The 144,179-nt window shown below is 42.2% G+C and overlaps 2 protein-coding genes and 1 long non-coding RNA gene across 3 annotated transcripts; 1 reads left to right on the plus strand and 2 right to left on the minus strand.

Moving 5' to 3' along the window:
* Positions 1-56,246: 56,246 nt before the first annotated feature.
* On the minus strand, positions 56,247-64,716 carry DLL1 (delta like canonical Notch ligand 1). Its single transcript, XM_039569349.1, has 11 exons — positions 64,344-64,716; positions 63,812-64,123; positions 63,517-63,577; positions 63,019-63,276; positions 60,509-60,569; positions 59,900-60,030; positions 59,585-59,754; positions 59,230-59,446; positions 57,435-58,227; positions 57,209-57,323; positions 56,247-56,856 (listed from the first exon to the last, which is right to left on the minus strand). The coding sequence occupies exons 1-11, from the start codon at positions 64,401-64,403 to the stop codon at positions 56,851-56,853; spliced, it is 2,184 nt and encodes a 727-aa protein (XP_039425283.1). The 5' UTR covers positions 64,404-64,716; the 3' UTR covers positions 56,247-56,850.
* A 1,681-nt stretch (positions 64,717-66,397) lies between these two features.
* On the minus strand, positions 66,398-69,642 carry LOC120411715. Its single transcript, XR_005604223.1, has 2 exons — positions 69,538-69,642; positions 66,398-67,704 (listed from the first exon to the last, which is right to left on the minus strand). It is a non-coding gene; the product is annotated as an uncharacterized LOC120411715 (long non-coding RNA).
* Positions 69,643-71,662: 2,020 nt separating this feature from the next.
* On the plus strand, positions 71,663-119,637 carry FAM120B (family with sequence similarity 120B). Its single transcript, XM_039569350.1, has 10 exons — positions 71,663-71,704; positions 72,535-73,580; positions 77,948-78,128; positions 84,175-84,270; positions 88,809-88,981; positions 92,996-93,088; positions 109,374-109,580; positions 113,421-113,529; positions 114,791-114,904; positions 117,840-119,637. Exons 2-10 carry the CDS (start codon positions 72,561-72,563, stop codon positions 117,890-117,892), a joined length of 2,046 nt encoding a protein of 681 aa, XP_039425284.1. The 5' UTR covers positions 71,663-71,704; positions 72,535-72,560; the 3' UTR covers positions 117,893-119,637.
* Positions 119,638-144,179: the final 24,542 nt, after the last annotated feature.

Here is a 144,179-nt window from a genome sequence, read left to right on the forward strand (position 1 = left end):
GCTATTGTTCATCTATTCATGGCAATCTTTGACACCAACAAACCTTCTGATAAGCAGCATTATCTACTACCACAAGTTCCTCCTTGTCCTTCTCACAATTGTGCATTTCAGGAGGAGGGAGTGCCACAGTGCCAGCCAGCATCTGGAGATGTCTCTTCCTCCAGAGGAGACCCAGCCATCCTCCCGTTTTGACAATCCTCCCATTTGCATGCAATCAGAGAAGGTTTCCACTGTCCTCAGCTGTTCTTCTGCAGTCTAACAAGGCCAAATAACCAGCCTAAGAAATGGGTTAAACACATTTGTCTCCTATCCCTGCTTCACCAGTGCTGGGATTTTTTCACAGCTCTTAACATTAAATCGAACACATAGGTGTCCAGTGTCATTTGGGATGTCTCTGGGCACATCTAGGGAACAGCTGCACCCTTTGGCAGTGGGAGTTGGATGCCAGGTGGGTGTGGAGAATTGCACTGGGTGCCTCTGTGTAGGTACTACATTTCTTCCTCCCTCTGAGCTACCAGCCTCTAAATAACCACATTTTCTTTTCCTACTCTAAAAACGCTTATGATGTCTTCTAAAAAAACTTCTGTACTTCAGAATAATCTTGTTTTATAGCTCTTGACAAGTCCTGATAAGCACCTTCTCAGCTGTATCACTGCAGAAAACATTAAAAATCAATAGAGCAAGTATCAAGACAAAACTGTAGAATCTGGCAATGGAGCACCCAAATTCCCCGTCCATTTGGGACAACAGCCCTTCATTATTAACAATGAACTTTCCTCTGTCAAGTCTTTAAAATTCACAATACTCATAATGATGTCAATTATTTATTAGCAATGCACTGGGAACCAGGGATTGATTGTTGCATTATAACTTACCAACAGCCACTTCTGCTCGGGAAAGGGGAGAATCACTTACAAAGCTGGACACTGTGACATTTGGGCTGGCAGGGGACAGTCTGGCTGCCTCTTGCCTAAGGTTGAGCTGACTGATCAAGTGTCACACCCAAGGTGACCCTGCAAACCCCTGGCTTAGGAGGGATTACAGCACAGCAAGATCCTTAGCAACACTCACTCTTGCCCTCTGAACCCTAGACCCTATGGCTCCTCATCAAAATGTGACCTGCTTAGTTAAAAATATCCAGTATTTTTTCACTCTAGAGCAACTGGTTTAAAAAATTACTAGAGCCTGGTCTTGTTCTGTTTCCAGTGAGCAGCACAGGTTTTCTGTTCTGCCTGCATTACTTTCAACATGCTGCTACTGTTAAAGCTAAACAGCTAACTTGCTAGCCAGGATCACTGGAAATGAGAATGTGTCCAATCAGCACATACTGACATAAACACACATCATCATATGATCAGCACACTTGGTAAAACCAGACCGGTCAGTCCTTTAGGTTGCCTCCAGCAAAATCACCAACTCCCTGAGAGCACAGGAGGAGCAGGCAGCACACCAGGCTCACCAGAGCCAGTGGCTCTCAAAAAGTACTGCCTGTGCATCACAACCCATGTGCATGTGTAGTGAACAAACCAAGTTTTGTGAACAAGCAGCTCAGGGGTTCAGACACACAGCCTCTGTGTGGGGCTTATGGAGCTGCTATATGTCAGTCAAACCTCTGTAATTGTCTGTGTCTGTGTTTTTATTCTGTTTCAGTTTAAGCTTCTTTCAACAATTTTTCAGCTAGATGGCATTACCTCACATCTAGGGCACACCAAAACTGTAAATGGCAAACAGCTACCAAGGTTGCCACAGCTCAGCTGACCCATGGCTTGTGTACAAGGGCACTACATAGAGGAGGCTCATACAATCAGGTGAAAATGAAGAGTGGTGGGTGAAAACTACCTCGGTCCATTAACCTTTTCTTTCTGAAATCCAGAAGGCTCAGGAGGTTGCATTATTAATCTGAGGCCACTGAGATATATTTTCAATGTGAAGTCTTTCACTGGAAGTTTTTCTGCCTGGAACTAGAGAAACCTAAGAGCTGAGTGTTGAGTAGTGAAGTATTCCCTGCCTCAAAGCAAAGCACTCTTGCAGAGTCTTTAATGATGTAGTAGGCGATCCTTAAAATGAAATCATAAAGCTAAAGCCACTGAATGTTGGGGCTGCACAGGATCAGAGTTCTCAAGAAGTACTCATGGCTGATTAGAAAAAAGACCTGATGTCATAACATTCCCGAATTTCTCAATAAGATATTGAATATGCTCTGTTTTGATTAAGGCTGTAATACAGCCTGTGCATCATCAGTGACTTCCGGAAGAGAGGAATATTCATGGCAATTCAAAGCTAAAAAAAAAAGGCCCATCACTCTGCCAAGAGAAGTTGCATAGGAAAATGCTGCTGTCTGTGGACACGGAAGCTGAGAGATCCCATTTAAGCTGGAAGGAGATTGACCACATTTCCACCATGAAATGCCTAGTACACTCAGACTTGGAAGTCTGTTTCAGTTTCATTTCCCATCAGGGCTCACTGCAATCACAGCTCCACACCACAACTTTAAGCATTTGATTTTCTATCTGCATCTTGACATCCTTTCTCTAAAGAAAAGAAGTAACTCTAGAATTCCTCCCTGGAGGTCTTCTGAGATTTGTTTCATACTTGGTCAGCGACATAAGGCCCTCAGAAGGAAGGTGAAAAGAAATGCAAGGGAGGGTTATTATTAACAAGTATTGTCCCTGGGGTGAGAATATCTCTTGCTGCAGAAAAAAAATCTCTGCTCTTTCCAACTTTTGTTACTTGAACTTGTGACGTAGAGTGGAGCTGCTGGCTTTCACAGGAATTAAAGCTCAGCTGTTATTGAGGATGTTTCCCAACACATTTCCACAAAGGAAAAACAAACACAAATACCCAGTGTCTTACCAGCAGCAGAAGAAGCATTTGCAAGCGAAGCTTAACACATGAGGCTGAAAGTCTACTTGATTATACCAACACATAATGATGTGATAAAGGCACTCCCATGATCGTTCAGTAATTGAAACAGAAGGATTTTTTTCCATTCCATTCAGACCTGCCCATTCCAGTGACAATGAAGTCATCTGGGGTGAAAAATGTCATAACTGGGCCTTCATTAGCTTTGGGCTGCTGACAGATCTTCCCCTCTTTCATGTTCTATCACTCTGTCTCTTCCCTAGGAGAGCAGTGGGGAACCAGTGCAGAGAGTGGGTTGTACCCCAAGTCAGGTGTTTACTAGAAAAACTCAGATGTCTTCCCTCACCATCCCGAGCTGAGGACTCTGCTGGATCCAGTTGTCCACAGAGTCAAAAAGCAATCTTTTATCAAAGCCCCTGGTTATTGGATAGGCAAACCACTTTAATTCCTAAAAAAGAGCTCTTGAACACTGTCTCAAGTTATCTCACTACAGGTTTCTGTCTGGAAATGAGGTCACAGTTTTTTTATATCTCATCAAAAAACTGGCCTCGTTCCACCAGCATTGTCAACCATCCCTATCACTTTGACCAGGATGGGCTAAAACGTGCAAAGAGCCTCTGTTCAGCTACTGTCTCTGTCTCTCTCTGTGGTGGTCATCCACCTTTTCAAGCATTTCAGGAACACATTAAGTCACTCTAGACAAGCTTTGCTATGCAGCTAAACAAATGACCTTTTCTGAGCATCAAGCAAAATAAGAGCTGAGGAACAATTGGAGGAAGTGAACCAAGCAGACGCTCCTGCAGTAATTATCATCATTCACTTGGGGAAGAGGGGGAGCAGGGGAGCACCCTAGCTAGGACCACCCTCTCCTCTGAGACTGGGGTCTGCTCCCATTGTTCTCACCAGGAGCCATACCTCCACCTCCAGCGGGAGCAGGACCAGGTCTTTTAATCCCCATTTCCTCTTGGCCGAATGAACTGCAGTGCATGCCAGTGACAGCTAAATGAAGGATTCCTTTTTCCAGAGGACCGGCAACAGCTCTTAACTCATAAACTCAAGGTAATTGACATTACAAACAAGCCTTACCCAGAGGGACCCCAAAGCAGTCAACAATTGTGCTTTAATGAGTAGGAAGGGAGAACGGGGGAAGTCTTTATATGCTGCAGTAGGACATTCTAAGAAAAGCTCTTTCCCTTTTCCAGGCAAGGCAATGATTAAAGTCTGTGCATGAAACCCAGCAAGGAGGGAGGCCTTGCTGAAAACGCCTTTCTTCCTGGCTTTCCTGTGGAAAAACAAGGGGGTTAAAAAATGGTTATTGGGACTTGAGAAAGACAACAGCAGCCAGTTAACAAACCCAAACAATAAAAGAGGAAGCCAAGCTCAGATGAAAAAAGTTGAAGATCTCAGAACTCTGGAGTTTTGCACACTAACAGAATTCATATACTAGTATGAACTGCCACAGAAGGGCAGAGAGTGGGGTGGAAGTAGCTAAGGCTGATGTAACACCACTACCCAGCTAGTTTTGTGTTTTAAATACAGTAAACCTGTGCAAGGCAAATCAGAGACAAATTTAACATACAGACTCTTGTATAAAATTGACCATGGATTGCCTAGACCGGTAATATCATTTTGCTTGAGACCTCAAACTGAACCCAAACCATGTTCCCAACTTTGAAAGGCCAGTGCATTATCTGCTAAGCCATCCATCCTACTGGAAAATCTTCTCCATGTTCATACAAAAGGAAAATAAAACCCAGGCTGCTCTGGGCTCTAAGCCAAGTCTGAACACAACATACACACTCCCCAACAGGCAGGGAAAGTGTTGCACCAGGGTTTGGCAATTATGAACAGGCACTGATAGTTGCAAACTAGGCTTTGCCACAGAAGCCTTTATGCTGACAGCCTTGAGTATGCTCAGTTGTTTTTAAGCTCCAAGTATGTTTCCTTACTAGTGCTATTGCATTCCTTCTGGAAGGGAAGGCAAAGCTGGAGTATGCTAGCCCTCAGTAGAGGAGAGCTATTTACAAAGAGACTCTTGAAATGCAGGGCACCATCTTGCTTGCTTTTTCTTCTCTGCCTTTCTAGACTGCAAGCACCTTTGTTTTACCAGGACAGGTGCAGAGAACAGCTAGGCACTCAGAACAAGATTTTCTATCCTGTTCTTTGCTTTGAAATACCTGGTCATGGCACTCTCCTGTGAAAACTGTGTCCTACATTACAAGATGGAAGTTTTCACCTAGCTGATGCTCAGTTACTCTTCAAGAACATACCCCATGTGAGGTTCCATCACAGTGTAGGTCTGTTGCTACTTACACTTTAACAATTTATTGGTTTGTTCCATATCAAAGCAAGGCACCATTTATTACCCTTTATCTGCATGCCAAACTCCCCTTGAAGTGACTGAAAATGTGCCCATATATTCAGCTGTTATATTGCAAATAAGCTGGTGGAGCACCAATGCTTGGGTCATTGGTTAATAGTGCTAGGCTGGCACTCACAGAAATGGATTCTGAAGAAGGTGCCTGGGTTTACTAGTGGACCCCCAAGTGGGAAGCTGAGGACTGCCTTAACACCAAACAACAGCTGTGTTAACTGCCCAAACTGCAATAACAAGGTAAATAATGCCAATCCACCCAGAGCTAGGGACCAGGGTCATCATGGCTGGCAACATGGGCTTCAGTCTTCACATGAAGGTTAGTGCAGGTATGTGAGGGTGCCACTGTCCATCCCTGTCAGTACAACCAGGGAGTCCCACAGCAACATCAGAGACCAGCTTCCACAGGGACAGCAACAGTTTGCCAGCAGACGTGACACACTGAAAGCCCATTTCCAGGGGATACTACTGGATATTAATAAGGGATTCCCCCAACTTCTGCTTCAGAAAAACCACAGTGCTATGTTCAAGGAAAACAGACACAGTGCTGAGGGGTGGCAACACTCCTGCAGGACAGCACGGTGTGTGGCACTACCTGAGGGCAGAGCTCTGCAAATGAACTTCTCCACTGGCACTAGGGGATACCCTCTTCAAGGTCACACAACTACTTCTGATGGGGTATTTTTGTTATGGAAAGGCTTTTCCAGAAAAGTAAACGAGATGTATACACAGTGCTGGAAGGGAGCCTGACAGCATTACAAAAGATGGGACGGAGGGGCTATTTTTTGGATATATGAATAAAGACCAATAGAGACATGGAGAGAGCAGTTTTTTCAAAGATCCGTGCCTTTGAAAAAACTGCAAGGCTATTTTGAATTAATTATAATTATATTTATATTTATACAGCACAGACATCCTGTGAGGCTTGAAAATTCATGTACAATGTTGCACACTGCATATCAAGAAAGCGAAGGAGCTGAAGTGCATGCAGCCGACAAGCCTGATTCAGAGAAAAGGAAATTTATTCTGAGTCCTTCTGAGTAAACCCCTACTTTTATAAGAAACACCATGAACTGCATGGCTCAGCCACTTCTGCATAACAAACTGCTTGGTTTATCAGTTTCAGAGCGGCTTAAGGCAGTATCAATTTTGCCTAGATTTGTATCTACATTTCCAAAGCACAGAGATAAAATAAACTTGTGTTTAGACCACAAACCCAATGCCCCTACTCCCTTAGTGGGGTGCTTTTTCGGGATCTTTCACTGCTTAGGCATTGCATGAAAGAGATAAATTGACACTAGTTCACAGAATCACAGAATGGGTCAGGTTGGAAGAGACCACAGGAGAGCACCTGGTCCAACTTCCCTGCTCAAGCAGGGTCATCCTAGAGCACATTGCACAGCACTGTGTCCAGGCAGTTCGTGAGTATCTCCAGTGAAGGACACTCCACAGCCACAGTGGTTCAGAAACCATTAAAATGCACATTAGTAAGCATCAGTGAGCATCATCACCGAGGCCGTAATTGTGGGCTCCTTGGTCATACCCAAGGAGCAATGTGGTGCTTTAAAACTTGCCAGGTGATGTGAGGTTCTTCCCAGTCACTTATGCTTGGAAGAGGAGCGAATTTGCATTTGGCAGAGTGAAAATCTTCCTGAGCCTTGGCATTTGGAAACCCTTACCCCCAACCAGATTTTTGGTACTGAGAAATCATCCTTAGCCATGAGGTGCATTGCCACAAACTACTCCCCTGAAGCTCAGTTACCACTGGGAGTGACTTCGAGTACTAATTTATTTTAATTTCTTGCCTCTTTGGAGATGAAGTGTCCTATGAATGAAACTCACCTGGCCTTCCTCTAGCCACCAAATCTCCTTGGGATGGGCATGGGTCCAATATGGATGCCCTGGGGTTGGAAAGAGCCTATAGACCTTTGGCCTTGCCAAATCCCCAGTCAGTGCCTCCCTCAGCCAGGCCAAGCTGCCATCCTGGTCCTGACAGAAACAGCAAGTGCTGCAGTCTGCATGTGCCTCCAGCCAGGCTTGAAAACAGTACCAACCCTACTGTGATGCAGCAACAGACTGCTTTAGAGGGATATGCCTACAAGAGAGCGCTCCCTTCCTTCTCCAGAGTACGGCTTGTTCCATGAGACCACAGGCAGATTCACAAGACCACACGAGACCAAAAAGCAAGTTCCTCATCTTTCTAAGTGATTCTGTGGCTTCATTTTCCCAGACCCACTGAATAGATCCAGTGTCTGCTCCGAATAACAGGAGCTGTAGGCACTCAGCATCTGAAACATATGGATTTAGGAGCCTTTATTCCCCATGATTAATCATTTTAACCCCTCTATGGTGTTCAGAGACTTAGCTGAAGGGGGATGTAGCAACCAGGGATCAGACTTCTGTGGACTGTAGCCACGTAAAGGTCTCATCAGCAACACAGCTCTATAGAACTGATGCAGGCATCTGGAGAGAAAGAGAGCTGTTTGGAAAAAGCATCTTCCGCTCGCCCGGCTGGCCCAGCGCGGCCCCGGTGCGCACCCCAGCAGCCACGAGACGCACACGCCGCCCGCAGCAGCAACTGCTATTCACAGAGAGAGAAGGAGCCATTTTTTTGTCATTAACAAAAGGCAGTGTCTATTAAAAAATAAAAGGCATCACAAAACAAACAAAATGATTCATTGGGATTTTAGAACTCACCTCCAGACACAGCGGGAGGGGAAGAGCTTGCCATTACCCATTCTGGCTGCAGAATGGGATCAGCCCAAGAAAAAGCATGTTCCCACAGTAGACAGTTTGAGCTTGTTTTGTCAGACACTGAGGTTCAAATGACCTTTCTTTTTTGGCACAAGGATTTTGGCAGCCTGGAGAATGCTGGTGCTAAATAACAGTAACACCAGCTTTTTCCTGGTACCACATACAGTAAACAATGCAAACAGTGTTTCAGGGACTTGGTGGGGCTGAGCTGCTGATTGGGATGCAGAGACAGATCAAACTTTGGTTAGAGAATTAATAGCTCTTATTTACTTGTAATCTCCACCTTGGTGGCAGACACAGACATGCATGAGAGCAACTCCTTCTTCAAAAAGATTTTTCACCTTACTTGTCTCTGTGTTCTTCTTCTTCAAATATCTTCCTGGATGTCATCTCGTCAGCTAATGTGTCATGCAGAAAAGGTACCAGTCACAGGAACAGTATTGAGAAGCAAATGTACAGTATTAACAGCTACAGAAAAAGTAAATGTAATCCTGCACTGCAAGTTTTTTATCTCAAGTTACCTTTTAATTCAGCTAGTTCTGATTTTATGTCAATTTTTTGTTTAAAAACGTTTGCATTCATAGGAAAATTTCAATGAATTTTGGCAGAGGGATAGGGATATTTTGTACTTCACCTTCTCACAAGGTTTGTGAAAGGCTTTGTGAGGAAAGAATTCCTCTTAAGTTGTGATACAGAAGGACCCTGCTCTCTGGGGTCTTTCAGACATTACTAGACATCAAAGAATCAAAGCAGAGGCCAGATTCCTTCTCCAGATCTGTCTGGTCTGCATCTTACTGAACAGCACTTCACTCCAAAAGTGAGCATGCAGGTATCTACAGCTCCCTCCAACTTCCTACCAGGAGCAGACTTCTCAGGAGGACAATAGAAGGCAAGAACAGGCATTTCAGGTGGGGGGGGGGGGGGGGGGGAAGCAATCCAAAAAGCTAAGTGTCATTATCTTCTTTGTCTTTTGATTAGGTTAGCTTTAGAATCACTCTAGGCAGCAAGGCAGAAGGCTTGCTGGGAACTCTCAAAGACACAAGAAAGGTATTGCATGGCTCAGAATTACCTGGAAATGTTTGATTTATTTCCTGAAGACACTGACCCTCTCGAATGCTCCAATAGCTTTACTTTCTGTCTGGCTGTTTTTTCACTGTTCCACTCTTGACCTCGTGGCTAAAAGACTTCCTTCAAATTAAGTGTTTTACACATTATTACAACATTCAAATGAATCTAGGTGGTAGTTTTCAAAGGAGCTGAAGGTAGAAAGTCAGCACCTAATTTCTTTCTAGAACCTTTGACAATCCCATCTTCAATCCCAACTCCCTGCAGCAGCATGCACAGCAGTTCACACACGAAGGACAGGCAGGGAGGGTGCAGTCACCCACCAGCTCAAAAGAAGGGCTGAGTCAGTGGTCATTGGTCTCTCAGAAGGAGCTCAGCTATGGTACCCACTTGGCGGGGAGCAGTGTCCTCTGCAGTCACTGGAAAGGATGTGGTGATGCAGTCTGAGCTCCCACAAAAACACAGCTGTCCAGGTCCCAGGCTGCAGGGAGTGCCAGAGTCTGGCACTGGAGCTGGATGACAGCAGAGACAACAGCTGTGTGAAATGCAACCAGGCAGATGATCTGCTCATCATGGTGGCAGAGCTAAGAGAGAAGGTGGAAAGGTTAAGAAGCATAAGGGACCCTGAGGAGGAGATTGGCTGGTGGAGCCACTCTACACCATTCCTGTGGCAAATGCACCAGCCGGCTGCATCACAAGAAGCAGAGGATCCCCTGCCATCTCAGGACATCAGGCAGAAAAGGGGGACCTAAGAGATTGGGGGGGGTGGGGGTGGAATGGGAACAGTTCTCTGCTAGAGGCACAGAGAAATCCGGTGTAAAAGTTCTCTGAAAGAGAAATTACTTTTTGTGTCGACCTGAAATATACTGAAAAACATCAGGAGGTATTTGTCTTCCTCTGGAAACTGATGATACTAGTTTTTTCACAGAAAGATCGTAAACATGATATTGCTTTTGCTCTGTTCAAGTGTAACAAATACTGCCCTAACCTCATGGCAGCAAAAAAGTAAAGACTGAGTGAAGAAAACCTTGCACAGAATCAAACCCTATTACATGCCAATTAACATCTACTCCTAAGGAAGGTACTTATCTTGCAATATGAAACCATTGCTCCTTTACATAAAAAAAACTTATTTTTCTGAAAATAGAGAGTTCCTGGTACTTCTTTCTAATCTGACCACAGATTATTCTTCTGTATATCTTTCTGTCTGTCCATCTACTTCTGTTCTCCCCACAGAGATACCTTAACACCTCAAATGTAAAGAACTTCAAACTCCTCAGAAAGGTGAGAGTAACTCATGCTCTTGGTGAGGAATACCACTTTCTCATCAAGGAGGTGAGGTGGAGCACTGAACAGAAGCATCCAGGGGTCCCACTGTCAGTGGGAATCAGAAGAGACATTAAAAAAAAAAAAATGTATTTTCCTATTTGTCCAAAAGAATGCAGAAAAAGGAAAGGCCAGAGGGTTTCTACAGGACCAGCATGGATCAATACAGCTAACAACAGGCATTTGATCACCTTAAGTAGAAATATGTCATTTATATTTAGAAACATAAGCAAAAGTATCACCTGTTCAGAAAATAGCTCCCTTATCTAACTGTGGTGCAGACAGTGTGTCCACATAGATGTCAGTGGTACAAATCCTACTTGCTTGTGTCTGGTCAGATGAGTCGGAAGTATGAACGGCAGATTTTCAGGACCAAAGGCATCTTGGAAGTGGCTTGATCAGCTGCCTGGGTATTAAGCCACAGCCTATCCAAATGCCAGGAGAGCTGTTAAATATTTCTTCCATTAAGCTCAACTAATGCTACCTCTGCTTTCCCAATGGGCAGATGGGGAAACCCGGCCTGATCCCTGCTGCAGCCCTTATACCCAGCCCTGTCCCCAGATCCCAGGCCTTTCCTTCCCCCCGAATTAGAGTTCTGTCTCTCTGCTTCAGCCTTTGCCTGAGGCACACTGCCTGACTGCTGCCAGCCAAGCTCTGAGACTGGAGTGGGTGGCAACCAGAGCTCCTTTCTGTTTCTGCACTCCTGGGATGAAATGCCCCATTTTCAAATTCAGACAATGAAGTTCAGCACCCTGACCTTGCATCCCATTTCTCAAGTGTCTTTTCGATTAGTAAAACAGGTATTTAGGGACCAGCGCACTCATTTGAATGTTCAGACACAGTAATTTGGCACCTGGTCCTGGTTTGAAAACTGGGTCAACTGTTATTTTCTCCTCTGATCTGCCTCCTTTCACTGGTGACAGTCAGCAAAAACTACTTTTCTAATCCAAGTCAGTCTTGCAGATTAATACGGTAGAACATCAGCACCTATGTTGGAGAATTACTGTCTATGGGGCTGCAAAACTATGTGGTTCACCCTATTGAAAAGGTAGGATCTCAGCAGCCTTTGCAGAATTACCTATGTCCCGAGACATAGGACGATTCTCCCAGCAAACAGATGCGGCCAGTGTGAAAGAGCTTTTATACGTCCTTGAAAAACCTTCATAGGTTGATGTTGTGAACAGGGTCAACAGACATAATTTGCAGTTTCCCCTGAGCAGATGCTCAGGTAAAAAAAGGCTATATGAAGGGCAGCTGGAAAAACTGAAAAGGGGATTGATTGTGAAAAACATGTTCTATAGGCTGAGTGCATATTGAGTTTATATCAGTTTCACTTCCAGTCACCTATGTGCTGACATATTAATGAGGGCTTGCTGCTCACTTCTCAGTTTTATTATTTTGTTGTGTCAATCCTGTACACAGAGCTGCCCACAACCAGAAAGCTTGGGTTGCTACGTATTTAGATTTAGAAATTGCCAGACAGAGCTGTTGACCTCAAGCTTTCTGTTTACTAGAACAAAACCAGAAGTCTGCAAATCCATGTTGGATTTGGAGATCCATGTTGGATCCAAAATCATTTGGATCAACTACACAGAAAAACCACGATCAGGCAGGGCTCAGTGTTTTACTAGGCTGTGCCAATCCTAAACCCCAGCCTGCTCAGTGGAGCCTGTGAAAAGGGACAACTGAGGCAGGAAAGCAAATCACAGAATCAGTATCTCGATGCCTTTCCATTGGAGAGATCATGGTACCCCCAACCCAGCTTGTCTCACCTGTAGGTGCCACAGTCCTGGGTGAACACACAAGCACCCTCACCAAGCCCAGGTGGGGTCCTCAACACAGAGGCTACTTGGGAACTCAAGAGGCAGCCTAGTATCTACTGACATCTTTTCAGCCTGATTCATAAATCACAGCTTCCTATACATAATTGGTGAGGGTGATAAAATTGCATCCAGCCCCTCTGGTTGTTGTCTGTAGCCAATCATTCCCTCTGTGTCATCTTGTGTGAACTCCTGCCAGTCAACCTTCATCCCAGCCCAAACCTTCTGTAAATATTAGATCATCTTTTCCACCACACCAGCAGCACCAGCTGTGGTGAAAACATCCCACTAGATTTCAGCCCCATGCTGCAGACACCACTCTTGGTGTTTGCTGGCTCACCCTCAGGGATTGGACACTTGAAGCTTCTGGGATCTCCCAAAGGAAAGAGATGGAGGTGACCAGTGCTTGATTGGCTTGATTGTAGCTTTGGGTGTTGCCATGATCTGCTTGCAGTGCCCTTGCCCTGGCCTCTCTTATTCTCAGCATGTTGGACACACTTTAATTCAGATTCTCATTTATATTTGGTGTTTCAGTATACACCCCACAAAATTCAAGTTCCTGTTTTGAACAGCATGCTGCATGTTTTTGGTGATAAGTCCCAAGACACTCATCAACAGATGCTTGTTGCTCAGGCTGACAAATGATGTCTGAGATCATATACTGTGTTTTAGCTATGATTTTTTAAAGTCTCAATTCAAGACAATTTTTTTGCCAGTTTCAAAGCACAGCTGAACTACCAGAGGGACTCATGCTTAGCTTGCATGTATTTACTATCAAGTGTATTATTACAGCTCTCCTTTTTCTCAACTGACTGACCTTGTGCAATTTCCTTGCGACGATTTTGGAAAGAGATGCTCGGGGGAACGGGAGTTCCTCAGTGCTCTAGTGAGACTGATCCATCTCCAAGCCCTATTCAAAAAAAGTTACCCTGAAGACTCTTGTGGTATTGGCAGAGGCTGGCTCCAGCAGCGTGTCACCCCAGCCATCCTCTCCCAATGATAGGGCCAAAGCAGGGAACTGTGAGGGCCAGCTGCATGGCCAAAGACTTTCAGCTAGTCACATCAGGATTTCTCTAGCCATACACAGACCTGGAAAAGTAACAAAATGCTGCGTCAGCATAGAGAATGTTTAAGTCTTCCAGAGAGTTTGTTTAATTTTATGATTCTGCTAATAAAACATGGGCAGTTGACCTGTTCCACATTGTTTCTTCTTTTCCTTACTGCTTGTTCTATATTTTTCTTATCGGTTGTCTTTCCCATAAATGCTGTTGCTGAAGAAATGAAGTTTTTCTATTAAAAAAAATTTCACTATCATTTCTACAGCCTGACCAGGCTCCTCTGTTTGTTACACTGTGCCCCACTAGGAACTGGGAGGATGAGCTCCACGGCAGGACCCCCGCTTCGAAAGCACCGGGATGCACGTGTGCATGAGTGTGTGCATGTGTGCAGAAAGGGAATGCGAGAGGGAGAGAATGTGTGTGTCCCCAGTTTAATTAGAAAATTTAATTGGATGGAGTTTGGGTCATTTTTTCCCCCCCTTTAGAGCTGGCTGCAGTAAACAGACTTTTCTCTTTCCCTTTCATCCTTCAGTGGTTTGTAGTTCTGCATCTGCTCTGCTGGCATTGTCTCTGCTAACGGCCATACCGATCAGGATGCCAGAGCCAGGAGGCAAATGAAGGGACTGCATTGATACCGCTGATCACTGAGCCCCACATAACTGGCAACTGTTTCTGTCTTTTACCTCTGGAGATGAGCTGAACAGATTGTGTAAAATTTGGTGGCTTCCAAAAAAGAAAGGGGGGTGGGGGAAGAGGGAGGAACATCTTACTGCCTCGGGCCTCTTGCTACCTGGTACCCAGGGGTCTGTTCAAACAACATCCTCAGCACAGGAAGCAAAAGTGAAAAATTCGTGGAAGTGAGCAAATCCGCTGATTTCAGGGAATGTTTGTACAAAAGAGTGAGAGACTAAACACGCTGCTCCTTTTTCTCTGGGGGCAGATACTACAGGCTTAAGTCCTGCCACAGAACCCTCCACCTCTCAGCTTTGGCTCTGCTGTGGCAGGAGAGCAGGCAAAGCTTTGCACCACATGCTTGGGAAAGTGCTCATCTCGGACACCGAGGAACCAGTGCCAGGAAGAGTGACTAACATTTGAGAGAGTCTGAACATGTGGGACACTTCTCACAGATGCAGCTTTCCATTGCTCAGCAGCATCTCATCACACAGGATATGGGCCACAGTCATAAAGTGAGATGGATATTTGTCATCTCTACCCAGAAAAAATGGCCTGGGCAAACTGACTGATGGCTTTATTGTTCTCCTCAGTTTGACTTTCAAGCAAGATAGTAAAGATCTTCTCCCTCACCATGTTCTGCTGCCTTTCTGAACATGTTAGCATCTCTCCTGATGTTTGCTGTGTGTTTGAGAATGAAGATGATTTACATGGAGGTGGATGTTTGCCCATCCTTGTCTAGCATAGACTAGGATTATGACCAAAAAAGCCTCTAATAGAGGACAAAATTTGATGCAAACAGTTCCTTTCTCTGAATTTTAAGACCAAAGGGACAAGGTAGGCCCCCACCATATCATCCTGCTGGTTCCTCAGGTGGATTAAGTTCAAACACAAGCATTATATGGTCCACACACCCTATAATCTCTCTCTCTTTTTCTTCTTGCTTCCCTGCCCCCGCCCCCAACCACATTACACAGTCAGGCCAGGATCAAATTCAGCTTACTTGAATGTATATCATTTCCAAGTTGAAGTCTAATCTGCAGCCTTGTCCCCAGTGAGATACTCAATTTACTACTCCTGTAACTAAAGCTCATTGTTACGGCTATAATAATCAAATGTATCACTTTCCTAAAGGATACTTCTGGTCAACATTTTGCATTTTTTAGAAAGTTCTCTATAAAACTCTTCTTTTTGTTATGTCACATGCAGGCTTCCTGCTCCATTCAACCTTTCTTTTTCTTTCTGTGTCCTATTCATTACACCAATGTAGAGGCAAAAAAAAAAAAATTATATTTCCCTTGGAAGAATCAAAACTGTTCATGTCTATGAAAGAATAATAGCATGACCAGGGGACTACAGATCAATGTTATCCAGATCAGCACTTAAATGGAAATCACTCTGCATGAAAAATTCACGATGCCCTCTATCCTTTACATGGATAATGGGGACATCTGGTTACAGCAGACAGAATCATTTTACGTACATATATATATGTGATATACAGAATTGTGGGCTTTCAGTGTAATCCAGACAATGACTGACATTGTCAGAATTAGTTATTTTGTAACTATTTTGAGGAGGCTAATAGAACTTCCTCTAATGAACACAAGTTCCTAACAGCATAATCAAGACAGGACAATGGGCTAGATAAGATCACTGATGAGATCCTGTGATACCCGCAGGTTTTACCTACTTCTGTTTTTTAATTGAAATTTTTCATATTGATACAAGGAATGGTGGCCAATCATCTTGTCCATTCATTTCCCCTTCTTTGGCCTCAGCCCCAGCGAGGTTTCTGCAGCCCTCGGACTCTTGGCAACACCTGCATTAAGAAGGAGGAAGTGCAGAGCCTCTCCACACTCCAGGCATTTTGCACACTTTTTGCACACAGGTGTCCAAAGCCGTTTATGTCATGATGGACTCATAGAGCAGCTAGGGAAAAACTGTATTTTAAATCTCTGACCACCCTACTGAGGATTGTACAAACCACACGCTCACCTACCACCCTGACTCCCCTTCTAAAGGCTAATGCCTCCATGCTTTATGTCCCAGGACCAAACAGGACTTTCTTACCCTTTCAACACAGCTGGAGGACAAATGACAGCAGTTCCTCTGGCCTTCTGATGTGGTGTACTTGGGCTAGGAACACCCCTCTAGAAAGTAGAAAACGCAGCTTGGTCCCTTCCCTGGTCCCACAGGACTTGATCCCCTGCTCTCACCAGTCTGGGGAGGGAAAGCCTTGAGGAAGAGGCTGAGCAGACGGGCAATGTGTCCATCTTTCCTCCCACAAGAGGCTGCTGCATGAAGGCTTCAAAGGCTAGAAGGAAAAGCAGTGTCAAACAGAGCCCTGTGCTGCAGTCTTCACATTTAAAGACATACATGAGTCTCAATTTCTCAGCCTTACCCCTCTGTGGCTTTATACTTAACATGATCCTGTCCTTGGACAGAAGTTGCTCATTTTGATTTGTAGTGGGGATATCTCTGTCTTTAGTTAGGCTTTTGAAAAGAACATTAGGCCTATATTGTATTTCTTCTCACAGAACCCTCACAGCTGCTTTAGTTTTGCCTGAAAACACATCAGAAGTTTAAAGAAATCAGTGAGCTTCCCTCTTCTTTCTTGGGAAAGCCAAGGGTCCGTGAGCAGTGTTGCATAGCACCCCAGAGCCCACACGGTGCATCTCCTTTCTGTGCCCACTGGCAGCCAAGAACAGAGGACAGGAGGGCAAGTCTGGGGTCCAGGAAGGGACACAGCAGCACCTCATCAGCGTGCAGTAACATGGAGGAAGGAAAAGTGGGCAGCAGCGGTGCTTTTAACTGTTAGGCATGAAATGTAAAGGCAGAGGCCAGCATGGAGACAAGACCAACCCAAATGGTTTCAGGATACGCATATAGAAAGGTGCATATATGTTAGCATTTGAGATTAATACTTGGAGATAAATACCTTGTCTTATACCTGGAGAAAAGACATGAACAAAAGAAATACAAGGTCAGCAATCCAGAGATAGAAATGATAATAGATGAATCAAGATTATCTCCCACCATAAAGGAAAATCAAACAGCATATTAGTTGTTCAAGTTAATGATATGTCAGTATATGCTTTTATTATCTATATATATTTAGCTGTCTTGGATAATATAATCAGATTAGATCAGCAGAAGAGGATCCCATACTACACACTTATGTCCTAATAAATATGCACAAGAACTACTTCACACACTGCTCAGGCCAGAAGCTGCTCCCTCCACTGCCATTAATATTGATTGGTGTTTAAGTGGAACTCGCTGTCAGTCCATTGCACCAGCTCTAATGTGACAGCCATGGTTAGTGCAATTTCTGTTTCTAACACAGACTTAACCTTCCTGCACTTTCTGATTCCCTCAGTACTCGCTGTCTCCTCAGGTGCTGCCTCAGTCAAATGAAGGCCCAAGACATGGTTTACATAGAGAAGTTTTCATATATGAAGAGCATAAATTTTTTCCCATCACTCACACAATTTTAAACATTCAAATGAGGAAATTAGTGTTGAGTGGTACAGACTAGATCTAATCTCATTAATCCAACAATAATTGAAATACAGGACTTCCCCTGAGGCCATGGATTAATGACCAGCTAGGTGGAGCTGCTGACATGAAGCACAGCCAAGTGCCATTAACCCCAGCCAGGCATTATTTAATCCCAGAGGAAATGTCCTGTGCAAAATTTGTTAGCTCTTGGGTGAGAGGAAGAGGGAGGAGAAAGGTGCATGTGGGCTGGGTGCATGGAGGGCGCCCTTCCGGCTGTCGCGCACGGGGCATCCCTGCAGACTCCCATGTGTCTCCCACATCTCTCCCACGTCTGCCCCAACCCACACTGACCAGCGGACACATAATTAAAATGAATGAATGATCTGAAGCAGAAACTGTGTTTAATGAAGCCCCTCTCAGACTTGTGTGCTAGTGCCAGCCCTGTTTGCAGACAAATATTTACTAACCCTCTGTGCATAAAGTGACAGGCCACCTGTTCTCCCCTCTCATTATGTCTCTCTAAGTCTAAAGGTAACACTGCCTGGTTAGACCTACAACATTCAAGCCCCTTCAGAGGCTCATAAATGCCTTCAACAAAGCTGAGTCAGATCTGCCAAGCTCTATTTGTTTCTTTTTTAACTCCAGCTATTGTACACGCCCTAGACGCAAACTCAACTAAATACTGTTGCCTCTTTTAGCATAAGACGTAATTTCCTGACTAGATTCCCACCAAAAAATTTCTGTCTTCTCAACCAGAAATCCTTTAAGGTGCATAGGTTGTTCCCAGACTTGACAAAGAGCTCCAAAGAGAAAAGAAATAGGCAACGTCATATTATTAGTTGCAATAATGACACTAGCAATGCTAATAATTGTAGAAGACATCATAGTCATAGCAGTTGCATTTAGCATCATTGTAATATAATTAATAACAGCAATGGTTTAAGAGTCTACTCTTGTTTTCATCGAACTAGATGGGAGTTTTGGGATTTACTTTAATGGGAACAGGGTCAGATCCTAAACAAACGAGTTATCTTACCAAAAAAAAAAAAAAAAAAAAAAAAGGAAGCAGTATAGGATTAAGTCTTCCTCCCCTTTCCACTCCAAGTAAAAGAAAACCAGGAAAGATTAGAAAGCTGTAAGGGAGACAGACAAGCAAGAGACAAGCAGAGGTTAAAAAGCAAACAAGGCCACATGCATAGCACTGGGTGGTGCCCCTATTCACACCAGCAGGGGAATGTCCACCTGAGCAGTCCCTTGCCAACAGGAGTGAGGGACTCCATGCACAGCTCCTCTGGAGAAATTAAAATGTGCCTCACATTTCACCTCTCTGCTCAGTGGTTTCTGCTTTGATGCTACACTGAGGTGTTCGGTGTTCCTACACGCTCGGGCTGCCCACCCATCCCAACGTGTGAGTGTGGGGAGTTCTAGGATCCACGGGAGGAGACAATGTTCCCACACAGACAGGTAACTCTCCTCCTTTGGCACACAGGATGGAGGTTGCTGCACACAGACAAGGCAAACACACTGGGGAGAAACTGCAGCCTGGACATTCAAGTGACACCAAACACGTGTTTCTTTACAGCAGGCCAAGTCTGGTCTCACAAGAGCCAAAGCTGAACCAAAACATACCCTGTCAAAGGCCAGGAAAAAGAGCCCTACAGGCAGCCCTGCTCAGCCTGCACCATGTTCAGCACAGTTTTTGGTAAGCTAGACCGACCCAGAGGGGCAGGTCTGGCCCCAGAGGTAGGCTGAATCATGCACTCCTCGTAGGACAACGAAGAGTGGTTCTGAGCGCAGATGTACTCGACAGCTTTTTTTTCACCTCTGCCTCCTCTGATCTGCCATCAGCCACAAAACTTTCTGTTTCACATCTGTATTTTTCTGGGAATGGCATGACACAAAGCAAAGCCCCATGGTATTACAAGGTCTTGAAAAAAGGCAACAAAAAAAAAAAAAGAAAAAGGTACTGCCTGCTTGTTCCTCCATCTCACAGCAGCCAAACATTAACAACTGACTGTTCCTTTGTAGATAGTTGACTGCTTCCAGCCCTGACATGTGCAATCGTTTTCTGGTGTCCCACCCGACAAAGCACAGTGTGAAAGGATGTACACATGAAAGCTAGGGTAAATTCAAAAACATCAGTCCCAGGCTGCAAGGGAGCTGAATTCAATATCAGCAAAACATACAGGAAAGGACAATGTATAATGGGAGTGGAGGGGGACAGAAGGGAGGGTGTGCAGGGGGAGGGGATAACATAAACATTCACGCATGAAAATATTAGATGATTCTTGTTGCGCAGTGACTTGAATTCAAAGCATTTATGTGGTCATTTCCATTTCTTTTCCCAAGAGGGTGCTGGGACTGGCATGGCTGTCAGAGGAGTGTGAGAAGATGCCAGCACAGGCAAGCAGTTTCCAAGGCAGAACTACAGCAATGCCTGATATTGTATTAATGTGAGTGCTGGCCATCTGGCCATTAGGGACGAGCTGCTGCCAGGGTGTCTCTCTTTTTCCATCTCATTTCAGAAGCTCTGGAGCCTGGGACTGAGACCCCTAGGGAGATTCTGGCTAAAGATCATTCCAGCATCCACTCAGATGTTGTAGAGAAAGGGCCAGAGAGCTGATAAGGCAGGAGAATGTGCTCACACCCACACAGGAAAAAAAAAATCAACAGAGAATAACACTGAATGGGGGGGTTAAAGGCAGAAAGAAAATGAGAGCAAATGAACAAGGGAATGGTTTAAACAAATAAGAGGGAGGAAGCAGGAAAAGGAAAAGAAAAATAAGAGGCACAGCACTTACTCAAAGGAGCCTTTAAAGGAGGAAAGAGGAACAGAGAAGAAAAGGAGTAGAAAGGGTTCAATGAGGAGAAATGGCTATCATTAAAGGCGCAGGGGCTATGAAAGGACTACCAGCACAATGCACCTTTTTGGATTTTAACTACTCAGAACTAAAGTAAGGGCTTTCAGTCTGCCCTCTTGAATAGTACCTTGTCCCAGGAGCCTGCTGAAGCCAGTGCTTGGGTTAACGAATTAGGGAGTGCGAGTAGAGGTGCCAAAACTCTGTCCTGTCAAAATAAATGCTCTTCCTTATGTTTATCTACTTTTTAATCATCATTGGAGCTGCTTAGATTGGGAATTTTTTCAGTGTATAGAAAGACAAGTGCAAAGTTGATAGCCAGTATTTCATATCTGTATGGAAGATTGCATTCCTGGAAATGTCAGCGTCTTTACTTGATTGCTGCTAAAAAAGGAAGGAAGGAAGGAAGGAAGGAAGGAAGGAAGGAAGGAAGGAAGGAAGGAAGGAAGGAAAGGAAGAAAGGAAGAAAGGAAGAAAGGAAGAAAGGAAGAAAGGAAGAAAGGAAGAAAGGAAGAAAGGAAGAAAGGAAGAAAGGAAGAAAGGAAGAAAGAAAGAAAGAAAGAAAGAAAGAAAGAAAGAAAGAAAGAAAGAAAGAAAGAAGAGAAAGAAAAAGAAAGAAAGGGAAAGAAAGAAGAGAAAGAAGAGAAAGAAAGAGAAAGAAAGAAGAGAAAGAACGAAAGAGAAAGAAAGAGAAAGAAAGATGGGCAGCCAATTCTTCTGTAAAATAAAGCAAAACATCACCCTACAAAATAAATCTTGGCTAATGGGCAAGAAAGTGTCATGGAAGATCACGAGCACTAAAATGACAGCCTGTGAAACCTCACTTCCTGCAAAAACTGCTCAAGAACCAGAGTTACAGTGATTTCCTGAGTAAAGTACTGAAAAGCATGCATCATGTGCAACTGTTACTTCTGTTGCTATTATTACCACACTACTATTATTTTGGTCCAAGAGAATCCACAGGCAGGCCTGAAGTCTGAAAACAGGATCCCTTCTGAGATTTCCCATACTTCCTCATTTTACCTAATGTCTGTCTGGTGGCATTTAAAGGATCTTCTTTAAAAAGATGCTTCTGGCATGAAAGCTGGGGTAGTAACTCCACACAGAGGAGCCTAACTCCATCTCTGTATCATGCCAAACTAGGAGGAGCAATCTGAACTGCACTGTGACACAAAGGACATTCAGGTCTCAGTGGTGAGTCTGGTGTGGGTCGCACAGTTTGGAGTTATCAGTAATTCCAGAAGATGGATTACAAGAGAGGGGAGCTGGGAGGAGAATGCTCTTCATTGACATGGGGTCTCCCACATCAGCAGACCCACTGCAGGAGTGGTCAAAGAGGATACCAGTGCCCTCTGGGGCCTCTGGGTTAATCTGGTTGGACAAAGCAAACCCAGAGCCCAAGCATCTGCTGCCCAGTGGGGTTAAAGATAAGAAATCAAGGTGTTTCCTTCTCTCTGTAGATCACGTGGAGACGTACAATTTTCCCCCACCTCTGAGAAGCCTCCAACCATTACTGATTCCCCAGGGAGGTGACTTGGGGCACAGCCTGTCCTGGAGTAGGAGAATAGGGGATCCCCATATTGTTCAGAGAGGTAACGCTCAGCAGAAGGCTTCCTTGGGGCACCGCCTGCACAGGTGCACTCATGGTACTTCTGCTCATTCTGAGGCCAGGAGGCAGCCACCACTGCTCTGTGGCAGCAGTCACACAGCTGGGGCATGGATACAGCTACTGGTTTTGCCAGGAGCACATGCTCTTGCAGCTGTGGCGATATCTCGCCTCATCAGCTTGAGACAGTGGAAAGAAGCAGCACAGGAATGAGTAGAAGTGAGATGGAGACAAAACTGTGAGAAATCAGAGCAGAATACCGCCAGCGCCTGCCAAAACAGGAGTTTGCAATGGGCATTTCCCAGAGCAACCTTAGAAATTATCATAAAACTGTTATCAGTGTGGTTCTGTGATCTTGGCTGGACAGAGAAGCGATGACACAGAAATTGACGACAAAGTTTCCCACAGTGTCAGTTACATGAGGTTCACAGCACAGGAGAAAGCTGAAGATCATTCTGCAGGAAAGCACAAACCTCTACATCACAAGTAGTGCTGAGCCCAGCCTTACATTATTTACACCCTGTGATTATGATACTCCCTGGTTAGGAGAACAACTAGCTAGCAATAATGGATTACACATGTTCTTTGCGATTTGATTTTGCCCTGTCCTGTGAAGGCAGAAAAACTATGAAGGACTTATTATTCAGAAATAAAATCATTCACAGTCCAGAAAAATCAAATCCTAATTCAAACATTTAAAAATAAATACGACCTATTCCACAATATTCACTTTAACATTGGAACCTAACCTTGACATGTCCTGATAGAAAAAGTTCTTCCAAAACTAAAGGTTCTCATTACCTTTCAGGACCAGCCCTTAACCTCAGTGTCTCCTTAATGTTCATATGGAACTTTCTTCCCTTTTTAGGCTTATTTTTGTTTTTAACCAAGAGCCAATTAGACAGGTTTTGAATAAGGTTGGAGGACTTTTTGTTCAAATGAGAAATTTTTAGTCCCTTGAAGTGTAATGGGTTTTCAATAGAAATCCTCTCCTGCTGTGCATTGATCAGCTATTGATTGGTGAGGGTTTAAACTAAATTATCACTGCCAAATAAAAGACTTTCAGGATGAAGGAACTGAGCTGAGCAGAGTGTTATATGAAAAGTAAGCCAATCCTTTGTGATGGAATCGAAAGGCCCTGGTCACACTTGAAGAAAAAAAATGTTAATTGAAAAATTCCTTAAATAGGTAACAGCTCTGAAAGTCTGCTTTACATAAAAGATATGAAATCACAATCAGCCGACAGAGAGAAAAGGACCCTGCAGCTCAAGTGGTTTTTCTCTCTAAATGGTGCTGATTACTTTCCCATTCATGGATGACATGGAGTGATGGAAATTAGTCATTTCAGAAGAAAGGACTAATGACAGCTGAACTTGTGGGTACTGGGGGAAGTTTGACGATTGGTTCCTCGAGACAGAAAGTTAAAACAAAAGAACTTCCTATTGGGTGGAAAGATTTATCCCAAACCTAGCAGGAAAACAAATACACAGGCCTGGTCAGGCTTCAGAAGATCTGGGTTTTAATTTTTGCTTTCACCAGCAATCACAGGAGTTTCAAACTTTTCACAAAGAGCAAGGGAAAAGAATTGTGCTGACCACACACAATTGGCTATTAAAAAAAAAAGTTCTCAAGCCATTTTCTTTCAATTTGGAAATTAAAAGAATGGATCTTGCTGATAATCTGAGACAGGTGTGGGAGGTCAGAGCTTCATCCAGCTGTTAGAACTTCAATCAAAGGCATGATCTACAGAGGCACTAAAATGCTTTTGGCAACCTCTGTATAAGTTAAAAGGGAGCTCAGTATTCTTAAGGACAGGCCAGATCCTTGAGGAGGTAACTCCAGATACCTGTATCTCAACATGGACTGCGCTCTGCCAGAGTCACAGAGCATTGCAGTCACTCCAAAGTCTCCAAAGCTGCATCCCCATAGTCCCACTGGAGCACAAACATGTCTTATCTTGCCCGCATCCTTGACTACATTCACCTCTGTCTCTATGCTGCAAAGCCCACGAGCACCACCCTGGACATGGCTCTGCCTTTCTGCCTTCTCTGCTGGAAAACGTCTTTGCTGTCAGTCCCCAATATGTCTTTTTATGGGCCAGATGTTAATACTGAACATCTTTCTTATCATATCAAAGGGTAATATGGAATAGGATCATTCAGTCAACACATTTAAGTATGTCATTTTATTACAAGCAAAGTTATTTCAGGAGAACAAATCTATGACCCTGTTTGCAAGATTTCAGTACCTCAAAGTCCAGGATTCAGGACAATTTTTTTCCCATTTCTGAACAGCTGGCTCAACAACCCAATGTGGATTCCAAAACACCACCATTCAAATTTGTATTTATAGGGCTCTGTAGTTCTGGTTTAGGGATTAGTTCAGTATGTTATCCATACCTCTGGAAAAGAAAGGTCTGGTTTAGACTCCACGAAAATTCACTTTCAGTCTGGCACTTTGTACAACAAAATCATGTGCATTTCAAAACTTCTGAGGTGTCAGACCCAACATGGTTGCTTGGTTTCTTTCAGTCAGAGGAACCATATCTATCTAGTAAAAGCAGGCTCTTTGATTATGCTACTCTGTAGACACTTAGCTGCTGGTAGTCGTAAACTGAGTGAGTGCTTGTCCAGATTTTGATACAAATATTTCCTCCAATAAGATCCAGTAGAAGCCTGCCATATAGCAGGATATCACAGCAATAACAGAATAAATACTCCTCTCTCCTAACTTCTATTTATTTATATCATAAGTATAGTGACCAAAGCCAGAGCCTTCAAAAGAATAACAAAATGTATCATAAACCCCTCAATATTGTAGCTGTAGATACCTTGAATGTTAATGTCCCAGAAGAGCCTCATCATTCATCAACAAAGACTGGATAGCATTCATGTAGGTAATCTTTTTATCCATACACGTCTCTACTGCTTTTTAATTTATTTTACGTATTAATATCCCAAAGATGTGAACATCATTAGATAATCACTTGTGTATCAGGAGAGCACAAGCTGTGCTTTAGGCAAGTATGCATTGAACCAGGCTTGAGAGAAAGGTAATAGGAAAAAATGTAACCTTTTTGATAAACAGGAGGTCAAACTAAATTTTCTAGTTGTCCCATCTGGCCCACAGCTCCGTGAAACAATTTAGCATAAAAAATCATTCCCTTCTGCTCATTTTACACCCTCTGCCTTTTAACAGAGACAATTCATTTTTCATGTACTCTGTGTGCTAAAGTACGTAGGAAATAACATCTATCTCCAGTGCAATTTCCTGTTGAAAACACAGATTTCCCCCATTTTTTGTTAAATAATTACAACAGAAGAGTATGTTGGATAATGAAATGTAGGTTTTTTTACCATTTCAGTAGTGATGAGTCACCTGGCCTTAGTAGGAGTAGACCCTGAGGCAAATTAATTTGATGATGCCAAAGACGGCAGTCTGGGATAAGGAAAACATATGAGAAGGAGAGTGCAAATATTTTCTTCCCCTGCTGGGCACAAAATATCTTCTTCATTCTTGTTCATCCCAGCATATTTATGCAACAGACAGATTAATAAATTAAATAGTGCCTCCCTAATCTCCAGTCTATCCCCAGCATGGATAGGATGAATTTTAGAATTGGAATTAAAAGAAAAACTTCTAATGAGGTTGCAGAAGTTTATCATCCACGTAGCAAATATTGACCAAATCATGTCAAGTTAAATCTGATGGTTTTATTGGAGGACCTGATTTGACCCACAACTCATTGCCAGATACCCTGTTATGTCTCTAGGGAATCAATGCTTTGGGTGGCCAGGACGGTCCACTGGCCTGGAAAGTCAGGGTGCTGGAGCAGTACTGGGTGTCTTCCCAGAACACTCTGCACAAGCCTGGGGCCAGAGTTTGAAAAAAGAAATTCAATAAAGGGAAGCCAAGTCTCACCTCTCTTGCACCTTGAATTTCAGAACCTACATTTTATGTGTCAGTTTCACATTACAAGCACCTTACTGTCAGACTTTGGCATCTGACACAACATGCCTACTGGGCATGTTTTTCAGACTCCAGAAACTCACTGGGCAAATGAAGAACAATTTGTTTAACCATCCAAACTGCTCCTTTGATGCGGGTATAATGAAAATGTCAATTTCATGACAGAGAAAACTGAGGAATGGAAAAAATATCACCTACCTAAGGTGAGGAAACCAGCATCACAGACAAACATCACAGAATTCAGATCCTCTAATTATTGGACTGTGTTCTTCTAATTGCCAAATAAACCCACAGCTCTAGAACTGGAATGATTATGCCATCATCACCATGCTGTTTACTCAACAATCCAGTAATAGAGCAATGACTGGGAGAAAATACACTTTGGTTTTGAAAAATTATCTCAGAGGTTTGACAAGTCCTCACGTAGAGACCTGTAACGAGTTCAGACCGCTCTTAAAACTAAAATCTAAAACACGCTTCTGAAAAGGAATCTGTGTCACTTTCTGAATTGAACTGTTCATTTATATTCCTTTAATGATCTGACGGTATTGAACCCAATGCACTGAGCAACCCATGCAAGAAAGCTCATTCACACTTCCAACTTTGTTTTTCCAAGGGAGCTGTATTATTTACCTCCTCATTTCCTTTGGAGCATTTACGACGGGAGCTATAAGCTAAATGTTTCAAGCAATACACGGAAGATGAAAGGTGACCAAATATATTCAAGCGGATAATAAACAGAGAGCATTTGTAGGTGAAAACAACCAGCTTGGCAAGAGACAGAGGGAGAGAGGGAGAGGGAGAGGGAGAGGGAGAGAGGGAGAGGGAGAGGGAGGGAGAGGGAGAGAGGGAGAGAGGGAGAGAGGGAGAGAGGGAGAGAGAGAGAGAGAGAGAGAGAGAGATAATGCAGTGGGTTTAATAGGAGGCTTTTAACGTTTCCTGTTCGGGATTGGCTGGCTTATTAATGATTTAAGCACAAATTGAATTAACCAAATATTGAACATATGTTCTTTTAAACTCTCTTAAATCTACCAGAGCCTTGCACGAGAGAGCTATGTGGCCATGCTGTTCAAGAGGGGGGAGGATGACAAGGGGGTATTGAGGGTGACTGGGTAAGTAAAACATAACCTGAAGGTGGTCAATTTAATGCTGTGTTAGTGGCCTGAACTTTCAGTTCCCAAAGGGAAAGGATGATTAATGCCACTACCAAATGTATACCCATACCTGACCCTGATCTCATCAAATCCTGCTGCCACCATCTGCTGTTTTTAATTCCTCTGCAATATTTGTATTTGCTACCTCCCTCCTACAAAGAGAGGGAGAAAAAAAAAATGTTCCCTGCTTATGAATGGTGTGATCTGGTTGTACTGGCTGAACGCTGGCCAGGAGGCATCTGTTGCTTATAGTCCTGACAGCATCTGCTACTATTTCTCACTTTTCCCAGCATGCTGTGAGATATGGTTTCTCCCAAAGGTGGCCTTTGTATGCACCATTGTCAATTCCATCATTGTCTGCCACAGCCTGTTCCCACGATGCAGTGGTAGTTATTACCACGCTGCAAAACCTTTTCTTGCACGCTATCTGTAATCTAAGATATTGTGTGATTGAGTTATGCAGTTAACCCTTTTCCTATGCATCAAACCATCAAAATAAAAAGAAACAGGCTGGACCATTTTTGGTACGAAAAGCTTCAGAGCTTGCAATGGATGGGAAAATGAAGCAGATTTTTTGTTTTGATTTGTTAGGTTGTTTTGGTTTGGTTTTTTGGGTTTTTTTTGCTTTTAAAATAATGACAGTTTGGCATTAAGTCAAGGTTTGAAAACAAGCAAAGATACAAAAAGCAAAAAATGGCCCAACTAGCAGTTTTAATTCCTTTAAAAATACTATAAAGGATGCATTGTTTTTTCTCCTGATTCCTGATACGGCTATTAAGCATTGTAACCAAATGTGTGTGAATGCTATTATTTATGTGTCTGATCTTTAAATACCCTCTGCTAGTGGGATACAGACTGAGACTTCTGATGGACATAGGCGTCCCAAGCTGTCATCTTGCCTTGTCCTTCTGTCAAACAGTTAGTGTGTCAAGCGCTTCTCCTGGGAACTTTTAGAGTACGAGACTGGAAGCGCAGAACGGTCCCGTCTCCAGAGAGCCACTTTTAACTCACGACAATATCCTTGGTGTCAGCTCAGAATAGCCCACTATGGGGCAAGGAGAAAGAAAATGTAACAGATGTTACCAGTAAAACCATGTTTACAATTCTGTAAAGTTATTGCCCTTATGCACCTTCTGACCAAAACCCACTTAAAAGACCAAGTTCCTAGCAGCTGGATTTTTTTAAGTCAATTCTGTTCACAAAAATCTTCATGTAGAGAACCGGTGCTATTAAAGTAGACATCACACCTCTCATGTATGCGTCACTCCCATTCCCACCGAATAATCTGTCACACTGTGGACTTTCAAATAATACAGTTACCACTTACATCTGTATTTATGGCAATTTCTAGATCCACATAAGCATTGTAAATATCTCTCCCTATAATACATAAATCACAAGTGGTTTTATCTCCCCAAATGCCTACATGCATCTTTTATCCTCTTTTTTTCTTCTTCTTTTTAACTCTTCATTAATTTGGAGCTACTTACTACACATAAAATCACACCTAAATCCCCTCAGAGGTACTTTTAAAATTTCATAGTTGTTAAAGTAAGCAAGGTGGCTGACTCTGGAAGTAGTAATGATAATTAGCTGAATTTTTTAATGCATTTTAGTGATGACCAAAATACTGGAGAGAGGGAAGGGGAAAAAACAACTATGGAACTTGTGAAGAAGGCTTTTAAAACTAAGCCCCCCCTCCCCAAATCATCATCTCTCCTTCTGCCTAGTCTCAAGGAACTGTCAGGCAGTGCAATACAGCACATGGTGACAAAGCAAGTATCAGAAAAACATTTACAAGACTACATTTGGCTACTGTTTCTATTAGTCTCATTCATATTACATTTTTTGGGGGGGAAAATACTGAGGAAAGGAAAAATTGTGCCATTTATTATCTCTGTGATTCCTATTTTAAATGGGGACTCATGCTAGTCTTTTTACACTGCCACCTCCAATAAGGCCAGGTGCAGTACCAGCATGGAACTTAAACAAGTACTGTACAGACAAACTACTCTCTTTAGCACCAGTTCACCTTGCCTTCACACATTTGCGAGTTATTTAAGGTCCATTTTCAGTTTTATCATAAATTTAAATGAGGACTTCTGATTTATAACTGGTTTGTGTTCTCTCTGTGCATGTACAAGGTTAGGGAGAATATGGACACTTTACAGGCTAAGCCAGGTGTGATGTTAGACAACAGATCTGCTGAGTTGCTGCTGGTCAAGACCATTTAAAATACATTGCTGAATCCATGATCAAGGTCCTCTCTGCAGTCTGAAATCCTTTCTCCACAAGCAGAAACAGAAGGAAAACCATGTGTTGGTAACTCAGTTGCAGCTTTTCTACCACTAAAATGAGATGAGCCTGGGGAAGTGCAGACTGTCTAGAGCTGGACGTCTGGACTTAGTATCTAGTCTCCACAATGGCTACAAAATCTGAACAAGTTCATTTGCATGGAGAAATCCATTATTTCCTTTTTTTATATGGAGGATGAGAAAGCGTGCATGTGAAGGAATCCACAGGTACAAACTGTGTATGATCCACTTTTATAAAATTTTATATCCATAGGCAGAAAGCAATAAAATTATCTTAGCAGCCAGAAAACATGACTTGTGACATTGAGCAGGATTATAACATACAAATGCTCTGAACAACAGATTTGAAGCTACAGATTCTTCCCAGGCTGGCTGTGAGAGCTCAGTTGCTGCAAACCTACCACCCACCGTTCCTGAGACTGTACTTCCCTGAGGCACCACTGTATCCTTTGCTATTGCCACTAAGACACGGGATTCTTCTTCACTGACAGCTTTTTTTGCAGGACGACCTGTGTGTTTATTACTTCCTGTAACAAGGTAAACCAAGGCAAGACCATCATGAAGGGCACTATGACCTTCCCAAGATCTTCAGTAAAACACAGTAAACCCCAGATGTGATGTCAGGAGGCACATAAGCACTGATTTCAACAGAAAGAGATTTGCACCCTAATGGCATAACATGGCTTCAACAAGCTTCACTGGATATTTTTTCCAGTTTCAGGCTAACCATACAGACCCTGATGTTCTTCATTTTCACCACTCTCCGCTCGTGGCCTGGCTGAAGCCAGCGCATGGCTCCCATGAGAGGTGACAGCCAGGCACACAAGCCCCACCTGAACTAGCATCAGCCAGCCTGCCAGCAGCTCCCCTGAGTGAAGAGCAGCACTGGCACATTTACAGACAAGCCCGTGTATGTTTTCTTGTGTCAGGAAATATTGCAGGGAGGCAGCAGTGATTTTTTTTTTTTCCCCTGTTGTTCCAGCAGCAGGAACAACTATGGACACAACTCCTTTTAGGATGGGTGTGCAGGGTATTTAGGGGAGGAGCTGTTGTCTCTCCTCCTCCCTGCAGCATTACTGCCAGCAGATCCGTTTGCAAACTAGGAAAGGGCCCCTGCTGTGTGCGGGCAGGTTTGGAGGGCAAGCGAGAGCTGCTGGCTGCCCCTGCTCACCCACTCTGTTCGGGGTGGGTTTAGCCAAGCAGCTCCAGCTCCCGCCCTGCGAAACACAGCTTGAAACACAGCACAGTAGCGGCGGGAGGGAAGGGGTCACAGGAGGAGAAGATCACGGGTGATCGCCCACCCCACCTCAGCAGCGGTCGCCCAGGTGCTCGCCCCAGGTGTCAGGGCCATGAGCGACCTCCTGCCCATCGCCCACGAGGCGTCAGCCAGCGGCCTCCACCCGGCCACTGCACCACCAGCGCCCAGCAGCGGGGCCGGCTGGGCTCCTATCCTCCAGCCTCCTCTGGCCTTTCCGGCCTTCCCTGCCCTCTCCCCGGCCTTCCTTCCCCGGCAACAGCGGGGCGGCAGCCAATGGGGCCATGGCGGGTCAGGGCGGCACGGTGGCGGCCGCGGCGGTGGCGGCGGCGCGGGCCTTTGTGCGGGGTGGCAGGTGACCACGGCGGGGGAACAAAGCGGGGTCAGGGCGGGAGCCGGGTCCCTTTTCTCAGGCCCATGTTCTCCACTCCTCACAATCTGTCTGAATTTAACTTGCCATTGAGGGCCCTGCCTGTAGAAAACAGCTTTATGTCGACTAATCCAGGCAGAAGTAAGGGTAGACACAGAGACAGGTTTGAAGGCGGGGACGTGGCTATTCTCTTGCCTCTTTTTTTTTTTTAAGTCCCCCTCCCTTCCCCACTGCCTCCAGTGAAAAGTTTTCTGAACAAAAAAAAAAAAAAAAAAAAGGCAGAAAAAAAAAAAAAAAACCAAAAAAAATGGTGACAAGATTAATCAGCCCGTGGAGCTGAAACACATGCTTGACTTAAACAACCTCTTTGCTGTTATTAACAACTGCTCCAGCATTTCTCTTGTTATGCTAATGGTACAGATTAGAGTAAAATCTATTCCTTCTTTGCTGAACAGGCCAATTGATAGAGGCTGATCTATTTTCCTCCCCCGTTTTAATTCTTTTTTTCTCCAGGCACAAGTGTTTGCAGCAGCAAGAACAACAGAACATGAAAAAAAAATCCTAAAAAGCAAAACTGCACATAAGAATGACTAGCCCCCACATTCATTAAAATCATTAATAAATACAAATCTATATCATTCTCCACTACAGCCTGGAAATAATGTCTGAGTGTTGTAAGGTACTGACCACAAAGGACAGGAAATTCAACATCGAATCTGATGTCCTGTCTTTAACTCATTCATTTATTTTTTAACTTGCAGAGTGCCTGCTAAAGGAGATGGCTTTGATTAGTTTTAATACATTCCTTGGATGAAAAATGAAGGAGAAGGGAGTGTTGCTGGCAAGTCCTGGAGAGGGCAGCTTGACTTGACACCACACCATGTGCTGGAGTGTCATTCGGATGGAAGGAGACAGTCCTGTTGCCAGCCTAAGTTGTAAGGCTCTTTGCTCTATGGCATCAAGGGGAGCAGGGAGGGGCCTGCGTGTCAGTCTGGGCTTGGTGGTTTGTGCCTCCTGTTAGCTTGGGCCTGACCCTACGCACTCTTTAGTTTTACGATATTTCCCCCCCCCAGCTTTCTCGTAATCAAAGACTGGAATCTGTGTCACAGGTAACAGCAAAGATGACACTGCAATCTATGAGTCTACGATATTTAAAAGCCTAATATGTCTGACCTGTCAGAGAGGAGCATTCAGCAGATAATAGCTGCTGAACTAGAATAAATGCACCATCGCCTTCCATTAGCAACGTGTGTCTAGTATTTATATTAAACCCTTTATCACCTCTTCTGGACTTGAATTGTTCCTATTTAAGTAAGTGGAAATATCATAACCCTGGTTTGGCATAATCCTAAGTCAACTTAAATCAGTGAGAATCCTCCCAGCAATCTTGCTAATTTCTAGATTTGGCCTACCAGTATACAGTGTATCTGTATACAGTCACTGCCAAAAGGTAAACATCTGCTGCTGCCTACCTCCTACTTCAACCTCCCCAGACCCAGTCACAGCTGGTAGATACTGTAAACTTGTTCAGTTTCAACATTCCATTACTTCAATGAGTTCCTCCACTTGTGATGCCTGCAGTAACACCAGGCTGATCTGCCTGGGTCCAAAGACATTAAAGACAGTCCTGGTCCAACCCTGGATTTGGAAGTCTGCACTTTGCTAGCACTAAATTTGATCAGACAGATTTCACAATTGCACAGAGTCAAAGACCACAGGGATTTTTAGATCATCTGCTCTGACTTTCTGCATACCATATGCCATAATATTTTTCCCAGTTTTTCCCATATTGAGCCTAATTACCTGTACTTGATTAAAACAGATCACCCATCCTGCTTTAATGAGTAGAAATTAAAAAAAAAATAAAAGGAAACTACTACCTCCTGTGGTAGTTTGTGCCAGTATTTTAATGACTTTAAGTTTCAAAAACATGTACCTAATTTCTCTTTTGAGTGGGCCTTGCTTCCATGTCCATTTTTGCCTGGTTTGGCCTTCCTGAACCTGACATTTTCACCTTGTAAAAGTATGTAGATTTCTTCGCAAACCTGTGTCTAGATGTAATTTTTTTGACAATATAAACTGGTTGAACTCCATAAGGTGTTCACTGAAAGCCACTTCCTTGATCTTTCTTGGCTATTAAGTGAGGATTTACTACTATCACTTGCAAATCCTGTGCAGGCACCCAAGGACTGCTTTGACGCCTTTGCCATAGCTCAAGCAGCTTGTCCACTCTAAGTGCCACCCCTTTCCAAAATTGTCATATTCCAGGAGGCAAACCCACTTTTTTTTGGGGGGGGCCACCTACTTTGCTCCTAAGTATGCATGATTTTGCAGTTTTAATGTTTTATCTGTCTGACACACGATCACATTGCTTCATATGAAATGCTGTGTCCTCAAGCATTCTACTAATCTTTTTATGTAAATTTATATTTAGAAGGGCAATTTTTTACTCCAAGATGAGCAGGATGAGGCTTGCATCTGGCTGTTTTCAAGCACACTAGGAACAATCTCGTTGAAAGATAATTACCCAGGGACACCTTCTTTCCATACAGGCCAATATCTAGCTATTAATCTGTTTATAACATGATCTGTTGTGATATTTTAAAGGATTTCAGTCTTATTTAGTGTCCCATAGCATCAATGCCATATGAAGTATATTATATTTCTGTATATTTCTGTCTTTAAAATTTGAACTTCAAATCTCTTTAAAGGGGTTGGTAGTTATCTGGCAAGTTCCGCTTTCTTTGGTGTCATTAATCCAAAAAATATTTCCATCATCTAATTCTTTATTGATTAAAATCTTTACCAGTCTAAACATTATTTCCCCTCAGATAAATGGTAGGCTAATTGGGTCACTGTTTCTTGAATCCTCCTACTTGCTCTCTTTGAATATTTTGCACTCCTTACAGCTGAAGTATCCAGCTCTGAGGTGAATTTAAACTGAATGTCAGCAAACTGAAGATTTTGTCAGTCAGTGGTTTCTGAATTTCCATGTGTAAGTTACTGATCCCTGATGTTTCATAAATTATTATTACTAAAAGATGTTGCCTTGTTTCTCTTCTAGTAAGTCAGTGTCTGAAAGGAACTTTATGAACATCAAGAAAAAAAAAAAAAAAGCTGTGAAATACCTATTTATCCACATCCAAGTAATCCGTTTCTGTAATCTTCATCTCCTAATATTTATATCACATCAGTAGAATTTCTTTTGTTCCTACTGTAGTTGAAAAATTCCTCTTCATTGTCTTTAGCAATTCCAGATACCAATTTACTGAACTTTAGCTTTCCCTTATCAATTTTCTAAATTTCGTCCCTGATTATATCCTTTAGAGGAAGCTATTAGGTTTCAAGCAGTCACCACATTGGTTCGGTACTAATGCCTCTTGTAGCAAAAACCTGCAACCCAGCATAGTATTATTAAAAGGGATGAAGACAACTATTCTTGAAAATCAATGAGGAAAGAGCAAAAGTGGCTATAGTTGTATATATTAGTTATATCATAATATTTGCTATTATTAGTGTTGTTATTATTATGCATCTTTTTTATTCCTAATGCTTCAGCCAGAGACAGTGAACTTCCTGTCACAGCAGATAGTTGGGAAAGCTGAACAAAACTACAATTTCCATTTACTAGCATTCACACAATTTGCTTTGGTCAACATACCATGCAATCCCTGGTTTACCCAAAAATAGCTTGTAGACAGAATCTGTGCCTAAAAATAAGCCAGCAAGGGAACTAAACACAACAATAAAGAGACTTTGGTGATATGTGTACATTTTTCAAAGAATTGCACAACATCTAGCAATAAACACTTTTACAAGCTTGAACTACTCCATAGCTAGTTGTGTTGTGCACTGCCTTCTGTGTGGTTTATGTTTCTGTAGCATTACAGAGTCCTATTTGTGGAGCCATTATATTTAGGCATCAGCACTCTGTTGAACAATACCAGATTTTGTGGTCTTGCAAACCAGCTACTGGTTGGAGAAGTAATGCAGAGTTGGGAGATTTTCTCAGTGTGGAAGTTACCAGGATTTCTGGATCAGAGACTTGTGACAGGCATTCACATTTCTGTCTGTCATATGGCAACCTTAAACATTCACCTCTTAGCTCAATGCACTCCAATGGGAATATTGTTCCATAAACTAGCTCTTTGGACAGCTGATGGTCTACTGCACTCAGGCTGGAAAACAACTGGTTAGGCAGTATTTCATAAAAGCTCCAGGGGACAGAGTTTTTGAAATGAATCAGAACATATTAAAGAAATGCCTAGACTCTGCATCACTGTCTTAGGGTTTGGCTGCAAAAACCTTTGTAGGCTGACACAAGCTCGCTCTGCCCACACTCCAGGCAAGCACAAACTCTTTCCACCCTAGTCAAAACCAAGAAAACTTTGTTCTAGCGGCGATGCAGCTGTATTAGTGCTGCATGGATCCAAGGTGGTTTCTCCTGCATCTCTCAACAGGACTTCATAGCAAAGGCTCAGCATCCCTGTAGCCACAGATTTCACTTTAGAGCTGCCATAGGTCCAGTTACCTCACTGAACAAGCAGATTATCACACAGCACCATACATTCTGTATACTCTTGTGTGCACAAGAGGTGGGCAAAAAACACTCAAAAGTCCATTGCATAAGACCGCTCAGCAAAAAATATTGCTGTACAATTCATAAGAAAAAACCTTGTTTCTAGAATTTGTTCTTGTTAGACAAAAAAAGGTCAAAATCTTTTAATCTGGAAGTGACTTCTCCAGGAAAGAGGCAAAAGTATCTAGTCTAGCAGTTTTTCAAGGGCAGAATAGTGTTCTTCCCAAGAAAAACAACTGGTAAAGCCACAGGTACCGGCCCCATGCCGGGACTGTGCCAGACTGCAGTTGTTGTGTGCTCTGAATGAATGATGCCACTGCTGTAATAATTTGGCTTGTATAAGAAGATACTCTATTTTCATAAATATGTGTAATTTTATAATCTATCTTCTATGTTATTCATATATATAGACTTTACAGCAGGTATTGTCAGTGTGTGACAGTCCTGTACTTAGCTCACCATTGGTGCTCTGTGCAAATTTGAGTATAGCTGTTGAAGCAAGATGCACAGAAATTGGAGGAAACCCAAAGAAGATGAGAGAAGGCTGAACAATTTCAGCTTGTCACATTCAGAAAAGTCTGATTGGCACTAGGATAAGAGTATTCAAATACACAAAAGATCTCCAGTAAAGATGAGAATAACCTGCTCTCCTTAACCACAAGTCAGGAGCTTATTCAGATGTTAGGAAAACTTTCTGACAGTTGTGACGGTGAAGCACCCAACTGGATCACTAAGAGTGGTTGCAGGATCTGTGTCACTAAAAGTCTGAAAGAAGCAGATAGAAAATATCTCTTGGGACGGGAATGATTCTGCCTTGGTGCAGTGTTATGGACTTGTAGACCTCCCAGGGTGCCTTCCAGGACTATTTTTCTGTGTTTTCAGTATTACTGCCTGAGTGTAAAGGGCTCACTGTGCATAAAAGAGAAAGAATTCTCCCTCTAAAGACCCAAAGACCAGTATGTTAGCAAGCTCCAGCTTGTAAGTGCTAAAAGCTTCAGAATAAGGGCTAGCGCCAGCAGATTTCTGTGGGTTAAATGAAAGTGTCTGGAGGAATTAACTGCTGCCCATTCCTGGTTCTCAACCATCACCCATGTGCTGGAAATGCAACTGCAGACATGACAAAGAAGCAATTATCCCAACAAAATCAGTTATTACCCGTGATTCATATGGTAATGATAGTGGTGAGGATGATGATGGTACTGCTGAACTGTAGCGAGGATGATAATAACCAGTGTTTTAGGGGACGGATTACAGGTTTAATCAAAATGAATAGTTTATCACAGATAATGAATTTTACAGGGGAATATGGCCCTAGAAAAATGCCTTGTTCTGAATGCCTGAAAATTACATTGACTTAAGTAGTGGGCTACCATATTTGCACTATTCATTTAGGAGAAGAGAGAATGTAGCATTTTTATGTAGATGTTCTTTGCCATCCTTAAAAATGAGTATTAATGTAATGATCATGGCAAGGAGAACCATTGCAGAGCTCCACATCTTTATTGGCATCACTTTTATCAGCTCTAAAATTTTACTTGAGTCCCATTATTTGTTTTGTCCCTGACATAGAAAGAAAAAAAACTATCCATGTGCTAACATAAAACTAAGATTTGTGAGCATCTTGTGAATTTCTCAAGCAACAACTCAGGAGAATGTTGAGGCTCCTATTATTACAGTGGGACTTAAGCATAGATGAGAGGAAAGCTCTCTCTAACAAAGAATAAATGGAAAAGGTCTGGAATAGTATATTATCACAAAAAAATTTGTTAAGCATATTCATTTCCTAGCATATGTTCTTTTTTCTAACAAAAAAAGGTTAGAAGCTTCATTTACATGTTGTAGGGGGAGGCTAAGGAACAAAAAATGAGAGAGAATGGTGTGATAAGATAAAATTAAAGAGTTGTCCATATTTTCAAAATGGATAGAGACATTTCAGATCCAAGAGAACCCCAAAAGAAGCAGGTCTGGGCTACTAGCATATGTCCTGTCCCATTCATTTAACTTTTCCTTGTATAGTTTGCATGTTGAAGTCTCTAAGACTGATTCTCGTTCGTGCTATTTTGCTGCCGTTGTTGATTTCGAACTGTTGACTTCTGCTTTACTTCACCAAGTACCCTCCAAATTCAAACAAGCTGCAGAAATGCTGAAATCAATACATGCCTCTTGAAGGATAGATCTTTTGTAACACAAAGGGGAGAATGACTAATAGATTACTGAAGCCTTAACAAAACCTCAACAGATCCCCATATGGTGCATTGCAATTAAAAGAGTAGAGGATGGATTTCTAATTTTTTGGGTGGAGAAAAGAAAAAGAAAAGAAAGCATTTTGGACAAGAAAATGAGGGAGATGGAGACAGAAGTGATGTGTGACCATACACCAGATAGAAACCCTTCTTTCTGAGCCTTTCATCTCCGGGTCACTGGTTCCAATCGAGCCCAGGTCGATAGCGAACAAAAATCATTTTAATCTGATGGCTGTTTGCTGACCTATGTGAAATGAACTGGTTGTGTCAGTCCACTTCCCAGCTGACAGCTCTCCCCATCATCAAGGCCATTGCTACAGGTGGCAGTAATTGGTGTTTTTTGAGGCCAGATCATCTAAAAGGCTGAAGAACGGAAAAATCAGTAGGGCTGAACCACCTCCTCCTCTTGTTCAGCTGCTCCCTCCAGGTGAGTGCTGGGGGAAGCTGGCACTGCTGTTGCCTGCACCACATCTGCTCTTTGAGCCAACAAAAGGCTTCAGGGCAAAGGGGTGTTCTCTGAAGTGGTAAAGACCTCTTGTCAACACAGATCTTGGGGAGGCTGAGGGGTAGTCAGGCCCCCACCCTGCAGGTGGATACCATTGTTTGGTGGTGGCCCCAGGAGAGTGTTGGTGTAAGCATGGGGCACTGAAAGGACCAGTCAGGCTATCAAGCCCAGTCCTCGGGGCCTAATGGTCTATAGTTAAAATTCTGCCTGCAAAACAGCACTGAGGTTTAAGTCCAGCTTTGACTGATGTCAGTGGAGGGACATCGGGGCTCACATGCGGATATGTCCAAAGAATTTTAATAAGCTTATGTGAGGGGGGACCTGACGAAATGAGCTGAATCTAAGATGTTAAAATAATACAGGAAGAAATAAAAGATGAACTTTGCAAGCTTAGTAAAAATAATGCCCTGGAGAGGACAGCTTTAATCTCTAATTTGATCAGTGCTTCTCTAAGCAACTGATACCTCCCCTGTTGTGAGGAGATAAAGTATTAAGAAGAGGATATTATGAGGAGGACTTTCAGTTACACTGTGAGCCACAGCCACCTCAGACGTGTCCCTCAGACACCTCCTGGAAACGGTGATTTTGCCATGGGACATCAGAGCTGCCAGGATGGTCTGGCTAACTAGGGTACCAACAGGTGCTCCAAAGCCTGCCATCATGGTGCTGGCCAGTGATGTTTTCCACAAGGTAAATCTGTGCCTGCCCCACTGCAGACAAGATGGGAAGCAGTGAAGGGTGTCAGAACTGCCAGCAAAGCTGTGAAACAAAACCTAAAAAAGTGGTGAAATCCACCTTGTAAGTATCTGTTTTCCCTTTCAGGGATACGTACAGAAGTATTAAAAGGGTGAGTTCCCATCAGGCAATTTCCAAGTGGAAGGATACATGCTGCATGTGAATTACCTGACATCTGAATGAGCTACGCCCAACATTGCACTTCACAAGAAGATTGTGTGCTAGTGCAGCTATGAGACATAGATGCATGGGATATGGACAAGGAATGAAAGAAGCCTTAATAAATTAGGAGGAATCTGTATGTTGCACATCATTCCTTGTGCAAGTAAGTCTTTGCCACACATGCTCCTCTCATATACACAGATGTCCTTATCAGCACCCACATGAAGCATCACTGTTAATTGGCAGACTAGGTACTAAGGAAAGCAGCACCTCAATTCTCAAAGTAGATTCAAAAAATACCATGGTTGTCCCTCATGTGAGCTCCCACAATTCCCTTTCTATCATCAGATGGGCTGTGGCTAGAGGCAATCTGTGTGGAAGGCTTGAAGTGGTCCTCACTGGCATATATAATCTCTACTGCATTTCTCCAGTGTTGGAGAGAAATAAGTGATACATCTGCATGGAAGATATTCCTTTTCAGTTTTCATTGGTGATCCCCCATATTTCTGTCAAGAAAAGAAAATTCCTGGAAACTTTCAGCAACTTCAGTCTGGACACTAATGAACATGGACCGCAAGCAAAGCTATCTGTGCACACTGAATTCCCTTGTAGCTCACAGTCTGAAGAGCGGGAATTCTCAGGGTATTTCCAAAATCTTAAAGAAAGCTGTTGCTTGCCTGCTAGCTGAAATTATTGGGAAGGCTGTGGGAAGAGGTAATGGTTTAGTAGGCACTGGTCCCACCTGAGCCTGAGTCCGTCCTTAGGCAGGAGGATGAAAAGCAAGCACTTAGAGGACTGCGAGTCAGAAGTACGTGTGATGACAACTGAGCTATCTGGGCTTTGGCTGAAGTCTTTTACTTTCTAGGATCCTTTCTCTGTTTAGGTGAAGTTAAGCTTACTTTGCTCAGAGGTTTACCAGTAGGGTAGGTGCAAGGTTAATTTTGCTGCCATGGATAAAGAGTTGGAATGAATGTCCTGCCATCGGCAAGGAAGTGAAATGGCAGAGCCAGGATGTAGAGTTTGTAGGATGAGCCCGTCTCCATAGTAGGCTGTGGGATATAAGGTCTGTGATTCACAAAAGGGTGAGGATTTATATTAAGAGGAATGTCATTCAGATATCATCAACGAGTAAACTAAAATATGCATCGTATGTTATATGCTGCTCTTCATCTCTTAGACTATAAACCCAAAAAAATGTTCAGAGGTAGATAGAAGCATCATCCAGAGGTGAATTGCACCTGTGAGGTTTCTGACCTTCCTCTGAATAATTTGATCTATTCGTAAGTTAGAATAAATAGGCTGCAAATAAATAGGCTGCAAATGGCAGAATGCTGTTTCAGTTGGAAACAGAGAAATTTCCACGGTGGCTCAGACCTCTGGTCTATTGAATTCAGTATCCCAGTGGAGTTACCAGCACATGCTTCTTCGGAAGTTGTTACATGCCTGTAAGAGACAGTTCTGTGAAGATACACCTGTTTTGAGCTGTTTATGTCTAAATATTGCAGTATTGTCAGCTTTTCAGAATTTGGGTGAGCCTCAGTGAATATTCATAACTTGTAAGCTATGGGGTTTAGGGCATTGGAGTTTTGTGGTAATTGGGAATTACATGAGACCACCTACTTCATTAAAACAAAATGAAAGACAGAGTCAAAGCCAGGCCTACAAAGGTAAACAGTGCATGAATTCACTGCCTCCATATTTAAAGCCTTCAAAGCCTTTCAGTTAAAATCCTTTTCCGCTCTGGATCTCAGCATGAGTCTGGCTGCGGGGAGGTTTTGTGTGGTGGCCTGTCAGCTTCCATCTCCAACACAGTGAAATTCAACTAATTGTAAGTGCACATTGCTTCAGGCATACACTGCACACTGCCACTCGGGCCATGCACACGCGCCGTGACCCCATCCACCTACTGCAGAATGTGGCATTCTCTCCCCACACACACACACTTTTCTTTTTTGTTACTTGCAATCACTGAAAAGATGACAGGCCAGAGCAAGGAGCAGAGATCCCTATTGTGTTTCTGCAAAAACCAGTATGGAGGGATTTAGTCCCTCAACTACATATGTGCCAAGAATTGCAGCAATCTTTGGATTGTGCCTCCATTAATGAAAATGGGTTGGCTGGAGAGCACAGTGTGAGGCTGTGCCTGCCTTTGGGCTTTGATCTTACCTGCTGAAGCTGACCTCACTGCCATGTCAGGCTTTCTGCATTGCAGCTGAGGATCAGAAAGCATCAAGAGAAAATGAGGAATAGAAAAATCGGAAATACCTCACAGTTGAAAACCCTCCATGACCCAAAATAGCCTCTGTTAGTGCTAATTCTGAGTTGCTCCTAAGGTTCTGCAAGGTACATAGGAACAGTATAGTCACAGATTACTGGCAAACTGTCCCCAGCAGGCTTTTTTTCAGCACATTCTAGTTCCTCAGATTTTTCCATCAGAACTTCACAGAAGTTATCTGCATTTGTTTCTATTTCTAGTTTGGATAGGCCAGTCTTTAGTTCAAAGCAGGATTTCTCCTCTCACTCCTTAAGCAAGAATCTTTTTCTACTGTTGTATTTGGCTATCAGCTTGACCATCACAGATTATGAGGGATGAACTGCTTGCATGAATGCCATCATCTTCAACTGGACTCTCCTCTGGAGGGCACAATGTAGGCCTACATTTGCCTTCCTCCCCACTAAATTTCCTAATTCTCCAGCTGAGAGGATCATTTGCATCACTTCTGCTGCTGCCAGTTTATCAGCAAACTAAGATGTCTGCAAACCGTACATTTTATCCTTCTATGCTCACATTTAGTCTTTGTGTATTCAGTGAGCTAAGCAATCACCCACTCCACCTGACCTAGCATTCTTTGTACAGGCTTCCATGTCTTGGGGTGCATTAGGATCCAGACACACTGCGAGATCAGCCCCTTTAGGGTTCTCAAGCAGAGCACAGATGTCTACAAAGTTCAATGAGCTTGGCCTGGAGGCAAGCGCCTGCCCCCAGAATCATAAAGCTCCTGTAGCAATGGGGGAATTTTAGGGAACTTTGTGATCCAAAGCTCAGAAGCTGAATCGTACCAAGCATCTCCCCAGCAATGGGGAACTGGGATTCTGAATCAATCCCTTTGTGCCTCAGTCTTGTTTAGCTCTTGTATAAGGTCCTGGAAGGGGTAATTTCAATCTCACCCTATGCCTTTATCATGTGTTAGTACCTTATCCTTCACTGGTGACTCAAGGTGCTACAGTTGAATGAGTTATTTAATAAGATTAATATTTGGTTATTTGTTATCGCAACTTTCAGACTGATCCTCATAAAGTTAAGCTCAGTTCTGAGCAACCTTCCTGATGTGACTAGCTTTTATTTTTTTCTGTTACTCTACTGCAGAAATGTTTCTTATCCGTCAGACCATCTGATAGCTCTGCTCTCATATTTGACCTATGACACTCTATAATTCAATGCTGCTTCAGTGACAATAATATTGAAAATCAACCACACAAGATCAACAATTTAAATAAATAGTTCTGACTGCTCTAAAAAAACTTATAATCCAAAAGACTTTCACTGCCACTCACCACTGAACCTCACCACTTATGTTCACCTAACTATGCAACACTTTTCTTCCCAAGCCGTTGCACCTGAAGTGCTGATTATACTGTACTTGGAGTTCTGTATGCTCTCTGAAGGGCTGTTTGCCATCTCTGTGAGGCTGCTATTTACTTCCTGATAGAAGTGATCCTATTGCTATTTCTGCTTTGTTTTGGAGGGAATAACTGAAGTGCTGATGTTCCGGGATGCTTCTACAACATTGCAAGAAGTACAAGTGCAACAATTCCTTTTTTGGAGATGGAAAATTGTAGCACAGCAGTTAGCCCAAAATCTTGTCCTCATTTTAGTGTGAAAACTATCATCCAGAAGTACTAGACCCCTCTCCTGACTGTGAGAACACCTTTGTCCAAAAATAAACTCTAGTCACAGGAGCTCTGAGGAAGATAATAGCTGCCACTAGTTCCGTCTGAAATTCATTGAAGATAAGACAGTCTCAAAAATATTTGAGGCAACAATCCAATTTCATTAAATAAATTTTAAAATCTCTGAGGAGTTCATAGAAGGAAACAGAATATGGTGATGTGTGTAGTGTATGTGTGCGTGTGTGTCACAGAGATATGGATACATGTAAAGATACATATATGTAGAAAAAAAAATATCTAGTCTCTCCCTAACAAAAGTATTCTCACCAGTTTTATTGCTTCATTTCTTTATTTCTAGGTGTTTTGATAAATAAATTTTAAAGAAAAAAGTAATTCTAAGCACTAGAGTCAAGAATGACTTTTCTTGAACTTTTCATGTTGATATGGAATATACTGGATTTTTCTTACAAAGCAAAGACAGCCTCTGCACATACAGGCAGAAGGAACTAGTGTGCCTGTGAATTCTTGTTTTGAGGACTTAAATGCTAGGGACCTATGGCTTTTTACTGATCTTCTGCAAGACATGAGTTTCATGCACAAGACTTCACAAGGTAAAAAGTGGCACCATAGCAAACCGGAGACACAAGTATACCTCTTCTCACTTGGCCTGAAATGTCTCACCCACATGAACTAACGTTTCCGAGAAGAGATTACAATTAGGAAGAAGCAGATTAGATAGAATTGAGTGGGCCAGCTGATCTTCACATGTGGTCTGATAGGTTTTGTGGTTTTGGAAGTAGCTATTCAAGAGAGTTAGGGCTCCTTCCTTTAAAGGAGACTCTAGGTCTGTCATACCAAATGGACTCTCTCAGAACACCTTACCCACCTTGTGGTCAGAGAGCCAGTTTCCAACAGCAAAGAGGGAAGTGTAGGAAGCAGAGCTCAAAATAATGAAGAAAATAAATTGTGTGTCCTCACGTGCCCTTCTTTACATAGGTTCTCAAGAACGGCCAGACCCACCATTCCCACAGATTTCTGAGTCCTGACTCTCGTCTCCTGCCTTAACACTGTTTTCTGCAAAAGACTATTAAATTTTTCCAACCAGGAGACTCTCAAAGGATGTCTTCCGACAGCTGAGCCAGTGCAGGGGAGCAAATGGCTTTACACACTTTAAATTCACTGATCATCTGCCTGTTGTGAAACCTGGATTTTTCCTCCAGCATTCTGGATGTGAAAGCAGAGCATTTTCTTACAAAAGGTTAAATTTACTTGCCTGTTGTCCCCTGCAATTGCCCTATGGTTTCTCTGAGAAGCCAGAAGTGACTAGAGTGATTGCTAGCATGGTGATTTTTGCCATGTTGACAGTAAATGGTAGTCATTAGCAAGGAAATACTGAATTCCCCATGTTGTATATTTTTCTTGCAGCTAAAGACATTTTTCTTCTCTCTCTTTCTTGTCATGCTTCTTCTAAGATATCCATAGGGTACAAAACTCACAATTAGTCTTCCACTCTTCTATTCCTAATCATGATATGCAATATTTTTAAAGAGTTACTGAGAAGTAGGGAGGAACTGTTGGTTTGAGGTGCAGCAGAAAATTGTTAACCTGCAGCTAGTTAATAATCCCCAGGAAATGTCCACCCTGCAGACATTACTGGTCTGATGATAAAAAGTGTTATATAAAAACAGAGTATAATTATGAGGTGGGAAGCAGGGGAAAAAGTTTTTTTTTCTGAAAGTGCCCTCCAAATTTTATTTGGTTTTGATTTCCTTTTCCTAACAGTATTAAATGTAAGCAGAATGAGCAGTGGGTTGCTTTAAACCATTTATTCCCTCATATGTAAGCCAGTTTGTGCAGGCAAGGGGGGGTTTGGGGTGGGTTGTTTTTTTTTTTTTTTTTTGGTTTGGTTGTTTTTTGTGGGTTTGGTTTGTTGGGGTTTTTTTTGTTTCTTTTTTTTGTTTTGTTTTGTTTCTCTGAATACTGTTTATTTAAGTAATTGTTGGCTCTTTTCCTGTCCTTTGTTGACCCCAGGAAGCAACTTTTTTTAATGTGTTTCCATTCTGGGATTTCTATTATCTACTGACTTGTGCTGGGTGTACCTCAGTGAACAGGCCCAAAAGAGAAGGAGAGAGCTGAAGTTCCTATTGAACTAAAGACAACTTGTCCTCCAGTTTGAGGCCCAAGAAAACCATCACTTGAATCAAAGCACTTTAGAATGTAGTTTACAAGTCTACTTCCCAAGAAGAAACCAGGATGCAGTGCTATCACCTTCAAGAAGTTAAAGGAGGTGGTTTTACGATTTAGTGGAGAGAAGCCATGCTGTTAATTAGTCACATTTATTTGACAAAAAAAGTGGGGGAGGGTGAAAAGGGGAAAGGAAGTTGGGAAAGGAAAACAGAACAGAAGGGAAAAAATCTTTATGATGAGGTGCTTGGCAGGATGAAGGAACAAAAGGAAGGCTTTCTGCCTGTCTCCTGATATTTTCCAACTCAGCAAAAAAATCCATTGTGTAGCTTAAGGGGAAAAAAAAATTTGAAGTTGAAAGCTTAGTGTGTGAAAGCAACTGCTGAACCATTGTGTAATATGGGCTAATGTAATGTCACTGTTTCCCCATGATGTAAGTTGCAATTTTTGTTCCAGTTGCTGTGGTCAATGTTATCGCTTTCACTTTTCAAAGGGGGCAAGGGGGTGCATGGAGATGGTATTTCTCTTTACCCACACCACCCCTTCCCCACTCCCAAACAAATACTTCTGTTAGGACATATCAGTGCTGACCAGATGTCACTGATTTTTTTTTTTTTTTTGCATGTGTCCCTTAACAGCTGGCAAGAATATCAGCTCAAATTATTCACCACAAGCACACTCTTTCTGTTTGTCTCCAGATAAAGGGATTTGAAATCCTGGTTGTCAGAGAGGGATGCTGAAAACTGTGGAATGGATTTCTTTGGGGAGAGGGAATACCTCTTGAAGAACTTTAAACCAGTTGGGGATGGTCATGCCTAGCATGGACATCCAAAGACATCCCTTAGGGTTGGCACTTCATGTTTTCCGAAACTATTTTTAAGCCCAGGATGTTTTCTTGGAATCACTGTGAAGTGTTCATAGCAATCAGTAATTCTAAATGTAGAGATGCTTTTTGTTTTGGTCATGTCAGCTAAAAAAAAAATCAGATGTGGTTACAGATGAGAAATACAATGGGTGGATAGCAGATAGAGACTGCTGTGCAGGATGTTCTAGAACTGCTTGGGACCATATCCATGGGTCTTTGCTCCACTGACCTGCAATCTCCACATCTTGCAGATGGGCTGAGGGCACAAGACAGCACAAGGTTTGTGGTGGGCCCACACACAGCCCTGGTGTCACAGCACTCGGGAGATGGCAGTGGGGACACAGCAAGTGGCGTTACACCCGGAACCACACTCAGTGGGTACCATGGTGCACAGCACACAACAGGGGCTGATTTATCCACATAGATCATAAGCTACTGGCCTGTGTCATCCATATCATTACCTTCTGCCTAGCCATAACCTTCTCCTTCTCCCCTCATATTTACGGTTATATCTGCTTTTCTCTTCAAAACTGTCACAACTAACTGGTGTTGCATAGAACAGTGGAGTGTGCTCCCCCAGTTACGGCTCTGTTGCAAAATAAGTGTGTTCTCCTTACGTGAGCAAAGATAATTAAGTGGCTCAGTATGTGGAAGTCATGGCTTGACAGCATTTTTAACATTATCTTCAGACAAGTGAAAAAGCAAGATCGGATGATGATAACTCAGAGTTTCTGCATACTCATAGACAGGGAATGCAAATCAAAACTTCGGCTCTGTCTCTAAACTGGAACAAATCATTGCGTTTATTTCGCACTGCATCTTGTCTTTGGTGATGTTTTTAAATAACCACCTTAAAAGAAAGAGACAAAGAATTTTAATGAACAGTAAGCACAGATACTCACCTAGGAAGAGCATGTAACAGATGACATGCCCCAGGTATGGTAAAGTGATGCTTCACCATATTAAGGCTTGTATTCTGTTACTTCCCGTCTCTACTGTTGCCTCACTGTTGATATGAACAAGAATGCTTTTCTAAACCATGCTAAGCTCTTGAAAATGTTCTTATTGTTCATATTTACCTACCCTTTAGTGAGGAAACTCTTAACATTTTATTATGACATGGAAGCCTTTCCATATGCCTCACCACCTCCACCAGTCCCTGAAATCTGCTCAGTTATGAGGCCACGTGCTTTGAAATGCAGAGATGGAAATTGACTGTGGGTTCTGTCCATTGTAGGATGCAGGGAGATGGGGCTCTAGACTACTGAAAAGGCAGTCTTAGGTGACATACATTTCTGTAAGAAATTCTGTCTCCATCTGAGTCAGTACCAGCCTTGCCATTGACTTCAAAGGGGCCAGGATAGCAGTCCCTGTGCCATTTTTGCTAAAAAAGAGAGATTATGGTACTTTTCATTATTTCTGAAATGGTTTTACATGCACATAAAATAAAATCACTAAATAAGAATTAATTCTAATTATTACTGTATTTTCCATATTATTTTCCATCACACCGTTTTGTTTGTTTCCCTGATGGCCCCAAGGCACAGAGAAGATGTTTTCACTGAGCTGTCCTCAGTGACTTTTAAATTACTTCATCACTGAAAAATGGCAACAGTGCCAGTCTTTCTTGTGACATTCAATCTCATCATCCTTCATATGCTTATAAAAAAACCAACTTCAGGGCTAAATATACACAGCATTGGAACCACCATCTCCAGATACGTCAGGTACAAAGAAAGAGATAAAGGGGAGGAGAGAAAGGGGAGGAGAGACAGGGGAACAAAAACAGACAAAACAAGATGGAAATTGGCAGAAAAAAAAGAAATTAAAGAAAACAAGTAATTTATGTAATTGAGAAGCATTATGGTTTGAATCTTCCTCAATTATTGATGGCCTGAAATTCAAATATTAATTTAGATTAAATCTTTAATCTGTTTAGCCTTAGAAATAATTGGGGAGCACATTATTAGAAAAAGGAAAAAACATTCCTCCAATGTCTTACAATGGAGTATTACTGAAAACTTCTGATTCCCCCAACAGAAAACCTATTTTAAAAAAGACAAGTCATTAATCAGTAACAGCTGCTCCCAGCACCTGTTATTTATTCCCGTCATTAACACTTCCTTTAGCATTTCTGACAGAAATGGGTATCTTTTCTAACTGATAGAAAAGTGATCTTTGGAACATCCCCAGAACTTGGTGGCTACATTTGATCTACAACGTGTGTTTACAGCTTATTGCAGCTTTTCTTTTTCACTTGTGGGCTCTTCCTTTTTGTAAAATGTAGATTTTAAAAGCACTGAACATACCATATCTTTTGTTGAATATTTGTGCAGCCTCTAATTTTTGGTATGCCCTGGTCAGCTGGTCACAGAGGCAGGGGCACACAGTGACTGTGAGGTGTGTACGAGTGCCAAAGCATTCCCAACCGACACGGCTCCCCCAGTGCCTAATTCTCACTGAGGTAAGTAGAAATGCAGAGAGCACACAAACTGGGGTTTCAGTGCTACAGGTCTTGCAACGTTTCTGTGTCAGTTTTGTCTTCTGTCAGAGTCTCCATCTCCCTGCTCAGATCAAGCATAGCCAGGGTACCCCACAGAGCTGCAGGGGAGGTTCCTCACCTGCCTTCCCCCACCCTGACACTGTCTAGAGGAGCAGGGTTCCCCAGGCAAAGCCAAGTCCTGCCTCACCTCTTCCTACAACAACCCTTGGCTGCCTCCTGCCCTTTCCCTTCCCAATGCAGGAGGCATCCAAACCTGGCGAATCAGGAGAAAACAGGAAATCAAACAGCAACAAGCATCATTTAGAGGCACTGTCCTTTATGACTGTTGCTTGTAGACTTCCAGAACCAAAGCTAGTTGTGGAAAGCCCTACTTCCCACAATAATCCAAAACCCTCATGTGCATGTGAAGAAGTAAGGCCTGAAAGGCAAGCCTGGTTTAAAAACCTTATGGTAAGCAGTAATTTACAGTATAAAATAACATATAAAAGATGTGTAGATGTGGCTTTGGGGACATGGTTTCATGGTGGTTTTTGCAGTGCTGGGTTAACAGTTGGATTTGATGATATTAAGGGTCTTTTCCAACCTAAATGACTCTATGATTCTCTATTTCTGTGCATAGTTAAACACAGCACCAGTGAAGACATATAAGCATACATGTAATACTGCTGCTCTTTGTCACCTTTTTCTTTTTCTGGGTCTCTCTTTTTGCTTAATAAATATCTGTCAAATCTGTTTCATGTTTATTCACAGTTAAAACATTGAGATTTGTTGTGGTTTCCTACCACCTTTAGAAAATGCTTTTCATCTGAAAGCCACTGTTTTCATTTAAGACTGTTGAAGTTGTGACAACATTTCTGTTAGTCTTGGGGTTTATAATGTTGTTTTAGTAAAAAGTATGCATGGGGTTGGATTTAGGAGAACATTGTTTCTTTAATACAGATAGATAAAGAAAGCAGTGTATTGTATTTATCAAAAGGAAATGTCAGCAGAACTTTATAGTCTGGTAATTAGACAACACAGATAAGTCTGCTGAGTTTGTGTGCTCACAACTGCCATTCCAGATAACACTTCCTGAAGTCAATTAGAAGAACTTACACAACATCATACATTTTTCACAGTTCCTTTCTTTAAACTGATACAGAGAGAAAGAAAGAAAATTAAGATACAAGCCATAGCCATAGCATGATATGTAGTCGTTCCAGGTTAGTTTTTGCTCTGAACAATCCTACTCGCTTTGAGTGAGAGTAACGGGCATCTAACTTTTCCAAAGACACCCACAGTCACAGAAGCAGCAGCTGTGTCAAACCATCACCACTGCAGGGCAATGGAGAATTCCATGGGCCCTTTGATTCATGCTAAGGTAAAACCAGACCGAAGGGAGAGGCTTACATTTTTCAGACAGGTGGCCTTGGTAAACACCCCCGTTTACATGTATGGAAAACCTTGTAAAGGAAAATCTCTTAGTGTCTTAAAAAGGAAAGCACACAACTAATAGGCAAATTATCTTGGTTGTAGAATTTGGATCAAGTGGAAGGCCTGATTCTCCTCCATACAGTTTTTATTTTAAATGTAGATGAGGTATTTTCACTCTGTGCCTGTTGTAAACTTTCTGAATTATTTAGACTAATGGTAAAGTATTATGCTAAAGTTCATACCTCATAACACTTTTTGCCTCATGTAATTAGTTGTTCTTTAGAATACTAGTTTTTCCTTATCCAGGCTACCATTAAAAGTATTTTCTGATATATGGCCAAAAATGCAGTTTGCTTATACTAAGTACAACCCTCCTCAGTACACTAAAGTGCTACTTAGGGCCAGAAAATGGGATAAGAGGGAGAACTTATCTTTAAAGATGCTCACATTCTAAAGCAAAATCCAAAGTAAAATATACAACTTTTTAATGAGATAAAATTCCCAGATCAGTTCTATTTTTGGTAAAAAAAAACCCAAAAAAAATAAAAAGAAGTTTCCAGATAATTTGTTGTTTGCTGGGAAACACTTGTCATTCTGCTATCTTGTTTCACGAAGAAAATGAAACTCGTAAGAGGTTTTCAAGAGGGTATTTCTGTTTACCATAGCTGAAAAACAGTTTCCCCACTGAAAATCTCCTTTGTAAAAACATTGACTTGTAAGTGTTATGGAAAACATAGTTTTCTGGTAGGTAAAAATTCTGATTAGAAATTACCATCAGCTGCCTCCAGCATGAATATCTTGGCACTGGTGGGAGCAGAAATGGCTCTGTGTCACGTCCTCCCTGCAATAAGTGCTGGTCAGATTTGTCTATCTTCTGTGCTCTTTCCCACAGAAAATGCTGTCCTCACAAAGTTCCAGTTTCATGTTACGAAAAAGAACACAGGTCAGCCCAGTTCTTATCCTTTCTCCTTCTCAGCCTTCAGCACCCTGGGAAATTACCATGTGAAGATACACACACTAACTTGCTGTAAGCTCTCAAACCTTGTCCGAACAACCATGTATTCTTTGAATAATACTTTCTTCTTTATAGCTGCACAGCCATGCTCTGGAGAACACAATGGTACAAACTTGCTTTTACTAGCACACTTTAGATAGATAAACAAGGGAAGGGTAGGAATCTGCACTGGTGTACATGACATTTTTTCAATATAGCTTCATCCATACTGGCCGTTCAGATGGTAGAGTTTTATACCACTTAAAAAATTGCCCTATTCATACGTAACACATGCATAGGGCAGGCTTTAAAATAAGCAATGCCAGTTTATATATTTCACCCTAGCAGGTGAAATGGATCTGCACTGACCCTCAGCTGACACACACCATTCCTCATCTGTGCCAAGGAGTAAGGCATTCCTGAATGTGTCACTAAGATACTCTGGATACACCTGTCCTGGAAAACTAAGCAGCTCCTGGTCTCTAAAATGCAATCATTTGTAGGGTTGCATTGCTGTGGAGGTCCCTTGGGGGCAAGCTTTTGCCCTCACAGTTATCAGAGTCCCAGACTGTTCTTTGGCACAAAACAGAAGCCATCCATCACAGGCAGTGTGGATGTAAGCAGTTGATTTGGTGGAGTAAGGCAGTTTAATACTATGGTTGCAGACTGATTCATACTGACTGGCTACAGGGCCAGAGAGCAGCCCCAGTAGTGTTGAATTTATTGGTGCAGGAGATGAGGCTGCAGCAGCAGGAGAAAAGACTAAGGATGTTTCTTCCTAAGAAAAAGGCCAACCTGTCACAAGGATGCTGTGACCTCCAGCCCCACCTCCCATACCGCCCTGCCCCACTGACTAGGCAGCAAGCCCCCACATGGCAATGGGTCTGTCATCCACCTCTGCTTCACTGAGAGCAGCAGGATCAGCTGTCATGTTGTCACAACAGTACGCTCCAGGTTTCATCTGCAAATCTGCCTCGGAGTACATGTTGGGTCTTTTCCGGCCAGGCTCTTGATTTCTCTGATTTGCATAGCAGGTAACACAGACACTGGCAGAAAGCCAGGTCTTAACAGCCAGGTGAAAAATGTACCTCCCAAGGAGGGAAAGGAACAGAGAGGCTCCTCATTCTTCTGACACAAGTAGATGTCAGGTGTCAGAAGAGACTGCTTCTGAGGTTGGGATTTGGCCTAGGAATAGTTCTCAGGTAATTTTATTTGAAGTACCTGACTTTGGATGTTAGGCTGTAACAATAGGGAAGTTTCCCAGGGTCTGTCAGTAAAAAATTCCCATCTGTATCATTTCTGCAGCTTTCTTCCTTGACTGTCATAGTTCTGAGCTGAGTTTAATCTGTATCTACCTGCAAAATTGTTTTGCTGTAAGAGAGCCTACCAGAGCAGAGAGATGACAACAAACCATGCTTGCAGATGCTGATCTGCAAGAGGAGGCTGATGGCACTGTGGCCATCCATGTCAACACTGTGGTGTGTGACATCCTTTCTGGGCCGTGGACACACAGCTGTATCACATTCCCCCTGCACACACTGTGCACACACTTATACCACCACAGCTGCCTCCCTCCCCCTCCCAGTTTGTCTCCTTGCTGCCAGTGCAGGATTTGCATATCCTCTCTGAGATGATGGATGTTTCAATTGTGATAGGGGTCTCTATTCCATGCAAGCATCTGAAAGCACTTTGCAAAAATAGCTCACCACCTCACAGACAAGCAGTCTGATGTGCAGAAATAGGAAATAGCCTTACTTGCCTCGAAGGGTGTTTTAACATTCCCCACCACCACGGTATCCTCTCACAAGCACAAATGACCTTCTCCCTATTAGAACAACCAGGAGGCCCCCATTTTCCTAAGGTCCTGGAAAGATTAAGTGACACAGGTCCAAGGTTGCACAGGAAGTCTGGAGGGAGTGCTGGAAATAGAAGGGGGCCCTCCTGAGTCCCTCTGCAGTGCCTTGACCACAAGACCATCCTTCCTCTCCCAAGGTTACATATCAGGTCTGTGGTGAAGCCAGGAATAGCACCCAAGTTTCCTGACACACAAACTGTCCTGCACTGTGTACAAAGTAAGCACAAATATATATTTAAATCAATTTATAAAGCCGTGTCTTGTAATTAAACCTAAGGCTGCTGTCTGAGCTTTAAGTTTTCTATGTATTGAAAGATGTGATACTTAAGAAATCCGTGTCCACAACCAGAGCAGCTAATACCTCCCAGCAACTAATCTCTTCTGCTTCTTCAGTGCTTCTAATTTCCTGAGATGTCCTGTCTATGCCAACAATGCAAATGCCACTTGCCACAGAGACACAGGTTTGCTGGCAGAGGTGTGGATGGAGGGGTGCCCTCTCTGGCCACCCTGTTGAGAACTGGCCCCGAACAAGGAGGCCAAGTCCTTCCTGGCTGCTCCAGGACGGAGAGGAGGAGACATTGCAGGTTGAGGTATGAACATGAATTAACAGTGCCACAGTGACAGCCTGAGGAGGGACCCCAGGCCTCCAAAGTCCTGGCACAGTGCGTGGGCTGGTATCAGGGAGATGAGTGCCCAGGGGACAGACCTGGCTAGGCCAGCCACAGTCTTTGATATCCACCACCCGGAGGGCCACGCGCTGCATCAGTACGTGCAGCTTCCCTGAGGAGGGACGGAGATGTGCTGTGTCAGGAGGGGCACGGTGCCACGTGTCCCTGCAGTTTGCTGGAACCTTTCCATTAATTTAATGGGCTTTGGATCGGGCCCTGAATTCTCAGCTGTCCCAGCTAAATGGACTCCCCAGGCAGGCTCTCCTCTCGTTTTAGAGTGAGGAGGCCTTTCAGAGACCCTGCTGACCAGGAGGTTCCTGCCATTCTTTGGCAGCAGAGCTCCTGGAGCGAGCACAGGATGCTCCATTCTGGAGCGAGCATTGTCACTGCTCCTTGGCCACAGTGTGCACCACCTGCACACACGGCTCCACACCTGCTTCTGCCATCCTCTCTCTCAAGCAAAGACATGCACCACTTCCACCCCCTGCCCAGATCATCCATTTTTTTATCCCAGTAAGGCCCAAGTACTACAGGTGAGGAGCGTGGAACCAGTGCTCCACACTGCATACCTCAACCCGCTCTGGTCACTGAGGGCCACTGTATACACATATACTCAGAACTGGGGCAATTGGTAATCCTGTAAAAGAAATAAATCCTCTGTGTGTCTCTAGCCCCAACCCTGCTCAAGACAGAAACAGAAGAAGCTATTGGGCTGATCTGTGTAGCCATCATTGCAGGAGGTGCTTCAGACGGACAGGACCACGCCCTTCCCTTTGCCTACAGTTTTCTGTCACTCACCAAGCTCAGCACTGCTGATAATTAGCACACTTGGACGAACTTAGCTTTTCACAGGTGTTTTATTTTTAAGCAAAGATAGGTAGATGCTGATGCTGTGCATCTTCACAAGAGCAAGGAGCTGTGTGCTTTTCCAGACCTTTACCTGACAGTAAATTAAAGTAGATCCTGCTGTAGCACCAAAGACCTAATGTTACAGAGGTACTCAGCCACTGATGGCCTTCCTTTTGTTACTGCTATTTCTACAGAAGCAGCATTAAGAAGGTCTAGCCAAGACCATTGCACTGACTATGCAAAGTGCCGTACATTGTACGAGACGAGCCTGCTCCATAAAGCTTGGGAAGAAGAGGAAATAGAAATAAATTGATTTGAACAAGGTTGAAAAACAAATTAGCAACAAAGATAGCAATAACACCTTCCAAGGCTCGCTTTTCTGTCCAATCTGTGAGATTATGTTGCTCTGAGCACCTGCTGCTGTACACACCATCATGCCTCATTTAATATATGATGCATTGACTGGTTATTGACAGGTTGTTATGTTACTGCTCAAATTGAAACTGCTGTTCAGACCATCACTGACAGGCTGGTTTTCAATATCTCACATCACTCTCCTTATGAAAACTTTCCTTAAAAGGACACTTTGGGATAGATGAAGAAGATAACCGTGTGAGGTCATTTCTTGAGAAGTCTGTATGGCTTGTCTAAGGTTTCACTTAGCAAAAAGCTAAGCCTATAAACAGACAAGCCTCTGCAGTCAGTGTGAGTTTTCCACTCACCTCACACCAAAGTAGAGCTTCAGTGGTTCCTGTACTTATGCACACTAAAATAAGGGGAACACATAGAGATCACCAGCTGCAATAATTGCTTGATTGTATCTGTTATCCCACTCCTTGTGTTTAGGATAGCATCCCCCTTCCCTGAAGTGAATGGGGACAGAGGATCTTCATCATCTTTGCAAAGCTGCAGAAGGTGGCCCACAATGATTGGGGTTCAGCTTAAAATGAGATTATTCCTTAGATTCTCCTTATTTTCCTGAAGTGGAAGAGCCCTTTGCCTGTTTCTGAAGGGTCTCTGCTGATTAACATGCAGCACAACATGAAGGTGAGCTCATTAGAGCAAACTAAATTGGGGAAATTGCCTGAGCATTCAGAGCCAAGCCAAGGGATGGGATCACACTCTGTCCCATTATGAAAGCAGCAGGCACCAGGGGCAGAGCAGAAACCAAAGACGAAACTGGTACTTCAGGCAGGTGTCATAGCCAGGAGAGTTGTGACCACTGGTCAGTTCACTGTTACCATTTCCTGGAGAGGGAAGTCTGGGGAAGCTCACAGCCCACGGGCATACATCAAGGACCTGAGCTAGGGGGCCTCCCTTGCTGGTGTGTCCTAAACTCCCCTGGACTCCAGGCAAGTGTTTGAGCTTGCAAGAAATGAGGAGTTGAGTCATGGCAAACCCCATGTCTGGATTGCAATGGAGTGCACTCAATTCTTGCTCTTCCTCAGGAAGTGACTCCATGTGTGTTTATATAAACACACAGCCCAACATGATCGGGCAAATATTACTCAAGGTTTTGCCATTTGCCTTTGGGGTAAGACTGAGCACAAGCATGGGGTCAACAGGTCAGAAGGTTAGGAGGGGAAAGATGGAGAGTCTACACACAACAAGTTGTTCCCCAGTCTTTGTAATAAGTGTCAGTCCTACTCAATGCACCCATGAGTCCACAGAAGCCTGTCGGATGCCTGGTTGCAAAGTTCAGTCAGTTCATCATCAGATGTGGAATAAACATAGCACTCTGGTTATCATTAATAATATTTATTTTGGAAAAATATTTTAAAAATGAATTTCTTCATTAACAAAACGGTAAAAAAAAATCAAATAACATTTGCACAATATTCCATAAATACATTTATATACAAAAAAATATAGTCACATAGACCCGAAGTGCCTTTGTACATATTTACCAAAAAATTTAAATTATAAAAAAATGAACATCACAAAATACTCAAGCTTTACAATTATCATGAAAATATTTTTACAGATTCAAAAAAATAACACACTTTTTCTCACCTAGTAAAAACACATTTTAGTATCAAAAAAGACAATAAAGGCAGTGTTTGTGTCTCTAATTCAAGAAAAGACTGGCTCATAATAATCCAAAATATACACTTCAGGCAGTGCATGCTTCTTTATGTAGTAATTAAGTCCATTCATTTAAATATATATAGAAAAGCAACTGACCATAGTGCAATGATAAAATTCATAAAAGGCAGTGCAACAGTAATCCTTGAACACAGACCCTTGCCTGGTGTCCATCTTGTTTCTTTATTTTGCAGTCACTTTGCTAACTTCAGTAGAGAACCAGCTCAAGCCTGAATTTAGTTTCTCAGCAGCAGTCAGTGAAGGAATCTATCTCCCATTCCTCTTTCAGCAGCATTCATTGGGGCACGTCTCCTCTGAAATTGTTCTGAACAACCACCTTGCCATATCACCTCTGGTTTACACCTGGTAAGAGAAAACACAAGCAGAGATCAGGAGAGGTTAATGAAACACACGAAGAGGACTGTAAGGCTGGAGAGGGTCAGGACTCTGCATGAAGCCCACCAAGGGGTGAGTCAGCACACCTCAACAACACTACCATTGTACCCTAGTTTACAAGACTTGTCAAACCCACAACATCCTCAGCATCAAGTCACTGAGCTTGTCTTTACAACATCCACAGCATCACAAACCCAAGGTGGCTAGATTTCAGCAGGTACAAACCACCATGGCATTATGGAAAGGAATTTATCTGCCCGGGCGTGTATTGGATGAGAGCTGCAGACCGACGTTTTTCTGCTGTTCCAACCCTACTAACCTCAGTTGCTATGATGCACTCGTCTTTCTCTTCTGATATGACATACACCGACTGGTACTTTGTGTCCTTTGAAGTGGAATATACTGAATCTGGTCGCTTTCTTTCAGAAGTATCACTATTGAAGGCAAAAAGAGAAAGAACAGGTCAGATGGCTGTTGCTTAATGCTATGAGATATACACTCCCCCTTCAAAGTGAAGCTTCCCCCTGCACTCAGATGTGAGATACCTCTTTAGTTGTACTGCACTTTTCTCCTCTGCCTCTGAATCATACGTTTCACACTTGGCTTCACATTTGCTGTGCTCTTCCTTAACTGAGTCCTCATTTTTGAGTTCATGCACCAAATTGTAATCCACTGATGGGTATCTGACTTTGTAACCATTTTTATCAGAGTTATCGCTGTGAAAGTCTACTTTCTTATTTGTGTTTTTAATCTGAGTGGCACCAATGACACTTATGGAAATGTCCTTCTCGCGCTGGCAGTTTGCCAGGTTATTCATAGTCTCAGTCTCACTCCTGCAGGCATCAGGCTGATGGTGCCTCTTCTGCACTCTGAGCCTGACGCAGACGACCACAGCAGCACACCCCAGCAGCAGCATGAGGACCAGAATAATCCCAGCGCAGACAGCGATCCAGGGGAACTGGGAGTTCTGGCCTTCCGTGTACTTCTCAGTGAAGTCAACGATGACGGGTCCCTGCGGCGGCTCAGGGAGCAGAAACTGGCAGTTGAGCCCACCATACCCCCGGGCACACTCACAGACATAGCGGTTGTTTCTTTCATGGCAGGTGGCCCCGTTGTGGCAAGGGTTGTGTTCGCATCTGCTCACTGGGGTGCTGCAGTTCTTCCCGTTGTATCCTGGGGGGCAGGTGCAGGAATAGTCATTGATGCCATCCTGGCAGGTCCCTCCATTGACACAGGGGAAGGAGGCACAGTCGTCCACATTATCATCACAGTGTCTCCCAGTGAAGCCAGCCTGGCACTGGCATATGTAAGAGTTCCCCAGATCGACGCACTGGGCTCCTGCAAGACATGAAGGGGGACGAGCTGAGTGGTGGGCAGCCAGACACAACAGCCTCCCACTCACTGCTCTCGGGGCAGCTGGCACAACCAGCAGCTGAGGAAAGTTTTTTTTTGAGAGGTTAGTTCAACCTTTGCCAAGTCTGATCCAACATTAAACGTACATGTTTTTAAGAAAGATTTTTGTTAAGCAGATTTACTTCTCATTCTCAATCCTATTCCTTTTCTAACATTTCACTCAGCTCAGACCAGAATACTAGTCCAGGTCAGGTTATCACCACATCTCATGTTACAGAGTTTGAGTGGCAATGAATAAGGAGGACTACAGTAAAGAAAGTCTTCACTAGTTTAATCAAAACAGGAAGATTACTGCTACCATATTACAAGTAATAATGTTTAGCACTCATGTGGCATTTGCATCCAGAGACCTCTAAGACTCTTTGCAAAGGATTTGTAAGTATAATCTTCTATGCCTTCATGCATGAAGCTTCAGACCAAGTTACTTGGACACAGCCACCCCATCAGAAAATGCAATCTGCAGCAGTGGCCCAAGCCACGCCGTTGCTTTCTTTTTCATAGGACAGATCCTCCACCAAGTCAACTATTGACATGGCAAGGACCTTTTTACAAGAGGATGTAGTGATGGGGCGAGGGGGAATGGCTTTAAACTGAAAGAGAGCGGGTTTAGATTAGATATTATGAAAAACTTCTTTACTGTGAGGGAACAAGTTGCACAGAGAAGTAGGGGATGTCCCACCCCTGGCAGTGTTCAAGGCCAGCTTGGATGGGGCTTTGAACAACCTGGTCTAGTGAAAGGTGTCCTTGCCTGTGGCAGGGGTTTGGAACTAGATGACCTTTAAGGTCCCTTCCAACCCAGACCATTCTATGATTCTATGATTGACCAGTGTGCCTTGATCAGTGTGCCTTGTTATGAACTCCAGACCAGAAGCCAAAGTAAGTGTATGGTCTCCTTTCAGAAGACCACTGTAGCATGTTTGGCCTTACCATTAGCACAAGGGCTGGAACTGCAGTAATCGATTTTCTTCTCACAGTTGAACCCAGAATAACCCAGTGGGCAGCGGCAGCTGTAACCCCCATCAGGGTTGTCGGTGCATCGCCCACCATTGAAGCATGGTCCATCAGCACAAGTCATTGCGCTTAGCTCACAGTTTTTCCCATAGAAGCCTGGGGGGCAGGTACAGGAATAGCTGTTCTCAAGATCCTGAGGAGAAGAAATGAGAAATTACCAAAATATTTGTCTAAACTTGCTCTGAAATCCAAAAAGGGATTTTGAAAATTAGTAAAACTGACATTAACTCCTCCCTTGGAGTTCCAGATGATACAAACAACTCGAACTTACAGTGCAGCTTCCACCATTCTTGCATGGGTTGGCATCACATTCATTGATTTCAATCTCACAGTTGGAGCCTGTGTACCCAGGGCGGCATGAACAAGTGTAGCTCCCCTGACCAGTATTGGTGCATGTGGCACCATTCTTGCAGGGCTTGTGGTGGGTGCAGTAGTTCAGGTCTGTAAAAGATATATTTTCTGTTTATAAAGAGAGCAGCCAAGGTGCTTGCTACTTTGCAAGGCTGGGACAGGGTGGGTGAGCTGAAATGAGTTGCCTGCTTTCTGCGTTTTAAAACAGATGCTCAGGCGAGGACTGAGAACTCACCCTGGTTGCAGAAAAGACCACCCCAGCCTTCCTGGCAGTTGCACTGCCATGGTTGCTGACAGGTACCATGAAGGCAGCCTGGGTATCGGATGCATTCATCACAGTATCGCCCCTGCCAGCCCACTCTGCATCTGAAAAAAAGGATGACAACAAAGTCTCATCAGATTTAGTTTTCTCACAGTTGGAAACCCTATCATAAACTCTGCAAACACACTGATGCCAGGGATCAAGTTTCCTAAAAGCCCTCAGTGATCCTTCATGTGAGAAAGTCACCAGGTCCAACTGTAGCATCAGCTTTCATCGGTCCTAGCTTTTTCTTCCACTTCCTTAGATAGACTCATGGTTCCAGATAGTTGATTTGTTTACTCTAATAACAAAGAGCCAAACCTTACACACAGCACTGTAAACCCATTAAGTTAATATTAATGGCACTGATGTTTGACTTATAGAATAATACTTTGATCTGGCATCACCTGGATTTCTCAAATTTCCATCTACTATGAAGAAAGGCCTTTAAACCAACCCTTCAAATGTCCAATGGCTTACTTAACACCAGAGCATCGACACTGAAAGACAAAGAAGGAAGCAGGAAGGGAGTGGAAAACTTACTTGCATTCCCCAGGCTTGTCGCAAAAGCCGTGTTGTTCATCACATCCAGGCAAACAAATCGCTGTAAACAAACCAAGGAGGGAAGGACATCAGCACTGGTGCCAAAACAACTCTCTTTTACAAGTCTGATTCTGACAGCACCTTGTGGGTGGGGAGGGAGTCCCTTTTACTAGGTCGGGGCAGTTAAGCGCAGCTGAATTAATCTCTGGAGTCTGCAGGAGTATTGATCTTGCCCCGTAACTGGGCACTTTACTTATCACCGGGGATGAGCATTCTTCTTAATACAGTTGCACACGGACAAAAGAGGGCTCACAATTGCTCCCTTCCCTACAGCCCCTCACCCCCCTTCCCTTCCCAGTGAGGGTCAGAAGTCCTTTTTTCCAATTCTATGCACACAGCTCCACCTCTTAATATCCCCCGAAAGTGTGTGTGCAGATAAGAGTGGACAGCTGGTGTGCAGGGTGCCAGTGCAAGACAGCTGCTCTATTGTCTATTCTCTCCCAGCAGCTGCCCCACTGCAACAATACCCCGGCCCCGGAGCCAATGGGGCCGGCGGCCGGCGACCGGGCAGCCTATCCCTGCCCACAGCTAATCTATGGCACGCGCGTGATTTCGCTGCAAAAAAACTTTTTTTTTCTTATTCAAATAAATAAGTCTAAAGTTCTTCCTCCCTCCTTCCCCCCTCCGCCCTGCCCTGAAAAGGGGCGGGTGGGTGGGTGCAGCCCTGGTAAAAGAGGTAAGCGGGCCAGCAGGAGGGAGGATGAGAGAAGGGAAAAAAGGGACTTCTGCTCATTACTTTGCCTGGTTATGGAACTCATTAAGCAGGCACTGCAAAGTTTTAATTCAACAAAGCCAGCCGGAGACAATGGCATGCGAGGGGAAGGAGGGGGGAAGAAAAAGAAAGAAAGAATCGGTGCTGATAATCAGATCGCCTCCAAGTTGGAAAGAATGGAGCTGGGGGCAAGGCAATGGGAAGCAATCTGCAACTGGCAGCTCCACTCACTAACGGCAAAACATTCTTTTTGCATGCACACATAAACACATCTCCCCTGCCTAGTAGGTTTGTGTCAGTGTTATAAGCTGTTTTTTTCTGAGAGGGAAAACACAGCAAAGAGTGTGCGTAATGAGTCAAGAAAGATGGACAGCCTTCTGCTTCGCTGTGGGAATAGCAGAGATGTACAGGCATTCGAAAGTGCTGACAGCCCTGAAAGAGCTCATTATCAAAATGCTTCCTTTTTCCCCACCCCTTGACACAACTGGACTAGGCACTTCTGATCATGGGAAAGGTTGTAGCTCTTATTTAAAACACTATCAAAGAAAATGCGAGCCCCTCTGCCTGCTCTTTATTGTGCAACATCGTACCATGAACTGCTAAAAGCATCCTAGCAGCCACTAACAGTGTGAATAATCAATCAGGGATCGTTTGATAGCAGCTCAGCTGAGACCACAGTGTTGGTGGCTTTAAAGAGAAACAAAAACACAACAAGAAGAAAGCTGAGAGGCTGCTTTACAGCCTGGAACTGTTTTCTTCCTGCCTGCCTGGCCCTCTGATAACTGCAGAGGAGCACTCACCCGGTACGTCATCTGCCAGCATATTTCAGATCTGTGTATTCACACAAACAGAGAATGCCATCACACGCTGCAGCAGGGGCTCTGTGTGCACATTTGGGTGTACACCACTATGTATCTACAAAGGGCGGAATCTTGTACAACCGGAAAGTATCTGACATCCTGGACTATCCTGCCTGTGATCTGCTTACTGTCCCAGCTTTTCCTGCTGTATCAACACACTACATTCCTCAAAAACTTCAAGCTCAGGGGTATGTTTCATGTCCCTCACTACTTTATTAGTACCAATGATCATGGCAATGGCACAGAAGGGAGCTGGGGAAGAAGTTGAACGTTCTTGTGGCCCCATGTGCAGCAATTTCTGTTAGTGGCAGCATATGAGTACCCCAAAAGATAAATGTACAGTCTAGAAGCCACAGAGAATGTCCTGGACTTCCTGATATTTTTCTCAATACAAGGTCACAGAAGATGAGACCATAGCAAGCCTACCAATAAGCCTGTCACATGGATGTTGCCAAAGCCCAGCTCCCTCCCCTGAAGCTGTGTACCCTGTAAATGATGATATCAAAGTTGTGTGGTTGGAGGGGTGGATAGGTGTAAAAAGTAGTCCTGATATATTTTAATAAATCCTCAAACAACTGCTGAACATTTTGCTACCAGACTTGATGGTCTAAAGTAAACAAGCAAGAGTGTAGTGTTGGCACTGACATTTTGTTGGCTTGAGAAGGGGCTGTCTGCATTAACTTTCTGTGGCAATGCTGAGGATCTCCCATCCCTCACGCTGGTAAGGCTTGGGCACAGAACCAGACATCCACGCACGATTGCTTGGTTCTCTCTCCCCATGAGGCCTGATGTCAGAGAAACACCCCTCCACCAACCCCAAGAGCTCAGGAGACACTGCTGCAACAGGCACCCAAGGAGACAAGGAGGTGGATACTCACGCTCAGTGCAGTACTGGCCTTTCCAGCCCGGGTTGCAGACTTTCTCTCCACGCTCCCCACAGGTGAAGTGGCCAAAGGCATCATCCCGGGGACGGCAGAAGACAGAGCAGCCTTCTCCATAGTAGTGCTCGTCGCACACGAAGCGATAGGAGTACTTGAGGTCAGTGCGGCCGCTGCTGTGCAGGTCCTGGGACCACTCTTCACCCACTGCCAAGTGTCTCTGGGTGGCCAGGCGGCTGATGAGGCGCTCAGGGTTTTCTGTGTGAAAGTGGAGAGGAGAAGAGTGATTAGAGAGCCCAAAGCAGGCAGGGCATAGGGGGGTCTCTGGTGGGAGGGGAACTGCAGAGGCAGGATGACATGGCTGCATGCCAACAGGTTGGCCTCTCTTGCCACGGGTCTACCATAGAGGAGAATGTGCTGCACACTGCGGAGAAAGGGGCCAAGCAGGGCTGCAAGGCTGCGATTATTATGGGGAAAAGCGTGTTTCAGAACACTTACCTGTGGTGAGGTCGTCAGGTGAGTCCGTATGCAGCGCCTCAATGATGAGCGAGAAGGTGCCCTGTGGAAAGAAGGAGCAGAGACAACCCACCAGGAGAGCATGAGAGCAGGTAAGGCCCAAGGGGCAGAGCCACCAGTCCCCAGAAATCGTTATCCCCCTCCCATCTTGACACTTCAAGGAGATTGGATGCCTCTTGGAAAGGCACGGGACGGGACGGGACGGGACGGGACGGGACGGGACGGGACGGGACGGGATGGATATGTGCCGCCCCCTCCAGCATCGCCCCCCACTTACGGGCCAGGTGAAGCCGAAGGGGAAGCGGATGGGATTGCTGAAGGCGGGGTCGGCGCCGCCCGCGCCGTCGGGGACGCTGAAGGAGTTGGCGCCGAGGACGGGGGTGATGGCGCTGCCGTAGGTGCAGGGCGGCTCGGGGGACACGCTGGCCTGGTAGTGCTTGAGGCAGACGCGGAAGAAGGTCTTGCAGTCGCACTGCTGGAGCCCGCCGGCGCCGGGGCCGCCCCCGCGGCAGCAGTTGCGGTTGCTGAGCAGCCCCTTCTTATTGACAAACTCCTGCAGCTTCAGCTCGAAGACCCCGGAGGAGCCGACCTGCGGGGCGGGGACAGAGGCCGTCAGCCCGCCGAGTAGCCCGCTCCCCAGCCCTACTCCGACCCCGACCCCGGCGGCACTGGCACTCCCTCCCCGGTCCTCAGCTGCAACAGGCAGCGACAGTCCCTGGCATCCCCCGCGGAACTCCCCGGTGCAGGGACCCCCGGTGCAGGGACCCCCCGGTGCAGGCATTCCTGTCCCCCACCCCGCGGGCACTTACCTGGCAGCGGCTCAGCAGCACCGAGAGGACGGCGAGCGTCAGCAGGAACCGACCTCCCATTTTGGAGGTGCAGCTCTGGTGCCCTCGCTTTCCTCTCCCTTATCTTCTCGTCAGAGGGAAAAGGGGAAAGTGTCTCTCGGGGTAAGGGAAAAAACACAGCGGCCAAAGCCGCTCGTCCCAGCAGAGCTGGAAGAGTTAGTGTCACGGTCTCCCTCTTTCAGGAGTGTCTCTGACTTTTTTTTTCTCCTTTTGTCGATACCTCTAGATGTAGCCTGTCAGCAACTGGCAGCTCTTTCGGATGGCAAAAGAAAAAGAGAGGGGAAAAGGACGGGAGAAAAAAAAATGTAAATATTTATCTGTTAAACTCTTTTTCTTTCGCAATCCACGATGCTCCTCCTTTTCTCCAGGAAGAAAAAATAAAAATAATAAAATAAAAGCAACTTAATTCCCAACAGAGGCAGAGAAAAGGCTTCCCAAGGAAGATTAAAAATTGGCGATCTGGAAATCCCTGCAGAGGCAGCGGCGGAGGCAGCGGCGATAATTCCCGGTGCGGTGCGATTCGGGAGCGGCTCTGCGCTGCTGCGCTCGCCCTGCGCACGTCGGGGCTGGTGGGTGTCAAACAGCAGCGGTGGCGGGCAGGTCACGTCGGAGCCTTGATCCCCGTTTTTCTTTTTTTTTCTCTTTTCCTTTTTTTTTTTTTTTTTTTTTCAAAGGAAGCGAAGCTCTCTTTCCTTGTTGTGGGTTTACTTTTGTTTTTAGAGGAATTCCAGCCAACAAAAATAAGCTCGTGTCTCAACAGCAGCGAACAGAGCGTGTCCGGGTGTGCTCCTACGGGGGAGGGGGTGCCTGCTCTGCTCTGCTCCGCGCCGCGGCTCGGCTCGGCTCGGCGGCTCTCTCCGAGGGTGAAGCGCTAAGGATCTGCCTCTCCTAGGGCGCCTGCCGCCCTTATATCCCGCCGGCCGACTGCATGCTTAATGAGATGCAAATGAGCAGCCCCCCAATCTGGCTAGAGCTGTCACAAAGGAGCCACTTTTCCAAACCCTCCTCTCAATGGATCGCCAAATGGTCAGTGAGCTGTAAAATGTGCAACCCTCCTCCCCCTCCCCTTCGCGCTCACAAAACGTGTTCATTTACATTCCTGCAAATTTGGTAACCGCAAGAATCCCCCTTCTGCTCCGGGGAGAGGGTAACACCCCCTGTGCACCGGGAAGAGGCAGTGCAACACGCTCCGGCCAGAGAGCAGCCCCGGGGACGGCGGGCTGTAATTGCCTCTTGGAACGTGCAGAGCAGCCGCCGTGACCCCAAAAAGTGACTCGGTGATCGTGACCACTCCAAGGGGCATCTCCGGCGTTAAAGGGACGAGGGAGGTGGGAGCCAGCGAGCCACAACGATGGGAGTCCCATCCCATGAAACTCACACTGCATTTACCCTGCCATAACCGGGGTAACTGGGGAGGGGGAAAACGAATGTGAACGAAGTGACCCGGGGCTCGCTCTTCCCTTGGCTCCTCTGACGGCGTGCGTCCCGCCGGCGGAGGCACGGGGATCCCCGGGGTCCGGCGGCGAGGGAGCGCCCGGGCGGGTTCGTGGCAGGGACTCGTGGAGGGGACCCGTTTGCGGGGCTCCGCGGGTCCCGTCCCCGCCACCACCGCTGCCGGAGAGAGCCGCTCGCTGCGCCCGGGTCCCGCACCCCTCTATGATTATTACCATCATCACCAGCAACCTCTCCCTCTCTCTCCCTCTCTCTCTCTCCCTCTCTCTTTTTTCCTCCTTCAGCTTAGTAAAAAGTGAGTTTGGTGTGTGTCGTTCGCGTGGCTGTCATTAAGGCCGTTTGTTATTGTGTGAGGGCTGAATCAGTTAGCTCTTTGTGCTCTCAGCTGTATGGTAATGTAGACAGCACCTGCTCCCTGCACAATGCGAGGGAGAGAAAGAGCTCCCCTCGGCGCACGCTACTGCCTCTACAACAATGTCCGCACATTTTTTAAAGAAATCCCTTCCAGCACTTCCCCCCTCCACAACACACACACACATACGCACAAAATAAACTAACCCAAATTTACACCAATCATCACCTTTATAATTTTTTTACATATCCATCAGACAGTACAACTTTTGTTTTGATCTTTAAAACATGGAAAGGAGTTTACCGGTGCGGTGAAAAAGGGATAGAGGCTATTACCATTTGAGCAGTTTCTTAATGATGGATGGAAGCAGGGGATAAAAGTTGGAGGGCGACTCTGGCATGTCACTCGAAGCAGGGTTTTCCACTTTGTTTAGGCCCTCTGTTTAAACACCTTTGGTAGGCGCAGGCGGATTCATTAGGATGCAAGGTGTAACTGTCTCTGTAAATGTCATTTTAATTGTAACAGATCATTTCAGCACAGATTAAGCTTGTGTGCGAAAGGAGAGGATTTGGCTACAATAACCTCACTGTAGGTATGCCGTGCTAAAAGCCTTATTATGGCGACTTTATTGGGTTGAAACGTGCATTTGCATGGCAAAATGTGACTTCCATTGAAGCAGATGTCTTGATCACAAATTATCTTACAATGCGCTAGGAAAAAAAAAAATCTTAAAGACTTCTTAAAGTAAAAGCATTGAGTAATACCAATTAAAAGAAAATCACTAATGAGTTCATTCAGCCCAGCTCTTCTCGACTGTTCCAGGACTGTAGCTGCCCACATTCATTTACTAGGGGTTTGTGGCACCTACCCCAAACCCAGGCCACCTAATCCAAACCTCGGAACAAGCATCCAGATCTTTGCAACCTTTTGCCACTCAACGCGTGTCCTTTACATCTAGCTGTAGTCGAACGAGCCATCTACATTCAGGTGCTCTTCTTCTCTCCTCTCTCCGCCCCTCGACGCATAAGCAAAAGTTTAAATGTACAGGAATGTTTGGGTTTGATTTTTTTTTTTTTTTTACCCCGGAGTTGCTCCGGGCAGAGAGCAGACCAGCGATCCCGCAGGCACAGTGCGGAGACGTAGGGAAGGCGGCGCAGGACGGAGGGGAGCGGAGCGGACGGCGGATCCCCGGAGGCCCGGCCGCCCGCCCCCGCCGTGCCCAGCCTCGGCAGCGGGGAGCGGGGGGGCGCATCCCGCAGCAGCGCCGGTTTTCACTGCACATTACTTTTGCCACCTAGCGTCAACATCTTTTCAAGTGGTTTGTCGCTGCTTCGCAAACTTTGCTGCGGCGTTATCCCCGGGAAAAAGAGAGAGAGGGGGAAAACATCGCTTCGTATGGGGTTTACTAAGCGAGTGGGGCGGGGGGGGGCGGGGGTGAGCGGCAATATTTGCCTTGAAATTTGGGTGGTGGCCCGTCGGTGGAGGCGAGAAGTGATATATCAACGCGGATCTTTTAATCTACGAGAGATGGAAAGTTGGTCCATTAGCATCCCCTTGCTTAAAAAACTGGAAATAAAAAGTTACACGCGCGAGGGCTTTAACCTAGCGATAGGAGGAAAAAAAAAAAAAACAAAACACCAAACCGAAAAAACTTGCCCCCAAATCCTTAACAACCCCCCTTCGGTACCGGGTATTTGTTAAATTGACGTGGCACAGATTTCTCGATTACCGCTGCTGAGCGTGACTGAAAGGCGCCGTGAGAGCCGGCAGGATCCTGCCCACGGCGCTCATTCTTCTCTGGCTTAATTTATGCCACGCGATTCTGTATTGGGGAAATCAAGCAGAAAGCTCCTTTTTCTGCTTTTTTCCCCCCTCTCCCTCTCTCTTTCAGATGCTGGACTAACGGGGAGACTGTTTAACTTAAGTGTTTCTATAGGAGGCTGTTGTAGTTTAACTCCTGCCCACCAGTAGCTGAGGCGAACAAAGGAGGGACTCGAGGTCTAACTATTCATCCATTCTCTGCACTTTAATTTTCATTGATTTCGAAGACAAGGGGAGCCCTTAGGGATTCTCGCTGAAGGGGGATGACACGCCTTTAGACGCGATCAGCCCCCCAGCCAGCCATCTGCTCCCAACCAAATGGCGCTTTTTCGCTCCCAACCGCGTGTCTCCGCACCGCGCTCGCCCGCCGCCCCCCGCCGCCCCCCGCCGCCCCCGCGCTGTTAGCCGTGCCCGCGCACCGCCACCGGCCCCCGCTGCCGGGCACGGACGGGCGGCCGGTCCCGTCCCGTCCCGTCCCGTCCCGTCCCGCCCGACGCCCTGCGCGGCCGCACCCGCCCCGCCGGGGTGAGCCGGCGGCGGGACCCCCCGGGGGCGGGCGCGGGGCCCGGGACCCCGCCAGGGCGCGGTGACCCCGCACGGCCGGGACGCGGCGGGCCCGGCCCCGCCTGCCAGCGGCTCGCTGGGGCTGGTGGGGCATTGTGTTCTCCCTCCCTGCCCATAATTGATACCCTTCCCGCAACGCCGGCCCCCCTCTCCTGCTCCGGAGAGTATTTACGGTCGCGCCGCGCACCAGCGCGGCCGAGAGCTCCCCATCAGCCGCAGCTTTTATTTCTAAGCGAGCCAGATTATGGGAAAAGTCACTTAAAAAGGGGGGTGGGTGGGATATGTGCGTGTGTTAATTAGGGCGACGCGCTGCCATCGCTGGCGTGCAACCCTGATTTTTCCCGGGACGGAGAGCTCCGGGCATATGGCGAACGGTGCGTCGGCGGAGGGATGTGTACGTGTGGAGCTATGTGTAGCCGAGTGTGCATAATATTTTAATTAGGTGTATAGTCCCTACGGAGGTATGTGTGCGCGGCTGCCCCTCCGCCGCACGCCCCCTTCACCTGTTCCTCCGGGCCGGGCCGGGCCGGGCCGGGCCGGGCCGGGAGGGAAGGGATGGGAAGCGGGGGGAGGGCAGGCGGGGTGCCGCTGGGCCGGGGCCCTGTCTCCCCCGCTGGCTCCAGGCTCGGCGGCGTGACCGGGGTGCTGGCGCTGCCCCGGGCCCGAGGCGGGTGCGTGACGGGCGCGGAGGAGCCGCGGTGCCGGAGGGGCGCTCCGCCGCCCTTGCCGTGTGCGGGGAGGAGGATTAAGAAGTTTAGCGTGTAGGTTAGCCCAAAGTTGCAAAGGCATGTGCTGATTAGAATAAGAAAGGGCAGTCGCGTGGCTCAGCTGGCACACAGCGAGGCCAGATGATAGATAAGCAGCTCTGGGTCTTCCCTTCCCCCCAGCCCCCTTTTTCAAATCGCAAATCATCTGCTCCGGCCCTATCCTAGCCCCTCATTTTCATTACAATGGTTGTGTGTTTACCTGTGATCCTGGGACGGGGCATTCCTTTGTCTCCCGAGGAGATTACCGCAGCCAGCTGCTCTCCAACCCTTCCCTGGGCAAATCCCGAAGTGGCCCCTATATGTGTTTTACTGATTGCACACGAGGAGAAAGCGAGATACCCCCTCCCCCCGCCCCGGCCCCGTTTCCCTGCGCTACTTGTTTGTTTGGGTTTGCTCCCTGGCTCGCTTCCGACGGGATTTTGCTTGTGGGAAACTAAGAGGGATAAAATTGGTCACTCGTGTGCGTGAGCTGTCGTTACTCCCAAAGGCGGAAGGCTGAAGGGCTGCTTACCTCCGCCCGGGGGGCAGAACCGCGGGGCCCCCAGGGAACGACGGGACATCAGGGGTTCGGGGAAAGAAGGATTACTCCCGCCTTGCCCTCCCTCAGCCCTTGGGTTCCCCCCGGTCTGGGACATCACTTTTCCTGAAACCTCCCGTGGGTGCCCTGAGCCGGGCAGGTTCCATTCCTTCCCCCGACCGCTGCTCTGGGACACACAGTTTCAAATGCTCTTCCTGCCCATGCCCCTCTTGGGAGCACCTCGGCCTTGCATTTGGAGTACTGGCATCTTTGCCCACCTTGAATTTCAAGAATACTCAGGATCTTCACCACACCAGAAACCAGAGACCACATTTGAACTAGAAAACCTTCTGAAGTCCCTTACCACATGAAATATCCCTTGATCCTGTTGTTTACCCTGCGTCCCAGCACCCCAAACGCCCGGTCAAGCAAGCCCAGTGTAACCCCATGCAGCGCTGAGGCCTGGCTTGTCGTGGTGGGGGTGTCACAGAGAGTGAGGGTGAGCAATAGGATTCAGATCCTGTACTGATAAAAAATGTGATGGCACTCCTCAAAAAAAAGTTCTGCACTGTAGCTGAGAGATTTCCCTGGATGGAAAGATTCCCTTCTGCTACAAACTTCAGTAGCAATATTTGCTGCCTTCACCCGTTCTCGTAGGAAAACTCCCTCTTTTGCCCAGCATTATTAATCGTCATCGTAAGCCAGAACTCTAAACAGTAGCTGCAAACTACCACTCCAGACAGTAGCTGCACAGGCCACTCTCTAGAGCCCTGTGACAGCACAGCGTGCTGCTGTACTGCGCTGCATTTCATGCATGAAGGGTTTTTCTGTTCCCCACTTTGCACAGTGTGCACATCTTGTGCATTGCATGCTGGCTGCAGCACAAAACCTGCTGCTAATAAACTTTGGGGGAGGAGAGGGGACAGCAGTTTGATTATACGCTTCCAGGGCTTTCCAAGCCTCTTCCAGTTTGGGCAGTTTTTATTTCTTTCTGCATCTCTCCACGTTCAGGGTAGGCAGGGGGTGGGAGAAGGTGGGGGCAAAAACTCCTCTGCAGAAGGTGATTATGAGAAAGAGGATGGGTATGGATGGGGCGGGCCTGAGCTTTTGGAAATGCTCTCCCCTTTTCTGAGAGCATCTGCCCGGAGACGAACAGATGTGGGCACCTGCGGTGACAGGCCACATATGCTCCATCCTATTCACAGGCATTCAGACACCGCTACAATGGTGAGGCTTTGTGCACTCGGAGTCACCAAATATATTAATCTGCACTCCCCAGAGCACCGCTCTCTTTTAATTTTTCACCGGCAATAACATCTGATCTAATCTTCCCATGGGCTCCCTCGTGTCCCTCTCCCCCCTCCCGGAAAGATGTGAAGTTATTCAGGTCCCCACCTGTTGCCGGCGGGCTGCGAGCGGGTCTCACTCCCGGCCCGCACCCAGGGCGTTATGCCGGGATATGCGGCCCGGGGAAAAAGGGGGGTTCCCCTCCGATGGCAATCGTCGGCCACGACAAAGCGAACCCACCATCCGCCCCCCCGGCCAAAGGTCGCGCTGCCAAGGGGGGACATAAATCTCCCAAATCTCCTAAGCGCGACTCGGGGGGGCTGAAGCGGTTTCGGTGCGCGACGCTTTCATGTCCCCCGCCCCGTCCCCCCGTGCCGGCCGGGTTTGTTCGGGGCCACAATGGCCCCTCCGGCCCCATTGTGGCCGTACGAAGCCGAGGGACCACAGCCCGCGGGCGGGGACAGCGGCGGCCGACACCGGCCCGCCCCTCACGGGCACGGCCCCGCCCCGCCGGCGGGCGCAGGCGCGGGCGCGCCCCGCGGGAAGCGGAAGCGGCGCTCGGGTCAGTGCCGGGCCGGGCGGCGGGGCCGGGGCCGGGGCCGGGGCTCGGGGGCTCCCCGGGGCGGGGCGGTCACAGCCGCAGTCCCGGTGTGCGTGGGCAGCGTGGCCCGGGCGCCGCACGAACCCCGGGGTGGGGGGCTCGGCCCTGCCGGGCTGCGCGCAGCGGCTCCCGCACCTTGCGAGGTCCTTAAAGGCCCCTTCCAAACCCAACTGTGATTAAAGAGGGTGGTATTCAGAACTCTGTCTTTAACTGATAGGATTCGGGAATGCTTTTAAAAGCTGTGTATTCACAATACTTTGTTAACTCGCCTTCCTTTCTTTCCCTTTTGAATACCATAAGCATGTATATTTTTTAATAAAACAAAATCTATCTTTGTTTTTCTAGTACTCTGTACTTTTCTGTATGCTATTAACCTGAAATCCCCCTCACTGAAGATACTCAAGAACTGTCCGAATGCAATCCTGTGCCATGTGCTCTAGAATGACCCTGCTGGAGCAGGGAGGTTGGACCCTGTGGTTCCTTCCAACCTTACTCTTTCAATGAATCTATGAATTTTGTTTGGTCATATTTATGAGAATCTTTTGATATTTATATTTTTCACTGATAAACAGAAGTGGAAAGGAAAATGAATGAGTACTTAACGTTTAGTTTGCTGATTTGAAGTAAACCATTTCAAATTGTTAAAAGCCAAGATAAGACAATGACCTATCAGCAAAAGAAGAAAAAAACCCCAGTTCTGTTTCCAAGCAGCTTCTTTTATTATTATTGTAGAATTTCATTGTTTCTCAGTATTGCATTTTAGAACATTGTTTTTATTTTTCTTCTTTCAGACTGCTGTGAGTTTCCAAGATCAGCCATGGGTGTTAGAGGCTTGCAGGGATTTGTGGCAAGAGTTTGCCCTGATGCGTGCAAAACAGTAGATCTGAGAGAAATGGCAGAAAAGCATCGCATCGATCATCCTGATTCCCCACCTGTTATCGTAGTAGATGCCATGAGTTGCGTTAGACGCTGGTACACACCAGAATCCTGGGTGTGTGGTGGCCAGTGGCGGGAGTACCTTGCCATTTTAGAAGATTTTATCAATGCTTTTATAGCAGCTGGCATCAAGTTGGTGTTTTACTTTGATGGGGTGGTAGAAGAGAAAAAGAGAGAGGAGTGGATCAAACGGAGGATGAAGAATACTGAGGAAATAGCCACATTGTTTCGTTTTATCAAGACTCACAGGAAACAGCCAGGGAGAGAAATGTTTGTTCTTCCTTCAGCTCTGCCTACTTTTACACGTTTTGCCCTGAAATCACTTGGTCAAAAAACAGTCTGCACATTGCAAGAGGCAGACTTTGAGGTGGCTGCATATGGTTTGCAGCACAACTGTATAGGAATTCTGGGGCAAGATAGTGACTACCTCATCTATAATACATGTCCCTACTTTTCCATTGAGAACCTCCATTTGGACAGACTGGTCACTGTTATGTACTCTCGAGAAGTTCTTTGCCATGTACTGGGTATTAGTTCAACACACCTTCCTCTCTTTGCATGCTTGCTTGGCAATGATGTTGTTCCAGAAAGCCTGTTGGAAGGCTTTTGGCACAAATGTTTAACCACCAGTCCCCACAGGAATAACAGCTACAACAGAAGAACAAACATACTGCTATCTGTAGCAAATTACATCTCAAAAATTCCATGCTCATACAGCAGCCTGAAACACTTGGAAGAGATGCTACCTCTGGGATCAGACAAGTCATTGCTTTACAGAGGAGTGAACTCCTATCTTTTGCCTGGGCAGCAGTCTCCATGGATTCCTCCCAATGTAATAAATTGTCAGATGTCATCCCTTCAACAACAGTCAGCTCTCTGTCAAGATAAAGAAATCTTTCAGGTAACTAGTTTTTTAAAACTTGATCACTTTATGGCCATGACTACTTAATGGAACTTGGTAATGAGTACATCAATCCTGTCGATTTAAATTTGCTTGTGCAAAAATCTTTTGTCTGTTAAGTAGACCCCCAGTTAGGAGTATTGCATGCATTAATATGAGCATAGATGCAGCACATTTAGTAAAACGTGGTTTCTCTCTTTTTGAAGTCTCAGGTAGGTCAAATAATGGGGAGCAGCTCCTGTATAGGCCAGCAGCTGGGCACAGAAATGTACTTCCCATGTATTATATGATTTCCCATGTTTATATGATTTGTGTATTGGCTTGTTTTTTACTTTGAGAACCCACAGGTCAGCCATAAGCTGGTCAGTGGTTTGCTTGGCTGTGCCTGGCACATGCAGTTGAGGTATCAAATGTAGCTGTGCTAAGAATGCAGAACTTGAAATTGCTCTTATGGTGGAGATGTGGAAACTCCTACAGAATCACGTCTTAGAATCGTAGAATGGCTGGGGTTGGAAAGGACCTTAAAGATCACCTAGTTCCAAACCCCTGCCCTGAGCAGGGAGACTTCCACTAGACCAGGTTGCTCAGAGCCCCATCCAGCCTGGCCTTGAATACTTCCAGGGGTGATCCAACTCCTCTCTGGGCAACCTGGGCCAGTGCCTCACCACCTTCACAACAAAGGGCTTCTTCCTAATATCTAATCTAAAGCTACTCTCTGACAGATTAAAGCCATTTCCCCTCATACTGTTAATACACACCCTTGTGAAAAGTCCCTCTCCAGCTCTTTTGTAGCCCCCTTTAGCTATTTGAAAGCTGCTCTAAGGTGTCTCCAGGGCCTTCTCCTCTCCAGTTATACAACCCCAGCTCTCTCAGCCTGTCTTCACAGCAGAGGTGCTCCAGCCCTCTGATCGTCTTTGCAGCCCTCCTCTGGACTCACTCCAACAGGTCAAAGTCCTTGCTATGCTGGGGACCTCAGAGCTGGACACAGCACTCCAGGTGGGGTCTCACCAGAGCAGAGTAGGCAAGGAGAATCCCCTCCCTCACCCTGCTGGTCACACTGCTTTGGATGCAGCCCAGGGTGCAGTTGGCTTTCTGGGCTGTGAGCACACATTGCTGGCTCAGGTCAAGCTCCTTATTCAGCAACACCCTAAAGCCCTTCTTAGAGCTGCTCTCAATCCATTCTCTATCCAGCCTGTATTTGTGCTCGGGATTGCTCCAACCCAAGAGCGTCATCTTGTACTTGGCCCTGCTGAAATTGATGAGGTTTGCACAGGCCCACCTCTCAAGCCTGTCCAGATTCCTCTGGATGGATCCCTTCCCTCCTGCATGCCGATGACACCACACAGCCTGGTGTCACCAGTAGACTTGCCAAAGGAGCACTCTATCCCACTGTGTTGCTGGCAAAGATGTTAAACAGTGCTGGTCCCACTACCAACCCTTGAGGACACCACTTGTCACTGGTCTCCACTTGCACATTGAGCCATTGACCACAACTCTTTCAGAGCGACCATCCAACCAGTCCCTCATCCACCAAGAGGTCCAGCTGTCAAATCTGTGCCTCTCCAGTTCAGGGACAAGGATGTTGTACAGGACAGTGTCAAATGCTGTAAGTCTGTATTTTGTGATTTTTGGTTCAGGTTAAATTACCCTTGTTTTCATTGTCCCTGAATGACCCAAAAGCACTTCACTGGGTTTATTAATTCCCAAAGGGCAGGTCTGCAGTAGCAAATTTTACTTATGGCTTCCCACACGGACAGGGATGCACTGGTGTTGCGATGAGATACTGTATGTCAGATTGAGTCACTCTGGGAAATTGGATGTATTAGCTTAGGGTGGCCTGCCTGGCTGATAGAAAATGGGCTACCTGGCATCAGAGTTTATGGAACGGTGGTAAGTCTAGAGTACAATTCTGTAAATTCATGGCAATTAAGATAACATTGGGATTTTTAAAAAAATCTATATAAGGAAGTGTATTTTAGACCCTATATTAGCCATCTGTTACTCCCTATTTTATTAGGTCTGTATAGACTTCAAACACAGAAACTTTTTTTCTTCCTCTTGCTTATCTTGAGCATTTTCTTTAAAACTATTTTTCTGTTTCCTCATATTACTCTAAAGTAATTATATAATTTACATTTTCCTTTCTAAAAAGACCAAAACATTTTAGAACTACATTGCAACCTATGCAATGCTCGTTTCAGCTAAACTGTAGATATATTTGATCTGTTATATTAACCACACATAGACACAATACATATAACTTCTGACTGGTGTAGTTAAATAGAAGATATTTTAAAAAATCAGCAGCCATACATCATAATAAGGTGCTGAAAAAGACTCTTTATGCTTGAAGTGCAAGGAAAAAATAGCCAGAATGCAATTATCTAGGTTGGATTATGGCCAGGACAATAGTGGCAGTATCCTTACTCCTTAAGAGAATGTACCATGCAGTCTTTATGACAAGTGGTCATTATTTCGTGTCTTGGTCTTTAATTTGAAGGGTTGGAGTTCTGAAGCATCATGCTGAGCTACTGCTCTAATAAAATAATAATGTTTAGAAACTCTATTGAGGAGTGCCTCACGGTTGTTGCATGAATCCTACATGAAGCCAGTCCCTGGGTCAAGGAAATTACAGTCAAAACGTTAGACATGTTAACTTCTCTTTTGTTTTTGTTACAAGTGTTCAAATATTTGTATATGTAATGTGTGTGCTTTGCTTCATATTTTGAAGCCCATTTGTAGTTCTGCTTACCTTGCACATTGTCTGGACTGCACGTAAATGACACACAAAGCTCAATTCCAACCATGAGGACATAGCCTCATGGTGCTGTTTCTCTCAGAAGAGCATAACTTTCTAGCTGATTGTAGGTACGAATCAGAAATATTTTTCAAGATACAGACATTGAATACAGCAATACTTTTGAAATCACCTTGTAGTTTTTTCAGTACATAAGGATGTGTAGATGATTGGCAAGTTGCAATAAACTAGTGTTGTTGATCTCATATCTCTGGATTCTGTGAAATAGTTCAGTGCTTCATTTAAATCATGCTTAGAAATACTTGATGCTCTGTTTTTATTTTATACAAAAGTATACTTGGGGGATTACAGTGTTTACATATATTAGGAATACTAAAGTATTTCTTGCAGGGAAACCATTGATTTATTGTATAAGTGCTCTGTTGATTGGCACTGTACACAGAAAGTATGACATTTCAGTAGAATTAGTTTTGATCAATAATGACCCAGTGACTGACTGCAGCTTTCACCAGCTGAGTTCCCAGGTTTGCAGATACTGGAATTCTGCAGAAATGGTGAATTTGGTTCTGGCCAGTGGTCCAGTAACTCAGTGAAAGAGTCTGTGATAGCTGTGTGGATGGCAAAAACCGAATAGTACAGATAGCACAACACATGCAGGGAATGCAGAGCAGAAACGTAAGTGCCTGCTCACCATATGGCACGGGTCCTGGAGAATTTATTAGTGGCACCCCATGGAAATAATTTGCTCCGCTCAGCTGTTTGAACACCCCCAGAGTTTTGGTCTGGGGTTATGAAGTAGAAAGTCTATCTGGCTCTGCCCTTGGCCAGTCCAGATTGCCAGTGTTACTGGTTGGAATTCTGCACTGCCTGGGAGCATCTTTGTTGCTTTCTCATCTAGGGTGCTCCAGACCAGCAGACCCTGTTGGTACTGAGGCTGCTTGTAGCCAGCTGCTCCAGCCAGATGCATCTGCATCCAGTGCGTGGTTAATGTGCAGCCTGGGTGATGCTGTTAATTCTGCTTTTCAGCAGCACGCCTGCAGACCTGGTTTTCCTCACTAGAGTAGATTTCATTTCTTTCCACAGTGAAGAGCTATTGCAAAGTGAAAGTATGATGAAGTTAAGTATTCTAATTTTACCAGAATGTAAACTACACCAAGTCAGGTCAGGAAAGAAATACAGCTGTCTTATATAGTTCATCTTGCAATATCATAAGTTTGTATTTTGTCATGCCTTCACTCACTGTTTAAAGTGAGAAGGTACATTTTCAGGTCACCAAAGGAGGGGCAGCTATGTTGGAATTCAGAATTCCTTGTAAGAATAATTACTCTCTAGAAAACTGTTGTTCAAGTTCCCAAGTTTTAAGAATTAAATGAGGAGTTAAGAAAGGCAATCATGGTTTTCCTGGGGATTCCTGTCCACAAGAAGAGGGATGTCTGAAAATATACTATACTGGTGTTATTTGAAAAAGCGCTTGTTGCCTCCTTGGCTGTTCCCTCCGTTTCTACTGATAGAGAAAGATCTATTTCCTCAAACAGTGAATACATTTTGTTAGTTTTTGATTTTTCTTAATTTTGGAGATAATGCCTTCTTTCCTTCTTTGAACAAACAGTTAGCCAAAGAACAGCATATCCAATCTGAAAATTATTCAATCTTCAATATCCTGAGTAATGGAGAGATTGAGTGCAGCAACTCCTTGGAAGATGACTATGATACAGAGATTCCTGGACAGGCACTTATCTACCGCCCTGCTCGCCAGCATATTTATTCTATCTTGTTGGAATCTGGAAAAGGTAAGGATTAAACTACTTACACCATTATTCAAGTGTACTTTCAATTTTGAAATATGAAATCTTGAATTAATTGCTTCAGTGGCTGCATCAGCATTTAGGATAAAAACTCTGAGCAGCTGAAATGTACATCTTATGGAAGTAAGAGAAAATGCGGAGGTGAAACTGTGGGGCTTTTTCTACATGCTGTTCCATTTCAGTGCTTTTAACATGATTCTTAAAAGTGGAGGTTTTTTCCTTGCTAAATGGGAAGTTGTGATAGGTGTTAATGATAAAAAGATTGAGCAAAACAATGATCTTTAGGAGATTTTTGAAAGTTTGAGGGTATATGAAACCTAATGGTTCTTGGATAAGTGTGGCTCTGGATGAATTAGTGAGTTGTAATACACTTTTACAGAACAGTAATGCACTGTTAAAGTTTTACCTTCTGTTGATTCTAAGTCTGCAATTTTCAGAACAGTCAAATATAGTTACTGTAATAATACAAATGCAAGTAGTCATGCCAGCAATTATTAGTTTTTTCATCCAAGTGGAAGAAAATACAATTTCCTTATCCAGCGGAATAAACAGATTGGGTAGCAGGTACTCATATCTGTGCTTGCATTCATCTCCTTGAAGACAGAGAGTTCTTTATTCACATCCTTGGACCAATTTCATGTTCTTAAGACTTCCATTAGTTAAGTGTTATCTTTACAGTGTCTTTCAGCCAGTGAGTTGAAAATTAAAAGTGTACTGAACTTTTCTTCTTTTCAATGTGTTGATTTCTCCGTAGTAATCACTTTACATTTTATTGATGAAAGTGCACCGCCATCAAACCTAGTATTCAAACTATTTGCTTAGAAAGGCACAAAAAGGTAATTAAGTGCATGACTTCCTTCAGCAGTCAGAGGTTGAAGTTGTGCCATGATAGGAAAAACTGAATCAGAGTTTACATAGCAATTTGGAGAGAATAACAAAAATCTCAGCAGTAATCATGCACATCTGTCATTTTTCATTTTTTGGTGTACTGCCTCTAAATTTTGTATATAATTATAACTTGGTTGGGTTTTACTTATTCATCTAAGCAGCAGGATATTCACTGATGTTTTCAGAAAAACTCAGACCAAAATTCCTAATTAACAATTGTTGCTGCAAGATGGCAGGGTAATAGGCACCTTTGCATTTGTTACAGTGTTTTTAGTACTCAAAGAAAATTAGAATTGAAATACAGAAACATTTATTTAGAGTCATATTGAAAATGAAATTTTAATGCAAAAGTCATCTTCTTTTAAGAAAGCAGTTTTAGAATAAAACCACAGATAGCATGTGCTATTTATTCTCAGTTCAGGCTTCCAATTCCAGAGATAATTTTCTAAAGTAAATCATAGTACACCCTCAATCCTTAACCCTTCCAGAAAGGTAGGTAGATTGTGTCTGCATGGGTGCCTCTATTAAATTTGCATTTTCAGTGCATGCATCTACCTCTTAACTGCTTTAACCATGTCACTTCCTAGTAGTTAATGGGGTTTTTGTTTATTCCAGTGTATAGTTGCTTCTAAATCAAGAATGTAGATCATTAGTCACAGTCTGTATTGGAAGGCATAAGTACGTGTAAGCCTTATTTTTTTATGGATTCACTGCTAGACCTACAAGGAAGTTTTTTTCTTTACAAAGTAAGTAGAAACCTTTGCCAGTTTCCCTCAGATGAGGTTAAGTTGCCTGGGTTTTGTAATTTGATAAGGGATAGGATGGGAAGAAGTAGTCTACTCTGTATGTAAGGTGCAGTATAATGTAGAATCACTTTGGATTAGCATTAAAAAAGAGCTTACTGGAACAAGACAACCAATTAAATTAGTCCATGTGGAGTCTGCTGCCATTATACAGCTGCTGATGTAGCACATTTGAAGCTAACTCAACTAACTCTACACAATGTTCCAGTTCGCTGTGGTGATGTATGTGCTAGTGATCCTCTGTTTTGCTCCTTAATATTGTCAATTAAAATATGGTGGAAACTGACTTCTTTGCAGTTTGCAGGTCTGCTTATTTATTGTTAATTGACAAAGCAGCCAACATTTACTAAAAGCAGTGGTTACAGTTTTAGTAAGAACAGGTTAAAACTAATGTAAACTGTTTCCCCTACTCTGAAACAAGAAACTTAGTTTTGAATGTCTAGGTTGAGATTTCCAAGGGTGCCCAAGAGACCCACAAATCCATAGGAGCAGGATGTCATATCCTTTGAAACCATTGGCCCATACCATGCCACTTTGCCTGAAGTCATAGTGGGATAAGTGTTTCTTTTGCTATCTGTGCCACTTAAAATAATTCTCTTGCACAGCCACTCATTTCAGTCCCTGTGCATCGTCTCAGTTGTGCTGGTGCAGCTGTTTGTGCAGCTGTGTGGTGGCCTAGTTTGAGAAACTGAAAATAGCTTCTGTCTCTCTTCCCTGCCTTTCTTGTAGCCAGGTAACCGGGTTCTGTTTCCCTATCTGGCTCTGTGTAGCCACAAACAGCTGTGGTGAAACACCCCGAGGGAATGGGAGAGAGTGGGAATGTACAAATCAGTGCCTGCCTGTAAAAGATAGCGATGCTGCTGAAAGATTGCTTGTATAACATTGCCTTTGGTATAGTTGGATGTATGGTAAGTATGTGTGGACCTTTACTCATGGAAATGTTGGAGAATCACAGCCTTATTTTTGACCCTACATAAATAAATAAGGGGCTGGTGGTGATTCTGATAACGTGGCGTTTGTTGCCTGTGTATTTCAAAAGTACATTTATAATTAATTGAGCTATTTCTTATCAGTATGTGAAATATTGCATACAGTGATATAAATTGCCAATGCTTTAGCATCTTTCCGAGAAAAAGTACTTTGGGAAAAATTCAAACAGGAGGGGAAAATAACAGTAAATAATACACCCTGATCAGCCAGCCAAGCTCTTCCTTATGTGTGCAAAGAGTTCAGAACAAAGCCAGCAGGTTTTGGCACTGGTGCAGTCCATGGAAATACCTGCACCTGCATGGCCACTGCCAATTAGGAGGTTATGTAATGTAGCCTGAGCCCGTGGCCAGCTCCTCGAAGTCCTGGCATCACTCCCAGTTCTAACATTAGCAGGCCAGACTGATCCTCACTTTGACACTGTCAAAAACAGTCCATTAGCAGAATTTTTGCCATTTATCACCAGTGACTGCTCAGGAGAGCTGGCATTGTTACAGGTGTAGAGGAACACACATAACATTTTTCAACTGTCTTGTGATTTGCACATAGTTGAAGCTTTCCTTAGGCTGCCTAAGCAGTGCTTTCACAAGTCATTCAGAATCTGTTTAAACAAAGGAACTGCTATTTTTTTTTTATTTCATTGGTGATATTCTTTATATGCATTGTGGGGGAAAAAGTTTGAAAAATTAGTGGGTTTTTTTCCCCCAAGACATTTCCGTGCAGGGAGGGTTGACATTTAGTAATCATATCTCCATTTCGTTCTTGGTATGTTAGTGTGCTGTCAGTTTGCAGGGCCTTGCTGTCAGCTGTATTTATTTGGCTGGTTATGTGAACAGTAATATACTTTTGTTACTAATGGACCAGAGTAGTGAAAAGCACTTAGTTGATGTGGTGCTATGTCCTGTACCTACATTCACAAACATTAAAAGAATGAAACTGTAGACTTCCTATTGACTTCTCTCTTTACTGTGCATGAGTTCAATGGTTGATGTAAAAAATAATCTCTCACTGGTATTTAGAATCAAGACACACTTAGGTAAGTTTTTCTGTGAGTTGTGGAACTCACAAAGAGCAATGCTCCCCACCAGCTTCCCCCCAGCAAAGCTCTTCTATTTCCATGCTTCTTTCTACCGTCTTAACTTCTCCTCATGACCTTGACAACTCCCTCCTGCAACATACAGTGTTCCTAAGCATGTTCTCTATTGCCTCCTGCCCTTCACAAATCCCATCTACCTTTTTTCTCAGCTCTAGCTCTTCTACAGCTATTTGTGTACTGATTTACCATTCAGTCTGTTTGGATACAGCAGGTAAGTTGGCTTTCCTGCCTTTTGTTCAGTTGGTGCCCTAATAGGATCCCTCTGTCAGCTGAGTCTCCAGTTTCACAAAATGTTTAGGACTTTAATCCATTTGAAATCACTTCTCCTTTGTCAGATTTAGTTGAAACAGAGCAGTGTATCCCTGAATTAATTATAAGACAGATGTCCTAATTGTATTAGGTTTGCCTCCTTAAGAAACCAGGCTAAAATTCAGGAGTCTGAGTGAGCTGAATAAATTGAATAAAGCAGAGTAATCTACACACTAAATCTTAAAACCGAATGCTAAAACATCAGAATGTTTCTGAAAGTGACTTTGGGTTATTTAATTGGAGGGTTTTGTTCATGAGATAGCATTATCACAGACAGTGATTTATAATCAAGATGTGAGACTATTCAGCTACTGGAATGTACAGCTTAAGGCTTTTTTTTCCTCCTAGGGTAGGCATTTTTAGTTTTATTTTTAATGTCATCAGTTTTTGAACAGTGAAGCATGGCAAGCCAGGTGTAATACTGTCCCTCATAGTCCATGTGTTGGTTCTTCAGTCCCTCACCTTTATTGGGAGTTTGTGCTGTAGGTCCATGGGGAGGGAAGGAAGGAAGAAGCAGGGTTGTAAAACAGATTTTGTCATGTTCTTTTTCTCTTCTCTCACCCCTGACACTACAAATACATCTGAGGAATTTCTGCCCTTGCACAGTACCACACTACTTGTTCATTCATGCCAACAGTTATCTCCAGCACTGAGGTATGAGTGAGATCAGGAAATTAGTGTGACAAAACCTTTTTGGGTGGAGAAGGAAAGGACAGTGTTGGAAAGATTTCTTTGGTTTGTTTTAATCTAGGGGAAGTTGTTGATTAGGGTTCACAACGTGGTGTCAGAAATACTTGTGCAGTAAATTTCAGGGAGATTGGAATTGGTGATAAAAGGCAGGAATTTTTAAGAATAATTACTTCAGTACTGGCTGAGAGCTTGAAGAAATTAGAGGTGCCATTCTGTGAATCTGGAAAGGGACAAGGGAAAGAAAAAAGAAGATATTTGAAAACTCTACTCCAAGTTCCCAGGACTAGCTAAACCTCTTTAATTCATACTGTTTACCAGACTACAGAGAGTGGAAATTTAGGGCACTATGACATGGCTACCATAAGCAAAAATCTGGACAGAATGCAAAACACCATTGATAGTAACACTGATTCTATGTTTGTTTGGGTTTTTTTAGTGAAGACTTGCATTGGAAAGATTTTGAGCTGACTGTTGTAAATTGGATAGTCTGCATTTCAAAAATTCTTAAATGCTTGATTTTTTTTCTGACGGTTGGTTTGTTTGGGTTTTTTTAAGCATCAAGTAGTTAAATGCACAATTCCTGTAGTGAAATTTTTAATTTAAGGGGCTTCTTTAGGGGGGCTGAGCAGGGTTGAGGTTAGGGACTAGGAAAGCCACTTGAACTATTATGTATAAACAATTCCTTTATGCTAGGTAAAAGGTCTGGAACAATGGGCTGTAAAAGCTCTGCATGATGGTGGGATGACTCCATTGCTGTCAGCTTTCAAATAGCCATCAAGGCCTCCCTATAAAGATTTTGGCTCAAACCCTGAGACAGGAAATGTCAGGGCAAGTTGGGAGGTGAACCATATTAAGCACTGCCAGGATATGTGGCAGTGTGACAGTGCTGAGAGACTGAGGTAGGTCATGCAGGTCCCTAAGCTATGCCACGTGCCTCCAGAGCTTCCTGAGCTGCGTTGGAGTGGGAAGGTCTAAGCCTGTTTGAGGATGTTTTCCACAGACTCTTGTACTTACATTTTTGGTTGCAGTTCCCCACTCCAAACTCGTGTTTATAGTACATAATTGAAACTCTATTTGTTCTGATGATTGGTCATAAAGATACTAAAACTATTTTTTCTTGGTTTGTTTCTAAAGCTGAGCAAACAAGTCATCATGAAATGCCTTCTATTACTTTAGAATCGTGATCACAGCTGATTCCAGCTGTTACACTAGTGTCAATACTTGCATTTGACTTACTGATCCAATTCTGTCTTTTTAGGTGAAGCCTATCCTTTGGTAAAAGAGTGGTTTGTCTATTTTGGAAATCCTCTCAAGCAGCCGGAGCTGATACAACCTGTACGGCCTTCTGTTACAGGTAGAGTAAAAATGTGTTTAAATCTAAACTGAAAGAATGACTTCTCTAAAATGATGTTAAGCAATCCATCATATTTTTGATACAGAATCCAGGATGACTGGGGAGAAAACAAGGAGCTAAAGAACTGCATGCTTGTAATTGCTTTTAATTACCCTTTGTAATTATAATAGGATTCAGCTTTGAAACACATGTTATTGCTGTGTCTTGTTAAACCCAGTGCTAATTCAAACATCAGTTCTAAAATGCAAACAATTTCTTAGAGGTTCTAAATACTGCCAGGATAAGTAGTACGTAGGGCCGTATTAAAACTTGTCCATTAAGCTGTTTGACAGACTGTGTTAATGAGAGTAGTGGAGAATGTAAAAAAGAGTCATTTTTAGATCATTTCTGACAACCCAGAAAGAGATTCCAACTTTCAATAAAGAAAAATAATTAGGCTATCTGTTTCTGTGAAGGTGTTTCTGTTCTCTTAAGACTTCAGTATTTTGTGTGGTTTTGTCTTCTTCCCTTTGGTAAAAAACACATTAATGAACACTTTTAGTGAAATTAGAGTTATGAGAAATATGTTACATTACAAATGTCATACATTTCAGTGAAAAGATTGAGTACTGTATATATATAATTGTGTGTATATATATATATATATATATCTACAATTGTATCATGCAATATAAGTTTAGGATGGGAAGTAAACAATTATGTTATGTCAAGGGGAAGATTGTTCTAGGTGTTCATTTGCCCATGCTGTTGTAGTCATCCTTGTTCTCACAGGTCTCTCTCTGTCAAATCATGTGCTATCAAATGGATCAGCAGCTCAGAGGTTTTTCTCGTCTTTCACATGAAATATATTCGTTCCACTGATATACAATACCATTGACATCTTGTTAAGAAAAGTTATTGTCTACGCAACTTTTGGAGAGTAATTACCAGTGGATCTTCCCTCAGCATCCAGAACCTTTTGTAGTAGTCCTTGTTCTGATCTGGTCTAAATCCAAATTCAGAAGCTGAAATGCAGGCACTTTTTTATAAATTTATAGTAAAATTTCTTTTTAGGTATCCAAAGATTGCACATTTGTCTTCAAATTTGAAACTCATATATTTAATTAGAGTCTTTGAATTCAAAGAGGAAGGAAAACCAGTTGCTTTTTAGATATCAGCCTTTTCAAAATCCTTTTTTTAAGGATTGTTTGGAAAGAAATGGGTTACACAGACAAAGTACCAATGAGTTTTCATTTGATATACAGTAGTTTCAGTATCCAGTACCCCTGACACAATATTAGGGGAGTGATTATCTAATTGGCTTTATGATAACATGAAATTGCTGTGAAATTTTCCAAATGGAATATGAATATGCAGAATAAATATTGATCAGTCTGTCCTGTGCAACTGTTTTGTTTCAGCATAAAATGGTCTGGGAACATGTTGCAAAACAAGGAAGCAAAACTCAACGAAGTATAAACTGTACCTATGTAGTTACATTTCAAATTGTCTGGAAAATATACTGTATTTATTGTTGTGAAATTTTCCATCCCAGATAGTATACTTCCTTCCTCTATTTCTGGGGAGGAATCCACTTAATCTCATGTACTCTGGTTCTGTAGCTCTGCAAACATGCAACACATAGAACCCACCTTCATGTTGACAATAAACAGGATTTTAAGTGTGTTTGTTTGTAGCAACCACGTAAGTGGTTTATAAAAACACAATCTTCTCAGATACAATCTTTACTAACTCAGTAATAAAAGGCTGTTCAAGCAGACAAAAAATGGGAGGAGGACTTTTAGTGTTTATTTTTAGTGCTCTGTTGTCATTCCTTCAGCAGACAAATATTTTTCTAGAATTTTTGCAGTCCATATTTGTATGCCTTACATTCGCTCATGCATCTTTGATTTGCCACAGCATGACTTTCTAATTCACCAAATAAGGTTCCGAACCGCACATCACATTTTTCAGACAGGGATCATATTTAGAGCTAAATTTAAAGTTGTTTTAGGAAGTTAAGAGTTCAAGTTGTCAGTCAGGATCAGGTTACTCAAAAACAAAAAAATTTTACTAAAAATGTATTTGAAACATCAAAAGTGCAATTAATTAGGGAAAGCTTGCTGTTTTATCTTTTTTGAAAAAACTGATAACCTTATCATCAAAACTAGTTTATAGCTGTACTGAGAATATATGGAAAATCCTGACTCTTTCCAATTTGATTTAGATTAAAAAGCCTAAAGAAATCATGAACTTTGAAGTGTAGTGTCCATAATGATAAATATTTTAGATTTTGCATTGATTTTTAAAAAATAAGTAGAATTCCTGCTAACTTTTTGTGTGTGTATAAAACAGCAGAAGTGCTTTGCATCTGGAAAGGTTGCAGGTGATGGATTGAATGATAGCTTTGTTTTAGAAATGAAATATTGAATCCTAAAGTCAGGGTACTAAGTAAGAGGATAACTTAAAATACATTTAAAATATAGTATGTATTAGGTATATATATATTTTTTTTTTTTTTTTGAGAGACAATTAGCATGAATTAGCATCTGTGCTTGCTTGCATTGTCTGTGTCTCTTTCTTCCTTCTGGAATGGTTCTTTTCAATTGAATGAATATGATCATGATTTACACACATTGACAGAGCGCCTTTCATTGGTGTGTTCCAAAATGAGACAGCATCAAGTTTCCTTTCCCAGAGTAAATAACTCATGATCTATCAGTACCTCTTTTTCCCCAGGCACAAGTAGATGTTTCTGAAAGTGTAAGAAACTGTTTGTGGAAGAGATGTCTCGAATTTTTTGTTGAGCTCTCTCAATATAGATCTACAATCTTGAATATTGATGCAGTTACTGGTTTTACTCTGGAGAAAGAAGGATTTCTATTAATAGGTATGCCCCTGGATACAAAAGAGAACTTTCCTTTTAACTGATTCTTGGTATATCTCCTTGTATACAGAAACCATTAAAACTATTTGAGTTTACCCATGTACAGATTGTCTCACACATCAGCGTTGCTTAGCCTTGGTAGGAAAAGTTGGCTCTGTTTTGGTTTCATACATGTTTTATTTGATTTTTTTCCTGGAAGTCAGTCTCTGCTGTTCTTTTTTTTCCTAAGGCAGCAATTAACCAATATCAAAACCAGTAATGTGGGTCTTACTGTGCTGTCTGTACTACTCCACGCACTGCCACTATTTGTGTTATCTCTTACCTGCATTTCTACCTCCAATCCAGCAACTGGTATTTTTTCTTAATAATACATTTCCCATAGAAATAAGGTTAGAAACTTATGGATGGTATGATAGTAGTTCTTTTTATGGTTAAAACTTTTGACAAGAGAGTTAGTCTTAAAAATAGTAAAGGAAACATCCATCAGGGAGATAAAGAAAGAAAATACTAACTTTTCTTCTAGTTTTCCCTCTCCAAAGAATTAGTGCCATTTGGTTAATGGGCTTTCCTGGCTAAATAAACATCATCTATGTAGATTTCAGCACCTTGTCACTTTAACCATTTATTATCACCAAGTGTTCCTAACTGGTCTGCAGCTGCTGCATGTCACATAAAAAAGGAAAAGGTGTTACCAAATGTAGCTTAATTAGTCTACATTTAAAATTCACACCTCGTTTTATTTAACTACAGAAGCAGCCGTACTTTATGGTACGATTCTGTCTTTTATTGAGATTCTCAGGCATAACCAGTTAGCTGTTCTGTTATTTCACGTGCATTAGTGTTTATTTTGATAGCAGATTAAATGTAATTTAAACGAGGAGCAAATTTTGCATTAGCCCACACGTGTCACAAGCTGGGAGATGGCAGCATGGGGTAAATATTAAGGATTTAGAGACAAGCGTGAATGAGACTAGAGAAAGTCTGGAAAGATACATTATTCATAACTGATGACAGTTCTTTTGTGTGTTTGCAACAGCGTTTCATACAGTAGCCTAGGACGTGAAAAATACCAGATCGCCTGGGTTTTTGTTCCCAAGCGGGAGGGAGCGTGCTGCAGAGCAGGCATGCCCACACAGTGCCTGGTGGAGGATGCGTGAGCTCCACCAAGCAGCACAGGTGACCAGTGTGTTCATTAGAACAGGTGACCATGAGGGAGACCGTGTGAGGATCCTTCGGGGACCCCTGGTATGTTAAGTCTGGGAGAGAGAGAAGAAACAGATCTGGTCGTTCTCTGCCGAATCACTGTTTTGTGATGAAGTGAGCCTCTTTTAATCCTGTGGATCGCCAAGGGAATGAAGGCACTTGTAGGCAAACTTTGCCCTTGCATAGGTTAAATGCCTGCTGTCTCAAGGTTGTCTGTGCTATTGTAAGAATTAAGTTCAGTCCACTCTGCTTAAACACGACTATATTCAATAAATTTTATTTAAATTACAGGCCTTTTTTTTTTGTTAATTTTTTTTTCATATGCAAGTTTTGTCAAATACATTTTATTTTTGACTCTGTGGTCCTTGCAAGTGCCAAGAGCAGATCACTCATTTCCTTTCAGATTGTAATGAGGTCGACATGTTTTATCTTGTTGCTGCCAAAATAAAATAATGGATTTCTTTTGTAGGTGGAACACCTAATTTGAAAACACTGTGGCTTGCCAAAGGGCCTGACGTGGAAAAGCAACGGTATAGTACATTTCTGGCATGCTTTTACCTTCAAGATGAGATGGAAGAACTCCAAGCTCTGGAAGCACCTGTTGCAGGATTCTGCTGCTTGCTGGCCTATCTGATGATGCAGGTAAGAGGGACAGTTGCTTTTTCCTCAGCTGTCAGCCCTGATAGATACGAAGGACAAATAAACTGGTTTTTGCTAGCCTGTGCTGGGCATTTCTCTTAATCCTTACTGTAGGCATAGCTGATCAAATATAATCGTACTGCATTACAGTAATTTTAATTACTCCGCTTAACGTGCACCATCCTGTTCAAGAAATACTTGGGGTTTTTAGTAGCTAATCATAACTCTCACAAGCCCATGACAAAACCCCTTGGGCAGTCTAGCAGAGAGAGTATAAACTGAGGATTTCCCCTGCTCCTTGGGACCTGTTTGTAAATTAAAGTTGCTCCTTTTGTGTTTCCTTCATGTCATCAAAAGGAGACATTCCCTCAGGTGACTGTGTAGGCTGTGCAAACAGTATAAATATGTAGTCAGCTTTCACTGCTTTTTCACAGCATCTTGTCAGTCTACTAATTTTAAAGCCAGAATTGAGGATATGGCTCTTCTCATTAAATTCTGAGTAATAGGGGATCATTAGATAGCATTTCTGTTATAATTCCAAATACTTGGCAACCTGCAGGCTACCTGAATTGTAATAAAAAGGGACACAAGATTAAATACAATATTGCTTCATTATTTACTTTTCTCTTAGGTATTTAATATATTGTCTGGACTTGCCACATTTCAAATGGTGATCTCACAAGCAGATTTTCCTCTCTGAGGAAGAGCAAATTATGCTTTTATCTAATCTGATAAGCTCAGCTTCACTTGTACTTAAACTGAACTGCATTTTGTCTTTTGTTTTGCTTTTTTAGATTTCACTTTCCTCAATAACAGACTTGTACTGGTGTGTGATACATGAAAACAAGTTCTCCCTGACTTTTCCTTTCATTTCCCTTCATGTGTTTACTCAAACTTAGATGACATATTGAGGAAGTACATATGGGAACTACACAAATGATCCATATAGGTCTTTTTTTCTTTAATTTTTGTATAACAGAATACAAATTGAAAATTTTTTGAAGATAATACTTACTAAACATCATTTCATGCCTTGCAGTTTGAAGTCAGCAAGATATATATCATGTACCTACCTTTTAACATACTTGAAATGTTCTTCCTATTTGGATATGAAAATGCAGTTTCATTTATCACTATTTCACTTATTTATTTAGTTATTCTGTGCACCCTTTCATAGCATGATAACTAAATCATTTGAGAAGGGTTTCTTTAGTGGGATTAAGAAGAGGAGTAACAGGATGGAACACCTACAGAAATGTGGATTTACTGAACTTTGATCACAGGATATTAATAAAATAGAAAGAAAAAAAAAGCTTGTCAGGAAAATGGTTTTCAGAACTTATAATCCAATGGCTACTGTTATAAACAGAGAAGAGTCCAGATTTACAGCTCTTGCTTTCAACAGGAATAACAGTGGAGAGATCATGGAAAGGGCTCCGTTTGATGGAAGGCTTTTCATGGCAGTGCCAGCTTCTCAAGAACTGCCCCATTTTCCTGATTCTCTTCTGCCCACTGAGTTGCACTGATACACTCTACCCCGTGAACTAGACTAGGGAATCAATTTGGAGTAAAATGTTTTTCGTTGCTGAGTTATTTTAAACTTTGATTATTTCTCTATATTGTCTGTTTGTTCTCTTGGGATGTTTGAGAGGAAAACATGAGGGCAGGAGTGTCAGTAGCCATGCTTTGAGCTGGCCATATTGCTTCCATTTGTTTTATAGCTGAGAAAACAAAGCTTGTCTAACTGTGACCTGACTCTTGTCTTTACACTTTAGTCTTAAATTTTTATTAGAGAAGGAAGGTGAACTGTTTCCTCAGAAATTATTCAAGTTGAGAAAAGTGTAGGTTGCCTTGAGGCAGGCCTCAAGTCTTCCTTCAGCTCGTGTGAGGGAGAATAAACTTCTTAAAAATTTCATTACTAATCATTTAATCTAAGCTAAAAATAAGAGTTTTACAGGAACCAGCACACTGACCAACCCATCTGGTTTCCTCGGAATGTATGTGCAAGTATTTGATGAAAACTTTAGATGAATTTTTTGAAAGAGAAAAAATTCCAATAAACAAACATTAACTATGTAAAAAAAGTGTTTATATGAAAAATATCTTTTTCCATGGTACCTTTTGAATATTCTCCAAATTAGGAACAAAAATAGTGAAAAAAATTACGAAACATTAGGTCTGTCTTTAAAGTTGGGAAAGGTGGGAATGAGTTCAAATCAAACTGAAGCCTCCAGACAAAGGGGAAGTTTTCTCTTTCAATCTCTAACAGTTTTGGAATAAATCTGACAGTGGAATTGTGATAAGTCACCAAGTTTGATTACTGAATAAAATATTTCTCTAAAGAAGTGTTTTTACATTCATAAGCATTTTTGGCTGATCTGCTCTTTTAGGGGCATTTTCTTGCTGTTGTACTTGCAATCAATCTTTGATTTCCTTTTCTTAGGACAAAATTGTGCAAGTATTAAGAATTGTTTTGTAGATAAAAGTCACTTTTTGTTATTTCAGTGTATAAAATGTGCAGGTTTAGTAAACCTCTCTTGTTGCCATCTACACAAAGGTGACACCTGACTTGAATTACAGGGTAAAGTAGGGCCATTATCAGATCTTAGCAGACAGGTGGAGTTAATGAATACCAAGGAGCATTTTCAAAGCTTAAAATGTTTCTGATATCACATTCTTGTGCTTTATGCAAGATTTAACAGCATCATAGAGGAGAAAGTATTTTACAGTGGGACAAGCAGTAGGGCCTGATTTAAAAAAAAAAAGTATTTCTGAATAGTGGTTGAATGATTTTTATCCTGAGGAGGAAAGAATGGGTCACTCCTTCTAACGCAAAAAATGAATGACATAATTATAGATGGCCTCTCAGTGCTTCTTTTCCCTGTTGATTTACATCAATACTTTCTTTTAAATTTTTCTCTCCATTTTATCTGTCACTAAATAGAAACTCTTACTGGACTGAAATGCAATATTTCCCCATATTCAACCTGTTAAAAGAAAGGCAATGCAGAGTTTTAGGCAGCCTCTTAAGTGTTCTGTAGGCCCACAATGCACATTTCCACATTTTGCAAGAGAAACCTTTCCTCAAGTTCCAATTGATAAGAATTTGTAATGCTTTATGGATCTCACTTTGGAGCTCTCTGTATGTCCTCGACAGTTGTAACAGATATGAGGTCTTGGTGCACATGTATAATCTATAGTGTTTCATAAGAGGAGGGAAAGGATTAGAACTCAACTGGCACTGTCATGGAATCATCCCAGCTGGTCTCAAGGTGCTGTCTTTCTTCTGAGCTGATCACATGCCTCTGCAAAATCTCAAAACCCTTTTTCACAGCAGAAAAAGTGCCCATTCCTCCTTTGCTGATAGAAGTAAACTGTTATGTAAATTTGGAATTGTCATTTCTGTTTCCCCACTTGAACATTTCAGGTTTTTGTTTTGAGTTTTCCCTGCTTCCATATGCAGCCTTAAAATCTGAAAGAAATCAAATATGTTTTGATAAATCCTGAAGTTTAGGTTAAAATAGGTAATTGAAATATTTTAGAATATTTTTGAAATTTCTCACAGATAAATGTGTAAGCATTTTTAGAAAATCCTAATGGTCGTTGTGTCTGTGGCTCATTGAGGTGGTTTTTATCCTGTGTCTTGATTACAGAGTAATTTTTTTTAATTCTTTTTTTTTTTTACTATGCTTGATGTTACAGAGAGGGAGAAATTTCCTGTTATTAAGAAACTCCAAGGGACGTGGAGAAGGGAATAAATGAAGGGTGGGCATTTTGTTTGGTGTGTGGAAGTCCATGTGTATGCACTATACACAAGTGTTGGGGTATGCACTTCATTCAAGCTGTGAAAGAAAGTATTTTGTTCCCTGTGTGTTTTCCTAGATGATGCATTCATGGTGGTCATCATTACATGAGGTCACTGTTCTAAGTTGGATGTGCTTGAACAAGAGGATTCAATTTTCAGAAAGCTCCTCTTCAGAGCCTTCAGATAATATGTTAATTTTTTGTCTGTTTTAGGTCAGTAGCCTCTCTCTGGAGGACTTAAATGCATTTCTGGCACTCATTCTCTGCCTCAAAGGGAAGTCAGCAGCTCAACTGACAGGCCTGCAGGTATGGACTGGAATAATTGTGTAGCATAAAATACTCATGGTAACATTATGATAAATATTCTAGGGGTAAATCATTCTACATTAATTTTTTTTACAGATATAGGAGCTAGGGGTCATGGAAAATATAGAGGCTTTTAATGTGCTACATTTCATGTGAACGCTTATATTTGTTAATCACACAAGAAATTAAAATGGAACGGACATTTTCTAGTGGTTGCAGTCCTAGAGTGAGCAAATTAGTCTCAGATTTCTTCCTTCCTTAGCTTCCAAACTTCCATCTGATGAAAAATTGGTAACAGTGAACCCTGTCTTACAACATTGCTTCAGTTTTTTTTACTGAGGAGGATTTTAGTTTTGGCCATAGGTTGTATGAAAACCACTAGATTAAATTAAATTTTGGTATTGCTGCTTGAGGGAGAATATAAACAGTGTAAACCTAACCAGAAAAAAGTTACCTAATGTGACTCACTGCAGGGAAAAACCATTAGGATTACACTGTTCTGTAACTCTGCAGAAGTTCTTTTAAATATTTTACATATACTCCATGCAAATCTGTTTTTTCCTTTCTTAGCTTCTGCCTTTCCACACGTGGATTGAAGATGGTTATTGCAGAAGAACCATTTAAATAGTTCTTCCTGCATATGAAATTATGCAAGAGTATTTTCAAATTCATAGCCTGAAATTGTAATCAAAGTATTAGCAGTGTACAGCACAGACCCCACATGCCAGTGGCTGTTTGAGTGGTGGGTTTCTGCAAACTAAGTGGGAAAGACTTAGAAGTGGTTAGAACCTTAACATATCTTTATTCTGTAAATCTTGCTTATATTTCCAATAAATTCCCTGTTTCTTTGAGCAGTCCATGAGACAATTTTGAAAGTACTTTTTGTTGATCTCAAGGTAACACTCCTGTTACTATCCATTTGTTTCTAGCACACAAGTACCAAAGTAGCAAAACTAGTGGGATTCCAGTTCCATTATTTGATTCCTTGTAACAAGTGAAGTCCAGGCTCCTATAAGTTTTTTCAAACTCATCACAAATTTGTTTTGTAGCTGTAGATCAAGTGTTAGATCTGTGTAACAGAAGAGAAGCAATGAAATGAAGGCAATATGGAAAACAGCAGGATTTATTAAATGTAGGATTTATTTCTGTCAGGTACATTACTGCACACAGTGTTGCACTCAACATTGTGAGGATCAGTACTTCATCAAGCCTGCATGGCAGTCATTCAGCAAAAGAATAAAGGAAATCAAGCCTAAGCAGGGGGTGTTGAAACAACTTGTTTGTAGATGCACTTACAGGGATTGTTAAATAAATTTCTAAAGTGCTTCAAAGTTTATTCCGCTTGAGTTAGAGGTCTTTGTGTGATTCGTGTCGTGGCTCTTTGAAAATATAAATCTGCATCCAAACACGTAATACTAATCAATGTGTGCTACTTATCAGCATTGTACTGGTTCAAAGTTGTTCACAAAATTATTACTTACCCACAAGGCTTCTGGCTGGTCAGCTGTGCACACAAAAGTACATGAAGTGTGAAGCTGGTCTTACACTGTGTCATGTATCACTCTATGGAATGGACAGAGTGTTGTTGGAATTGACTTCTGCGTGCCACTGGCAAGTCCTTTCCAAAGTTATGTCCCCCTACTGCGTGTAAAAGCACTTCATGCACTGTCCCACAATGCCTTCTGCTGTGCTAGAAACCAACAAAAGATCATGTAACGTAGCTGAAATGGTTTGTATCAGGCTACTTTGTAGATCAGCTCCTTGTCTTATTCTATCAAAATTCACGATAGTGCCTTTGGTAATAGTTTGAGCCAGAATAAATTGTTCTGAAGGGAATAGTGAGGAAAGATTTTGGTCTCTTTCTCTTCTGAGGTTGTGAATACATAAATAAGAGTTTCAAAACTTTCCCTCATTGCCTTCAAATTAACTTCATTTCCTGTGTTTTGATGACCTGAATTTCCCTGTGGAAAAAAGTTGCTGTTTCTCAGTTGTATGTGTATCGGTGTCTTGTCAAGCTGTATCAAGAACAGAGAACTTAATAATGTCCTGGGAATTTTCTCTTGAAAGGGCAGGAGACTAAATAAATAGAATATCTTATACAAATATTCTAAGAATAATGATCAATAAAGCAGTCTCTCTGAGAATTATCATTCAAGCATCTAATTTTCAAGATCCCATCTCAGAATAGCCTAAACTGTTTTTACTCATTGCTGTGTTTATTTAGTCATTTTACAAAATTGAGTTATGCTCAACAGAGTTACTGAGTTATTTTAATAGTTGGTGAGTGGGGTATCAATAGGTATTTAACAGCTTAATTTTCTAGGTATTTGTCTTTAAAATCAAAGGATCCGAGAGCAATGACTTATACTAGTACATAGTTAATTAATAAATGGAGTTTATAGTAGGAAGTCAGGAACAGAGTTTAATCTGTTTACCATACTTTTTATTTTCCATTGAAATGTTAAAAGTGATCCCTAGAAACAACTTAATCACAGAGTTTTCAAGGAAGTTATGGTAAAACTAATCAGCATCTGCAAAATTTTATGAAGATATTTTCTCATCTGCCATTTTGGACTTAACATGATAGTGTTATTTGAAGTAGAAAAAATGTTTATTTCTTGTAACCAATTCTGTAAAGAACATTAATTTGATTAAAAAATTCCCTCTTTCTGTAAAGAAGTCCATTAGCAAGTACGTTCTAGCAGAAGAATACTTAACTTCCACCATGAAATATGAGAGAAAATATAAATAGAGCCTGTTCTCATGGAATGAAGAGAGCCTTTCAGCCTTCACTTTCAAATCTACTTTCTAATATGCTGTCCATATTTCATAGTTAATGAGATCCATAAACCCACAAGTCTATGAAACAGAAATGTCTATGGTTTGAATATAGTGGGTTAAAGCCATAAAAAATATAGTTTATCTCATGCTGAAAGAAAGTGGGCTGTGGACATGTAACTACACTGTACATTAAATATTACTTTCTGAGAATAACATAATGTTTATACATGAAGATTTGATTATTTTTCAAGATCGATGGTTTCAAAATACCAAAATGTGCACACCATAGAAAAGACATTTTTCTGGTTAGATTTTTTCTCGTTTTCTTGTGCTGCCCCCCTTATATGGTAGATTAGTATTCTACTTTGCCCAAGTCTCCCATAGAGCTTATACATAAGGTCAGAATTAAATTTTGGACCCAGGTTGTCTATTTCCCTTCTTTCTATTTTAATTTGGTGTGTGGTGTTGGCAAAAAGCCCAGAGAGCCATCAGTCGAACTTTGAGGCCATTGCAGAGAAAAAGAGGCACCAGCAGTCATGCTTCCAGTTTTGTTTCTTATATTGTGCTGGCCCTGGTTGTTTACAAGTGCAATTACAGGTCAGCTTTCACCACTAATGCATGTAAAATACTGCCTAAACAAGAAAACCCATAATGACTTGTAAACACAATTACATTTTTTCTAAGATTGCTCTAAATATTTGACTATATGAAAAATTTGTGTTGGAGGTGTAAAGCTGTGAGTCACGTCTTTTCTGAAAGTTGTGACCAAAGATGAGATGGAAAAATTTGGTTAAAAAGGAAGTACAAACTGGAAATTGGTAGATGAATTTTGGGTCCTGATAAATGATTTTAGAAGTGAAATCTATGTCAGAAAATAGGAAATCCAAGTTAATAGCAGGTACATGGGTGGGTATACACATCACTGCTGGGATTTAGAGCACTTGCAAACCCTTTATAGCTTTGCCCTAAAATGTCCCATTATGCCAGAATATCTGCTTAAGAGTGATAACATCTTTTGTACCGCTTGTAAAAGGAGCAGTTTGGCTGCATCTGAGGTATAAGACAGTCAAGCACTGAAGTATATTCCTTCAATTTTTAAAGAGCTTTTTCTTATTTAAAATTATTAATGATATGAAACGAGCACAATCATTTTAGATCTGAAATTATAAGACTCAGAGAGTCTGCAACTTGACTGCAAATGAACTCTCACACAATCTGTATTAGGTATTATTTAATTAGCTTTTGGAATAATAATAATAAATACTCAGCAAAGTAGTTAACTAGTTTGCAAGCTGGAAACAGCTTTAGCAAGAATTTTAGTTGCACAGAACTTTTGGGTATTTTTCATTGTACAGTGTCATGGAAGCAAGATTACCTTGGTTTTATACCTTGGTTTACCTTGGTGTTACACCAATATTACACAAGGTATTTTTCTCTGAATATTTTCCTGAGGGATACTTAGCCACATGCATTTAAAATAGCAGTTTGTTTTAGAGTCATAGGTAAGAGTGTAGGTGTCTTGGTTAGGATCCCTCAGATTTAAAGAAGGACATTGCTACATCTATTCTGTATTTTTTTCCTATGCTGTGCAGGCAGAAAAGCATAAATAATACTCAGATTCTGGACATTCAGTAATTTAAATCTCCTGATGTATTTGGCAAGCCAAGCTATGTTTGTCAATGCCATTACATGTGATATTTTTCAAACAGACCCCAAACAACCTTTGAGAGGTGTCTGTATTTTTCAAAATATGATTGTTGAAAAAAATCTTTCCCCCCCCCAGGAAGTGTATGTTTATTGTGTCTTTGTGACTGTTTCCTAATTAATATTTGCTTGAAGTCTAGTTGGATTGAGTAAAACATAAAATGCAAGTAAGAATATTGTAAAGATCCTACGGATGAACCCTTCTTATATACAAAGGACGTGCTTCTGTCATGTACATTAGTATTAACTAAAATGGAATTTGAGTGCATTCCCAGATGCTTTACTGGATCAGGGTTTATATTCCCTCAAAATTTGCATCTGTCAAAAGTGTTTTAAAAATTATAGACAAGATTGCAACTGACAGGTGGTAGAGAACGGGGGGGATTGAGGTGATTTGCTGATCTTGGCATTGCTTACCAGCCCATGTTCTCATCTGCGGTCTTTAGGTTTTCTCTGTGTTCTGGGCTAATCTGGAACTAAAGTGCAGCAGTATGGGATGTGATTTCAAGCTGGGATTGGTTCAGTCCCTGTTCAAAATTAGAAATATTCTTCTGATAGTCTGACTTAAGATAGTCTTAAATGAACCAGTCCAAATAGAACAGTTCCAGTCCACTTACATGGGTCAAGCATTAGTGCAAATACAATTATGTGTCAGGAGCTGAAGTTACTTACTGTTTACAGCGCTTTTCAAAGACCCATTTCTAAATTTGTGTCTATTTTCATAAGCATCTTTTGAAGTTCTGAAGAAAGTTGTCTGAATCCACCAACAACTGGCTCTACCTTTTTTGCTGCTGTTCGTTCAGAAGCATATTAAAAAAAAATCTTAGGCTTAATTAACTTATTCAATTTGCAGACAAGATTAGTGTTCTGCCCTACTCTTCCCATTTTCTTCTTGACAAAATTTGCTATATTTATTTGTATTACTAGAGTCTATTTCCCTGAACATTTTTTGCAGTTGACATTAGCTCCAGTATCAGAATTCACATAGCTGTGTGAATTCTATTATATATCATTGGCACAAATGCAAACCACAGCATAACTAGATCACAGAATTGTCAAGTTTGGAAGAGACCTTCAAGGTCATCTAGTCCAACCATCAACCCAGCACCACCATATTCACCCCTAAATAACATCCCCAAGTGCTACCTTCAGTTGCTTTTTGAACACTTCCAGAGATGGTGACTTCACCACCTCCCTGGGCAACTTACTCCAGTGCCTAACCAGTCATGCAGTGAAAAAAAATTTTCTATTATCTAATCTGTATCTCTCCTGGTGCCTCTTAAGGCCATTTTTCTCTTGTCCTTTCACTTGAGAAACGGCAGAAGAGACCAAACCCCCACCTCACTACAGCCTCCTTTCAGGTAGTTGTAGAGAGCTGAGTTGTAGGTCATCTCTTCTACCTTGTGAAAAAAATTTGTTTGTTTAAATGGATTCAGTTTGCCCAGGGAGAAAATGTTGAGCAAGGTTTTGAGCAAGGGTCTTAAAAAGAGGATTTTTATTCCTTTGGGGAAGATGGTCTTGCATTTTTCTCCATAATTGTGTAAGTTTGCTGTGCATTTCTGTGAGTTTTCCCCTCTACTGTCTTGTAGCTCATTATTAGCAAGGTTTCAGCAACATGGAAATAGCAGCAATGTTTCAGTTATAAATTGCTTTTAGACTGTATATAGCTTAAAGAATATTTCAGGATGCTTAAGTTAAAAGACACTCTGGAATTTCAGATAACAAAATTACTGTTAATTTTTAATCCATGCCAAATAATATTGCAGGAAGTGAAACATAGTTATTAGCAGTGAGGGTAATAAAGCTCTCCCAAAATATCAAGCAAACTGACAGCTTTGAGAAAGTCAGAGATAACTTATTGCAGAGAGGGAAAAATAAATATTTCCAGTATCAAATTACATTTTCCTCCCAAGTTTGTGTTGGTCAAAGTGTATGTTTACTCCTGAGTTCAGTAGTTTTCACTCCCTTGCATATGGTGTGCTAGAAGGAGCGAGCAGCCCATGAGGGTGGGAGGTGGTGTTGGCGTGGCGTAGGTGGGGTTGCTCCCCACTGCCTTTAAGGGCTGACCTGTGTGCCCCAGGGCAGGTGACGTGCTGGGGCTGGAGCAGGGAGGGAAGGCAGCGTGCCGTCGGGAAGCGGTGGCACGCGCGCACCTGCCCGTCATCTGCTCGGGGCTGCCTGCACCTGCCTGCACGCCTCTGTCACGCCTGAGCAGGAATGCAGGCTGCACATCTGTCCAGGCTTTCCCTGCAGAAGCAGATGGCTGTGTGTAACTTCAGAGAAGCAAAATGTTTTCTGAAATGAGCCACTTGGAGGTAGATGCATTTATAGGCATATGGTTGCAGTGCTTTGGTGGACATACTGGAGGTTTTCAAATTATTATGTAGAAATGTTCATCTGGAAGATATGAGAAACAGCAAGGCCAACCAAGAGCTGATTTGTTCCTTTTCTTTTCAAATGTATTCTTGATTGACGTGGTCATTGTCCAGGGGTTAAAAGTCAAGACAGTGTCCAGTTCCTCTCTGTTGCTTCTTCTATGACTTTGGTCAAATTGTTCAGTTCTTTCTTGTATTTTAGTTCTTGCTTCTAACAGTTGTGCACCAGTAGTCTCAATAAAAGTTTTTTAGCCAAAAGTGCTGTGTAAATGTGAACTTCTAATATGTTAACATTAATATTGATGTCATACATATATTCTCCTCCCCTTCATCTTTGTTTTGGGGTTATTTCATTTGATGTTCACTGAGAAACAGCTGAGATGTGGTTGAAGGAACTTTTTATAAAGAAATGGAGCTGTGTTAAGAGAAAAGCAATAAAAGTACATTATGATATCCCTTACCAGCATTATTTTTTAGCATCTCAAGACATCATCACTTGTTAAGACATTCTAATCCCAGTGTTACACGTGAGGAAAGAACACACAGGGACAATAAACACTAAATGTGTAAAGGTAGTTGTGCATTACCTCCAAAGGAAATTAGTGACTTATGGAGAGATTTCATTTCTTGCTTAGTAATCTCACCAGCATGTCTAGTGTCACACCAGCACTATGCACATTAACTAAAAAGGTGTATTACATTCATCCTAGGCTGCTGTGTATTACCGTGATAGATTCAAAAGAAGTTCAGTTCCTTGCCAAATACAAAGCTCTATAGGTATTGGTTTTAGCAAGGACAGATAATGCATACCTAAGCATCTTTTCCTATTTAGCAGTAGTTTTCTATATACTCTCTGTGTGTAGAATACACAAAAACGACTTGGCAGAAAATGTTTCTATGTTAGGACTTATGTTCTGTAAGTTCCCCAATGAGAGCTTTACTTCTGAATGTAATAAAAGCAGAGCTATGCCAGTACACTTTTAAAAATCCATCCCTCAACCTCTCAGTGCTTTTAACTTTCTAGCAAAATCATACAGTTGTATGTTGTATTTGTACCCTGAGGCTTCAATACAATAGAGGAATAGTTCAGGCTAGGAGCAATGGTAAGTAGTATTTTTCAATTACAGGAGGCTGAAAGTGTAGTGGCATTCTGCAGGAAGTTTATTTTGGCACAGCACCTTCTGCATAAAAAAAAAATAAAAAGGTACCCTTTGTTCTAAAATGGCTGTGGAGCCGTTCCTGAGGGTGAAATGTTATCAGCAAAGTGCCTGCAGAGTCCAGTGCTGGCTGAAGGGCTGCGATCCCAAAGTTTGGCTTATTACAGAGCATGCATTTTCTTTAAAACAGCATTCTTCTCTCTGTTCAATATGTCTTTAAAAATGGCCAAGTTACTCTCACATAAACTCTTGCCCTGTTTAATTTGCTCTGACATAGTGCCAATACAAGAAAATGTAGAATACTACATGTAAGTAATCTTTTTTTTTCCTTAAAACCTTTATTTGTAGTCAGTTCTTGAATAGCTCAGAAGACCATCTTTATGCAACAGCTGTGTGCACCAAACAAAGGTTCTCTAATTTCTCTGTATGTATTCATCTAAACCATAGCACAGCATTGGCATTCTTGTGCCAAAATGCAGCGTTCAGGCTGTGTATGGCATTTCCATTTCAAAAGGAATAGGTGTTCTGGAAGTGGTTACTCTATTGCAGCTTAGTTACAAATGAATTCCTGATGCCTTGAACATACCTGATCACAGGTTACAGTTTGTCAGTTCCCTTCGCAGGTCATCTGAAATGCTGCTGCCTGACTCATTTAATTTGTCTTGGACCTTGGGATTGTCATGAAATAGAAGCAGACAAGTTCTTCTTTCCTTCTTCAACCTGTGGACTTAACACCTAGACAATTCCTTAGCCAGAACTGTTTACCATGGACTGTATCACTTCAAAGGGTGAACCGCAGTATCAACAATGTTATTGTGCAGCTGCTTTGCAATACAAAGAAACCCAGGGAGAAACAAAAACCAACAAAACCTATATTGCACTGGCAAACAATATTTGCTCTACTGGAATTCTCTAAGTATCTTGGTTCAATGACAGTTTTATTTGAAGAGTTTATGGCATGAATAACAGTCGTGATAATGTTTCTGGAAGCTGCAGTGCTTCAGACATGCTAAATTTTGTCTAATCTAATTCTGCTGAAATTCAGTGACCTTTCTGTTGGTTTCAGTGGGAAATAAATCAGGCCCTTGAGAAATATAAACTCAAACAGCTTAAGAGTGGGGGTGGTTGTGCCGGTTTGGCCAAATTTAGAAATATATCCTCTGAGAGAAGGCAGGTTATAAACCACCCCTCCCCCACCAGGTTCGGGAAAAAAAAGAAACACAGAAGCAAAAAAAAAAAAAAAAAAAAAAAAAAAAGCAGGGAACGAGAGTGTGTTATCTCTGTCTGCATCCTTGAGGGGTTTTTTTCTTCTCTCTCTGCTCAGGCTCAGTTTAAAAGCATAGAAAGGTATATATACAAATTTCTGGGCATAGTGCAGCGATAGGGAATACAACATCAAGTCACCCCAAGACAGTGGTCCTACGTTAGGACAATTGAATAAATCTTGAACTTCTACTCTGAATCTAGGGAGGGAGAAAAAGAAGACTAATTTTCAAGCTTGGCTAATGAAGCTTGGGACAATTGTAGCAGTGAACTGAGCAGTTGCAGGCCTAACCAGCTGTCATTTGCCGATAGAGTCTGACTGTGGAAGGACATCCTGCATTAGCAAAGGCAGCATAGCACACTCTGCTGAGTAGTTCTGTTGGTGGCAGAATTTTTACTCCTAAAACTTTTTTCCGTGGACCAGTCCTATGATTAAATGAAGGGATCGTACTGGATTAAGGTGTGGATAAGGACTTTAGATCAGGAGTATGCTCAGGATCCGGTAGCAGCAAATGAAGACCCTCATTTTGAAGATTTTGGTAATGGAGCTAGACAGTGTAGAGTAGAGTACAGAAATAGATAGTGAGTGTCAGGAAGTAAAGAAGTGGAAAAAGTTTGATGTTTGAAGGCTTACAATGAAAAGTTACTGGGAGAGAGGTGACCTTTTGCATGCTTTTTAAATTTCTTCTCTGTGTTCTCTAATAACGTTTGAATGTGTTGGCCAATTTCAGCTGCATTTGACAGAGATGTAGGAGTCTGGGAGCGCAATACTTACTGCTGGTTGTTTTAAATAGGCAGCAGGGAAGATGGAGAGGGCACTCTAAGTTGCCCAACAGGAGGGAACTTTAGCATGGCATCACTTTATTAGGGCATCCATGTGAGAGGGAGACATCCCAAGAGGCACAGGGAAGAAAATTCTAAAAATTACTGAACCACTTCAGATGCCAGTGACGCAGCACATTCAGGAGCTCATCAGTTCGTGGTGCAGATGTACCAGGAGTCTGCTGGCAGTTTGTCACCCATCAGGGGGACAAACTTTATCAGTTGCAGGGCAGGTGGAGTTACTGATAGTTTGCCTTCTCATAATTCCACAACATTTAACCGTTGTGTGATTTTTAAAAAAGGAAAAAAAATCAGACTACAACAATTTTCAGAGTCCCAAACTAATAAAACATATTTTCCTACCAACTAAATTAAATATTATCTATGTGAAGGAAAGGTGAGGAAGTTCAAGGATAAGTATGTCACCAAAAACATGAGCAAATATATAAGACACTAAAAATTAAAATCCAGATGAATCCATTCACTGTTATAGAAGGGACATGGCTGCTGGCTGGGCTACAGTCAGATGGTTAGCCTGATGACTATAATTCAAAATTGATATGAACATTCTGTAGATGTCACAGGTATTGTGGACTGTCATAAGCACTTTAGATCAGAGTTGAACAATTGTGGCAAAATAAGAGAAGTAATGTTATTTCAGTCTTTCTGCAGGTGTTAATGTGCTGTCCATTGCAGAGCTGAATAAATAAGCTGAGAGGACTAAACTTTTTACCTGTGAAATTCATTATCACAGAAGTGTCACTTATGCTGGGGTTTGTTGTGGGTATGATTAAGAGTTCTGATAAAGGCAACTGTTTCTGAAAATTAAACAAGAAATGAGATGTAATCTTTTTGGGACTGAAGGAGATTTTTTTTTTCTGGTTGCAAAGTGGTTAGCAGTAGTACTTTTGTGTTATTATTTGTAGAGTGCTTAATGGTAAAAGCAATTTTTAATTTTTTTTTTTAAGTTTACTTCAGTGGTGGTTTTGTCTTAATGTAAATAAGTGTTGTTCCACAAAGAGGTATCATTTTACATCAAAGTCCTGATAAAACCCAGTAAATAAACTTTCCTGAACATATAAATACTAAACAATTGGGTTGTTTACAGCTAAATATTTACTTCAAAGTCTTAGAAGTGTTTAAAAACTGGTTTTTCTAGTTTCTGTTGCAGCCAATTCTCTCATAGGATCTCTTTTCAATCCCCATTTTCCTTTGCACACACCTTGTTTAAGCAGGAAGAGCTTAATTTAAGCCGTAATCTTTTATCAGAATAAACCTTAGTCTGTTTTCAAAATACTGGTGCTCCTCTCCCCCCTCAATTTGACAGGTCCCAGCAGCTTAGTGCTTAAAGCTGACTGATGCCTAGTAAATGCACTGTTTCACCAGCCCACCTCTGTAGGGTGACATTCCTTAAATTTACCAACATTGCACCAGTTTAGGTTATCTTTCTCTCGAGAACAGAGACTAGAGCTCTGGTGTGCAGGGGCTTTAGCATCCTTTGCCAGCTCCCACTGGGAATTTATACTAATGGCTGAAGGCAGGACGATCTGGTCTCTGTCTTTGGGTTGGGATTGTTTAGTGATGCTTTCCACTGCAGAGGCTTTAACTTACATTGTCATCAGCCGAGCGTTCATCTCTCTATATTTAGGACACAGTGTGCCTTAGTGCTCTCAGGCAAAGCTAAGCCTTACTGTTTTAATGACAAGTTCCTGAGATAGGATCTACCTGCTGCCTTTATTGCTCAAGCATAAATTGCCCATGGTTAAATATTTGGTCATTTAAGATACAGGTGGCTGCTGGGGGAGTTAGTGTAAGAAGCAGCATACTGATGATATACCGGCTGAGTTCAAATGGATCTAAAAGGAACTGGTTAAACTAGACAAGTACACAGATTTTGATCACTACCACTTGAATTCCAGCAGTTTATTGCATGGGACAAATTGCATTGATTTGTAACTATTGTTATTGAATTGATTAATTTTAACTAGAAATCATCAAATACTAACCTGTCCTTGTGTTTTATGTTTTCCGTTTTATCACAAAAACAGGTGTGTTCTTCTGTAGGTGGGTGGGGAAGGTGGGGAAGGGAGGAGTGGGAGAAATGCCTTATGTAATTTTAAAGTTACTTCTTTTAAATGTATATCTCAAAATGTTAGTCACCGTCATATCTTCTGTATTCAACTTCACCACAGGAAGAAGGCAACAGAATAGGAAAAAAGTAAACTTTAACCTAAGTAACAATTATTAATACAGACTTTTTACATTGAAAAAGAGTATTCCCAGAATGTTGTTGAAAATCCTACTAAAGGAACCAGTTTTTAAATGAAATGTTGTATTTACTACATTGAGATACAGAGGACATGTAAAGTAGCACAAGTAAAGAACTGTAAAATTGTCATCATATCTTTTCTTCTTGGTTTCTAAAAATTCAGGTAGTGTGATGACTTTGCTGGTGTGTGGTTCTGGCCTTCCTTTGTGTCTGCTGACATCTGGCATGTTCAGATACTTGCCCTCACATTTCAACTGTCATAGAACTTATTTATCATTTTGACAGAATTTGATCCCTTTAAACTCCAATCAGTTGAGGGACAAAGGGTTGTTTTAGTATGGTCCTGGAAATAGTTTGTGCAGCTTTCAAAATGCATAGTGTAAGGTTTACACCTCTATCAAAAATCCCTTGTGAATCCACAAAGACAAGTCAGAGGACTAATAGCATTTCCTTAAAATATAAAGGTATTTTTACGTCCTGATTATTTTCTAAGTGTTATTTCATTAGATGAAATTTGAACTGGAAATTTGCATTATACAAGATCCATGTATTTTCTCTTCCTGTAAGTTAAAACTGTTCAGCAGGATACGCATTCTCTCGGTCTAGATTTGCAAAGTGATCCTGTGAGCAAACACCTTCCACCCTGCAAAGCCTCTTGCTGTTGCCAATGCACGTGCACATGGCCACAGAGATGGGCCTGAACTCAGTGATACAGGTCTATGATGACAGCTCTTCTAGCAAAAAGATTTCTCAAATTGTTAGAAAAAAACTTAATACGTAGTGTTGTGGATGCTGTAGCACTTCTCTTGCTCTTTTCAAGTGGCTTACCCAGTTCAGATCAAGCCTCTGCTATCAGTAACCTCTGCTGCAATGATGCTAGAGGACTGTGAACTTTTGAGTTCTCAGTCTTCAGCTGATGCTGGCAAATAGGAAAAGTAATCTTTTTCCCCAAGTGCTGGGAGGGTGGGGAGCTGCCATTGGTAGGCGCAGCAGCAGGGGCACAGCACAGGCAGCTGGTGCAGGAGGAGCAGTTCTCACACATTCCCTGTGTCTCTCACACAAATGTCATCAGCTGGTGGTAGGAGTAGCAGCAGCGAGATCACAGGGGTGTATCTCACACAGTTCACTGGGGTCCTGAGTTTATAGAAATAGTAAAAAGAACAGACAATTTCCGAAAGGAAGTAATCTCTAGGGTGTGATGCCCTGCAAGACAAGACTTCTTTTCTTTTGGAATTTTCCACTTCTCATCATGACGTCTTAACATTGCAGACACCAAGCAGTTGTGAGCATTCCCATGGCAAGGCAGCTCTGTGGTTTGCCATGTGCACAGCGTCATTGTTACAGACTCACTGTGCTTTCATTTTCTTTGGTTTTCATTGCCAGACATGGAAAACAGAAACTACCCTTTAGTTAATGTATTTCCTGTCCTATTAAAATAAAAAAATCACTGTTGATAGCTCTTGCCTTGGTCTTGCTCATGCTAATTTCCATTAAAACACCAAGCCTTACCTGATATCCCTCACACACAAACACACACACACCCTCCATCCCCCAATACTACAGTGCTTTAGGAAAGTTCTGTACTGATATCCCTAGACAATGAAGTTTTTTACCTGTGAAACCTGTCACCAGCAACATTATTTTATCTTTTTGATCAATATGTCTCAAGTGTAATTCAAAAGAGCACAGCTAAGGTTGTAAATGATGTGGACACACTTCCTTAGCAGGTCTTAAGATTTGATCTGGTGAGCAGAAACAATCTAGTAAATGCAATGTAAGAATCTCTCAGCTGTAACATGGTGACTATGTGCAGTCTTGCAGTTTACTTTAGTACAAATACTACTGGTTCTCTTGAACTGCATTCCTCTTTCAAGTACCCTTCAGCATTGTTAAACAGTTTGCAAACTCCTGCTTTACTTGCCAGAGCAAGAGAGTTATGAGAGTGCATGTAGTTACTAGTCTCAGCTGGCAAAATGGTAGCTGACATTTGGAGGCAATAACTTCCTGAAACTCAGTGGCCTGATCCCCTACTGAGAATACATTTCTTTTAAAGGGAGGGTAGAAGAGAGTCTCCTTACTCAAGTATGAAGTGTCATGATCAGAAAAATATGGACCTTTCATTTTCTAAATGACTGCTCAAATTCTAGTGGGAGGTGTCCCTGCCCATGGCAGGAGGCTTGAAACTGGATGAACTTTAAGGTCCCTTTCAACCCAAACCATTCTACAATTCTGTGAAATTACATTGTGTTTTCTGTATTTGTCTGGATGTCAGTGGTTGTCTCCAGTTGTCTGCACTGGCTGAATTTCAACTACTGACTGTCATGTTGGGTCAGTGCCCTGGTGGCCAGCTTGATGCCTTTCCAGGAATCGCTAGAGACAGCAAAAGTTCTTCCCAGAGGGCTCTGAACCTCCCTGCCTGGCACCTCCCTGCCTGCATCTTCATAGCTAGGTCCTCTTTTGCTTTTGCACTGTAAAGAAAACAGCCCATGGAGATGCACCTTGTATCTTCAAGTCAGCTTAACAGAGCCCTGCTGCCCCTTGTCTGTGGTTAGGGGCAACCCCATCATAGAAGCCAGCTTCACCTAGTCAAATTATGCAACAGAATTCAGCTCATTGCGTTATAGTGCAAAAAACCTAACTCCTTCACCGGGATTTGGCTCTATTCTCCAAATGATTTGTGATTTTCATTTTTGGAAGAAGCTTTGTAGCTCTTTATTGCTAGCAAAGGTTTCCTGATTTTGTTATGTGGACCTTAGGAAGGAAAAATTCTGATTCATAGTGCTACATTTCATGGATTTTGCTACTACTTGTCATTTTTTAAAAAATAGGGCACTGATTGTGTATGTCCGTACCTTTAAGTCTTTTGGAGATCTTTCAAGATGTAAGATGTAGTAATAATGGTCAACCCTTTCTATTGCATTTCAGACAAACAGTTCGCAGCTCTCCAGGTGCTAGAGCTAAGACAATTTGAGTCACTTTTTGCCCTTTCTGTTCTGGACTGGTTTGGATACTATTCCATTTCTGGTATAGTTTATACTGTAAGGGTACAACAGCTACCACAGATTACAGTATTGATGGCCACACTGTTACGAATCTCTCCTGATCTAACAGACTGCTTCGGTACAGACTGGAAAAGGCATTGCCCACTGAGGAGCTTTGTACAGTTTAAACAATACTTAAAATCACAGTTTTCCCTATACTGGATTCAAGGTTTTTGTATTTTGCTCTGCTCTGCCACAACAGGATGTTAAATTCGCCCATGTAGTTTATTTTGGCTGTGAGTTTTAATTGTCTTGTTGAGTTTCTCATTTTGCATTTTCTAAATGTTGTCACACGATTCCAGTATTTCTTCTGGAGGCATCCAGGTTGAAGTGAAATAATTTGACTTTCAGATTACAGTCAAAGGAAATTATAGAGTGTTTAAAATAAAAGCTTGGATACAATAAACTTCGTTCTGTCAAATCCTGCAATTTAAATGATCTCTAAACTCTGTAACATTTCTGGGGTAAGCAAACTTTGGAGGGTCAGTGGATCACTGTACACATCAATTTGTACTCCCACTTCATGTTTTGCATTCCACTAACAGAATTTTTTTCCTGCCAAACTGCTAATGCTTGAAAAATACTATGGAGAATAGCCATTTATTTTGTCTTTCCATTTACATTTTGAATGTATTTGTCTTAAAAACTTGATTGAGATGCTGTATGTGTTAAACTTCACTTCTTTCACTTTATTGAATAAAACTAGATACAGAATCCTCAGACAAATTCTGCTGTGGAGTAGGGGGCCATCATTGTCACAACATCGGGAGAGTTTATAATTTTCTCTGCTGTTTGCATGTTTATATGTGATGGCAAGATTCCTCATACTCCTGGTTTGTGAAGACCTGCCTTTGTGTGTGTGTGTGTTTACAGCTTGCACAAGTGGACTCCAGGGCTGTACATCTGGGCGCTGTCCTGATCCGTGGCCTTACAACTTTGCTCATGGCCAACAGTGCCTGCGGCTTTCCATTCAAAATGGATGATCTGATGCCTTGGGCAGTGTTTGATGGAAAACTTTTTCAAGAAAAATACCAGCAGTCACACCAAGGTTGCTCTCTGGAAGAGCTTTTGGAAGGCAATGTGAGTAATCACTTCCTTCTAGTTCTGTATTCTTTGTAAAAATGTACCTGTCCGTTTTGTTTGTTGTTTTAATATTCATGTTTACACTGTTCCCCTTTCTTTGTATTTTTCTTCTCTTTCTTATTTCTTTTTCAATCTCTCCACAAAAAATAATAAAATAAAAGTAGAAATGCTGATCCTATGAAGGAAGCTGTAATTTTACCTTTATTTTTGTTCCCACACTCAGAAGCTAATATAAGGAAAATAGTTGTCAATTTCAAAAATGAAAATGCCCATAATAGTTTTCTAGTACTGAGATACTGATGAGACCTTTTCCCATAAGATTTTAAGAAACATATTAAGAGCACCTTTAAAAAAACATACTGGGTAACCCCAATTTTTAAAATGTTTAAGAGTGATATTTTTAAAAGCATTAAGGAACCTAAATTTTGAGATGAAGTTTTGTCAGATTCAAAGAGGAACTGGAAATCAGAAGGTATGTATCCTGGTATTTATTTTAGAATCTCACCAAGTACCTTCCCATGGTTCCAAGTACTTATTTAGTTCTCAGTCCCACTTTATCTTGCAAATCTGGGGATTTATAAGATTTTTGTGCTATGTTACCAAAAGACCAGTATGATTTCAAACATGTCTGGACAGGGAGGTACCAGAGTCCCGCTGAGCACAGTGCATTGGAGTGGCATCATGGCCAGGCTCAGAGGCAGGGTCTGCTAGACTCGCTGCAAGGCTGTATTGATGCACTGGTGAAGCCTCAAACCAGACCTGCCTCGTGCCCCACCAGCACAGAATATGTGGAGAGGTGCTTGGGTAGATCTGCACCCATCTGTGAAGGTAGCTCTAAAGACCTTCAATTAATTTGTCTCTTTTCAATGTGGAACAGAAAAGCCTGTATCATTTAATTATTTTTGAAAATCTTACCTTTGAAATGTTTTTACCTGATACTGAATGTATCACTTGAGGTTAAAGTAAAGTAATTACAGAGAAAAAAGGTTTCAGTTTTGATTTGTTTTAATCTCATGCATTCAATGCCAGTTGTTTTTGTATAACTGGTTTTCTTCTGTGATTTTGTGTCCAGTTACATACCATGCTGGTCTGGAGTGAGGAGTGCAACTCTTGTGGGTGGGTGGAATGAACATGTTTTTAGCATGAAGGAGGAGAATAATCCTTTCCATATGTATTCAATTGTATGATTAGGACCATAACCTCTCTCCAAATCCTGTGGTTCCTATTAATTGGTCTCTTGATTTCAGTAGATTTAGATTGGGCTAATGGTTCATCCAGGAATTTCATGCAGGACTTTTGCAAAACAATAGAGGGCTTAAAAAATAAATGGGAAAATGTAAAAGTATCCGGATCTGTGTGAAATTGATACTTGTTTTCCATTTGAGTAGAATTCAGGTTAGTGGATAACTTTTACAATACGTATTTAAATCTGTACAACAGTTATATTAATTGATATAGATATTTCTTAATGTGTTATGTTTTAGCTAACATTTTAAAATCTTTGTGTGTTAATCTTAGAGTTCTATTTTACTCTGTTTTATAACGAAGATGAAAAAAGATCATACTTTCCTAGAACAGAGTTAGAAATATGCTTGGTCAACTGAAATATCTAGGTTTTTAAAAGCCTGATGCTCTGTTTTAAACAAACCCCAGATAAACTGTTCTGTTATGGGGAAAAATACTCTAGCTATGTGAACTTTTAGAGTAGTTTAAATACCTTTTTCTTTTTTAGGTACAATTTTATGGTACATATATGGCAGAGATATGTACCCAGACTAATAAAATAGCTTTCCAGCTTATCAGTTTGAGGCAAGAATCTGTTTTGGGGAGAATTGCCAAGAGATGCCAGTTTAGCTGGGAACACTGGCAATGCAACAAGTATATGTGATTGGTTTTTCCTATTATTATAAATTCAACTTTAATAAATAAAAATGGTGCTTAGTTCCTGGCAGAGCTTAATGTACTGCTGGAAGCCAAGATCTTTCAGCACTTGTTTGTTAACAATCTAACCTTGAGCACCATAAATCTAATCTGGTGATAGTGACAGCATTGTATTCAGAAAAAAGTTATTCTACATGGGATGTTGTGTTATGGAAAAGAAAAATAACAAGAAAAAGTTACTCCTTTGGTTGTTCAGTGCTTGTCTCCTAACTCCTAGGGTCCCTTCTCTATTTTCTGGACAGTTGCATTACTTCAGGGACTCGAGGCAATCTCAGAATCAGTGTTGTTTTGAATATGATAGGCTTAAATACAGTTAATAGGTTTCTGAAAACTGCAGTGGAAATACAGTCCTGGTTAAATATTTACATGTATAGCAGAAGTTTTAGGGTTTGCTTCCTACAGGTTTTTATACCAAAAGAAGAAAATGTGTACATTAAATACAGTTGATATTTTTGTGGGCAAATTTTTGAGTAGCTCAGCTCTTTGTAGCCTAACAGCTGCTAAAGATGAAAAATGGACAGCTTCTGATAAGAATAAAAATAGAGCCATCTTGTTTTTTAAAAAAAAATATGCTAAGCTCATATTATGCTAGTTCTCTGTTTTTCAAAACTGTAATCATATTAGTTTGCTTATCCACACAGAAAATTGGCTATAATAGTCTCATAAAGAAGTGAGGCAATGATATTATCACTTTATTAGCCTCTTTACTGTGCTTCTCACTAACGAGTGTGTTCATGATCAATTTTTTAAAATTAAAACCAAATTACATCATGGGGTCGGCATAAATGATGTTTTGTTCTTTTCTGATCTTGCTTCATACATTCTGATCTGACCTTCATACATTCTGAATTTATTCCCCCAAGAATAAAATGAAAGGTTTTTCCCATTAGAGGGGATTCTTTACAGGCTGGACCCAGTTGGTGTGGTGAAACAAAATTTTTTAAAAATCTGTGGATTTTATTTAAATGTCTATAAAGACATTTGTTAAAAAATCTAATAGGAAAGTTCTCAGCAGGGTTCAGGGAGTCAGACTCTACCTCTAATTTAAGAAACCTCTCTAGTTACTGCAGTCTTGCTACCTATTAGATTTTTTAGCTTATCCTGTCATCTTCTTCTCTCCTTCCTGCTCCTAAAAAAGGAATTGTCATCCTGTAAAAATCAGTTCAATTTTATGAACATCACAAATTATGCTGTTGTTCTAAAATCTCTCTTTTCCTCATTCTCTTCATTGTGTACTAAATCCCACATGCCTGGTACCAATCAGGAAAAAAAGAAAAAATAAGATCTGTCACTTTTTCAAAGCTCACAGAAATCAGAGAAAGTTAAGGATGTGTGATATCTCTCAATATTGTATCCTTAAATAGCTTCAGCTTGTCCTTTTGACAGTAGAATTTTTAATCACACCACAAGGTATACACTTGAATTTAATTCCCCTGTTTCTTTTTAGATTTAGTTATGTTTTATCAGTCAGGAGTTGGAGCAGATGTATTACTGTTGGGTTAAGTTAAGAGACTGATTTTAACTGGTGTGTTTTCTATGAGTTCATCAGTCCTTATCTGGAGGCTTTAACCACCTCTGCCTGAGGTATTGCTGATGGAAGTCTAGTTAAATATATCTACGGTGCAAGGTGATAGAACAGGACAGCAAGGGACTTACAGATGTGAGCAGAGAAGGAAAAAAACTTCACTGAGAAAGGGGAAGACATTTCTTCTGCACCCCTACTCATCCCTCCAAGTATCCACATTTAATATTAAATGTTTAAACTTTATTTCCTGTACAAGTGTGAACCACCTTGATGCATGCACAAGTCTTGTAGTTGTGTGTGTGTTTAATTTGTGCTACACCTGAAGAAAGAAGAGCAGAAGAGTCATTGATTTTTAACTGTGTTTTTTGCAGGAGTCTTTGTATACACCCTTCCAAAATCTGAAGTCTCTCATTTGCAAGGTTTGCATGGCAAGGAACAGAACAATACAGAGCAGACCAAGAGGGAATGGATTTAACACAGGTTGGCATTCTGTGAATTTTCTCAATAAAGTTAATGTATCAATGAGGTAAATTACCCTTCAACAGCAGCAGCAATTACACAGGCAGCTCATCAAGCTAAGTAAATTGTAAGTTCTTTCTCCAAGAAGCAAATGAAGAGATCTAAGAAATATTTCCCTTTTTAGCAATTTATGTGAATTTGATTACCCGAGTTTACATAGAATAATATTTGCATCTAACTACGTGATTAGTGAGATATATGCAATAAGTATCATTCATTGACAGAAACATCACTATTTATTCAGTGACTAAAGTTACTTTTATAGGAGAAATTAAATGACTCAGAGCTTTTTTCTTTCATTCCCTCAGGGGAGCTATTTTAACACTGATAGTTGAAGGTATGAGTAAGGTACTGAAGATGAAATACTTCTTATTGGCCTCACTGACATATTTCAAAATAGAAGAGAGCTTTTGGGCAATTTGTAGAATTGTGCTTTTTTGTTTTAAGATCTTGCTTTTTCCCCCCAATTTTATGGCTCAGTTCTCTAAAGGCATTTGTTTTCCCTACCTGATCTGCCTGACTTTCAGGGGAAAAAACATCTGAAAGGTTTTTAACATCAATCACAGACCAGCCTGAATACTGAGGCTTTTGAGATTTTGAAATAATTTACACTGAATCTCAGTGTTTATGCTCATATTGTATTTATTACTTGCTTAAAACCTGATCAGTTATAATGGCTGTGAGGATAAAAATTACCCTTTCAGGATTCCTTGAGCAAATTACAACAGACAGAATGATTTTCTGCTAGTTCAGTACTTTGCATTATGTGGCAGCAATACTTCTGACGTGGCTCTACAACATGCTCATGCTGGACACTCAAAATTAAGGATATCTGTGGGTGATTTATAATACCAGACCTTGGTAGCATCTGCTTTTCCTTGAGAGCTATATTTAACCATTTTAATTATGATTTGTGATTCCAATTTGGACAGAGATTTCTGTTTGTTTTAATGAATGCAGTCTCCAAATCTGTGTCATAAAATTTTGATCTGGTTTCTAAATACACTTGTTAACAGCTTGTAATCATAATGTGCATAGATGGAAATGAGGACAAGAACCATGCTTGTTAGGCTGACTTTAGTTTGGAAAGATCATAATTGTGCATGAGTATTTTGGCACAAAACTAAGAAATACTGTTTCCTGAAAAAGAATACACTGTCTCTCTTTTTCTTCATTTAATCTTACATACTGTCAGAGTTGATTAGTGAATACTGTTTTTCAGGAAGAGAACAAAGAGATTTTAATCCCAGGTTCCAACAACCACACCGAAGTCATTTTGTTTCTCCATATCATAACCAGATGAGGGGGTTCACACAGAGACATCCACAGTCACAAGGTAAAAAATGGGTACATGTTTGTGGGTTTGGAATTGTCCCTATCAACAATATAACAGCTCTGTATCTATCTGCAGTTCATTTTTATGTGTGCAGTTACCCTGTGCCTACAGCAGTCAGCAACAAAACTTGCATCAGTTATACAGTTGTGCACTGCCATTTGCAAAAACTAACTCTGCAGGGTGAGGTGGAGTGTAGCGTTGTAATCTGCAGTCATCTTCTACTCACAGTGTTCTGGGAAAACAACTTCCATGTGGTATTTATAATTTTCATGCTTGGTCTCAGCTGAACTGTGTTTGAAATTGTAATAGTTCTAAAACAAATTGGCACAGCTGCACAGAAATGTGTCTGAAGTCTTTAGCTGCAGATCTTCGTTCATACTTCAACAAAACGCTCAAGCATACGAATAAAGTTAAACACATTCTTAAGTGGTTTTCTAGAGCAGGGTCTCTGCTTCCAGGTCACTGGCTAACTGATACAAATGCAAGTTCTGTCTTGCCTTGGCATTAATCTTAAGTCATTCACCAGTCTCACTTCTTGAAAAGAACAGACATTTCGGTGAAATGCCACTGTGGATAACACTGTTGAGCTGACTTAAATCAGTTTTACTTCCTAGTTACTGTGAGTTGAAGCACATACACATAAATTAAAGAAAATAAGCAAAAGGAAGAGAAGTGTCTAAGAAACACCAATTATTTTATTGAGACTGCAGAGCCTGAATTTCTTTCATGTTTCCAGGTGAGATTTTCAAAGATGATTGATGAATGTGTTTAGGAAAAATAAATAATAAATAGGTGTAGTGAAGTCTTTAATGTGCTTCAGCTGCCACTGTTGAAAGCTTGAGAGTAAGATAATATTATTTGATTCACAAATAATATTCTTCGATCCTGTATCTAAAATATAAAGCTAAAATGTAGACTATTTATGCTGACCATAAGCAAAACCAAATCTGGTCATTGTTAGCAATTCTTGACCATCTGAAGAAACCTGGTATTCACGGGCCAGATCATCTCTGACCAGCTCCAGAGATCTTACAGTTAGGTGTATTCCACAAAGTACATTCCACAGTAACTGTGCTGCTGTGTTATAAATGTCTTTCAGTAGCATTATTTAAATATCTTGGCTTCTTCTACACTAGCCCTATTTCTTACCCTCAGGACACTCTTAAAACATGATCCCATAACTGCAGTTAAATTGCCTGTGTAAAAAAATAAGTAAAACAGGTTTATTGGGAAAATACATCTGTCCTTATAAAAGAGCCCTGCAATGTTTTAGAGCTCCTTTTAAACTGATCTGCCAACATGACTCATTTTGACAAAACTCTTTTCCTAAGTTTGCTAATATTAGCACAGGTATTTGGGTTGCTTCTCTGTGTAGCTGTCGTCTCTGCTATATGTGTGTCTCACCAAAGAGAGAGAAAAAAGAACAAAAAAGTAGCCATTTTCTGTTCATGGTATCTTATGTGATAAACCTTCCTAGTAATATTACTGATATCTGTCTATCCCATCCTCTAGGTACCTTTCCATGGTACACTGTTATGGCTCCTGCTGTTGCATATTGTATATAAATCATTGGATTAAATGCAGTGAAAAGTAATGGAACAGTAACCATGGGACCCATATCTTCTGTGTCAGGAGTGTACATAATGATTAGGCAGCCTTTGCTCTCTCTTATCAGTTAATGTTTAAGAATTCTGTGACAATGTCTCAACTCCAGCAGTGGAGGAGAGAGTGTCTCCACCAAGAAAGCATCAAGCTGAGAAGCGCTGGTATTTCTCTGAGAGGATGGCTTGGATCCCCTCGGGCAGAACAAGAACTGGACTTAGGCATCCTTCATTATATGGTCAATAGTAACCACCCAGCTGCTGTAATAAGCAGCTCATCCTCTAGCTTTATTTTGAGTGTAGGGAATTCAGCTGTGGGGGTTTTTGCGTTTTGGGAGGGTTGGGGATTTTTTTTGTTTGATTTTATTCATTTAACTTCTCTCCATAAATTTCTTGGCTGTGTGTTACAAATGGATAAGAGCACATCCATGTTACTCAGAGCAGGACATCTAAGCCTCACAGGAAGGTAGATTTTCTTTTAATATTTCTTGTTTGATAATTTATGGATTTTGGGTTTGTGGCTGCACCACCACACCACAGCCCATATACCCTATTGGTAGACAAACTTCATTAATTAGAAGTTAAGACCACCATTGTTTTCCATCACAATATTAACTCATTCTATAAGAACCTAAAAATAAACAGAGCATTAAGAAGTATGGAGATCACTGTTAAGTATCCATTTCTTCACAGAATGAATTTGCATCAAAAGGGTACATTCACTTCAGTCTTAGCACACTGTAAAACACATAACTGCTGATAATACAAGCAGCCTCTCATTTGCAGGATACTTAGTCAAGTCTTCCACATTGGTGTTGCGTTCAAGCATGTTTCTGATTAATAGGATTTTGGTAGAACTGTAATGCAGATGGGACCTGGTAGAACTTCAGTGCTGAAAAAGATTTAATTTACACAGTGAGCACTGCTTTGCTAATAGGACTCTCTAACTAAAGCAGTATTGTGCACGGGCACATTTAAACCAGTATGACAATATTTGTAAATATAGCTTATGTCTGGTTCTAAACAGCGTATTTTCCTTTCCTGAATTCATACAGTCAGACCTACCAGCCACAGATGAGAATCACTATCCCAACCCATTAATTGGACTAGGTTTAAAAGCTACAGTCACCCAAGAGTTTTAAGAAGAGCTACCACAGACTTTATCCTCCAACATCTCAGAATGCTACCCATAATTACACACCAACTGGACAGGGACATGCACTTTTTTAGGATATATATAAATGTAACTTTTCTTGCAGGCTATCTTAATAAGCCCTTGTTTTGCTGCTTCTATGCTCATTGAATGTATTTAATTCCTCTCTCACTCTCTCCAGGTAGAGGATCAGGACATCCATACTGGAGGAGATATCACCTTCCTCCTCGGTAAAGAATTCATGTCTACAAGTGGCAAACTGAGATGGCGGAATAGTTGCCACTGAGATAGTTTTTGTTTATGAAAGCCTGTTTTTATGAACTTTGCAGAGTAACTGAACTGTATGACTGTGGAGGAAATCACACAAAGCTGAGGCTGTTCAGCTTGTTAATCACTTATCATGTTAGGTCTAAGCTTGTTAGGAGACCAGAATCACTAAAACTTAAGTTACTGGTACCTGAGGCACAGTAGCATCCCAGTATGGCTACATTGTTTTGTCCACTTGACAAAGGAAAGTCTGAACTGTTTTTTATAACATTGTGAGATATTCCTGAGTGTAAATTTAAGACTTAAACTATACTTTTTGCATATTTTTGTAATAGTTGTTTATATTCCAAGACTTTCCTCACCATGAATAATGTGTCATGTCTATGCTGTATTGTGGTTTGTGTCTTGATTGTGGATTATATCTATATCTTAAGGGTTATACCATTGTTATACCTGGAACCCTGAAAAGTTTGGAGCATGACATCACTGATGTAAGCATCATCTGCCAGTGAAACAATATGAGCTTCTTGTAAAATGTAACACTTTCTTACAAAGGACAGAAATTGCTTTTACATTTGATACTTTTAGTTAAGCAACTTTTTATACCTTTTTCAACTGAGGAGAGAAAGAATCTATCATGCTCTGCTTCTATAATGAAGAATACATATGAGAACTCAATATTTATTTTCTGTCCAGAAATCTAATTTAAACACTTACCTTCAAAATTATTTCTTAAAAATTGATATGTTTCACTCTGTGATTTGGTTTCAGTCATATATGTATTTGTTTAGTTATAAAATCAAGGGGGTGTCAAGAGAGGAGCCAGGCTCTTCTCAGTGCTGCCAAGCAATAGGACAAGAAGCAATGGGCAGAAACTGATACATGGGAAGTTCCATCTGGATATGAGGAAGAAGTTCTTCACTGTGCAGGTGACCGAGCATTGGAACAGATTGTCCGGAGAGGTTGTGGAGTCTCCCTCACTGGAGATGTTCAAGAACCATCTGGATACAATCCTGTGCCAGGTGCTCTAGGATGACCATGACTGAACAGGGAGGTTGGACCAGATGACCCCCTGTGGGGTCATCCCTTCCAATCTGACCCATTCTGTGATTTTGTGATTATTCTTTTATTGTTTCTTAGGCCTTGTGCAGGTAACTCCTTTTAGTCAACTGTCAGTGGAACTTCATTCCTGTTTGGTATCCATGTTATGTCAAAGTGAATAGCATTGTCAGACATACATAACTCCATACTCAATTTCCTCCCATGTATTTTTCTGTTTGTAACCTAATAAATATATTTTTTCATACTCTGTATATAGCAACAATCCAACTTAATAAATAAGCAGTAAGAATTTCTAGTTCTATTAAAAGTTTGAACAGAGACCATTTTTACACAACATGGTGTCTTGATTTGCATTTCAGGAAATGTACTGTCATGATAGGGGTATTCCTGCTTCCTTTTTCAATCATTTGCCACTGACTGTAATTGCACTATCAATTTTTTTACTATAATTTTCAACCCTGCCCTCCAAACCTTTTGAAATAATGTGATCTGAATTTTATGGAAAGTTCTCTGGTTTCAGGGATCTCATGATGTCTAATAGTGTATTTTAAAAGAATGTGATTGTGTGCCAAAATTTGTTGGTAATTCCCTCTTCAGGCTTTGATATGAGGAAAGATGTCTGTTGTCCTCAATAAACAAAGTTAAATACAGTTAGAGTGGGAGTTTTGCTGTGCTAGCTGTGGTATGAATTATTGGTAATAATTACCCTGACTACTGAAGCATTGATAGCATCTTTGTGAGGTTGTTTTTCTTCCTAATGTTAGTCCATAAGCAGAAGCTGCTTATTATTATTATTTCCAAGCCAAAAGATTTTTTTTTTCCCACCAGGAATAGTAGAGGGAAAGCAGAAGCATGAAGTTGAAACATAGAGGTGCTACTTTCCTGTCTCACTGAACTTTGAATTGTTCACAAAGTACCACAAAGTTTATGGACTCTAGAAGGAAATCATATAGGAGAACATGACCATAAAGGTTCCAGTTTAATAGGGTTTCCTTAGTATGTGGACTACAGGGTTGTTTGGAATTGTTCCAGAACAGAGTAAAAGCAGACGTGGATTTGAAGTGAAGCAACATATGTTTGTGAAGAAAAGCATTATTGTTCAGCTGTACTGCTCAGTGCTCTCTAGCCTGTGCACTGGGTAGCTGCCTTTCATCAAACGTTCACTGAAATTGTGGATTGATTTATTAGCTTTATGTGTTCCCCTTCTGGAAAGGGATCCAGAGAACATTCTGTAACATCAGTAACTTAGTCAACAGTGACTCAGCAGAAATTGTTACGTGGTCATTGGGAGAGAGAGTGACTGACAGGAACACATCTATCAACTTTCCTCTTTATGTATCCTTCCTCTTAAATTACTTTGCTCATTTCTGACACCGTCACGCTGGGAATCTGAATGTGGACTGAAGAAAACACTGAAACAATGAGTTAATCTTAGGATGCTGTGGCACTGCAGGTATCAAAACATATAGTTTACGCCTCTTTCATTAAACAGGAGACTACAATTTTAATTGCTCTGCTATCTTAGCAAGTGCTGTGCTGAGATGGAGGGGAACAGCAGTGCTAAAGCTCTACAGATCTTTTTGTGCCATGCTGTCTGAGCAAAATTATAAGGATACTCCAACATATGGTATAATTTTGCAAAGGTGGTCTTTATTTAAATGCTGGGGAGGAAGATCAAAGGTTTACACGTTCACATTTAAACAGTGACTCCCCTTTGGCAGCTAAACTGGGAGACAGGCTAGTATATGCTCCTTCACTAGCAAGTTTGATGGGATATTCCTCTGTGGAGCAGAGCCTCTTTCTTAGAGTATCTTTTGCTTCTATAGAAGCATGGTCAGCCCAGTAAATAAGCAGAAACCTTGGTATGTTTATGCCATACAGGCATATCATGCTTGAGAGTGTAGGAATGCCATGAGGTTTTTTTTGGGCACACACTGATGACCTGGTAAGCTCCTCAGTGTAGGTCATTCAGAACAGCTGAGGTTGCTCAGGACTGGGCTCAGTGATGGTGAGTATACAAGCACCAGTGTTTCCTGGTATCCCTGATGCAGAGGTGACTGACAGCTCCATGCCTGCATCCTGAAGGCATTGCCAGGCTCTCCTCCTGGTCCTCAAAGGGGTTTGACTACCTGCAGCTAGGTGACCTTGGATCCAGTTGGTCATGAGAAGACCTGTGTGAGAGAGCTGTGGGAAGTCTCCTGGGAGTGTCATGAGACCCTTGACTCAAGAGCTGCATTTAAGCCCAGGTCCTTGCCCCTGGTGCTTGCCTGATCTACTTTGCAGGAATTAATCCTGTGCCCAGCCTGTCCAATTCTGCCTTTGCCTTAATGATTTGACTTGCTCATTTGACATGGACATCCCCCATCCCCATGGATTTGTCCAGTGATGACAGGACTGTTGTGTGAACCTGGTTACCGCCATCAGATGTGCTCTGCTGTTCTTCAGGTACAGTGGGACTGCACCCCCGTCACTCAGGTCACTGCCCTACATTGCCCCTTCACTGCTGGCTTGCCTTCCCCTGTGGAGCAGGCCCCCCTTGCTGCTCCATGACAGCTTTAAGACCCTGACAGCACAGGGGGTCAGGAAGTTTGGCTGAAACTACTACAGCAATTGGATGGTGTCAAAACAATAGATACAGCCTGTGGGCTGAAAACTGCTGGAAAAACTGAAAATGGCTACAAACCAGCCAAGTGTCTTTGTGTATCCCTACAGAATTAGGACCTTGTGTTCCTTGCTTTCCTAGACCTTGCAGCTGACACCCAGACCTTTCTCACCCGTAGCCAGGCTAATGGGTACGATGTGCTTCAACAGTGCTCACCACAAGTGTGGAGCTGGTTCAGAGCACGGGAGCTCATTTGTTGAGCACGGGAGCACTTGTTCTTGACACTGATACTCGTAGAGCTTTCTGGCTTGTACTGCTTTTGGAGCGCTACGTTGGTGAGCAGGCATTAAGTTTAGCCTACAGTTTTTACCTAAAAGTATGGCATTGAGACAACACATGATGAGTTGAAGAGGTGTCTCTAAAAGACAGGGGTAGCTGGTAGGGTATTCTGTCTGAGTGCTTGCCAGCCTAAATTTATTTAATCTTACTACAAAAATAAGGCCTAATGTTTGGTTTTGCTTGTGCCAACTGGGAAAATACATCTTTAGTGTATTAAAACCCTTCAACCTTACAGTCTGGAATATTTGTTCAGGTAAGGAATCAAAACCAGTTACTGACCCAGATCCTGTACTGGGTGCTGCTCATCGCCTGGGTAGCAGCTATGGCAGTGCACAGCTTAAAACTCACAACGCCTGAAATTGGAGCACAGGCAGGACATCAGCTGCAGCAATTGCAACTACTGACTCCCATATCTCTAAAAACTACAAATACAAATATACAGCACCAAGCCTGACAGTGCTCAAGAAGAGTTTGGACAATGCTCTCAGGCAAGTGGTGTGACTCTTGGGGATGGGGCTGGGCAGGGCCAGGAGTTGGACTCAATGATCCAGCTGGGCATATTCTGTGATTCTGTGTGATTCTGTGAAATAGGGAGATAGGCAAAGAACTGTTTGGGGCAAAGAACTGTTCTGAGTGCAGAATTTCAGTCACACAATGTTGTATTCTGCACTGGGTGTTCATATTTGATACCAAAATTGTATCTTGCAAATAAGCATCACCAAAAGACTGTCATCAGTGATGATATTTGTGACTACTGTTTACCATTCCTTTGGAGATGAAGGACTTGATTTGGTGATCAGATACAATCACAAACCTGAAAGTTACACAGGCAAGGACAAGACAGAATGCAAGGGATGGGTGCATACAACATTTAATATTTCAAGGCTTTTGTCTTTGTGTTGGTTCTGATTTTCCAGTTTACTCATTAGATCACTTATCGAATGACCTTTAATTAGTAGTGGTCACATAGATAAACAGGGATATATTAATTGTTAATATAGTTAATCTAGGCATGATTTTTTTTATATTAATACATTGATATTTCAAATGTATTAAGCTTCTCTTTTTTGTGCCAGAAGACACAAGAAATACTAGGCACAGAAACAAATCCTGAATATAAGCTCTCTGAAAATGCTTGATAACTGCAGGCTTTTTAATAGAAAATAGTGCTACCTGTCTCAAAAATTAGGTAGCCAAGTCTGCAGCTGGCTTTTGGACTCAAAGAGCAAAACTGTACTGTAAGAGCTGTTCTGATATCAGATGTGTTTCCTAAGTACGCTTTAGGTGGCTTAAAAATTTGATAGCAATCATAGTTTTTAGAAAAGTGATGAGAAACTTGCATGGAATTATGGCATTTAGAAAATTTAGGTCAAGGTAACCATTCATCAAGGAGTTACCTTCATCACATTCAGCTTTATTTTTAAGAAAGAGGTTGATTGTTAATAGCAGAAGACCAGCAGGTTCTGTATTTACTTCCTGATAATACTTTAATTTTTACTTGTGATCATGATGCAGCTCATCTAAAAGGGATGTAAGTGTATAATGTGCTGCCTTTTGATAATCGTCTTTGTCCCCTAGTTTAATTACCCATCAGGTCCTTCAGTCCTTCTGATCTGTATTCTGCTTGAGGGTTTCAATTCCAGTGAATTTTATAGAGGTCTGAGGCAGGGTGCTGGTGACAAAGCCAGACCTCTTGTTACATAGTACATCTATGAAAGATCACCACATTTAAATAAGGTGATAATGCTGCCCCCAAATCTTCATCATCTTTGAGCAAATTGTAATACTTCTCTCTTCAACAAAGCCTTCATTTTGTAGGTGTGGTTTAATTTCTACTCCACCTTCCCTATGCAGAGGGGGGATTTCACAAAGGAGCAAATAGGAGAGTTTCCAACAAATCCAAACAAAAGAGGGAGAGCAGCTACTCAGCTATGTACAGTAGCACAGAGCATTTAGAAGGTGGCCAGTGCATCTAGACCAAAACTTCTAGGCCTTAAAAACAAATCAGAAACCTTGAGCATATACTGGTTTGGAATACACTTAATGCAGATTTGTTTGTGTTTTTTATTGACTACCTGCATATCTAGGCTCGTTTTATAACTGTGTGATACCAGTGCGCATCTAGGCCTTGATTGTGGTTTATGCTTTAAATAAAGATTAGATTTTGAATGATTTCCTGAAGTGTTTGAAAAGAAATAATAACCTGCAAATTCAGGGTTCTTTTATTTTGATGGGGGAATTCTTTTACTTCTTTGCATTGCTGGTTACTATATTGATACTTCGTGACAAATAGAGCTGTAAGAAACTTTTGCTTCAAGCAAGTTAAAAAATAGCATCAAAGAAAAAATATTAAGTGCTAACAGGAGCCAGTTTGGATGTCTTAACACTTCCTTGTTGGGAGTAGGAACGAAATCCCAAATTTGTCACTGTGCATTTGTTTACACTAATGTGTTACTGCTTAATCACTCCACCATCCCTCTCCCTCATAAACACCCCCATCTGCCTGTAGAAAGAAAGCCACCAGCTTAGCAAGGCTGATCGCTTCTGATATTAGAAATTAGGAAGGGAGCGAGGAGAGGAGAGGGCAAAAAAAAAAAAGGAAAATAAAGCTTTTCTTCTGTCCTTATGATCCAGGACTGAGTGATTCAGGGGGTTAACTGCTCTGTGTAATGCTCACTAGGGGCTACAGCTGGTGCCAGCTTGAGCATTTAGATTTTGAGAGGATGAGTGTCCAGCCTGCTGGAGGATAAGATGCCTCTCTGTGTGCTGGATATGATCTATCCTTCGAGGGGAAATAGTTTCAATCACAAAACACTTGTACTTTTAGGTATGTTAGGGTAGCGCGTAAACTTTCTGTAAGAGACCCTGTAGCATTTTTCTCCCATACAAAAAGTTTTCTTGCTCTCTATATGACTTCAGTTAAATCCCTAGAGAGCCAGAGGAAGGGTCTTTTATTTTCCTGAATTCTGTTGGTTTTAAGTTGGGCCTATCAAAGTAACTTTACAGAAGAAAATTAAGCAGATATGAGGCCAGGGTTGCTTGAAAAAAGAGAAATTAAAGGCTATGCTCTGTTTTAGACGGCTTGTGGAACTTACTTCATATTAACTGCATCCTTTTAGATGTGTTAGGCTGACAGTGCTGGGAAATTAGCCCAGGCCTTCTGACTTCTGGTAGTTTCCCTGACTGCTGGACTACGAACTGGCATGACAGATTGCATCCAGCACAGTAGGCTGCAGAAAGTAGTTAATGGAAAATAGGCTGCTTTGATGTTCACTTCTGGTGGGCTGATCCTCTGGTTTAAAGGCTAAACATCCATTGTCCTCAGTAGGAGTTTTCTTTATGAAAAAACTTTCACAAAATCTGTAATTTCCATTTTGTCTTCTGAGACTGTGGTTTGCTCTATTTCTACATTCAGTAGCCAGCAAATATTTTCAAGAGTGATTTGTAATTTTCGAGTCTCTAACTTCAGAGGCCACAGACGTGGCCTTATTTCTCAGAAATAAGCTAAGCATCTGTCCTCTCCTGCAAAATCAGATGTCTCTAAAGTATTTCCATCAGAGCACCAGAAACGAAGGCACCTAAACCCACTGCCTACTTTGCTGGAAAATGGGGCTAAGCACTGCAGAGATGCACCTTAGAAAACAGGCTTGGCTAGAAGTAAAATGGGGGGAGGGCAAGGAGAGTGAGAGCAAATACAGTAACAGCCTATGATTAGAAATCTTAACAATGACAGTGAGTTCTGTTTAATTCCTAACTGCTTAAAAGCAGGCCTGGGGAAATGCTCTGCTTAGAAATGTCATGGAAAGTGCAGCTGGTCCATAGGCTTTATCTTGAAAAGCAAAGGATCTTTCCCATTTTGCAGTAACACTGCCATTTACTGGGCCATACCACTAGCAATTTGCAACAATGGGAGGGAAAAAAGCTGCCATTTGACCTAGAATGCAATTTTCAACTAATTAATAAAGTGACCATTAGTGCCCGAGGGGATAATAACAGGAATAAGAACAAATTACTGTGGGGTGCAAAGGAGGCTTGGGCATTGTATTGCAAATTTCTTATGGCACTATTCTTTTTTTTTTTCCCCCTCACTAATACTTTTAAAGTGCCCCCACTCAACACTTGCTCCTTGTAGGACCCTTGCAAACCACATAAGAATTAGCCCTTCAAAGATCAATCAGGATCTAATTGTTGTTAACAAAGTGCCACCTGGAGAGAAATGTTACAATATACCTTCATTACAAAGCATTCAATCTCTCTCACACTCACAAGTCCTGGCTACAGTACAGACAAAAAGAAGCAGTTGCTAGCATTAAGATCAGGCACCTGCAATTGCTTGTAAGACACTGCCAGTCCCTGCACAAACATGCTCCTAACATTGCATGAGCCTTGTTAGAACTGCTCTGTTTATGCTTCTTCAGAGCAAGTTTTGCTGGGATCTCTCTGTTTGCAACTCTAACCTGTCACTGGAGCCCTCATATCGGTGGGGACGTCAGGAGAAGAAGCCACACCATTTGCCTTGCTTTCTCAGGATGTGCTCTAGGATATGCTCTCAGTAAAGACTCTTCTGTACTTTATGGCCCCTGCTCTCAGAACCCCCAAGGCAAAGGTTCAGGGAGCCTCCAGTGAATTGACAATGCCCTGGTTTCATTTCTCTGCCTGAATGAGATTTTACTTGTGGGTGTAGCACATCCACTATAGGTCCTGCCTGTGGTCGCGCTTTGCAGCTTCAGTGGTTAGAATTGAAGACAAGACCCACCAGCATCTGTCACTTAATGCTTGGACACGTTTGTGGCTGTGTGTCCACAGAAGATGAAGTCAAACGATATTACTTTTGTCTGTCCTGAAATTTTCCAGTGGGCTGTTTTACAGCAAATTGAAAACTACTGTCCACAGGCTCTCTTTGCTCATGCCTTGTTTACAAAGTCAGGGAGTCGGCTTGACTGGGAGCTAACCTCCCCAAGAGACTAACAACAAGCACAGGTTTTTGATCAGTTAATCTGTCTGATGTGGCCAGCGCAAAGAAGGGATGGACACTGGTAGCTGGAAGCAGGTGAGGGCGCACAGAACCTTCCCTTCCCTTTAGGGGAAGGACTGCTCCACATGAAGGTGAAACCAGTCTCGCTTCCCAAAAGCATTTTGTAAAACTTGTTTGTGGGGGTTTTTTTTAAGGAATGGGAGATAAAGAATCAGGGAACAGCCCAGGTCTGAAGTGGCCTTGTAAAATCACCTGATCCAACCTTCCATGGGAGAAGAAGCCCAGAGGAGATTATTTAGCACCCTGTCTGATCACATCTTGAAAACCACTTGATCACCAGAAGTGATGAGGACCCTACCACATCCCCTCAGAGGTTGTTCTCGTGAATGATTGCTCTCATAATAAAGAATTTATTTACTATATTGAAATGAAACCTTTCCTGATGCAACTTGTACCCCTTGCCCCTTGTCTTCTCCACATGGTTCCTTGGGAATAGAGAGCCTCTGTCCTCTTTGTAGCTGCCCTTTAAGTACTGGAATACTGTGTCGAGGTTCTCCCTGAGCCTTCTCTTCTCCAGAGAGAAAAGACTTCACTCCTTCAGCCTTTTCTCAGAGTGCAGGTTTCCAGCCTTTTGATGAACCTCATTAATTCCTTTGGATCCTCTCCAGTCTTTCAGTGAAAGACTCTTTTTTCCTCTTTCTTGAGCTATGAGGACAAGAACTGGACACAGTACTCTAGGTGTGGCCTGACAAGTACTGCGTAGGGTAGGGTAACTGCGTCTCTATCTCTGCTAGCAATGCTCCTGCAGATGCAGCCCAGGATCCAATTTGCCTTTGTTGCTGCTGCAGCATTCTACTGACTGCTGTTCAGCTTGTTGTCACCAGGAGCCCCAGGTCCCTTCCAGCAAGGCTGCTCCCCAGCCACACAGATCCTGGCCTGTACAGGACACTTTGGTTGTGTTGCCCCAGGTGCAGGACTTGGCTCTTGTGTTTGTTAAACTTCGTACTCTTTTTGCTATCCCTGTTTTCCATTCTGTCCAGGTCTTTCTGTAAGATGTGTCTCCTGTCTGACATGTCCATCTCACCACCCAGTTTAGTGTCATCAGCGATACAGATTAACTTTGGACAAGTTGGTGCCTTACATTTGGAATGATGGCTGCAGGGAGTCAGAATGAAGGCAGGGCATAGGAGAGAGAGAGAACTTTTATTTCAGTAAACATGAATGTCCTGCTCATTCTGAAGATCAGGAAGTTGGAGAGTGAAGGAGAGGTGGAAGCAATCTCTCCTCTTTCTGTTCCTTGCTCAGATTACCCATCTGTTCAAGTCCTTATCCATACCGTTTCAGAGAACTGAGGGACTCACTCAGGTACCTTGGCCAGGTTGATTCCTTAATAGATGGACATGGAGGCAGGAACTTCTGGAGATCTAAGTAATGTTAACAGCCTTTGGCTGCTGGTTTTCCTAGAAAAACTACCTCTGTCCAGAAATAGCACACTCAGGGCCTGTTTTGTTGGATAAATAATCCAACTGCCCCACTTGCCTCATATTTTGGAACATATGTAGTGCAAATAGAGATACAGAAATTTTTTTTTTACTCATAAAAGCACATTATACAAAACCAAGCCAATCCTTCTGGATCCTTAAAGACTTCATTTGTTAAATGTCATTCCAAATGTTGTTAACTGGCAGATACTGGCTGTATGTGCTCACCCTGCAGCTGTTTTGCAAACAGCATTATTGCTGCAATTAAAACACATGCTTTGGATTTTTCGTTTTGACTTTGGCTATCATTGACTGTCTTTAGCTTCCACGTAAGAAGACCATTCATCATAAAGGATCTGCACTGCTTTAACCTCGGTGAGGATTTGCCAGAGGACTAAATGGTGATGATTAAAATACAGTCTTTGGTGTAACTAGGACAGTGAAGCTGCACCAAAATATTATGTACAAGCTTTGGTTGTACAGGTAGTGGAGGAAAGGAACAAAGCATCCCCTATGACCGGAAGACCATTCCCCAAACAGCACTAAAAGAGATGGACTTCCAAGAGCACACTCCCAGATTTGCATATCGCCTTCTTGATACTGAAAGTCATTGATGGCATAAAGCATAACACAGCCCAGAGCATAAAATGGTCACCTCTCAGCAGTTTGGCATCCTTGTGCTTGAAATTAATAAAAAATAGCTCAGCTACTCAGTCTTAGGTTAAAAGTGCTCTTAAGTGCCTTTGCTAGAGTTGTAGTGCTTGCCTCTGGAAGATAGCAGCAAGAGCACACTCTTGGGATGCCTCACTCCTTATGCAGCAATCTGCAGTTTGTGTGTGTCTGTCCACTCACTGACACATGTTGTTCATTAGGGAGTTCTCACTGAGTACATGTTTTCAGAGTTGATGAGTATCTAATTTGTTCTGCTGTAAGAGGATTCAGTCTAATCATTAGGATGGGGGTCAGAATTAGGAAACCTGATTGATTCCCCTGCACCTTCCTAGATCTGTAATTTCCTAACTCTGTTACGTTGCTCAAGATATACCAGAATGTTGTGACACTCATTGTCATCAGCTGGAGCACAGCCTGCCATCTTTAGAAGTTTCTAGGAAGCTTAGAGAGATGGGAAGTGATTGCTGCAGTGCGTGGCCACTAAATGTGTAGAATATTACCCCAATAAATCTGTAACGCTGATGCCAGATACTGAGCTGTGGAAAACTAGGAATCACTTGAAAATATCAGCAGTTGACTCCCTGTGCAGCTCTTTGCTAAAGAGCTGTATTTGCCTCTCAGAGAGACTGTAGTTTGAAGAAGGGCAGGAGATCCTCATGTGAATTGGGCTATACAACCCCAGAGCATCTGGGTAAAGCTCCAGTGAAGAAACTGTGAATAAACAGGAGGATGTACAGGGGGTTATCCAGACTGCAAATCTCTGACCAAATTCATGCTTTCCAAAGAAAGGCACAAGGATCAGAGATGGAAGCATTTGCCATTTCCAAAACAGCTTGGCAGTCCCCCAGGACTGCAGACAGGCTTCACTGGAGGGTCTGTTCTTCTGCTGACACAAGAGATGGATGTACATACAAGTCCCATTAGCATTGAAGGGAGGTGCCTGCTAAACTTTCCCACGCGCTAGCAGAGGAAAAGGCTTCTAAAGGTATCTCACGAGGTAACAGAAGGCTGTGGCTGCACATGTTGCCTTTCTTTAATATCTGCCTGTGATACAGCTGTACACTTACATCATTTGGATGTATCTACTTGACATCTTGCTGTCTGTCACAAAGAGGCACTTTGGAGCCATGCAGCATGCTTCCCCATTATCCTCAGTGCAAGTCTATAAATATACAACTTGTGTGTAACCTGTTTGCATACGGATTCTCTGGGTCCCGGATCAATCTGGTTTTGATTCCAAGGACTACAGTCTCCTTTGATTCCTATTTTTTATTGAATGTTCGTCAGCAGGAATATATGGGGTTGGTTTTTTTTTTCCTTTTGTGGCTGTTTTTCTGTCTTTTGTAGCAAGCATTGAAGTTTATTTTGGGCTGAGGAAAGTTATGCCCTTTGTGACAATGTGTTGTGGAGCTTTATTTAATCCTGTGGGGTATTTGGGTGCATTTTGTTGGGGGAGGGATAGAAGGAGTAAAAGAAAAAGCTGTAGAAATAGTGGAACTGGAGATCTAGACTCCTAGAAGGTGGCAATCTGTTAATTAGTGTTCTTGGGAAAACCTGTCTGTAATGAAAATAATGCCCCATCGTTAAAACGCGGTGCATTTTCCTTTTCTGCCCCTGAATGTTGTTAACAATGTTGCACTCTGGTTAAGTAAAAATCTAAAACTGCAGTGAAGTGTTAGTAATCGGTTCCTGAGCAGATTCCCTAATGCTATTCACTTTTCCCTGCTAATCTTCCTGTGTGAGTTATAACAATGCAGCACCAAATGAGAAGGAAATGTCAGGTTATGTTTCAGGGCCAGCCTCCTGCCCACCCTCCATCTGTGCTGATGTCAGTGCTTATTGGAACATATGCTGCCTGTTGCTCACTGACCATCTGTTAGCTGAGCTGATGAAGTGTTCCCGTTGCTGGGACAACCCAGCCCTTGATTGCCAGTGGCACCGCAAACATTTTCCGCTCAGGTTTCACTTTTATCTGTGCTCTGGAATGGCAGCTCCGCCATGGTAGGGGTTACCCCATCCCTGCATTTTCCCTCGATCTGGGCGGGGAGCGCAGTCAAAATTCAAGGTGCAAGTTTTGGGGCAAACTACTAAAAGGCTGCAGCAGAGCTAATGTGCTCGTGAATTAACTGTTGGCATTACAGCTTGGACACAGGGGCAGGCATGCTTTCCAGTGGAAGCCCAGGGTTGAGGGAGCATGTCTGGTAGTGGTTAGAAAGTTTTTGTGATGAGGCTGTGACTGGCATCATGCAGAAACACCCATGGCTCTGAAGACATGCAAGGCTACTGAGGGATTTTTGGAGCCAAGCAAAAGGCAAGGGATGGGCTACTTTCCCCTTGGTTAAGAGTCATTTGTTCTGAGACTTCTGCATGCTGTAGTTGTGCCTGACAGCCACAAATCTTTTGGACATAACTGAATCCAATTGTAACAATTTTTTTTATGGTGTGGGCCTCAGTTTAAGCCATAGCGGTGATAAAACCTGCACACAGCCTTTTAGCAGCTCTGTCTGGTCAGCTTTCCCCCTCTCTTAAAAATGTCTACAAACATTAATCAATCCTCATGACAAGCCTGTGGGGCTGGCAGGTGGTATTCCCACTTTACAGAGGGAGAAGCAAGTGTGAGAGCTGGCACGAGACGCGCGGCATGCCCACCTCCCAGCCTCGCCTGCTGAGATCACTAGACCAGATTGCCCTTCATTACACACCAAGAGCCCCAGCTCTGCCACAGTGCCAACAGGAGCTGCATTCCAGACACAAGGGCTGAGAAGACTCTGTCCTGTAGTTCCTTCCATCTTATATGTGAAGGGAGTAGAGCAGCATCTGATAAATGAAGCAGCTGGTGAAGCTGACCACGATAGATAGGGTGAAATGTGACAGCCGCTAGGATACAGAAAGTCCAGGTGCTTGGGAATGTTAAATGCTCTAAAGTTGTGAAACATCTTGGTCTTTCACTTTCTGTGTTGGTATTCCTCAGTGTTTTCCTCACTGAGCCTGGGGTTTTGGTTCCTGGATGACAGCAGTCACTTACCTGATCTCTGCCCCAGTTTTGGAACTGAAGACTATCCCATCATCCTTCCATTTTTCTCACTTCCCTTCCCCCCAGCCTTGCCTCTTTCAAGTTTTCTGAAAATTTTTTCTCAGATATATTGTCCCTTTTCAGTCCCTAGCTTGCAAAAGCAAACTTTTCAGCCTTTCACCCAGACTATCCTTTCTGTTTCCTGCCTCAATTCAGTCGTTCCTGTAGCCTGGACAGTCAGCTGTACTCTGGCTGGTCTTTCTACCAGCTCCCCTTACTTCTCATGCTTCTAAAATCCTCTTTTCTTCTGTTCCTAGCACAAAAATCCTCTTCCCATTTTTGAATGCATCCTGTCAGGTATCTATACCATCTTTTCATAAGGCTAAGTTGTGAGTTTTTTTAAAAAAAGGCTCTTTATTTTTCATCCTATGCCTCAATTATTGTTTTAATTAAATGACTGAATAGTACAATAATGTTGTGTGCTCAGAGACTACATGACGTGTGGTAGAGCTGGATAAGATATGATCCATTCTGACGTAATCCTAGGTGTTAATAATAATGTACAATTTCAGCAAATGTTGCTATTTCAGTGTTTGCTGTTCTGGCAGAACAGGCTGGTTCTACTCACCCCGGGGACAAGCACATGAACAAATTACCACAAGGCCAGCAAGGGTGGGGATTTACATTGCCTCATCTGCTTTGTGGTGAGTGCCTGAGTGTTGGGTCTTATTCTGTGGCACGTGTGAGGTAGTGCCCTGTGCTTGTGTCGAGCTGCAAGCTGGGTCTCTTACCTTGCCTTTATTGTGGGTATGATAAAAGCATTTATCTGCAGCTTATCGCAATTACCACGATGTAGCCTGAGCACTCTGAATTCAAACCCTCTCTTGTGGCAACTTGTTTCATGCCGGTCTGCTTTTAAATCCACTTTGGTGTCCTTGTTTGTTGCCAGAATGGTGCAAATGTGCCAGCATGTAAATGAAAATTGGGTCAATCTTTTCTCCTCTCCAAGAATGTCATAGACCATGGGAGTTTTGGTATCTTTACAGACCTAGACAACTCTGCATTTTGAATCAAAACAACACAGAATTTAACTTTGCTTCAAGATTTGACAGCTTGATTTTCCCTGAGTCCAAAAATGTGAAGGAAAACTGATATGATAGGTCATTGTAAGTCCAGCCCCCAGCAGGATTTGTAGTTCCCAACTGAAAGTGCTGCTTTTACCCAGAGCAGGACTGCACACTTTGTGGAGTTTTTAGGCCTAGATTAAATGGTGGCACTGCTTTCTACACGTGCTGAGAAGATAGATTATGCTGTGGTTTAACTGAGTGCTATTTGAACAGTGATGGTGGTCAATTAAAGAGCTTTGAAGCCTTGAGGTGCTACTAACAAGGTGAGATGAGGCATATACGTGTACTTTACCAGAAATGTGCAATGACTGTGCATTTCTAGGGAAGTGTAGCAGCCAAGGGTCATGTTGAAACTCCAGATAGCAATTCCCTTGCTGCCATCATGGGCACCTATGGAATGATTACTGTCCTCCTCTTAAGCAATGCTGGAGGTCCCTGGTACTGTGCCTGTTTACAGCACTGGAAGGCAAATTGTGGACATCTTATTGCAAGCACAGGTACAGGGATCTGAGGTGCACACACAGCCTCAGCCTGCAGAAGGCAGGGAGTGGTTATAAATTGCCTGTCTGATATTGCTTAGGCAGGTGTATCAGAGCCAGTTACAGAACCACTGTTGGGCTGCTAGGGAAGTTCATCAGCTGGGCAATGTTTATTGACACCATTAGAGAAACACTGATTTTTGCCAGCCAAGAACCTGATCTCTGCTGTGGCTGGAGTGTCAGGCATTCAGAGCTCTGCTTAATCACAGCTTTAACACATTTCCTGAGTCTTCTTGTCTGGATCCTGTAAGAACAATAAATGCTTGCACTTCTGTGCTCTAAGGTTGGCAGTGAGGGGCTGTTGTGTGTGTTTTGTGAAATATCCCATCCTCACCACAGTGCTGGGGGCAGGCTGCCGTCGATATCGGTCACGCGAGGATTTGCTCTGTGCTGCCTGGGCTGTGGAGATCACTCTTTGCACAAATTAATTAAAAGATGCCTTAGGTAGGTGTCCAGCCGGCACAGAAGGAACCCAGCTCCGTTACTAGTCTGCAATCCCCAGTTTTCCAGCTGTCACTATGTAATACAGTCTCCCCCTCACGTAATTCCTTCCTGTAGTCCAATAGAAGTCCTTTAAAGAAGAAAAAAAGAAAGAAAGAGGAACAACAAGCAAGTAATCCTGTCATACGATCTGCCCCAGTAGTTTGGGGCCTGTTTCTCTTTCAGGGGCTGTGAGCATGCTTTGAGGTGCACAATAGAGATGCCTTCTCCATTGACTGGGGAGCTCAATGAGCCAAACTGGGCAGCAGCCCCGGGAACAGCAGCAGCAGCAGCAGTGGTGCAGCGCAGTAAAGGGCCCAACTGTTAACTGATTTAACACTCTGCCAGCTGCAGTCCCTGAGCTCTGAGAGGAGCAGCGGGCCTTTGAATATTACCTTTCAGCCAATTAGACATATGTCACTTCATAAAAGCTCCCATGTATGCTCCCATCAAGGGGAGGATCTGCTGGGGAGAAGGAGGGAACTGCGTTACCTGCCGCCCTCCCGGACGCACCGTCCCTCCCTCCAGGAGGAATTTCTGGTGGTTTCTGGTATTATTTTCAGCACTGATGCAAGTGCCTGGAGAGGGATATGAGGGAAAAAGAATGATTCTCAGAGCTCCAGGAGTTTTCCAGACAGTCTTACAGGCTGCCTGGGAGAGTAGGCTTCTACAGCAAATGTGGATTTGGATCATTAGATTGAAATGAGACCTCTTTCATCTCCTGAACACTGAGATGTTAACATTATCATCTGACTCTGGCTGAGTTTCCCGTATAAAAAACCCTGATCTCAAAGCAGCTTTGGATTCAGGTGAAGCTAATGAGTATGCAGATATCAGAGCACTGCAGGTGCTGAAAGCAAAAGCTTAGCCTAACAATCAATTTCACCCAAAAAAAATGTCCATAAAGTTGTCACTAGTGAGCTACAACTTAGGGCAAGCACTGGAAGCTGTCTGCTTTGTCCAAAGGAGATGTAGTGGCAGCCACTGTACCACTGAGTCAGCCAACACAGCCAGGGTCTGCAGGGGTGGGGGTACATGGGACATGAATGTCATGCATGCTTATTTTCAGAATGAGTGTGCAAGGAAAAAGTGTTTATCTGGGTCAAAGAAGAAATATACCACTTTTTACTCCTTCAGATTAATTGAATATTTTTATTACAGTAAAGCTGAAATTCTTATTTCAGTCATGTCAGTTTCTTTATGGTCCTTATTTTAAAATACTCAAAAATGCAATATTAAAAGGCATATTAATTCATTTTAAAATATGGAAGATTATGGTAAGTTTTTAAAACAAAATATTTATTAAAATGTATTTAAAATAATTTGATGACAAAAACCAATTTAATAACACGTGAATTGAAGCTAAGAAGTTGTGACAAAATTAATAAAATTAAAATTATAAGAATTTTTTTTTGCATAGCAATGTAGAAATCAAAGCATCCTGGAGATGGGGACTCTAATGGACAGAAAGACATTTACTTTAAAATCCTGACCTAAAGCTTTCATCTGGCACTTGTTGCTGACACTGTTAGTGAACAGAAATGAGTGAGCCAGAGCAGTGTGAAGAATCAGTTTGTTTTCCCACTAGAGATGAGAGACTTTCATGGGGTTTGCACACTATCAGAGCTCTAGAAACTGTGTATGGCATGGAAGAGAAGAGGGAAATGGGGGGATGGTTTTGCTTCCATAACTTGGGAGAGAAGTGCTGAGACTAAGTTAGGCTGGTCTCTGAATGAGTGTGAGCAATTTATTCAGCTTTGGCTTTTGGTTTTTGGTTTTATTCCTCAGTCTCTTCCATCATCTTCACAGTAGGATGTTCTCTGCTTTAAACTTTCAGTGCTCAGTAATCTGGCAGCAGTGATTGTCAAGGGCAATGAGACAAGATGGATTTTGAGGTGATCCAAATGTGCAGGAGTAGTCTTCAGGTATTCAGTCCTTTTCAGACGTGAAGAAAGCCTTAATCTTAGTTTTTGAAAAAGAAACTCTCTTTTCCAAAAAACTCTTCCCTTGCAGTGTTTTGACTAGCTTCAGGCGGTGATGACAGGACTGTGGAGTGGTAACATATAGGCTGAAATGAGAAGCTATTTGGAAGATCTCAGGATTGTAGTCAGACAAATAATTTAAGCCAGCATAAGTTGTCAGTATTGATGAAAGCAGTAGATCCACACTTCCTCTGCTTCTGACTGCTTGTTCTCACCATTGTGCTATTCTCTTACTTTCACAGTACTTTTACTAGCCTAATGGTGAACTGGAGCAGATTCAGCTGGAGCTGGGAGAGAACGAGGATGTACCTGAATCTACTTTCCCCAGTCTAATTCATTGCATGACTACACAAGCCCTTGTTTCAGTAGGCAGGACAAGGTACCATCAGGATGGACAGTGACATCCAGGACTAGGAGAGAGCAGGACCACTTTTTCCCTGTTAGCACTATCTTGTTGTCTCCACCGAAGTTTATTTAATTTCCATTTAACAAGGACAGTTTCCCATTCTTAGCAGCTGGATCACCTTTCAAAAGAAGAGAGTTGAGGTGATCTTACAAAGCACGAGTATCTTGTCCAGCCGACATCTGGTGAGCCAAGGTCAGGCATTCTTCTTGCTGATGGTTCCTGTGGTCAAAATTCTTCTGAAGCTCCTTGCAGGTGTTGCTGCCTCTAGACTTTGTTTAGATGTGAAATCTTCCTCAGTGGGGTAGTTCAGTGCTGCTAAGCATGTTTTTGTTGACAGCCTTCACTTTATCAGGGTACATAGTTCTTAGGTAAAAAAGAGACTCTGAACACAAGTAGGGAACTGATAATTTTAAATATACCATAATAAGCAACATTACATTTTCCCCCTCTGGAATCATGTCAGATATTTGCTTCACAGGTCTTGTATAACATGATTATTCTCTTTTTTCATCTTTCTCTGCCAAATCTTCACTGAAGTGATCTTGCAAACTGTGCCTTTTCACCATCAGTCTTTTACTCGGTATAGCTTGGAACTTGCATATCTCTGTGCATTTGAATCCTTACTAATACATAAGCATTCATCAATTTGGCAGGAATGGACATTACACATCTGTAATTCATAAGCTTCAAGACAGTTTTGGGTGATGATGATTCAGGCATCCACTGAATGTCCAAATTCCCTTTGGCATCAGTTGTCCAGCCATAACTTGCTGGATCCAGCAGAGTGGGTTCACATTGCAGGAATCATGTCCAAATTCCTGCTTAATGGTTTGCATGCAGTTCATGCTGGAATAAGCAATCTTTGCATGGGGGAAGCTGGCTGGAGTCGATTTCATCCCTTTTGGCAGGGAAGGATTGATAATGGCATCAGTTGTTGCACTTTTAGGGACAAACAGATGGCATGTGAATTCTTGTAATTTCTGAAAGAAGCCTGATGAAAGCTCCCAGGGTTGTCCAAACACTGAGAAGTTATATTGATAATGGCATTTTCTTTGCATGAGTTCTAGGGCTCCCAGTTTTCCTTTGTCTGAAAAAAACACCAGCACTGCATCCCCAGAAGACGTGCAGGCCAATCAGTGCCCTGCATGCGTCAGTCCTGGGGGAGCTCGCTATTATATCACTGTCAGTGAGTGATGCTTTGTGTCTGTTTTCTGACTTTCTCATGCATTAGCCAAGATCCATAACTCTGCTGGGTTTTGCCCATTGTTTGAGCGTGCAGTATAACACGCATCTTCCTTCTTTGAGAATTCCTCTTTTCTTGTGGTGGTCTCTGATTAGGAAGAAAGAGAGGATCACAGTGGAATTGAGATGTACTTTACTGTCATGATTTACACACACACACACACACACACACTCACCCCCCATCTTTAAAGAAAGAATTTCGTGAGGTTTGACTTGCTGATGGGACAAGAGAAAAATTTGTCTCTAATTTGGATTTCATGTCCTGCAGTTGCGTCCTTGAAATATTTGTGGGTAGTGGATCCTCTTGGATTTCTCGGTACCTTTTGTTGTTATTGTCTGGTAAATGCTTAACAATGTTTTAACTTCATGACTTTCTGCACCTTTGTATAGTTCAAATGAGCAGAGATGCCTTGTTAACACCACTCAGCCTTTGGACAAGTCTTTGTTAATAACACAGACAGATGGGATAGTGATGGTTTCAGGGGGGCTTTGGTGGATTGCTTTTTTTTTTCCCATCTGACTAAATAAACTAAGTCTTAGTCAAAGAGGTTTATCCGTTGCTCTGTTCTTGCTGATGGGCTTAAGTCTTCCTTCTATCCTGTTAGCATTGTATGAAGAAGCCATGTGCGTTCGACTTAATTCAGTTCTGAGGACTGAAAAGGCCACAGCTCACTCTCACTGCGTACTTTGATGTCTGCTGTCCTCTGTAAAACTGCTCTACACAGCACCACTTGGATGCCTATTGATTTTTACTTGGTTGCTTTCAGCTCTGTGTTCAGCACTAAATTATCTTTGGCAAGCATATCCATCAACAAGTTGTCTAGATACGTGATTTGTTTTCCCTTTGTCACTCTGGATGATACATACCTAGTGTCTCCTTCAAACCTGGTCCTTTGGGCTCCAAAGGTTTTGTTTCGCAGCTAAACTATTATTTATTGGTTTCTATTTTTTCTCTTTCAATAGAACCACTCTTGTTTTGAGATAAAAGTTGCTATCATATCTATTCACACTTTGTGAAAAGTGCAAAGATCACTTGGTATGCAAAAGGGTTTTTTCCTGTGAAATATTCAAAATTTGGATTATCCATTTGGTATTTTTCAGTGTTGTTATTTTGGTTGCCTTTGCTTGAAAGTAAAATAGCAACACCACCAGAAATTAGTGAGCTCTTCCAGCCACAGTTTCTCTATTGAAAATGGCAAGGATCCTGGTTCTTTGCGATGTTCCTTACTTGTGCATCAGCACATGGTGCATTACATTGTACAGGCGATTGCTCGTCCTCTGTCTTGTCTAGTATTTGAGGTGGGGGGAACATTTGGGGGGGCTGTGGGTTTTAAGTTTTGTGCTTCTTTTCTTTTCAAAGACAAATTCATACCACTCGGATCCTGGTTTTTTGTTTTTCTAGAAGTGTCTCCCTTTGCAGCCATTGCTGCTTTAACTCTTTGACCCAATGACACCCCAAAAGATCTATTTTTGATCATGGTTATTCATACTTTTCATAATCCTGAATATGTGATGCTTCACTTTTGTTCAAGCTTCAGGCAGCATCCTGAAACAGAATCTGGCTGCAGATTTAGGCAGCTTTCAGAAGAGTATTTTCAAATGAACAGTCAAGTGTGACTTTAGCTTAGGGCTTGGCATTCCAAAATTGTGTGAAGTGTGTGTGCTTTCTGTGTTATTTCAGAAACATTGACTCCTCCTCTCTCCTCTGCTTACTTTCACTGTTGTAACAAATTTGCAGTAAAAGATGTGTACAGGAGGCAGCAGCAAAGTTCACCATCATGTAAACATAAACAGAATGAGCACATGTATAATGAAAACTGACATCATGGCATTCAGTTTTCATTTTTTTGGTTACCATCTTGGAAAAGCTAACTAGATGGACAGCAGTAATTTGTCATCAAACTGCCAAAACACGTAGATAAGTTCTGTAACAACAGCCAAACCAAAGAGATAATGAAAAGTCTGATGATTCATATAAAAATAAAATATAATAAATCCATCCTAATTCAAAATTTGGCCCTTTGAATTATACCACCTAATTACCAGAGTCATTGATTATGAAGAACAGTGCTCTATTTCCACCTCAGAGAACACTCAAACAGGGAAAGGAGGAGGAATACAGATATTCTTTACACCGTCCCTGACTGCCCTTAGCCACACAGAGGGTGTGAAATTTTAGCAAAAAGGCAGTATTCGACAACTCAGTAAGATGCAACAGCAAAATAATGCAAAGATGGATTTCCATCAGGACAAATTGCTTTCATTCAATGCTTTGCTTTATTCAACTCACATAAATTTCTGATATTATTATTACTATTCTGTCTCCCCTTTAGAACCAGATAGACAACTCCCCTGGATTTTCATATATATTTTCTTGAAAACTGAATCCTTTCTATTCATTCTTTACAGTCTCTGTAATAAGAAGCGACTAGATGGATCTGGACCAGAAAATTGTTGAAATGGATGTGTTCCTGGGAAGCATTTTATCTTTAACAAAACAACATATTTGGCAAAAATTTATGTCATTACAAACACCCTCATTAGACCCTGAGAGCAGTATTTGGTAGTGCCATAAATGAAATAAATATTACCCTCAGAAAGCAACATCCTGTGCAGAACACTGTTAATACAATTCTCCCACTCGCCTTTCTTTGATCACCTGCATTTGGATGGTAGGTTCAATGAGTGGACAAACATACAGGACTAAATAATCTGATTAATAAGGCAGATTGGATTGACTGCCTGTATAATGCTTTGTAATTTTGCTTTGATTTGGATATTTTAAAAGGCCCATAATAAGCAAGACAGGGAAACTTGAGAATCATCCACCTAAGAAAATTAGTTAAAAATTTAAGGCAAGAAATTCATGGCAAGAGTAGAGGAACTGGGGGAACATGCTGTCTGCAGGATTTCTCCTTTGTGCTTGTATACTCTGATGTTTAAAATAATGTTGGCTGTAGTCAAGGGCTTTCCCCATAACTGAGAAATTTGTAATGTCTGCCAAACACATTCTCTGCACCTAGTAAGTTTTAGCATTTGCTAGGGACTTGTCTTCAATGAAGCCACAAACAGGACCACCTTCATCAACCCAAGTGTCTATTTACATGAGATTTGTAGGAATTTAATAACGTGTAGTATAATTTCAACTTCCATCAAACCTGGTGAAGAGTGGCCAGTTAACTTGAAGGCCATTAGGAGAGTTGAGTGTATATGAAGATACGCAAACATGCAGAAAAATTATTGAAAAACCTTTTTTTATTAAACTTGGCTTAAAACGGTTGTTAAACATCAAGCTCTTATCTCTGTGCAATAATATTCCATCCTCCTAGTGCCTTCGTTGCAGTCGTAAATTCTTGATGCTTTGGGCAATTTGTTATCTGCTGATGTGTCCATTTAGGAATCTGATGTGAAGGTCACTTTTTCTAACAGCTTATTTCCTTTGGAAATTTAGGCAGGTACAATGAACAGAGGTCTCCAAATGTGAGGTTTTGTTCTATTTCAGACATGCTCTGCATGCTTGAAACCATTGGTCATTCTTGCCTTTTTTTTTTCTCTATGTCTTGGAAAACTTGAGAGTCAAACACAGGTACTACATCTGTCTTAGAGCAGAAAAATTAAGGTAATTAGCCAAAGCAACCACTCAGTCTATGCAAAGCAGAGCTGAGGAAAATAGGAGGAATTTCTCACCATGAAAGAAATAATTGAAGTTACCTCCATACTCTCAGTAACTGCTGTCAACATGCAAACCAAGAAGAACAATGCCCAAGCAAAAGGAAAAGGGAAAACAAGGCATTTAAGACTATCCCAGAGGAGATTAGATGAAGATCCCACTACAGGAACTCTTGACACTCCAGCTGAAAGCTTAAGAGGCTGCCCTGAATCAGATGTGTCAGAAAGCAGAGCTAACAAAAGCCACTGTGCCCAGCAGGCTGAGCCGTGCTCCCCGGAGGCCTCACTGTCCATCAGAAATTAGTCACTGGGACAGAGGAGGTGAAAGAAAGGGAGCTCTGCAAGTCGAGTGAGCAACATGGGTGGGAGGTGTCCCTCAGGATTGCTGTGATTGCCCCCGTTCAGAGCAGGGCTATGAGGTAACTTCTGCCAGTAGAGTGTGCAACAATATTTGAGATCTGATCTGCCACAAAAAGATACAGATGTTACTGAAATAAATCATCTGAGGTGCTTAGAGATGATGGAATAAATGTCAGAATTGTTTGGCTGTAGAGAAGCACTATGGCAGGAGTGAAGAGTAACATCTTGCACTTGTGTTTTTCAGCCCTTTGTTGCCTCAATATTTCCATTGTGGTAGCATTTGGACCATAGTGGGATATGTTGGTGCCACTCATACTCACCCCTTTCTTGGCAGCCAGTGGCTGGTGAGACATGGGTGTGACAGCCCTCTTGCCCCACAGCTGCTGCAGCTCAGGGAACACTTGGAGCCAGGTGTGCTCCAAGTCACTGCTGAGGTTAAGGAATGGTGGAGACACTGCTCTACATTTAGAGTTCAAGCTTAGGGCATTCCTGGAGAATTCCTTGCAGACAGTGTGCCATAACACTACTTGTAAACATACTTCCACCTGAGCTCATAAGAAGAAATGTGGAAATGGTTTAGAGCGGTATATTTTCTGAAAACTCCAGCTCTTAGGTCCTGAGCCTGTGCATTGGTAGTACTATGTGTTGCTAATTCATCAGTGTGTTCAGCTAGGACGTCTGTACAGGGAGGCTGGGGCAGGGCTCCTGCTAGCGGGACTTGGCAAAATGTGTAACTCAGCAGGTGAGTGTCGTTCTGTTCAATAGGATCTGTTCTGCAGAGTGCTTTGTGTCACTCCTCTCAGGCACACACCATCATGCAACACTCAGGAGCACATACCTCTTGTCATTAACTCCACCAGCTACTGGTTTTCTAACCCTTCCCTTCATCTGAGTGTCAGATTTTTCACTTGCAAATATCTCCAGAGCAAGCCTTCTCATCCAGAGGAAGCAGAAGGAAATTGCCCTCCTTAATGAGCCTAGGCTAAAAGAGGAGGAATGCTTCCTGTCTTCTATGAACACAGTTGGTCTATCACAGATACTGTTTGATGTGCCTGAACTTCTCCTTCAAACAGACTGTAAAGCCAGGGCCCTGACTCTTTCTTCTGTTACTTTTCACAGCTGGCAAGTGCCAACTTGCACATGGCAGCTAAATTCCAGCTAAATTTGGAGTAACTGAACTTCTCCATCTTATCCACACGGTTTCAGTTCTCTCTTGCAGGTGTTGCCCTGAACTGTTGGGTAGCTCTTCGTAGGCTAAGCTGCTTCCTTGTGCCACACTTGTCAAGAGCAGCCTCATTTCAGCAAAAAACTTTGTTTTGCACAGCATTACCTACAGGCTGAATCCGATGGGGCTCTTACTCCAGCTTCTCTTGCTTTCCATAGAAATGTTGTGAGGAGAAGATTAAGGCAACGACTGCAAAATGCCTCCAATCCCAAGACTAAAGTCAAGCATACTCTAGTGCCAGTATTGAACTTAATTCCTTCTCTTCAGCTCTGAGGGACTGAAAAGGCTGCTCTGTCACCAGCCCAGTGCAGCCATGGGGTCTGAGTCCGTATGTTCCTCATGTAAAACAGTGCTGTGGAATTCACAGAGTTAAAATAGCCTGTGTATGGATGTTGTCATCATTGTATGATATCTTCAATAGGCTAATGGGCTGATGGGAAAAATCCTGGTGTTTATTTGCTGTTGTTGTTGTTGTTTTTAATGACCAATAGGTCAGCTTAAAAAAAAAAAAGTTTGACAGGTTTAAGTAAATGTTCAAAAAGATCCTGGAAACAGAGGCACTTCTGAGAGCTCCAAGTGTGAAGCTGTAAAGTCTTCATATGCTAAAAAAAAAGGCTCTTTAACACTTCAGCATTTGTCCTTTATTCAGCTATCTTGTGTTGTTGCAAATCCAGTAAGAACCAAAAACAGGCAGCCTCTTCACAGTGCCTTTTTTTGGGCTGTTTAATAAACATACACTAGATACAAATTTAGCCAATAAAAGGTTCATGTAGTATGTATGTATGTACAATACATGCACAAAAGGGCTATTCAAAATGCATAGCAACCACTCGGCAGGGTTTAATTTTCCTTAACAGTTTTCCATTTTCCTTTAAATTTGAGATGGGAGTGGGGGGTAGCAATCAGAATCCTTGGCATAAATAGGATAATAATAAGGAAGTTCCTGGTATTGTTGATGTAACAGTTCTTAGCAAAGCATAAAACTGAATTCAGATAAAAGAAAGTTTCATAATAAAAGGGACTGCATGAATGAAAAATGTGAAAAGTTATTGGAAATCCCTCATAGCTGTAAAACACTGT

The sequence above is a fragment of the Corvus cornix genome, chromosome 3 (genome assembly GCF_000738735.6).
Source record: "Corvus cornix cornix isolate S_Up_H32 chromosome 3, ASM73873v5, whole genome shotgun sequence".
NCBI lineage: Eukaryota > Metazoa > Chordata > Aves > Passeriformes > Corvidae > Corvus > Corvus cornix.

Coding starts and splice junctions, on each gene's coding strand:
- DLL1 (XM_039569349.1), bottom strand. CDS start 64,403: ATGGGAGGTCGGTTCCTGCTGACGCTCGCCGTCCTCTCGGTGCTGCTG. Junction 60,570..63,018: donor AGGCCAGTACTGCACTGAGC/GTGAGTATCCAC, acceptor GTTTGTTTACAG/CGATTTGTTTGCCTGGATGT. Junction 59,447..59,584: donor AGAATGGTGGAAGCTGCACT/GTAAGTTCGAGT, acceptor TCTTCTCCTCAG/GATCTTGAGAACAGCTATTC.
- FAM120B (XM_039569350.1), top strand. CDS start 72,561: ATGGGTGTTAGAGGCTTGCAGGGATTTGTGGCAAGAGTTTGCCCTGAT. Junction 78,129..84,174: donor CTTGTTGGAATCTGGAAAAG/GTAAGGATTAAA, acceptor CTGTCTTTTTAG/GTGAAGCCTATCCTTTGGTA. Junction 109,581..113,420: donor AAGAGCTTTTGGAAGGCAAT/GTGAGTAATCAC, acceptor TGTTTTTTGCAG/GAGTCTTTGTATACACCCTT.